Below are 137510 nucleotides of genomic sequence, written 5' to 3'. Positions count from 1 at the left end.
CTAGGAGTGTAGCTCAGAGGTAGAATGCCTCTGGGTTCCATTCCTACCAGTACCAAAAAAAAAAAAAAAAAAAGAAACTTAAAGCTTCATAGTGGTCTAAGATCATAAGGTAAGGTTCACAAATGATCTTCTATAGTTATACTATGAAACTACTGTTACTAAATACTTAGAAAATTGAAAATTCAATGGCAAACCAAGTCAAAGCAGTGAGCTTCCTTTTCAGCAGGAAGGGCTTGAGGCCAGCCTCAGCAACTTAGTGGGGCCCTCTACAACTTATGAGACCGTTTCCAAATAAATAAGACAGGGCTGGGGGTGTAGCACAGAGGCAGAATGCCCCTGGGTTCAATTCCCAATGTGAACACACACACACACACACACACACACACACACACACACACACACACACGAGGTATTGTAACAAAAACAAAACTCTTCATTATCTATACATCAACAAGGGCCTCCCTCTAACTAAAGTATGTAGTGCTCAAAGACATACTCAAAACTAGTACAGGGTTCTCAATTTGCTAACCAGAAGTCCCCTGGTAGGCTAAGGGCGGAAGACAGCCACTTCCTGCCACTCCGCCCCAGCTACTTCCTAGCACGGCAGAGGGAAGAGTCAGACTGACACCAGGCTTGTTCTGGACGCCTCACACGTTTTCTTTCCAATAATAAGAGCGAGCCCTTGTTGGCCGGCAATCCCACAGCAAGCTCCCAGCAAGGCCATGGCCGTGCCTTACGATTCCGGTAGAGGCTATCACTGGGAGGGCTGGATCCAAGCAGCAATAGCATTTGCCTATTTCACACAGCTGATGCATCTTAGGCCTTGGGGAATTTAAATCACTCTCCAATCCCAAGTTTTATCTCTGTCTCAAACAAAATGTCTAGGTTTTCTAGTAAAATTTTTCTAAGTACAACATAAAAATACCAACACGGGTTTTAAAATGCACAAAACCAGCCAGGCGTAGTGGCCCACGCTTTTAATCTTAGCATTTGGAAGGCCGAGACAGGAGGATCGCAGTTCGCAGGCAGCCTCAGCTATTTAGTGAGGCCCTTTGCAACTCTGTGAGACCTTGTTTCAAAATAAAGGATAAAAAATAGGGCTGGGGGTATCACTCAAAGGTAAAATGCCCCTGGGACCATCCCCAGTACCACACACAAAATATATATATATATATATATATAAAATATATTAAAAAAAAGAGCAACCAAACTCAGAGAAATATAAAGTAGAGCTGGGTGTGGTGGCGCACGCTCATAATCCTAGCCTTCGTGGGGCTGAGACAGGAAGATGGCGGATCGCGACAGCCTCAGCTACTTAGTGAGGCCCTTTGCAACTCAGTGAGACCCTGGGAGTGTAGCTCAGAGGTAGAATGTCCCTGGGTTCCATCCCCAGTACTGCAAATTAATAAATAAATAAATAGTCTAGGATTTCAAAGTAAATACAACAGAAGTAAAAAAACAAGTGTTTAGGTGTTCTGATACATGAATACAGATAACGGCAAGCATTCTGAAGCAATACTAGTCAACCAGGAAAAAAAAACACAAACAAAACTGTAAATGATGCATAACAGGTATTTAAGACGGCAGTTTAAAAAAAAAATCAAAGGTCTTAAGCCAGACGTGGTGGCGCACGCTTCTAATCCCAGCATTCGGGAGGCTGAGACAGGAGGGTCACGGTTCGTGGACAACCTCAGCTACTTAGTGAGGCTCTTTGCAGCTCAGTGAGACCCTGTTTCAAAAGAAAGAATAAAAAACAGGGCTGGGGGTATAGCTTGGAGGTAGAATGCTCCTGGGTTCCATCCCCAGTATTCAAAAAAAAAAAAAAAGCCCTAAAATGCTAGTAAAAAAGTTCCTATGTGAACTTATTAAAGTTATCATTCCTACATCTATTTCATTATAAATCCAGTCACTTTTGTAATAAAAAAGATTTTTTTGTGGTTTGTGATGGAACCCAGGAGCATTCTACCTCCGTGCTATACTCTCCCAACCCTCTTTTTTATTTTGAAATGGGGTCTCACTAAGTTGCTGAGACTAAACAAGTCCCTGATATCCTCCTGTCCCAGCCACTCATGTACTGGGATTACAAGCATATGTAACCATGCCTGGGCAAAAGTTAAGCCTTACAGCAGTATTTTTTTGAACTAAAAAATTTCAAACACTCCAAAATCTCAAACTTTTTCAGCATTACGTCAGATCTTGGATTTCTAGATTAGAGAAAATTCACCTGGTCAATCTACGTAGACATTCCAAATTTTGAAAAACCTCAAGATCTGAAATGTCTCTGGTCCCAAGCATTTCGGGTAAGAAATACCCAACCGATAACTAACATCGCAGATTATGAAATGAACTAACACATGTAACAGTAACAAGCTTCTAGAAGCTTGTCTGGTTAACCGGACTAGTCATTTGCAGGTATAATTATTACAGAAAGGCAGTACCTTGAAAATACCTTTATGGTTGGACTTGACTTCATCTGTCTGCTCGAGAATTTTTTATTTCGGGGGGCGAGTCTGGGGACGGAACCCAGGGATATCTGACCTCGGAGAGCTAAACCCCTTGCTCTATTTTTCTTTATTTTGAAACAGGGTCTCACCAAGTTGCGGAGGGCCTCACTAAGTAGCCGAGGCTGTCCACGAACGGCGATCCTCCAGTCTCAGCCTCCCGAATGCTGGGATTACAAGCGTGCGCCGCCACGCCCGGCTTGCTCGGGCATTTTTTTATGCAGGAGAATTTCTAACCAGCCTGTCTTTATACCGTGCACCTTCGTGGAGGGGTAGGGCTTCCTCCACGAAGAAGCGAGAATTTCTACCAGCCTGTCTTCATACCGTGCACCGACGTGGCGGAGTAGGGCTTCCTCCAGGAAAAAGCGGACTGAGTCCGTGACAACGCGGACGGAGGCGCCCCAAGGATTCCTTGGTGGTGGAGAGAAAGGCCAGAGACACGGTAATCGCCCTGCCTGACAGCGGGGGCCTAGACGTCGCCGCCGGGGCCCGCGTTGCCGGATGCTAAGCCCGGGCGGCCCGCTTCCCGCAGTCCAGCTCGGGCCGAGAACCGCGGCCGGCGCCAAGTCTTATCAGGAGCGTGCAACGCCCTGCTGCGACCCAGAGACGGCGCTCAGAGGCGGGGAGGGGTCAACCGATCCCGAGGCTCGGTGCTGGGGGGACACGCGGGGACTTCTCCGCGCCTCCGGGGACGCGGGGCCCCCCTCGCCGTGCGGGCCGCCCCGCGTCCTCTCTGCTGAGAAACGGCCCCAACAGCGAGCGCACGGCCCGGGCCCGCCAGGCGCCCGCGGGAGCCGGCCGAGTCCAAGGCCCGGGCGGCGCGGAGGCCTCCTCTCCCTCGGCCGCGCCGGCCCTCCTCGGCTAAGGCCCGGCCCTGGCCGCGGGGCCCCGGGCCGCCCTCCCCGCCCGGCTCCGGGCGCCCACGGGGCGCGGGCGCCGCACGTGCGCGCGGGAGGCGCCGGAGGCCGCGGCGGGAACAAAGCGCCGCTGACCTTCAGCCGGGCGGGGCGGGCGAGGGAGGGCCGCCGCCCGGGCCCGGCCGCCGCCGCCGCCGCCGCCCGCCCGCCGCCCCGAGACGCCGCCCGCCCGCCGCCCGCCGCCCGGCCTCCCGCCGCCCCGCCGCCCCGCCGCCGTTACCCGCGAGCGCCTCGCACCCGCACCTCGCGCCTGCTGCGGCAGTGGCGGCCAGGTCTTCGCTCGTTCTGGGGCTGCGCCGCCGTGGCCAGCAACAACGCAGCCTCCCATTGGCCGTGCCTCCGTGCCCCGCCCTCGGCGAGCAAGGCGGGCTGCGATTGGGCGAGCTGGCGCAAGTCAAGTACGCTTCGGCGCCGCGGGCGGCGGCCAATCAGAAGCCCGGGACGCGCCGGGGCGCCGCGCCGAGCTCCGGCCCCCGCGAGCCGTATGCAAATAGGATGTGTGACGTGTGCGTGGGCTCCGGAGCATCTTCCTCCCGCCGCGCCGAGGGCTTCTGGCTGGCTTCGCGCCCGCCGCCCCTGTCGCCTAGCGCCCTTGGGAGCCGCGCCCTGCAGTGCGGCGGTGCATCCTGCGGTGCCGGCCCGCCCGCGAGCCCAGCCCCAGAGCCCGCTGCCCTAGGGCCCTGACCACGGCGAGCCCCGCGGGCCAGGAACCCGGGCAGGGCGCCCGGACTCTCCTACCGTCACCTGCCCGGCTGGACTGGGGCTGGGGTTGCCGCCGCAAAGTTGGCAAAAATTCACCCGGTTTCCCTGGAAACGGGGTCCTCCTGGCTAGACCCCTGGGGCTAACGCATTCCCACGCCCCCAGTACTGCCTTGGGAGTCATCAGTACCTTTGCCCATTTCTTTTATCCCTGTTCTATGCCGATTACTACTCAGAGACACCTCCGAGCTTCACCCCCTGCCCTATTTTTTATTCTTTATTTTGAAACCGGGACTCACTGAGTTGCAGAGGGCCTCACTAAGTAGCTGAGGCTGTCCTTGAACCGCGATCCTCTAGTCTCAGACTCACGAATGCTGGGATTACAGGCGTGCACCACCACGCCCGGCTCCAGGTTTAATTTTTTTTTTTTTTTTTTTTTTTTTTTTTTTTTTTTTTTTTTTTTTGCGGGTCTTGGGATAAAACCCAGGGGCATTTGACCTCCAAGCTACACCCCCTGTCCTATTTTTTATTCTTTATTTTGAAGCCGGGTCTCACTGAGTTGCAGAGGGCCTCACTAAGTAGCTGAGGCTGTCCTTGAACCGCGATCCTCTAGTCTCAGACTCACGAATGCTGGGATTACAAGCGTGCCCACCACGCCCGGCTCTCCAGGTTCTTATATTAAAGTTATATTTTACTTTTCCTTCCTGTCTGTCTCCTTTCCACCTATTCTTCTATCCTGCATCAGTCTCAACTCCACTAGTCCTCTTAATGGATGTTAAGACCTCTTAAGGGTGTCAGGGCGGGTGTGAGCGGCACCAAGGTGGGGGAGCGCCCCCTCAGCTGGCCTTGGGATCTGATGGAGGTGGGATGGCTGGTGCGGAGTCTTCCTCCGGTTTTGTGACTTCACAGCAAAGTACCTGCGGCTGAGAAGACACATTCCGTCCTGCTCTGGAGGGTAGAAGCCGAGACCAAGGTGTGAGGGGGCTGTGTCCTTGGAAGACTCGAGGGGAACATGCTTGCTTCTTCTGGGGGCTCTTAACATCCTGGCCTGTGGCCATGGTTCCCTCACCTGTGTCTACGTCTTCACCCGGCTTTCCATGTGTGTCTCTGTGCCCTCTTTTTATTTATTTTATTTTACTTATTTTGCAGTACTAGGGATGGAACCCAGGGGCATTCTACCTCCGAGCTATACCTCCAGCCCTATTTTTTATTCTTTATTTTGAAAAGGCTCTCACTGAGTTGCAAAGGGCCTCACTAAGTAGCTGAGGCTGTCTGCAAATCGCAATCCTCTGGCCTCAGCCTCCCGAATGCTGAGATTACAAGCGTGCGCCATGGGGCCCAGCTTGAGGATGCTGTCCTAATGTGATTACGCCTACAAAGACCCTATTTCCAAAGGTCACATGCACAGGCACCATGCTTAGGGCTTGAACGCTGCTTTTGGAGGGCGCTATGCAGCTCAGCGCACACACCAAGGTGGCCCTCTGCCTATCTTAACAGCCGAGGGTCTGTGTGGACAGTAGCAACGGTTGAAGGGCAGGGATTCCTGGGTGAGACTCCTCAAGGCCAAGCCCCTGCTTTGTAAATTGCAGCTGGGAGCCCCTGGCAAGTGCTGGCACCTCTTCCCCACCTATAAAGTGGAAATACTTGAAGTATTGGAGCAGCGCTGGGTGAGCAGTCAGCTCGGCACGGGCGAGCTATCGTCAGCCTGTCCCTCTGTGTAGTAAGCATGCCTTTGGGGGCAGGAGATGAAACCTGACCACCTGAGGCCGCACCAGTCAGAGGTTTAATTATTTTTAGTTATTATTATTTTTTGTGGTATTGGGGGATGGAACCCAAGGACATTCTACCTCTGAGCTGCACCCCCAGTCCTGTATTTTTGTTCTTTATTTTGAAACAGGGACTCACTGAGTTGCAAAGGGCCTCAGTAAGTAGCTGAGGCTGGCTGGCCACCGACCGTCCCGTCTCAGGAGGATCGCTCACGTCTGTTAGGAGATTAGGTAACACTTCCCACTTGCTCACATCATTGTGATTGTATTTTCTGCCCTCCATTAATTGGCCCTGAGTATTTTTTTTTTTTTTTTTTGTACTGGGGATTGAACCCAGGGGCGTTCTACGTCTGAGTTATACCCCAAGCTCTATTTTTTTTTAAGGTCTGATCTTATTTGTTACACTTAAAAAATTCTTATTTTTGACTGGACTCAGACTTGGAAGTAGAAGCTCTCGGAGAAGACAGACAGCCTGCGTCCCTTGGCAGCCTGTTCCTGGCGTTTTTCTTTGGCTTCCTTCATTCTCTTGGCCAAAAGTTTCGCAGATTCTGCAGCCTTGTCCTTGTTTTTCTTAGTGCGCTGTTTCTTCAGAGCAACACGCCGGCGTTTGTGTTGCAGGACGCGTGGATTACAAGATGCAGTCTTAGGTGCTTTGGTCCCGGGTTTCTTACCTTCCTGGTTTAAGGGCTTTCTGACAATGTATTGGCGGACATCGTCTTCTTTGGAGAGACTGAAAGTTTTCGAATTCTGCTGGCTCTTTTGGGCCCCAGGCGACGAGGCACAGTGGTATTCTGGAATATCCTTCCCTCTCTTTTTTACAATAACCAAGTTGGGAACGCTCAGATTGGCATCCACAACGCAGCCCCGAACAGATTGGCGCTCGCTCCAGTTCTCCCTGGTCTATGACAGGAGTGCCCCTTACTCAGTAGTAGGCGAACACGGCCGTGGGTCAAGACTCCCTGCTTCAGGGTGTCTTGTCGTTCCCACCCCTGATTCGGACCACACGACCCCTCCATTCTTCACCCAGAGCGTCAGCGGCAACTTCTGTGGCCGTATGCTTCTCGTAAAATGTACGAAGTTTGCGTTCATCGTCCACTTCAGTGAGTTTCTGGCAGCCAGTGGCTGGGAAAGAGATATTCAGCTTTCATCTACCTGGTGCCACGAAAAAGAGCTTGTTTTTAAATTTTTATTTATTTACTTATTTATTTATTTTTTCTGGGGCTGGGGATGGAACGCAGGGGCATTCAACCTCTAAGCTATACCCCCTGCCCTATGGTTCCCCCCCCCCAGGTCTGGGGATGGAACCCAGGGGCATTCGACCTCCGAGCTACAGCCCCTGCCCTATTTTTTATTCTTTATTTTGAAACAGGGTCTCACTGAGTTATGGAGGGCCTCACTAAGTAGCTGAGGCTGTCCCTGAACCGCGATCCTCTGGTCTCAGACTCCCGAATGCTGGGATTACAAGCGTGCGCCACCACGCCCGGCTTGTTTTTTATTTTCAAACGGGGTCTCGCGAAGTTACAGAGGGCCTCACTAAGCAGCTGAGGTTGATCTTGAACGTGTGATCCTCCTGACTCAGCCTCTAAAATGCTGGGATTACAAGCATTACCACCACCCCTGGCAGTCAGAGGTTTCATTTTATTTATTTATATATTAATTTATTTTCAGTACTGGGGATGGAACCCAGGGATATTCTACCTCCGAGCTACACCCCCGGTCCTATTTTTCAGTCTTTATTTATTTATTTATTTATTTATTTATTGCAGGTCTGGGGACGGAACCCAGGGGCATCCAACTTCCGAGCTACACCCCCAGCCCTATTATTTTATTCTTTAGTTTGAAACAGGGTCTCACTGAGTTGCAGAGGGCCTTACTAAGTAGCTGAGGATGGTCGCGAACTGCCATCTTCAGGTCTCAGCCTCCCGAATGCTGGGATTATGAGCATGCCTACCACGCCCGGCTCCCAGCAGTTCCCTTTAACCCCACTGTCCATGTAGCTGTGCACGGAGCCCTGGGGGACATCTGGTCCCCACAGGGGCCACGTGGTCCGTGTCAATGCCCAGTGCAGCCTGAATGGCAACTGTGCCGCCCGCATGCTGAGTCCTACCTGACACTGGCAGCTTTTCAGGGGCCAGAAAGACTGACTCTTGGGTCCCCTTGCCGCTCAGATGCTGTGGGAGTCAGCCTGCCTGCACCCGGAGTTGCCACACACCTGGCTGAGGGTCCGGGGTTTGCAAGATGGCTCTCTGCCTGCGTCCTCACTCATCAGCCCCTCCTGGCTCTTTCTTGTATCTGGATGACAGCCACTTCCTCCGAAAGCTTCACCTCCAGCCAACCTCACCATCCCGCTGCACTTCCACCAGGCCCCCTCCGGCCTCCTGTCACTCATTATATAAGTCCCTCCCACTCCTGTCTCCCCACCACCACTTCCAGGAGGAAGTGATGCTGGGGCCCGTGGCTGAGGACAGCAGGGCCCGGCTTGTGTGCAGCCTGCAGCCCAGCGTCTTCTGAAACCTTCAGATAGCTCCCCAAAGACAGTGTGGGGAGCCAGCACGAGGGGCGCCCCCAGGGGCAGAAGCAGCTGGCACACTTGTGTGATGGGCTTGCGGGGGAGGGGGGCAGGCCCCACTGGGGCTGCGGCAGGTGTGGGGCATGCAGGGGGCACCCCTGGTCCAGGGTACTCACACCTGGTCCAGGTGTGGCGGACCCCAGCAGAGATGGGGTCAGAGGGCTCTGGAAACCCTCAGGTGCGTCGGTGTCTATTAGATCAGGCAATGCTCTCTACCTACTTCCACCAGGACTGTATTTTCTGCCCCCATTAATTGGCCCTGAGTGGGTTTTTGTTTGTTTGCACTGGGGATTGAACCAGGGGCATTCTACCTCTGAGCTACACCCCAAGCTCTATTTTTAAATTTTGAAACAGAGTCTGGCTAAGTTACAGAGGGCCTCGTTAAACTGCTTAGGTGGGCCTCGAACCTGCGATCCTCCTGCCTCAGCCCCCCAGGTGCTGGGCTCACAAGCGAGCGCCACCACGCCCGGCTTGCGTTTTCTTTATCGCTTCTTCACCGCGAGGACACCCGGGTGGACTCGTCGCTACGTGAACCGTGCTGAGTGGACACGAAGGGCAGCTGCGTCTCACCATCCTTCCTCTGCAGACACCCAGGGTGGGGAGCTGTGTCAGGTGGCAGCTCTATTTCTAGTTTTGGAGGCAATCCAGACTGCTTTCCATGAACTGTACAATTAACAGTCCCAGCAACAGTGTATCAGTTTCCCTTCTCCAAGTGCTCACCAACACTGGTCTTTTCTTTTTTCCTTTCCTTTTTTTCCTTTCCTTTTTTTTGCGGTATTGGGATTGAATTCAGGTGCATCCTATCTCTGAACTACACCCCCAGCCCTATTTTTTATTTTAATTAATTAATTAATTATGGTACTAGGGATTGAACCCAGGCACATTCTACCTCTGAGCTACACCTCCAGCTCTATTTTTTATTCTTTGCTTTTTTTCCCTTCCTTTATTTATATTTATTTTGCGGTACTGGGGATAGAACCCAGGGGCTTTCTACCTCCAAGCTATACCCTCAGCCCTATTTTTTTTTTTTTTTTTTGTGGTACTGGGGGTGGAACCCAGAGGCTCTAGACTATACTCCCAGACCTATTTTATACTTTCTTTGGAAACAGGGTCTCACTAAGTTGCTGAGAGCCTCACTCAGTAGTTGAGGCTGGCTTCAAACCTGTGCGATCCTCCTGTCTCAGCCTCCCAAGTGCAGGGATTACAAGCGTACGCCACCACACCCAGCCCCGGCCCTATTTTTTATTTTTTATTTTGAAACAGGGTCTCACTAAATTGCAGATGATCTCACTAAGTAGCTGAGGCTGCCCTCGAACCTACAATCCTCCTATCTCAGCCTCCCAAGTACTAGGACTACCATGCCGGGCTCCTGTTTTTTATTCTTTATTCTAAAACAAGGTCTCAAGTTTCAGAGGGCATCACTAAAATAGCTGAGGCTGTTCATGAACCTGTGATCCTTCTGTCTTAGCCTCACAAGTAATGGGATTACAAGTGTGTGCCACCACACCCAGCTCTTCTCTGTCTTGTTGATTATAGGGTGCAATGATATCTCGTTGATTTGATTTGCATCTCCCCGATGACTGAGCATTTTTTCATATACTTTGTGGCCCTCTAACTATCTTTTTAGGCTGGGTGTGGTGGCGCTCATTTGTAATCCCAGCATTTGGGAGGTGGAGACAGGAGGATTATGGTTCCTAGACAGCCTCAGCTACCTAGCAAGGCCCTTCGCAACTCAGTGAGACCCTGTTTTAGAAATGAAAAGACTAAAAAATTAGGGCTGGGGGTGTAGCTCAGAGGTAGAATGCCCCTGGGTTCCATCCCCAGTACTACAAAACACAAAAACAAAATCCAAACCAAAATGGATTTACTGACACAAAGCGACGTCATACCAAATGCATTTATTTACACAATGTCTGAAGTAGTTTTTCTTTTACAGAGAACGAGAATGAAATGGGTATCTATTTGTTTCCTCTGATGGATGCAACACGGTGCCACAAACCAAGTGGCTTAAAGCAAAAAATTCCCTTCTGCTCTGCAGGACCAAGTCTGAAATGCGGAAGCTCCAGGGCCGCAGCCCTCTGCGGGTCCTTCCTGCTGCGGGGCCTCCAGGGGTCCTTGGCTTGTGGCTGAACCAGCCTTTTCTGCCTCTGTGCTCAGTCCTGTGTGCCAGTGTCTCTGGGAGCCTTGTTTTTCACACTGGAGACTGAACCCAGAAACATACCACATCTGACCTACACCCCTAGTCCTTTTCATGTGAAATGGTCTCGCTAAGTTGCCCAGGCTGGCAGTCCTCCTGTCTCAGCCTCCCAAGTACTGGGGTTAGACACGCACCACCATGCCTGGCGTAGCTCTCCTCCTAGAGACCTGACATACTAGGTTCAGGGCCTCCCACTCCAGAATGACCTTGGATTCACCTACTAGTCATGTGTATGAAATAACTAATCATGTGTATGAAGATCTATGCTTCCCTCCCTCCCTCCCTTTCCCTTTCTTTCTTTCTTTTTTTCTTTCTTTTATGGTATTGGGGATAGAACACAGGGGCATTCTACCTCTGAGCCACACACACCCCCAGCCCCAGCCCCAGCCCCCTACTCTTTTATTTTTTTGGTGGTACTGGGGTGGAACCCAGAGGCTTTCTATCTCCAGGCTATACTCCCAGATCAGTTTTATATTTTATATAGAAACAAGGTCTCACTAAGTTGTTGAGCACCCTCACTAAGTAGCTGAGGCTGGCTTCGAACCTGTGTGATCCTCCTGTCTCAGCCTCCAAAGCGCTGGGATTACAAGCGTGCGCCACCACGCCCGGCCTCAGCCCCCTATTTTTTAGTCTTTATTTTGAAACAGAGTCTCACTGAGTTGCAAAGGGCCTAAGTAATAGCTGAGGCTGTCCACAAACAGCGATCCTCCTGTTTCAGCCTCTCAAACGCTGGGATTACAAGCGTGCACCACCACACTTGGCTTTGAAGATCCTATTTCTTTCTTTTCTTTCTTTTTTTTTTTTTAACAGTACTGGGGATGGAACCCAGGGAGGCATTCTACCTCCAAGCTACACCCTAAGCCCTATTTTTTATTCTTTATTTTGAAATAGGGTCTCACTAAGTTGCAAAGGGCCTAAGTAGCGATCCTCCTGTCTCAACCTCCCAAATGCTAGGATTACAAACATGTGCCACCACGCGTGGCTTGAAGATCCTATTTTTTTCTTTTCTTTCTTTCTTTCTCTTTTCTTTCCTTTTTTTTTTTTTTTTTTTTTTGGTACTGGGGTTCCTGGAAACCCTTCTACCTCCGGGCTACTCTCCTAGACACCAATTTTTTTATATTTTTATTTGGAAACAGGGTCTCTTAAGCCAGAGAGGCTGGCTTCAAACCTGAGTAATCCTCCCGTCTCTGCCTCCCAAGCGCGGGAATTACAACCGTGCGCCACCACGCCCAGCTTGAAGATCCTATTTCTAAATGAGGTGATGTTCAAGGTGCTGGGTTGACATGGATTGGGAGGGCCGTTCAACTCAGCACAATGTCCGTCCTGGGAAACCCGGTGTCTCCCTTGTGACGGCGCCATCCTCTGGGCTTCTCAGTGGGGCTGTAGCTTGGCCCAAGGCGACCCACCTCCCTCGGGGCCCTGCTCCCCGCCACATGACAGGCCCTGGCACAATTCCCAGGGACCTGGGGCCAGCAGCCCGTGCCTGGTGGTGGCCCCTTTAGCTACCTGGGGGCTGTGTAGCCAGCATCTGGGGCCTCCTGGAGGACCCACCCCTCATGGACCACGGCTTTCCATGGCTGAGCTGATTTTCCATTTCAAACCCAACACCCAGAAGATGGGAACAGCCTGCCTCCCCCCAAGTTTTTGCTCCTCCTTGGACACACTTGACTTCAGAGGGCAGATGCCACGCTCTGGGGTCTCTGACCCTGAGGGACACGGGTGCGTCGGGGCAGCACGGGGGACCCAGTGCTCCCAGATGCACCAGAACACGGGTCCCCAGGACCTTCTACCTAGAGAGCCTTGCTCTCCAGGGGCAAAGCCACCCAGGCCACCCCACCCGCCCGCCCGCGCTCTGGCCCTGCACCTTGGCTCCCAGCTTTAAGCTCCTCGTGTCTCTGCTTTTCACCAGTAAAACAGGAATGGGTAGACAGGGTGGCAGGCGGGTGTTAAAGCCTCGCGTGATGCCGAAGTACACGGGCTGAGGAACTCTGGGATCAGAACTCCCAGGGTGGCTCGAGACGAGCCTCGGAGGACTCCCTCCCCTGCGGCCCCAGTGCCGCCTCCAGCCTGTGCCCCACGGTGAACCTTCTGCGTAATCCTGCCCTCAGTCCTGCACCCGGGGGAGCCTGTCTGCGAGTCTGCTTCCGTTCACCCGTCCTCACGGGCGCTCGCACACCTGAGCTCTGGAGGACAGCCCAGCACCTGGCGCCAGGTATCACTGATCAGGGCAAAACCTGCGCCTGTGGCAGTGGTGGCAGGTCGGCACCACCGCCCCATCTACTCTGGGGAGAGGGACTCCCGCAGCCTCCCGGCTAAGCAGCAGCTGTGCTACTCACTTGGCCCCAGATGGACACTGCTCACCGAACAAACCCAGCCTCCGATGGCTGGAGCACAGGCCACAGGCACCCTGACGTCCTCGGTGGGGCGGGGTGACACAGATGACCTAGCATTAACGACACGGGACAGTGAAGGTTTGCGAACCGTGAGACGCCCCTGTACCTGGAGGCTGAGACAGGAGGATCACAGATACGAGGTCAGCCTTAGCAAGACCCTGTCTCAAAATAAAAAATGATACTGGGCATGGTGGCCCATGCTTCTAATCCCCAGGCTTGGGAGGCTGAGACAGGAGGATCGCACAGGTTCGAAGCCAGCCTCAGCTACTTAGTGAGGCTCTCAGCAACCTAGTGAGACCCTGTGTCCATAGAAAGTATAAAATAGGTCTGGGAGCACAGCCTGGAGGTAGAAAAGCCCCTGGGTTCCACTCCCAGTACCACCAAAAATAAATAAATAAACAAAATAGGGGGCGTGCTTGTAATCCCAGCATTTGGGAGGCTAAGGCCAGAGGATCACTGTTCGCAGACAACCTCAGCAACACAGGCCCTCTGCAACTTAGTGAGACCCTGTTTCAAAATAAAGAATAAAAAACAGGGCAGGGGGTGTGGCTTGAAGGTCGAATGCTCCTGGGTTCCCCCCCCGGTCCTGCAATATATATATATAATAAAATAGAGCGAGCTTGATGGTAGAACGTCTCTCAGATCAATCCCCAGTACCACAGGGTGGGGGCACCCAATATGAAGCAGATCCAGGATACACAGATGTCACATATAGCCACAGGATTCAAACAGAAGGGTGCATGCTCACAAGAAAGGAGTCCTGGAAGCCTGCCCCGTGCAGGCCAGGGCTCCCTCTGAGAGGCAGGAAACAGGGCCCCTCAGTTTCTCCTGCGTGTTGATAACTGTGTCCATTATGTGACTTTTTTTGTGCTGGGGATGGACGCCAGGGCGTTGCGTATGACAGGCAGGTGCTCTACCACCGAGCCACAGCCCCAGCTCCTCCAGCATCTGTACACTCGTGCCTCCTCAAAACCTACATACACGCCACCTGTGAGGGCACACTCGGCCGGGGTGAAGTTGTCCTGCACCTGCCAACTTGCACCCAGGGGCAGCGCCCGTGACCCTCCCCTATGCCAGTGACCACAGGACGGCCAGAGCGGGGCTCCCAGGCCCCTCGCCTCTTCCTGTCCTAGCCGACATCTTGGGCGAGTCCCCCTCTAGCCGCAGCACCTGAGGGCCCTGAAGTACGGTGCCGCCAAAGACGTGCTCAGTGCTGTCACTTGTGAACGAGCAGATGAGCAGAGAAAGGAGCCGATGCAAGAGCCCCTCCAGTGCTATGGTCAGTGTAGACGCTGGCTTCTCCCTAGTTATTCCCTGTTGCTCAAATCCAGCTTGCTAAGGAGATGCTCCTGAAGGCTTTTTGTGTGTGTGAGGTACTGGGGATGGAACTCAGGGGCCTTCTACCTCCGAGCGACACTCCAGGCCTATTTTTCATTCTTTATTTTGAAACAGGGCCTCACTGAGTTGCAGAGGGCCTCACTAAGCAGCTGAAGCTGCCGGAGAACCCGAATCCTCCTGTGTCAGCCTCCCAAATGCTGGGATTATAGGGGTATGCCACCACGCCTTGTACCTGAAGGTTTTTTTTTTTTTTTTTGGTGGTATTGGGGTTCCTGGAAACCCTTCTACCTCCGGGCTACACTCCCAGACCTATTCTATATTTTTATTAGGAAATAGGGTCTCTTAAGCCAGTGAGGCTGGCTTCAAACCTGAGTGATCCTCCTGTCTCCGCCTCCCAAGTGCGGGGATAACGAGCGTGTGCCACCATCCTCGGCTACCTGAAGGTTTTTTAAGGTAAAACACTTCCAGGGAGGAAAGAGTAAGAAGTACTTGGGAGGCTGAGACAGGAGGATCGTAGGCTCATAAACAGCCTCAGCAATTTAGTGAAACCAACAGCAACTTAGCGAGATTGTCTCGAAATAAAGTAGGGCTGAGGGTGTAGCTCAGTTATGATGTCAGAGCCTCTGGGTTCAATTCCCAGTACTACAAAAACCAACAAAATACAGGACAGGGGTCCTGTGCGCCCTTCACTGGGCAGCTCTACGTCACATTATCGTACGGGCGACCACATAGCCACCTCCACCCCGAGGACAGAGGTGCCCGATGGCCCCTCTGCAGCCACCCTGCCAACCCCAAGCCCTGACACCCCGTGTGCCTTCACCCCCAAGGACACCTATGTGGGGTCAAACAGCCTGTGATGTTCTGCTTCACCAGAGGCTGCCTTTGAAACTATAAGCAAAATAAATAAGCCTTTCCTCCTTGTAAGCTGATTTCCTCAGGTATTTAGACATGGCAATGGACACCTAAGTGGCACAGTGGCCAACGGTACATTCTGCAATGGCTGCAATGGTATTTCTGGTCCCCTGCTCTCTCTAGAACCTGCCTCTGTCGCTCCCCGGGGCTGCGGGTGAGATGGCCTCCACAGAGAAGGCTGGTGGAGGTAACGCCGTGACCCTGGGGTTAGATCCGAAAGGGCCCACAGCGCCTCTGGACCCACACCCGTGGCGCTATGGGCAGTCACATCAGAAGTGTGGGCCCCCGGGCTTCACGGCCGGGAGAGACCGCAGAGACAAGAGGTGTCGGGCAGCCCGGCCCAGGGCCCAGGTGTAAATCTCAGATGAGCCGCTGGCCTGTGACCACGTGAGCGGCCCTGACCGAGAACCGCCCCGCCAACCCATCCCCACAAGTCAGAAAGAAGATAGTGGTGGTGGTTTTTAGCCGCCAAGTTCCAGGCTGTTTATTAATTATGCAGCAACAGCTAATTGGAACAAGCTGTTTCACTTTGTCTTGGGGACTTTTTTCCTTACTGGGTTAATTCTCTGTATGCAAAACACCGACGTGGTTAAAAGTCGACAGCCAGGGCCGTCCTCACGGCACACTCAGCAGCAAGCGGGCACAGCAGCCCACGCTGTCCGGCGCCTTCAGGACAGCTTCCTACGGCAGGACCGTGAGGACGGGGCAGGTGTCCACGACAGACACTGTTCGCGCGCGTGTGAGCACCGCTGTCCCCGCCTGACCGCCCGGGGTCCTGACGGAGCACCCGGCCCAGCCCTCGCGGGCTCCTCCACCGGGGCTGGCTGGCGTGCTAGTGTGGCGGCTCTCTTCTACCCCCGACTGAGTGCCAGCACCGCAGGGCTGTTGAGGCGCCTCTATCTCACTGCCAGCCCTGTAGATGCTGGGGCCCGTCACCCGGGGCGACGGGCCAGGGCAGCCGGCCAGGGGCCCGCCCCGCAGAGGCACCAGCCTGCTGCCACTGACGGGAGCCGCTCCAGGAAACCGGCAGCGTGTGTATTCATCAGAACAGAGAGCGGACTGAACGGCCATTGTCTGTGGCCCGGCAGGATCCGCCAGGCTGAGCCGGCCCTTTTCCTCCTCCAATACCTCCAAAAGTGCCCACACAGCAGGGATTAGCCACAGCCGCTGGCCTGTGGGGAAACTCCTCGTCCGGCCCCACTCACCAAGCGCCTAAGTCGCGACCTGCTGACCAAGCGGCCAGCCGGCTGGGGGCTGAGCGGGCGGGTGACGGCAGAGAGGGCGGCATGGGCCTCACTGTTTGGCAGAATTTATTTGGGGATGTCTCAGGGTGACGGCGATGACGACGGTGCCCACGTGAACACGATCCGGGTTCGGGCTCAGCGCAGCTGTAAACACGGCGGCCCCCGAGGAGGGCGAGGCGGGCGGCTCGGCGCGTCACAGCAAGCTTCCGTTCTGAACCAGCTGCAAGTACTCCCTGTACAGCTTCTCTTGAGCCTCGAAGAGCTTCCTGAGCTTCTTGGCCTGCCCCTTGCTCAGCTCCTTGCCCTCGGTGTCATGCGTGGGCAGTCCCTGCAAGGACACACGGGGGTCAGGCTCTTGGCCCCCACAGCCCGCCTGGCCTCTCAGGCTCTGCTTCTAAGCACTCATCTCCCCAACATGGCCATGTGCTGAGGTGGGGGCCGGCGCGGGCTGCAGCTACCCCTTCTTTTTGGTACTGGGATTGAACCAGGGGCATTCCACCTGAGCTATATCCCCAGCCAGAGAGAGAGAGAGAGAGAGAGAGAGAGAGAGAGAGAGAGAGAGAGAGAGAGAGAGAAAAGAGAGAACTAGGGATGGAACCCAGGGGCATTCTACCTCTAAGCTACATCCCCAGCCCTGTATTTTATTCTTTTTCTTTTCTTTTCTTTTCTTTTTTTGGTGGTACTGGGGGTGGAACCCAGAAGCTTTCTACCTCCGGGCTATACTCCCAGACCTTTTTTATATTTTATTTGGAAACAGGGTCTCACTAAGATTCTTTTTCTTTTTAAACGGGGTCTCACTGAATTGCACAGGGCCTCACTGAGTAGCTGAGGCTGTCTGTGAACCACAGTCCCTCCTGTCTCAGCCTCCTGAATGCTGGGATTACAAATGTACGCCACCATGCCTGGCCCCTATTTTTATTTATTTATTTATTTTTTTGGTGGTACTAGGGGTGGAACCTGGGGGGTTTCTACCTCCAGGCTAAACTCCAAGACCTAATATATATATATATATATATATATATATATATATATATATATTTTCAAATTTGGAAACAGGATCTCACTATGTTGCTGAGAGCCTCACTAAGCAGTTGAGGCTGGCTTCGAAATTGTGCGATCGTCCTGTCTCAGCCTCCCAAGCACAAGGATTATAAGTGTGTGCCACCATGCCCGGCCCTATTTTTATTTTTAAACAGGGTCTCACTGGGATCCTCCTGTCTCAGCCTCTCAAGTATTGGGATTATAAGCCTGCGCCACGACACCTGGCTGACCAGCCCTTTTTTAAAAATTTGAAACAGGACTTCTTTAAGCTGCTGAGGCTGGCCTCAAACCCTTGTCTCGGCCTCCCTAGAATGGGATGCAGGTGTGTGCCGCTGTGTCTAGCTGGACAGTCCTCTTGCAGCGTCCAGCAAGTGCCTAGAGACTGGGGCTCCCTGCCTGTGTGAGGGGCAACGTTCTAGCAGGTTCCACTATGCCGCAGTTCTGAGATGGGCCCTGAGCCTGTGATCTTCCTGCCTCAGCCTCCCAAGTACTGGGATCTCAGACATGTGCCCCTGTGTCTGGTACCATGACTCAGTTCTAAGGTAGCCAGCTCAAAGGTAGGCAGAAATACATTTAAGAATTAGGGGGGGTAGCCGGCAGTGGTATCGCATGCTTGTAATTCCAGCATTTGGGAGGCTAAGACAGGAGGATCCCGGTTCACGGATAACCTCAACTACTTAGTGAGGCCCTTTGCAACTCAGTGAGACCCTGTTTCCAAATAAAGAATAAAAAGTAGATGTGGGTATGTAGCTCGAAGATAGAATGCCCCTGGGTTCCATCCCAGTACTCCCCCCAGGAAAAACAAATTCAGCAGGGAGGCCTGAGGCCAGAGGAGACAGATCTCTGGCTGGTGCTTTAGCTAGCCCGAGGTCCCTGCAGAACCATTCTTTTTTTTTTTTTTAATTAAATTTTTTTTTTTTATTTCTGGTGGTACTGGGGTTCCTGGAAGCCCTTCTACCTCCGGGCTACACTCCCAGATTTATTTTATATTTTTGAAACAGGGTCTCTTATGCCAGCGCGGCTGGCTTCGAACCTGCGCGATCCTCCTGTCTCCGCCTCCCAAGCGCGGGGATTACAAGCGTGCGCCACCACATCCGGCTTGAGAACCATTCTTTAATTATCCAAAACTCAGCCCAGGCCCCAGCTGACAGGGTCTGAGACGGAGCTCTGTGGACAGTCCTGGCTCAGCCCTGCCCAGAGGGACCAGCTGTCACGGGGTGCTCAGCCCCCAGGATGGGGTGCCCTGGACCTAAACAGGAGCTGGACGATCCCAGCTTCCTGGAAAATGTCTCTGAACAGGATGCCCACATGCCCAGGGTCGAGAATGCCACCTCCCAGCCCAGTGTGGTCTAGGGAGATCCGAGAAGCAGAGAAGGTGTTTCTTACGTTCTCATCAAACTTGGAGTATTTGTCACTTTCTGACAAGAACATCTCGCTGGGGGGGATCTTCATCTTGGCTAGCTTTGCCGCCTGGAACACAAGAAGGTCGTGGTGGCTGAGCGATGGCAGCTTCACACCATCCACGGCGCTCACTCCCATTTCCAGCCCCACGCGGCTCCCGAGCCACCAAACACACAACAGGCTGGGCCGCGGGAGGGAGGCCAGGGCGGCCAGGCCTTTGTCCCCGGGAGCAGCAGGCAGGCTGGCTGTCAGGAGCCCTGAGCCTAGCCAGCCCAGAAGGGGCCTGGGGCTTGAGATGGGCAAGGGCAGTCTTCCCCCCAGGCTCTAGGGGCTCCGTGAGGGTGGGGGAGGCAGAGAGCCCAGGCGCAGATCACAGAGCACTCCCACCCAGGGAGCCAGCCGAGTACACACACATGTGTGCCCACCTCTTGCTCTTGCTTTCTCCGGGCGGCCTCCTCCTTCTTCCTCCTCTTCTCTTCTTCAACCTAGGGCAGTAGCACAGGCCTGTGAGCCAGGCCCCTGGTCCTCCCTCCGCCTGGCGGACCACAGCGAGGGGAGCTGCAGACGGGAGGCATGGGCTCCGGCAGCGCGTGCGCTCAGCAGTGGCCGACACTCGTCATCTCACCCCGAGATTCTCGGGGCCCTCGGGTGCCCAGCCACGCTCTGGACACGAAGGGGTCATAGGGAACAAAGCCCACATTGAACGATTCAAGCACAATGGGAAGGCACTGAGCTGAAGGGTGAGCCGGCCTGGGAAGAGGTTTGCCTGGCAGTGACCAGCGATACCCCTAGACAGGCTCAGGCTGGCTAGGGCAGAGGCCGGTGGGAACGGGGCAGCCTTGGGCCCGCAAGGGAGGGACAGGGGACAAGAGCAAAGGCCACGTCCCTTAACCCCAGCAGGTGCATCACGAAAGGCATAAAGGGGAGGTCCACACTGTGCCTGCAGGGACAGGCCCAGCTCCTTCAAACCTCCATGCTGGGAGGGTGGGCGGACTCTAGTCTCAGCAGTCGCTGCTACTCAGCTGATGCATATCACCTCCCTGGCGGCCCAGCTCTGCAAACCCATCTGCCCACACTGGGGCCTCTCAGGCCCTGCGCCTGAGCCCACCTGAGCCACGGTGCCTGTCCAGACTGCGCACCCTCGGCTCTGTTCCCTGGCTGTGAACTCAGTTCTGCCAATCCTAGTCCCTCTAGGAGGCCCCTTGGAGAGCAGCCCGGCCCAAGCCCATTCCAAGCGGGTCTCCTGGGAGGCGGCAGCCCCCGAGGCCCAGTCACCTCGGTGCCAAGCTTGCTTCCTGAGTGGCCTGGAGTCCAGGCATCTCCCCTGCCAGCACCCGCATCCCCAGGGCCTGTGCCCAGCCACGCTGAGGACTTGTGTTTTCATTCCTGTTCTTTCTCCTACCGGACACCTAGGTCTTGGGAACCACCTCCGTCTGTGGGGTCTTGCTAGTGTCAAGGCCCAGGCAAAGTCCCAGCCCCCGAGTGCTGAGTGACCCCTTTCACTTGCGCTGGAGAATACCTCTCAGGAGGGGCCAGCGAAGGACACACTTGCCTTTTCTGCCTCCCAAAATGCCCGTCGGTTCTCTAGTTAAGGCCCCCGTCCGACCTGGATAAGAAGGGCTATTTTTTTTGGTGGAGTTGGGGAAGGAACCCCGGGCCTCTGACATGCTGGGCAAGCACTCTCTCATTAGCTCTGTGCCCGAGCCCCAGGACTGGGGTGTTTTAAATAAGAGCATAAACAATTCTTACAAAGTCAGCTATATGATGACCCCACTCATGTTCTCCTTTTCAACAAAACTGAGTGCAGTCGTTTCAATTTACTAACCCTTTTCTTCTCTTCCCTCTCTTTTAGTAAGGTCTCTCTGTCCACCAACTTCACCACCGTCGGCAGTCCTGAAAAGCAGACAGTTGGTGAGATGCCAGGCCTGTGCGCTGTCCTCCTGCCCAGGCCCAAGCCCGCCAGCCAGGCCCCACTGCACCCTGGAAAATGGGGGCCTCCAGGCTCTCAATCAACTTCAGATGGAGCAAAATGAGAGCCATTAGTCACAGCCAGCACAGACGCAAGCCCTCCACGAAGCCGTGGCCTAGGGCACAGGGAGCTCTCTGAAATGGTGAACCGGGAAGGCCTAGTACAGACGCAAGCCCTCCACGAAGCCGTGGCCTAGGGCACAGGGAGCACTCTGAAATGGTAAACCGGGAAGGCCTAGTACAGACGCAAGCCCTCCACGAAGCCGTGGCCTAGGGCACAGGGAGAACTCTGAAATGGTGAACCGGGAAGGCCTAGTCTGCCCAGAGCCATCAAATGCACCTCTCAGCTGAGGACTTAAAAATTCACCATTTCCAGCTGGGCATGGTGGCACACGCTTGTAATCCCGGCATTTGGGAGGCTGAGACAGGAGGATTGTGGTTTGCAGAAAGCCTCAGCTACTTAGTGAGGCCCTCTGCAACTTGGTGAGATCCTGTTTCAAAATAAAGAATAAAAAATAGGGCTAGGGGTGTAGATTGGAGGTAGAATGCCTCTGAGTTCTACCCAGAGTACCACAAAAATAAATAAATAAAAAATAAATAAATAAAAATTCACCATTTCCGGCTGGGTGCCGTAGCAAACACCAGCAGCCCCAGCTACTCAGGAGGCTGAGGCACGACTCCTGGGTCCAGGAGTTTAAAGATCAGTGTGGGCAACAGAGCAAGAGCTTGTCTCCGACAAACAAATGCCAATAAACAACAAAAATAGAAGTGAAAAGCAACTGTCTCTGTGTGGCCAAGAGCTCCACTTAAATACACACCTGGGGAGAGAGGCTGCCCAGGGACTCCGGACCAGGAGGCACCGCCGGGGATCCCGCGGCAGCACGCAGCTGCAGGGGCCCTTGGGAACTCTGGCTGTTACCGCCTGTCCTGGTGTCACCCACGGCCCGCCCGGCTGAGGGGCTCACCCACCTTCATGGTCTTCAAACCGCACCCCTAGCTCGGGCAGGACGTGGTCCCGGAGGGCATCGCTCAGCTGCAGGACCTCAGGGACTGTTGGCAAAGACAGGTGGCTCCGTTAGAGCAGGCTGGGAAGGCAGCGGCCGTCGGGAGGAACTTCCTGAACAGGACACAGGCTACAACGCAGACTCGGCGAGGGGACCCACGGGCAGTGAACAGGCCAGCGGGCGCGGCAGAGCCAGGCATTGGCATGGATGCCGCTCAGGTTAAAAAGGAAGGAGATCCCGACAGCCCGAGGATGCTGTGCTAAGTGAAGCCAGACAGCCATGCAAGGGCGTGCGCTGAGTGGCCCGTGCCTGTGAGGGCCCTGGGGGACTCGGGGTTTATGGGGAAGGCGGAGGAGTTGTGGAGGAGGGCTGCAGCGCAGCGTGGACGCATGTGCTGCCCCTGAGCATGGACTTAACTGTCTAAGATGGTAAGGCTTTATTTTTTGGTGTACTTGGGGTGGAACCCAGGGGCTTTTCTACTTCTGGACTATACTCTCAGACCTATTTTATATTTTATTTGGAAACAGAGTCTCACTAAGTTGCTGAGAGCCTCACTAAGTAGCTGAGACTGGCTTCGAACCTGTAAAATCCTCCTGTCTCAGCCTCCCAAGTGTGGGGATTACAAGCATGCGCCACCACGCCCGGCTAAGATGGTAAGTTTTGTGTTGAGTATTTTACCACCGTGAAAATTAAAATGGTGGCGGGAAAACAACCACCATCTCTGGGCGTCCCTTTTGCCCAACTGCGCTCCCTACCCTTCCAACTCTGCCTACACCCGGCCTCCTGGCTGGGCTGGGCAGACACTGCTGACTGAGACACACCTGGAGCATGCTGTCCACTGCCTCTCCTGGGCCTGTCCAAAGCCACAGAAGCGGCCGGGCGACGGCAATGCTGCCACCGCAGCTGCCAAAAGGGAGCGGTGTCGGGGCAGAGCCACGTCCAGCAGGTGTCTCCAGCCTGAGGGTCCCTGGTTCAGGTAGAAACCCTGTTTCTAAATAAGGAATAAGGTTGGGCGTGGTGACACACACTTGTAATCCCAGCATTTGGGAGGCTGAGACCAATGGTTTGTGGACAGCCTCAGCTACTTAGTGAGGCCGTTTCAAAATAAAGAATAAAAAACGGGAAGCCGCGCGTGGTGGCACACGCTTGTAATCCCCGCACTTGGGAGGCGGAGACAGGAGGATCAAGCAGGTTCGAAGCCAGCCACGCTGGCTTAAGAGACCCTGTTTCCAAATAAAAATATAAAAAGGTCTGGAGTGTAGCCCGGAGGAAGAAGGGCTTCTAGGAACCCCAGTACCACACACACACACACACACACACACACACACAAACTAAACCCAACAGGGAAGGTGTAGCTCAGAAATTGAATGGCCTTGAGTTTCATCCCCAGATGCCCCCCCCCAAAAAAAAACCAACAACATAAGTAAAACAGGAGAGCCGGGCGTGGGGGCGCACACTTGTAATCCTAGCATTCAGGAGGCTGAGACCTGAGGATCGTGGTTGAAGGACAGCCTCAGCTACTTAGTGAGGTCCTCTGCACCTCAGTGAGACCCTGTTTCCAAAAAAAAAAAGAATATAAAATAGGGCTGAAGGTGTAGCTCAGAGGTAGAATGCCCATGGGTTCCATCCCAAATACTGCAAAAATAAATAAATAAAATAAAAATGAAAAGAATAAAACAGGGCAGGGGTGCAGCTGGAGGTGGGTGTCTCTGGGTTCCCTCTGGCACCCATCCCCATGTCAACCCGAGCTCTAGGCGCTGCACAACGGCAAGCCACGTGGCCCTGCAGAGTGTTAACCCCACCACCTCAGTAAGGCTCACATGACTCGAGCAAGAAAACCACACAAAGCAAAACCAGAAAAAGCAAACCCAAACTACTCGCGAGGCCGGCACAGGGGTGGGTGGGTGTGGGGTGTGCTGACGCCTGGCTATGGCCTGCTTGGGAAGCCAGCGTGACCCCAGAGGGCCTGTCCTCAGGCGGAAATGCCCAGGCTGGCTATGAGAACGGCCATCCCAGGCCGTGACCCCAGCGATGCCCATAAGGTAGACTGCCAAAGTCGGCGGGCAACCCTGCCCAGGTCCTCAGAGGGCCCACCTGGCTCTGTTCAGTTTGGTTCCAGTGTTTCAAGTCCCTGAGAAGCGCAGGTGTCAGTGAGTGGAGACCAAGGGCCCACTGCTGCCCACTCACTGGCTCTGGCCCAGGCCGGCCAGCCCCCCTGCTCTGTGCCCTGAGGGCTTAGGCTTTCTCCTGCTGGCCAGGCCACGATCTGCCCCTCCCCCAGGCCTACACAGGCTTCCTGGGTGCCGCTTCATCCTGGGGCACCTCTGGGTGCTGCCTGTTCTGCTGTCAGCATGAGCATGCTCCGCTGGGGTGCTGTCCGCTGCAAGCACGGAGGGGCTTGGCGTGTTCAGAGCTGGTGGACCTCGGCTACTGCTCTGAACCTTAGAGACCCTGGGGACGAGCAAACTCCGCCCCTCCGTGGTGCCGGGCCAGTCCCCAGCTCCCTGAGGCCATTTCCTTCTGTGAACTCGCAAGGGTCAGATGGACGGGTGGGAAGGGCAGCTACCTGGGCCCGGCGCACCCTCTGTCAGGAACGGATGTCAGCAGGGGCCGCTGCCCCCAATTCAGAGCCTCTCGTGAGGCCACAGGGCTGCCTGACTCCATCTGCTGCTGGGCTTCACAGATTTTAAAAACTGGTCAACAAAATGAAGAGACCCAGCATTTTCCAAACCTCAATCTGCACACACCTGGGACGCCAAAGGATCAAGCAAAGGCAGCGAGGTGCTGCGGCCGGGTGATGCTCTCTTTCTTTCCAAGGCAGCGGCCGCATGCCGCGCAGGGCAGGGGTCCTGGGAGGCCGGCTCGCACCCCAGGCTCCCTAGCCAGCCCTGCAGCAGGGCCAGCATGCTCCAGTGTGCTCAGACGGGGTCAGCAGGGCAGAAATACGCCCTCGTGCAAACCTAAGTGCAGGAGCAGGCCAGGCCAGAGCCCCCTCGCTGCCATGGCGACCGGGCCTCACCTTTTTTCTCCCGGGCAATCTTCCGCACGCCTTCTCTGAATTCTGATAGCACCTGCAGGTAGGGCATGACTGTGGACTCCAGCTGCGGAGAGAATGGAGCGCGGTTCACCAAGAGCAGCCCGCCCTGCCCTGTAACTGAATACTAAGAGCTCAGCAGACGCTGCGGAGCAGACCTCGCACGGCGGAGCTGGGGCACGGGATGCTTAGCCCACAGGCTCAGGCTCACATGCGACTTCAAAGGGGCTGGTGACGCCACTGGGGTGCATAAGAACGCATGCGGGGAGGCGGCCTGTGGCCATGGCGACTTTAACATGAAAGACCTTCGCGCGAGGGTCTTTCAAGGCAGACTGCCTTTAGCCTAGGAGATGTCTTTTGTTGTTTGTTTTTAAAGAAAATAAATACCTGGGTATCATTTGCACAAGAGAACAAAGGAGCTCTATGGTTTGTCTCAGAGGCTCCCAGACAGCTCATCTGTGGCCCAGTCTAAGACACCATGCCAAGCCGGGCGTGGCGGCACACGCCTGGAATCCCAGCGTTTGGGAGGCTGGGACAGGAGGATCATGGCTTGTGGCCAGCCTCAGCTACTTAGTGAGAGGCCCTTTGAAACTCAGTGACACCGTTTCAAAATAAGGAATAAAAAAAATAGAGTTGGGGGGTGTGTAGCTCGGAGGTAGAATGCCCCTGGGTTCCAGCCCCAGTACTGCAAAAAAAAAAAAAAAAAAAACACCCCCCCACACAAAAACAAAAAACAAAAATAAAAGGAAACAAACAAACAAAAGAAGCCACACCAGCGCCCGCTCCGAGGCCGAGGTAGCCCGGCTGGGGCTGGTGCGCGCAGACCCCTCCTTGGAGGACTCCAGGGCGCGCTCTGCCTGCAGGAGGCCAGGCTGCTCTCCAGGAAGCTGCCTGCGAGGTTTGGCTTTTCCACTCGGTACCAAGCTCCTGCTTTCATTAAGATGGCAGCTGTCACGCTTGAGGATTTATGTCTGCATTGTGGTCCGGTAATTCAAGCACACTATCCCGGGGGGGGGGGGGGATGCCGGGTGTGAGTGAGCAGTCCTCAGGCAGCAGAAGCGTGTGCTGGCTGGGCAGCTGGGACAGACCCGGCGCAGACGCGGCTGGGCATGCTGGGCATGGCCTCCTCCCGCCTTCCAGGCTGCGGCTGCAGGAGCAGGGAGTTCGGGCCCTGTGTGCGTACCCTGGGCCCGGTGTCAAAACCAACTTGGCCTGGCATCGGTTTGTGCCCAGGCCGTGGTAAGGCAGACGGGCGAGGGCCAGGGGAAGGAAGGCGCGCGCCGTCTTTGATGGCGTCTTCACTGAGCGCAGGTGGGATGAGTCGGCCTCCGCACCCTCAGGTTCCAATCCCAATTGAAGAGTCGGGAAACCAAGCCGCGCCTGCACTGAACACGCGCGGACTCTCCCTCTCGCCACCCTGACCAGCGGTGCAGCGGCCATCTCCGGAGCACTCAGTGCTTAGATTGGTTTTTTGACTTTTTTGGTTCTGGGGTTGAACCCAGAGGCATTCTACTTCCGAGCCACACCCCAGCCCTTTTCAATTTTTTCTTCTGAAACAGGGTCTCTCTCACCAAATTGCTAAGGGTTTTGCTAAGTTGCCTGGGCGGACTTTGACTTACCATCCTCCTGTCTCATCCCCACGTACCGGGATCACAAGTGTGTGCCACCGTGCCCAGCTTAGGAAGCACTTAATTTGTGTTCAGTATTACAAGTAATCTGGGGTGATTTAGTTTACAAGGATGTTTGTAAGTTATATGAAAATACTATTTTATCAGGTAATGAACACCCATGAAGCTGTGGTGTCTTTAGGAGTCCTAGAACCCACCCCCAACAGGTCCCCAAAGATGACTGGGTGTGGCAGAAGCTCATGACACCGCACGGCTGAGGCGTGACCAGGTCTGAGAAGCCACCCATCCAGCCAGTGTCGAGTCTGAGCTCCAGGACGGCAGAGCAGAAGCGCCCCTCGCCACCAGCCAGCAAAGGCCATCAGAGCCACAGTGGAAACTCCACCCGCCACTCAGCCTGGGGAGCCCGGGGAGGAAGGCGCCCGAGCCAGGCTCGGCTCCTGCGGCATTCCAGAGGGGCAGGCAACGACCTAAGGCCCGGCCAGGAGCCTCTGGACCAGGCACGCTCTACTCACATTTAGGCTGGTGCTGGATCCTCCGACTGGGAACCCCAGGGAGCTCTCCTCTTCTATTGCCCCGAAGATCTGGGGAAAGAAACAGACAGGGCTTAAGACACCAGCAGGACGGCCGGGCGTGGTGGCGCACGCTTGTCATCCCCGCGCTTGGGAGGTGGAGACAGGAGGATCGCGCTGGCTGAAGAGACCCTGTTTCCAAATAAAAAATATAAAATAGGTCTGGGAGTGTAGCCCGGAAGTAGAAGGGCTTCCACGAACCCCAGTACCACAAAAAACAAACAAACAAACAAACAAAAAACCCAGCAGGATGAAGCGGTGAGCACCGCACGTGGCCGGTGCTCGGGAAGCATCCAGCTCTGTGGGGCAGGTGGAGGGTGGCCCTTCCAGGTGGGGCCCGAGACCAGGGCGAGAGCAGCCCCAAGAGCTGGAGCCCCATCCCAAGTGTGCGCTTGTCCAGGCTGAGGCCTGGCCCACACCTGCTGCTCAGTTTTAGGGGTGTGTGTGGAGGGGGTATTAGAGGTTGAACTCAGGGTCATTCTCCTTCCCAGCTACACCTTCAGTCCTATTTTTTATTCTTTGTTTGGAAACAGGGTCTCACTAAGTTGCGGAAGGCTCACCAAGTAGCTGAGGCTGGCCACAATCCTGGACCTTCCCATTCTGGCCTCACAAGTACTGGGATTTCAGGCCTGTACTACTGCATAGGGCTAGTCTTAGCCCTCTTTCAGCCCCAATGCAAGGGCAGAAGGTGAGGCAGGTCGCCACCTGTGGTCCAGCAGGCCCGGGGAGCACAGCCTCGCAGCGCGGTCGTCATGCCAGAAGCAATTCCGCACGAGCTACACTCCTAGCCTCTACTCTGAAGCAGGGTCTTGTTGAGTGGCTGAAGCTGGCCCGGAACCTGCAATCCTCCTGGCTCTGTCTCCCAGGTACTGGGATTGCAGGAGTGTGCCACCTCCCCCATCAACTTTTTTCCCCCTGCAGTTCTTGTGATTAAACCCTGGGGATTCTAACACTGACTGAGCTACAACCCCAGCCCTATTTTTTATTCCTTATTTGGAAACAGGGTCTCACTGAGTTGCAGAGGACCTCACTAAGTAGTTGATGCTGGCTGTGAACCCATGATCCTTCTGTCTCAGCCTCCCAAGTCCTGGGATTATAAGCATGTGCCACCATGCTTGGTTTCCCATCAACTCTTTTTTATTTATTATTTGTTTTTGTGGGTCTGGGGTGGAACCCAGGGGGCATTCGACCTCCGAACTACACCTTCGGCCCTATTTTTTATTCTTTATCTTGAAACAGGTCTCACTGAGTTGCAGAGGACCTCACTAAGTAGCTGAGGCTGTCCTTGAACCGCGATCCTCCGGTCTCAGCCTCCTCGATGCTGGGATGACAAGCGTGCCCACCACGCCGGCTCCCATCAAGCCTTAACGCAGCCCCTATATGGAGAACAGGAGCGGGCAGCAGAGGCCGGCCTCCACGTCAGTCCTGGGCTGTCATCAGGCCCCTGCAGGTGGCGGTCTCGGCTGCCAGGCGCCGGGCTCACCTTGAGCATGCGGGTGAGGTACAGCGCGATGTTCTCGAGCAGAGTCCGGTTGGGCCTCCTCCTCGCGGCCTTCCGGGACGCTATGTAGAGGTTGCACTGACTGACCAGGGCCCGCATCTCTTCCATGACGGTGCGGGTGTCCACGTTATCACAGAGGGCTTCGTGAACAGCCCGCTTCTTGCCATAAAAGCTGAGCACAGAGGGACAGTCAGAGTGGGGTCCACCAGCGCGCACCGCATCCTCCGTGACGGCAGGCCAGGCGCAATGCCACGACCCCAGGCGGGACCGGACACGCAGGTGCTCGTGGACCCCCAGGAAAGGCTCCTCCTTACTTCTTGTTCAGCTCTGTTTCCTCCTCTTCCCACTTGTCAAACTGGCCGGTGATATCAACAGGGGCGCGAAGGATGTCTTTCACATTTAAGAAAAATTCCTGAAGGTAGAGAAGTTAGTTTAATAGCACTCGGGCAAATTCTCCAGCTAGAAATTTGTGACGAACTGCTCTCCTGGAGCCATTTTACTGTAGGCAAAATCTGAAGACTCAGTTACACTAGGGGTTGCTGGAAAGCAAAAACTTTCCCACTGGGACAGAAGTGTATTCTTATTTGGGCCTGTGAGATACTGGTCTTGGGCAGGAAGCCTATCAAATGCTGTGTCCTGCTAGGCGTGGAGGCGCACGCTTGTAATCCCAGCATTTGGGAAGATGGGACCTGGGGAATCATGGTTTGTGAAGTCTCAGCTACTTGGCGAGGCCCTTTGCAACTCAGTGAGACCCTATTCCAAAATAAAAAAAATTAAAAAATATATAGGGATGGGAATATAGTTCGGAGGTACTGGATTCCATCCCCAGCACCACAAAAATAAACAAAACAAACAAAAAAATGCTGTGTCCTGCACAGGAGTGGGGGTGGGGGAGACATGGACACGGCCTCCTCAAACTCTGCCCAGCCGCCAGAGGTCTCTTTACTAGCACTGCGCAGCTTCCTCCCGCGCCCTGGCCCCGGGCAGCCCCATGGCGGCTGCCCGCAGGTGCCCGCGGTGCTGCTGGCCCGCCCGGTCTCCAGCAGGAGCGAGCCTTACGTTCAGGAACTTCTCGTACTGCAGCGCCGACTCCATGGTGTTGCTTGAGTAGTCCAGCGTGTCCTTCCACGAGTGCATGAGGAAGGCCAGCCGCAGCTGCCGTGCTGGGGACAGGGCACAGGCACGTTACTCACAGATGGCCATGTGAGCCCTGTGTGTCTCTGGGAGGGGCCCCGCTCACCTGAGTGCTTCTTCAGAGCATCCTTAATGGTGATGAAGTTTTTGAGCGACTTTGACATCTTGCAGCCTGCGATCGTCAGGTGACCTGTGTGGAGGAAGTACCTGACCCAGCAGTCGTTCTCAAAGTAGGCCTGTGTGGAAAGAGCCGGGAGGACCGCTTGGCTGCTGTCCTGCGGGGTGCTAGACTCCAACTGGCTGCCACAGGCATCGCTTCCCCCGGGACAGGCCACTGGGGCGTGGAGGACCACTCGGTCACCTAATACCGCTGGCTTCAACCTGAGCCGTCTGTCGGCAAAGGCCAGGCTGTTACGGTGGGAAACCAGACTCAACGTTGAGCACTCGAATCCCCCCAAACCCTGCCGTGGATGGCAAGTGGAAGCAGGAAAAGCCCTTCCTGCGGGTGGCTGGTGGCTTCTCCCCCTGGTAGGCGGCCACCCTCCTACCTCTGACTGCGCCAGCTCATTGTCGTGGTGGGGGAAGCGGAGGTCGAAGCCGCCGCCGTGAATGTCCATCGAGGATCCCAGCAGTGTGCCTGCCATGGCCGAGCACTCGATGTGCCATCCCGGACGACCCTGCGGTGCAAATGGCTGTGCTGACCGCTGCCGCCTGCCACGCCCTACTGCTCACTCAAGGTCACAACCCTTTACCCTCTGAAGTTTACTGGAATGGGTGCTAAATTTCACACACAAAGACTAAGAATAACCTTTTATAAAGTTCAAAACCCGTCTCATGTGGACAAAGGCTTTGCTGAAGTCTAGGAATTCCTTCAGGAATCCCCTAGGAATCAAAAAGTGGCAGAAGGCCACCCACCCCCTTAGCCGGGCGTGGTGGCGCACGCTTATAATCCCTGCCCTTGGGAGGCTGAGACAGGAGGATTGCGCAGGTTGGAAGCCAGCCTCAGCTACTCAGTGAGACCCTGTTTCCAAATAAAGTATAAAAAAGATCTGGGAGTATAGCCTGGAGGTAGAAAGCCCCTAGTTCCACCCCCAGTACGACGAAAAAAAAAAAAAAAGAAGGCCACCCCCTTCCAGAAGGGAAATTGTAACCGGGCCAGCTCGTCCTCTAAGGCCAGGAACACTTAACTCGGAGCGCACAGAATGTCGGGACTGAGGGGCTGGGCATGGTGGTGCATGCTTATAATACCAGTACTTGAGTGGCAGAGATAGGAGGATCATGGGCTCACGGCCAGCCCCAGCAACTTATCGAGGCTCTCAAAAACGTAGGGAGACTCAGTTACAAATTTAAATAGGGTTAAGGGTGTGGCTCAGAGGCAGAACGCCCCTGGGTTCAATTCTCAGTACTGGGGGAAAAAAAACAACCAGTAATGGAAGGGGGCTGGTGGGGGATGGTAGGTAGAAAAAAGAACAGTTCAAATACTACGCCAGCCGGGCGCGGCGCTCGTCATCCCAGCATTCGGGAGGCGGAAACAACAAAATGGCCAGCCTCAGCTACTTAGTGAGGCCATCTGCAACTCAGTGAGACCCTGCTTCAAAATGAAGAATAAAACATAGGGCTGGAGCCGGGCGTGGGGGCACACGCTTGTCATTCCCGCACTTGGGAGGCTGAGACAGGAGGATCGCATAGGTTCAAAGCCGGGCTCAGCTACTTAGTGAGGCTCTCAGCACCTTAGTGAGACCCTGCCTCAAAATAAAATATAAAATAGGTTGGGGGTGAAGTCCGGAGGTAGAGGCCCCGGGGTTTCATCTCTAGGACTACAAAAAAAAAAAAAAAAAAAAAAAAAAAAAAAAAAAAAAGAAAAAGAAAAAGAAAAAGAAAAAGAAAGAAAGAAAGAAAAAAGAAAATAAAGAAATAGGGCTGGGATTGGAGCTCAGAGGTGGAATGCGCCTGGGTTACATTCTTAGTACTGAAAAAAAAATGCTATGTCCATGTATGACAGAGGCATTACTACCAATCTCACAGTTTGGGGGATTGGAGGGAAGCAGCCAGTGTGGTGTGTGTGCATGTCTACATCACTTTTAACCTGCCATGATGTGTAACAGTCCTAGGGAGGGAAATGGTTGGTCCTGCAACTTAAGGAGCCTGCGATGTCTGTGTCCCTGAGTCCAGAGGCATGGCAGACAGGGCACCCCTGCCCCAGGGCACTGCCTCTTCCTACAACTCCTGGCAGCGTCTTGTCAGCCCCGCTCACCTTCCCCCAAGGGCACGGCCAGGACGGTTCCCCCGGCTTGGAGGCCTTCCACAGGGCAAAGTCGTTGGGAGAGCGCTTCTCACTCAGGCGGTCCACGGAGACGCTCAGGTCACCTGCGAGTGGGGAGGGAGGGAAGCCGGCAGCGGCTCAGCACGCAGCTCTCTGCACGGCCACTCCGGGCCGCAGGCCAGCCTGCTGGGGGCCTGGAGGCCCGGCTCAGGCACCACCTGGAGCCCGCCGTGGCAGGCCCTGGTGCTGACTGGAGTCTCGAAGAGGAAGCAGTTTCCGGCTCCCATGTCACCCCTGGGCCCCTGGGGCTGCTCTAAAGCCCGAGATGCTCGTCCTGCCCTGCTCCCGTGGCCGCGGCCCTCCACGCATCTAGGACAGGAGGATCACAGGCACAAGGCCAGCCCCAGCAACTTGCTGAGACCTTGTTTCTAAGTAAAATATAAAACAGGTCTGGGGGTGTAGCCTGGAGGTAGAAGGCCCTGGGTTCCATCTCCAATACCATAATAAACAAAGGGCTGGAGGTAGAGTTCAGAAGTCGAAGACCCCAGGGCTCAACCCTAGAATCCCACACAAGACAAAACGTCCAGCTGGGGAGTGAGGGCATGAGCGGGCGCCAGTGGCTCCTGCTGTCCGGAATCTTCCACTCGCCGGCCACGGGCCTGCCTGCCCACCTCTCCTGTGCTGAGCCACCTTCTCCCACATGGCTAGCACCGTGCAGCTGCTGAGGTCCCTGTAGGATTGTTAAAAGGTCTGTTCTGAGCCATGCGTGGTAGTACATGCTTGTAATCCAGCATTTGGGAGGCTGAGACAGGAGGATCTCGGTTTGAGCACAGCCTCAGCTACTACTTAGTGGGACCCTTTGCAACTTAGTGAGACCCTGTTTCAAAATAAAGAATAAAAACTAGGGCAGGAGGTGTAGTTTGGAGGTAGAATGCCCCTGGGTTCCATCCCCAGCACCACAAAAAATAATAAAATAAAAGGCCTGTTTTTGTGATGTGAGCTATACGGCTTTCTACTTTATTAATCTTTGGCTCGTTAAGTGACTCTTATCTGGGGCTTAAGGCTTGGCTCAGTGATAGAATGCTTGCCAAAAACACAAGGCCCTGGGTTCCATCCCCAGTTCAGTTAAAAAAATGAAACAACCATTCCCATGAATGTGCTTTTATCTTTACACATCTTCCTTTATCTTTTGGTCCTGGGGACGGAGTCCAGGGGTGTTCTACCACTGAGACACACCACAGCTATCGTGTGCGCGTGTGTACCTGCACACGGTGCGGGGATGGAACTCGGTGCCATTCTACCTCTGAGCTACACCCCCAGCCACAATTTTTTATCCTTTTTTTTGGTGTGTGTGTGGTACTGGGGGTGAAACCCAGTGGTTTTCTACTTCTGGGCTACACCCCTAGCCCTTTTTAAATATTTATTTGGGAACAGGGTCTCACTAAGTTGCTGAGAGCCTCACTAAGTAGCTGAGGCTGGCTTCGAGCCTGTGCGATCCTCCTGTCTCAGCCTCCCAAGCGCGGGGATTACAAGCGTGCACCACCACGCCTGGCATTCTTTATTTTGAGACAGGGCTTCACTAAGTTGTGGAGGGCCTCACTAAGTAGCTGAGGCTGTCTGTGAACCGTGATCCTCCAGTCTCAGCCTCCTAAATGCTGGGATTACAAGCGTGCGCCACCACGCCCGGCTCAAAAGCTATTTTAAAAAAAAATATGATCCTGTTGTCGTGCGTGGTGGCGCACACGTGTAATCCCCGTGCTTAGGAGACTGAGACCAGAGGATTGCAGAGGTTCAAAACCAGCCTCAGCTACTTAGTGAGGCTCTCAGCAACTTAGTGAGACCCTGTTTCAAATAAATTATAAAATAGGGCTGAGGGTATAGCCCAGAGGTAGAAAGCCCCTGGGTTCCACTCCCCAGTACCACAAAAAAAACAAAACAAAACAAACAAACAACAACAACAAAAAATTGGTCCTGCTAAGTTGCTCAGCTCAGCTGGCCTCGAAACCTTGACCTCCCAGTATTAGGATCCAGGTGAGCGCCGCCCGCCTAGCTCTTGCCTCCCTCTGATTTACTCCTATTCCTTCTCTAGCTTTCTGTCTGACTTTGGCCCACTATCTTGCCTCTGTTTACGCTCAGCCCTTCTGGGGCTTCCTCTGCTCTTAGGTGTGTGGAGAACGCGCCCCCACCCCTCGTGCTGTCAGCACCCTGCACAATTGCACTCCAGGAGGGAGGCTGGTTCTCTGGGAATGTGCAGACGTCCTCTTGTGGCCTGGTGTGATGTCTGGGTGCTTAAAAGGAGTGACACTCTCAGCCGGGCGTGCTGGTGCATGCTTATGACCCAGCACTTGGGAGGCCGAGACAGGAGGATCCCACAGGCCTGAAGCCAGCCTCAGCTACTTAGGCTCTCGGTAACTTAGTGAGACCCTATTTCCGAAATAAAGTATAAAACAGGTCTGGAAGTGTAGCCTGGAGGTAGAAAGCCTCTGGGTTTCATTCCCAGTACCAAAAAAGAAAAGAAACAAGGCTCTTTAACCCTGCCTGGGACCCTGCCTGGGACCCCGCCTGGGACCCTGCCTGGGACCCCACCTGGGACCCTTGCCCCGTTCCCTGCCCTCATCAACTACACTTTCCTGACCTATCTGTTCCCGACAAGGCATACAGCCACTCAGCTCCAGGGAGGTGGTGGTCTGTGGCTCCAGTCCTCCTGGGGAGGCGCTCCCGGGATGTTCAATGCCCCCAGGTCCAATGTTAATGTTATTAAACTGGCTCACCCTATCTTTTTAAATTTTTTGCGGTACTGGGGATGGAACCCAGGGGCATTCTACCTTCGAGGCCTATTTTTTATTCTTCTTTATTTTGAAACAGGGTCTCACTGAGTTGCAAAGAGCCTCACGAAGTAGCTGAGGCTGTGAACCACGATCCTCCTGTCTCAGCCTCCCGAGTGCTGGATTACCAGTGTGCGCCCCACGCCCGGCTTCACCCTATCTTCTTTAAATGTTAACTTGTTTTACATTCTGACATTTTTTAGCATAGAGTCTTAAAGGTGAAAATATTTGATCAAAGAGAACCTTTATAGGGCCAAGCTGCCTTCCAGATACACAAGGCAGGAGGGGAACGTGCCTGGTGGAGCGGCAGACCAGTCTGCCAGGACCATGGCCGTCCCGCCCTGGACCTGAGCGCACACCGCAGCCTCACACACAGAACAAGCACGGCCAATGCTGCTCCATGTTACCAGTGTGACTTGCCTGGCCCAGGAAAGCCCGACTCTAAAAACATGCGGCTCAAGATCGCCCCGCAGGTGCTGCTCCCACACGCCAGAGTCCTACTCGGGGCCCCAGCCCCCCTCACTGGGCTGTTCCCCAAGAGAAGCAAGGTCCGGGGGCCGCTGGGCTGGTCAGGAGGCACAGCCGTTCCTCAGCCCCTCGTTTCCTAAGACACAGGTGTTTCATGTTGTAGAGAACTGGTAAAATCCCTTTAAGGGAAGCGGCATGTTCCCAGTGGACGGCGGCGCCGGGCTGAGGATGCCCACGTGCGCTCCCGCGCTGCCTGGCTGCTTACCTTCCCCTTCCTGGAGAGCTTTCTGGTCCCCCACGGCCTCAGGCACCAGTTTCCCGTACGAGTGCTTCTCACTAGAGGCAAACTTCGCCGTGTCAAAGTAGACAGAGCCGTTTGAAGCATAGCTGGAGAACAAAGAGGAGCCGGGATGGAGCAGGTCCAAAGGCACTCCGTGGGCCAGCCACCCATCCTCAGGGGCTGCGGGAGCCGGACCTGCTGGGAGTCCCGCTGCTGAGCCGGAGCAGCGCCCCCTGCAGCCCTCTGCTTCGTGTCCTGTGGCTGTGGGGCACCGGCCCTGGCATTGCCTGGGAAGGCCCCCACGTAGTGCCGCCCCTCACCAAATCTGGACTCCACCACCCGTCGCCCTGCGACAGCTCGCCAAGGGCTTCCGGATTATTCCAGCACAGACGACCCGTGTCCCTGACGGGGCCAGGCCGGGCCTCTCGGCGGGAATCTGTTAGATGGGGAGGGGCACTGTCCCTTCAGAGCCCGGAGCCTCACTCCTCCTTCGCCCAGGCCGTGGGCCGGTTGGGAGAGAAGGGTGCAGAGGCCAGGCCAGGCTCCCCACTCTCACAGAGAGAGGCCTCCAGCAGGTGCCCGGCACCGCCCATGGACACCTGGGTCCTGGATGGGCTTCACCTGTGGCTCCTTTTCCAAATGCTACCTCCAGTGCGTCCAGTGGTCAGAGGGGCTCGGGTGGTAAACCCGCGGGGAGGCAGCGTGTGCTGCAAGTCCAGCCAAGGAACGGGGCTGATGCCGGGCACTGTCTCTGGGTCTCTGGGATGGGATGCTGAGGTGCACTGGCCCTTGTGTGTGGTACCAGGGACTGAACCCGGGGCATCGACCTCTGCCACACCCCAGGCCTTTGGATTTTTTGGTTGGTTGTTTATTCATTTATTTATTTATTTAATGGTACTAGAGATCAAAAAAAGGGGCTTTCTCCCTCCAAGCTACACCCTAGCCCTTTTTATTTATTTATTTTTGGTTATTTACTTATTTTGTAGTCCTGAAGACCAAAGCCAGGGGCACTCGACATCTGAGCTATACCCCCCGCCCTATTCATTATTTTTTATTTGAAACAGGGCCTCACTAAGTTGTGGAGGGCCTCAGTAGCTGAGGCTGGCTGCAGACCTGGATCTTCCTGTTTCTGGCTCCCAAATACTGGGATTACATGAGTGCACCACCACGCCCAGCTTTATTTATTTATTTTTTGGAAACTTGCTAGAGTCTTGCTACTTTTCGGAGGCTGTCCTTGACCTTGGGAGCCTCCAAGTCCGCTTCAGTGCTGGGATTACAGTCTGTGCCGCCAGCCTGGCTGAGGCTGTACACTCTTAAGTTGCCAAGGTCCTTGGCTATGTGGCTGTGGCTGGCTTTGAACTTGTGATCCTCCTATCTCGGTCTTCCAAGTACTGGGACTACAGGTGTGTGCCGCTACGCCCGCTCCTACTGAGCTCCTGAGCTGAGTTGGGCCAGGTCTTCCCCTGGGCCCCCAGGGTGGCCACTGGGCCTGTCTGGAGGGGCTGCTCAGCCAGATCCCTGCTCATTGGCACTGGGCTCTGCTGGGGTGCAGGATAACTGCTGGCGGCTTTAGGACAGGCTAGATCCAGCACACCACCTCTCCTTCCTGCCTTGCGCACATGCGATACCAGCCACAACCAAATGAAAACCCAAGGAAGGCACTGTTTTCTAAAGGAATCCAAGTTAGCGCAGCAGTGCTGGGAACTTGGTGTGGAGCCAAGTGCCATGTGGGACGAGCCCAAGGGCGCACGGGCCCAGCAGGAACCTGGAGTACATGCTCTCCTGCCTCCTGGACCCAGACTGGAGTGGGGAGCTGCTCCCCAAGAACGCCGTGCGAAGGCCCTCGCGCTTACCCGTAACCGTTGTCCACAATCTTTTGGACAAACTCCACGATTTCTGGCACATATTCGCTAACGCGGGTTAAGACATCGGGAGGGAGGACCTGTGGGGACAGGGGGAAGGGTCAGTGTTGTCCCTTTCACAGACACGCTCCACGAGAGCAACACTGCTGATCTGCAAAACAAGGAGCCCCCGGGGGTCCAGGAACAGCTACAGAGCAGCCAGGCCCTAAGTGTGCGCCCACCTGGCCGCTCCCCCGGGGCGCAGAGTCACCACTGTCCGTGCCTCGAGGCTGCCTGTGACCCCTGGCCACCGCTGCAGCTTTCCAAGTCTTGTTCCCTTGCCTGTAAGCGAGGGGATAGGCAGGGCTCAGGGGCCCTCATGAGATGCAGAGAGGGCCGGTCCCCAGAAAGACCTGCTCCTTCCCTGCCCCGGCCCCAGAGGAGGAGCCCGAGGCGGCCTCGCAGGAAGGATGAGGAACAAAGGACTCGTCTAGCCTTCGAGGAGGCCCTACATGAAGACTTTCTGATTTGCCCAGTGGTGGCACCACCTGTAACCCCAAGTGCTTAGCAGGCTGAGCTAGGAGGATGGCTGATTCAAGACCAGCCTTGACAACTTAACCTCAGCAAGACTCACACCAACGCAGTGAGGCCTGTTCCAAAACACAAAAAAAGCCAGGTGCGGTGGGGCACACCTGCAAACCCCACACTTGGGGGGTTGGGAAAGGAGGATCGCAAGTTTGAAGCCAGCCTCGGCTACTTAGCCAGGCTCTCGGCAACCTAGTGAGACCTTGTTTCCAAATAAGAAATAAAATAAGGCTAATGGGTAGAATGCCTCCGGGCTCATTCCTTGGTATATAAATAAATAAATAAATAAGCAAACAAATGGCTAGGACTATAAAACATTTCTGGGTTCAATTCCTGGTACCACAAACACAAAAAAAGTTTGTGTTTTTTGTGCATCCAGACATGCTGGGCATGAAATAGAGGTAAAAATTAAGTTTTAAAAATTGCCAGCGTAGCCGGGCGTGGTGGTGCACGCTTATAATCCCAGCATTCGGGAAGCTGAGACCGGAGGATCACAGTTCGTGGACAGCCTCAGCTATTTAGCGAGGCCCTCTGCAACTCAGTGAGATCCGGTTTCAAAATAAAGAATAAAAAATAGGGCCGGGGGTGTAGCTCGGAGATAGAATGCCCCTGGGTTCCATCCCCAGACCTGTTTTAAAAAAAAAAAAAATTGCCAGCGTAAGTCGGGCATAGTGGCGCATGCCTGTAATCCCAGTGCTTGGGAGGCTGAGACAGGAGGATCGCACAGGTTCAAAGCCAGCCTCAGTTACTTAGTGAGGCTCTCAGCAACTTAGTGAGACCCAGTTTCCAAAAAAAGTATAAAATAGGTCTGGGAGCGTAGCCCAGAGGTAGAAGGCCTCTGGGTTCCATCCTCAATACCACAAAAGAAAAAAAAAGAACAAAATAAATAAATAAATAAAAATTGCCGCTGGGCATGGGGGCGTATGCTTGTAATCCCCGCGCTTGGGAGGCGGAGATAGGAGGATCATGCAGGTTTGAAGCCAGCCATGCTGGCTTAAGAGACCCTGTTTCCAAGTAAAAGTATAAAATAGGTTTGGGAGTGTAGCCTAGAGGTAGAAAGGTTCCATCCCCAGTACCACCAAAAAAAAAAAAAAAAAAAAAAAAAAAAAATCCAGCATAGACCTGTAATCCCAGTGCTTGGGAAGCTGAGATAGGAGGATCTCACGTTCAAGATCAACTTAAGAAGTTTGTGACACTCTCAGCAACCTAATGAGATTATTTCAAAACAAAAACTAAAAAGGCTTGAGGATATAGCTCAAAGGCGGAATGTCCATGGGTTCAACCTCCAGTACAAAAAAAAAAAAAAAAAAAAAAAAGTGGTGCACGCTTGTAATCCCAGTACAAGAAGGCTTAGACAGGAGGATCGCAGGTTTACAACCAGCCTCAGCAACTTACCCAGAGCCTCAGCAACTAAGTGTTTCAAAATAAAAAATAAAGTAAAAAAAAAAAGGGGCTGTGGGTTCAGCTCAGAGGTAGAATGCCCCTGGGTTCCATCCCTAAATCAAAAGCAAAACAACCAGGCCACTTCCGCCCTGGTCCAGGTTCAGTGTTGACTTGGCCTCTTCACTGAGGCTGAGAGCTGAAGGTGCTGCGACTGCACGGGCCTCTGGCTTTAGACGAGGACTTGGGAGCCAGGGCCCCGCCTAGACCCAGGGCAAGACGACCAAGGCACTCACGTTTAGGGCTTCCATGTCCCTGTGGAATTCCTCTTCCCAGAACTTGGGCAGTTTGGAGAAGATGGAATTGTCGGCCACCTCACTGCCGCACGTGGAGTCCAGCCAGTCGGAGAGCAGGTCCTTGGCCTCTTCCAGCAGCACCTAAAGGAGCAATGGGACACTCGCACGTGAGCCGGCTTCCCGGAGCCTCTCCCGGCACAGCAGCGCAAGCTGACCGATCGGCGTCCTGCATCACAAGGGCAACCCGGCAGGGAGTGCGCGGGCCCGGCGTGCGCGGTGGGGACAGCGCGCCGCTGGAGAGCCCGTGTTCCCCGGCCACACACACCGTCGGCGGGCTACGTGGGCAAAGGCGGGAGACGCACTTAAACTAGAAATCAATGCTACCGAGAGATGGAAAGGACACCGGGGCAACCGCAATGGATTTACCCTCCGTTTACGTGGAGGGGTAGAGAGCAGCGACAGAGCGGGGCATCGTGAGCGCCCAGGGTTAGCCGGACGCTGCCACCCCTCCTGTCCTCAAGGACACAGCCAGGTACAGCTCAAAAGAAAAATGAAACTTCTGATTCACAGCCAATGTGCCGACCTGCACGGAGAACTCAAAGTCCGTAACATAGCCGCCTAGGACCTGAGAGCGAAGACAAGGTCCCAGGAGTAGGTGCTGTGTCTGGGTCTTAAACGTCCCCCGAGGACTCACGCGTTGAAGGCTTGGTGGCCAGCCTGTGGCCACTGGGCGGTGGTGGCACCTTGGCACCTTTAGGAAGTGGGGCCTGGCGGGAGGAGGGTGGGTCAGCAGCGGTGGGCACCCGGAGGGGATGCTGGACCCCTTCCGCTCTGGCTTCGCCTCCGCCTGCCATGAGCCGAACAGCTCCTCCTCCGGGGCAACAGCCTGCTGGCCACTGCTGCCCAGAGCGACAGGCCAGCCAGCCACGGCGAGCCCAAACAACCCCCCTCCATAAGTGGGTTCTCGTAGGTATTTGTGAGGGCACAAAGTGGATGAGTGTGCAAGGTGACCTGAGAATAATCTTATTTTTATGATCCAGTAGAGTGGCAATGAACTGAGATCAAAATCACTTCAAGATCCCATTGAAAATATTACCAAAGAGCCAGGCGTGGTGGCTCAGGCCTGCAATCATGGCACTTGGGAGACTGAGACAGGAAGAGCAGAGGTCTGAGGTCATCTCAGCAACCTAGCGAAATCCTGTACACAAATTAGAAAATAAAGCAGGGCTGGTGGTATAGCTTGAAGGCAAGATGCACCTGGGTTCAATTCCCAGCACCATAATAAAAGTATAAACAAAACACATGATACCTGGCCATTAGGGAAATATTCATTAAAACAGTATGCCCTAGCCAGGCGTGGTGGCGCACGCCTGTAATCCCGGTGCTTGGGAGGCTGAGACAGGAGGATCGCAGCTTCAGCCAGCCTCAGCTACTTAGTGAGGCTCTCAGCAACTTAGTGAGACCCTGTTTCCAAATAAAGTATAAAATAGGTTTGGGAGTATAGCCTGGATGTAGAAAGCCTCTGGGTTCCACCCCAGTACCACCAAAACAAACAAACAAACAAAAAAGGCAGGGGGTGTAGCTTGGAGGCTGAATGCCCCTGGGTTCCATCCCCAGAGCCACCAAAAACAACAACAACAACAACAACAACAACAACAACAACAACACAAAAACAAAAAAACAAAACCAGTATGCCCATCAGAATGTCCAAGTCCTGAAGGCCCCCCCGTCCTGCTCCAACAAGGATGAGTGGCAGGCGCTCTCGTTCAGGCCTGTGGGAAGCGAAATGGCGCGGCACTTGGGAGGCTGCCTGGCAGTTTCTCTAAAATCTAACCACATGAGCCAGCGACTGCACGCCTTGGTAGTCACCCAAGGGAACCGAAAGCTGTGTTTACACAGAAACCCACGCACAGAGGCTTAGAGCAGCCCTACCCAAACTGCCAACACATGGAAGCAACCAAGATGTCCTAGGTAAACACACGGCTGCAGCCAGACAAGGAGACGGGGAGAACTGCTCAATATTAATGCGGACACTTGGCTCCTGCTCCTGCCATGGACCCGAGGGATGGATGAGGTCCAGAGAGCTCTGGACAGGTGAGCGTGTGGGCACTGGAGGCGGCGGCCTGGACAGTGAGGACACTCCACCTGCATCCATTGTGACGTCCCTCATGAATAAACCAGTGAATATAAGTAGAATGCTTCCCTGAGCGGCGTGCACACTTCGCACGTTAAGGGACCGAGTGTGAGCAGTCCTGGGATCCCAGAGCTACAGCGGATTGGTCAAAAATACAAGTGGCAATCTACTTTTTATATTTTTGATATTACAGATTGTACCTAGGGGCATTCTACCTCTGAGCTATACCCCTGGCCTTTTTTTTTCCAGTACTGGGAATGGAACCCACGGACATTCTACCTCCCAGGCACTCCCCCAGCCCTATTTTTTTTCCTATTCATTATTTTCAAACAGGGTCTCACTGAGTTGCAAAGGGCCTAAGTAGCTGAGGCTGGCCACAAACCATGACCTTCCTGTCTCAGCCTCCCAAATGCTGGGATTACAAGCATGTGCCACTACGCCCAGCCCCCAGCCCTTTTATTTTTAAACAGAGTCTCACTAAGTTGCTGAAACGGACCTCAACCCTGTGATCCTCCTTGTCTCAGCCCCCCAAGTACAAGTACTGGAATTTCGGGCGTGTGCTGCCACACTGGCTTACGACCTCCTACACTGGCTGGCACTGAGGCGGGGCGTTGGCCCTCACCTATGGGATCTTGACACCATTTCCAGATAGAAAGTGTCGAAACTGAGTGAACTAGGCCAGGCGTGGCACCTAGTCTTTGGAAGGAAGAGGCGGAGAATCACTGGTCTGAGGCAGCCGCCGTCACTTAGTGAGACCCTGTTTCAGAATAAAAAGTAAATGTGGCCATGGGCGACCTCAGAGGCAGACTGTCCCTGGGCTCAATTCCTAGGACCAAAATAACACCACAAACGAACTGTAGAACATCCAGCGGGTGCACTGTACGACTGGCTGTGGGGGTGACCCCACGTTGGGTGGCAGGTCACGTTCTACATGGAGAAGAAAAGCAAGAAAGTTTTCGTGCATGGGCCCTGAAGAATCCCTGCCCTACTCCAGACCTCCGCCTCATCAGCGTCCTTGCTGGGCCGCTGTGGCAAAACTCAGACAAAATGACAACTAGAGTTGGGTGCGGTGGTGCACACCTGTAATCCCAGTACTTTGGAGGCTGAGACAGGAGGATCACAGGTTCAAGACCAGCCTCAGTAACTTAGCAAGGCTTTCAGCAACTTAATGAGATGCTGTCTCAAAATAATAATAATAATAATAATAATAATAATAATAATAATAATAAAAAGGATGTAGCTCTGAGGTAAAATGTCCAGTATCACACACACCCCAAAAATAAATAAATAAAGAGGTCAGCTTGAGGTTAATCCATGAGTCCTTCCAAGAAGCTTGGACTGTGAGGGCCCAGTTGGGGATCCCAATGTCACCCAGATATATGCTCCACGGCCCAGCTCTATGGCCCAAAGAAACAAGAGGCTTCAATCCCTGGCCATTTGGGGGAGCGCAGACCAAAGCCACAGGAGAGGACAGCTTCCACCCACCAGAGCGGCTATGCCCCGGAAGACCTAGAGCAGCGCTGGCGAGGGCTGAGCCCCGCTGGTGGGGACGAGGAGGTGCTGGGGCAGAGGCGCTCCTCAGACGGGCGACTGACGACCTGGCAATCCCACTTCTGGGCACACACACGGAATGACCAGAGGCAGGTCCTGTGCAGACACCTGCCGGCCGTGCTCACAGCCGCATCCTCGGGAGCTAACAGGTGAGCAAGCCCAGCGCCCCTTGCCAGCTGAGCGGAGAAGCCAAGCGGGGCCCATCCACATGACGAACGCACTTAGAAGTTAATCCTGGCGCACGCTACCCCACGGGTGAACCCTGAAGACACTCTGCTGAATGAATCAAGCCTGACACCAAACTGTGACCCCACTTATGTGGGGTCCCGAGAACAGTCAGGCTCATGGGCAGAAAGAATGGGGTTCCAGGGACGGGACGAGGGGCGGGTCAGAGTAACGGGACAGAGGTCCAGGTTGGGAAGGTGAGGAGTGTTCAGTGGGCGGTGGTGATGGCCGACAGCAGCGGCGATGTGCGCGCAGACCTGCAAATGCTGTGGCTCCACACCGCCCCTTCCTTCCTTCTTTCCTTCTCTTTCCTTCCTTCCTCCCTCCCTTCCTTCTTTTCTGCAGTACTGGGGATGGAACCCAGGGGCATTCTACCTCCAAGCAACACCCCAGCCCTATTTTTAACTCTTTATTTTTAAAATTTTTTATTTATTTATTTTGCAGTACGAGGGATGAACCCAGGGGCATTCTACCTCCAAGCTATACTCCTAACCCTATTTTTTATTCTTTAGTTCGAAACAGGGTCTCACTGAGTTGCTAAGTAGCTGAGGCTGGCTGCGAACCCAGATCCTCCTGTCTCAGCCTCCCGAATGCTGGGATGACAAGGATGTGCCACCATGCCCGGCTTCACCATTTTCTTTTAACAAGGATGTTAGTGGAATGATTGGGGACGATCTTTCTGGCAGCACTGTTAGAGACGAGGAGACCCGAGCAAGGGGCCCGAAGCAGGGCGAGGAGCTCGGCCGCGGCAGCGCTGGAGGAGGACAGCAGCGCGTGTGGCCATCTCACAGACAACCGAAGGGAAGGACGGCGGGGCGGGGACTCAGGACGGGCGGGGAGGGGACTCGTGCCGCTCACAAGCACGCAAAGCCGCCAGCCGCCACCTGAGAGGACACCGAGGGGAACGCCAAACAGGAGAAAGTGTGCAAACGGCAGGCAGGGGTCCAGGCCAGGCACGAGTGGGCGCGGGATGACAACTGCTGTGTGCACTGTGCTCCTCGGGTGACAGAGTAAAGGCGGCCAGCAGGGGGCGCTGGCAGGAAGGAGAAGGGCCGCCTGTGCTCAGCGCCCGCTGCCCTCTTCCTGTCCTAAGGAGGCCTTCCCAATGACAGAAGCGCTGCCCAGTCCGAGGCCCAGGCCCTCAGTGACCCACGGCCGCTGCGCCCTCCAGTCCTAGGCACAAGACAGTCGCAAAGATGCTCCCACAGCAGGCTCCCTGCATCCCAGTGGATGTGCTGGGCGGGACCCACCCGGCTCCCAGGTCCTGCTACAGAAGCTCTGCCTGGAAAGGGGCTGGAGCGGGGCATGGTGGTGCACGCTTGTAATCCAGCATTCAGGAGGCTGAGACCGGAGGATCGTTGTTTGCAGACAGCCTCAGCTATTTAGCGAGGCCCTTTGCACCTGAGTGAGATCCTTTTTCAGAAAAGTAAAAAGAATGCCCGGTGTGGTGGCGCACGCTTGTAATCCCCGCGCTTGGGAGGCTGAGACAGGAGGATCACACAGGTTCGAAGCCAGCCTCAGCTACTTAGTGAGGCTCTCAGCAACTTAGTGAGACCCTGTATCCAAATAAAATATAAAATAGGTCTGGGAGTATAGCCCAGAGGTAGAAAGCCTCTGGGTTCCACCCCAGTACCACCAATAAATAAATAAATAAATAAATAAATAAATAAATAAATATAAAAAATAAAAAGACAGCCGGGCGCGGTGGCGCACACTTGTAATCCCAGCATTTGGGAGGCTGAGACCGGAGGATCATGGTTGGTGGACAGCTTCAGCTACTTAGTGAAGCCCTTCACAACTTAGTGAGACCCTATTTCAAAATAAACAGAAAAAAATAGGACAGGGTGTGTAGCCCAGAGGTTGAATGCCCCTGGGTTCCACCCCAAGAACCACAAAACTGACTAAATAAATAAATTGACTAAAAAATAGGGCTAGGGAGTGTAGCTCAGAGGTACAGTGCCCCTGAGTTTCATCCCCAGTACAGCAAATAAATAAATAAATAAATAAATAAGAAAATAATAATAAAATAAAATAAAGGGGCTGGAGGGTGGGAGAGAGGACCACCTCCAAGCCATCCCAGAGCAGGCCACCAGGCATCTGACTAATACCCAGGCTGATCCGGCGCAGAGCACTTTATATAGATGGCGGGCAGCGGGTGGAAGCGCTCACCTGTGTGCGGCTGTCAACTTCCTCCCGGGGGAGGCCGGCGTGCATCGCGCGCTCCAGCGGCTCTCGGGCCAGCTCCACGGCGTGCTGGACTCGCTCCAGCATCTGCCTCTTGTCAGGGTCTGTGGTCTCACTCAACTTCACCGAAAACGGCTGCAAACAGAAAAGACAGAGCCGAGCTGTCAAGCAGTGTGTGGGAACCCCGGCCATAAAGCTGGCGCCGGGGCTCAGGAAGCCGCCAGCATCCCTCACCGCTGTGCAGCGATAGAGCAGCTCACACCACGTCTCCCGGGCTCCTTCTCAAGCGGCAGGCGGTGGCCAAGAGACCCAAGCGCCTAGCCCAGAAGCTCTAGTGCTGGCCCTTGCGTGTGGCTGGGCAGGCTCTAAACCGCACCCTGCCTCAGTTGTCCTCATTCAAAAGTGCTCCAGGGACCGACCACACGTGGCAGGACATTCAGAGACTCGCGAAGCCTGGGGCTCCTGCACCTGGAGGCACCCACAGCCCACAGGGACCAGCCCTGGCGGCCTGAACCCCAGCTGCATTCCAGTGCCACGCCTCCCTTCTCTTCCAGACAGAAGATGCCGTGAACACGCCAGCAATTAGCTTTCTAATTACTAAGGAGACCTACCAGTTACTAAAGAGAATAAAATGCCTTATTCTTCATGCTACGTAATACAAACATAGTTAAAATCATGCTCATTCAGCCGGGTGTGGGCGCACGCTTGTAATCCCAGCGTTTGGGACAGCTACTTAGTGAGGCCCTCCACAACTTAGTGAGACCCTGTTTCAAAATAAAGAAAAATAAATTTAAAAATAGGGCTGGGGACGTAGCTTGAAACTAGAATGCCCCCGGGCTCCATCCTTAGGACCGCAAAACAAAACAAAACAAGAAAACAGAACAAAACCATTAAACTGGAAAGAGCCGATTTCTTCAGTAGTTGTGAAGGTTAGATCTCTGAACGCAGAAGACTTCAGAGCGTAGCCTCCGCACTTCGTCACGTGTGCGACTGGCCAGGCGACCTTGAGTGCTGGCGAGCAGCGCCGTCAGCGGTAGCCGGACACTTGCCTCTACGCGGACGGATGCCACCTGCTCGTCCCTGTGTCCGCACACCTGCCCTGGTGATTTCCTCTAGGCCAGGGCCTACCCTGCCTTCAGCACCCCTGCCTGCACTGGTGAAGCTCTGCCAGGACACACAGTACCCCAGGACAGTGACCTAGGAAGGGCCGCCGCAGGGTGCAGGGGACAGGACGTGGGCTCACCTTCAGGGCGGCGCGAATGTTCTCCAGGACCTGGGCGGCGGACGGCTTCCGTTCCCGGTACTGCTCAAACAAGTAGTTCTGCCGGGCCCGCTTGATGATCTGGGGGAGAAGGAAGGGTCGTGCTCAGAGCCCACCCCACCCATTCAGCATGCCGCCCTCATGCTCCGAGACCCCGAGCTGGGTGAGGCTGGCAGGGGGACAAATGCGGGGCCCAGACGTGGCGGCATCACGGCACACCAAGCCTACCGCGAACTGGACTGAGATGAAGGGAACTTCTGCATGCTAAGGAGCGGGCCAAGGGGTTACGGACACTCAACCTGCTCGGCCCTCACATGCAGGCGCCCGTCTGCTCTCTTTGTGCACCTTTCCTCCTGTGTGCCCTTTCCTCCTGTGTATACCTTTTACTCCTGTGAATCCTTTCCTCCTATGTGCGCCCTTTCCTCCCGTGTACAGCCTTTCCTCCTGTGTGTGCCCTTTCCTCCTGTGTACCCTTTCCTCCCGTGTGCGCCCTTTCCTCCTGTGTGCACCCTTTCCTCCCGTGTGCGCCCTTTCCTCCCGTGTGCGCCCTTTCCTCCTGTGTGCGCCCTTTCCTCCTGTGTGAGCCCTTTCCTCCCGTGTACCCTTTCCTCCTCTGTACCCTTCCCTCCTGTGTGCACCCTTTCCTCTGGATGCTTACTTTACCTTGTCGTCAATGTCTGTGATGTTCATACAGTAAAAGACGTCATACTGGAAATAGTCCTTCAACACTCGTCTCAGGATGTCGAAGGAGATGTAGGACCTACAGCCACGAGAGCGGACAGTCAGCATGTGCAGGACCCTGGGCTGCACCTGGACACACCCAGCCAAGCACCCCAAATCAGAAAATTAAATTGCGCTGAAACCTGACATCTGCCAAGCGTTCACATGGCGCCACAGGGGAAAATTCCACAGGTGAAGCTTTGTTTCATGCGTAAAATTGCGAAAAACATTGTATAAAATGACCGACAGTCTACGTGTATATGTGTATGTATAAGGTGCACATGAAACAAATGAACTCTGTGCCTGGATCTGGTCCAATCCCCAAGCTATCACATTATGCCTAAGAGATTGTTCTAGAGTCTGAAACCCAAAACATTTCTGGTTCCAAGCATTCCACATAAGGGAAGCCAACCTGCACAGGTAAAAGCATTCTGCGGCCTGCACCCGGCAGCCACCTGCCCTCCACAAGCCACCCCTGGGGGCACCGAGGAGGGTCACGGCCCACGTGGCTGCAGGTCACAGAAACTGCGCTGGGACCCCCCGAGCTGGGGGGGCAGTGTGGCTCCTCGTGCCCCACGCCTACCTGGCGTGCCCCATGTGAGAGGCGTCGTAGACGGTCGGCCCGCAGCAGTACCACGTCACCTTCTTCCCATCTTGAGGTATAAACACATCCTTGTTAGAAATGAAGGAACACCGTCACAAGAAATTCAAGAAACCGCAGAGGGACAGCTAGCATCGCGCCGGCTTCTTCTGTGCATAAACAGACGCAATGAGGACCACTTCTGTGATCCCAGGAGCTGGGAGGCTGAGACAGGAGGATCGCAGGCTCACGGCCTGCCTCAGCTACTTAGTGAGGCCTTGTTTCCAAATAGAGAATGAAAAATAGGGCTGGAGATGTAGCTCAGAGGTAGAATGCCCCTGGGTTCAATCCCTGATAACACACACACACACAGAATGTTTTGTTTTACAGAAAGTTACAGTGATGCTGGGCTTGGTGGTGTACGCTTGTAATCCCAGCATTCGGAAGGCTGAGACCAGAGGATCGTGGTTTGTGGACAGCCTCAGCTACTTAGTGAGGCCCTCTGCAACTTAGTGAGACCCTGTTTCAAAATAAAGAATAAAAAATAGGGCAGAGCATGTAGCTCAGAGGTCAAATAAATGCCCCTGGGAGCCGGGCATGGTGGTGCACGCTTGTAATCCCCACGCTTGGGAGGCTGAGACAGGAGGATTGCGCAGGTTTGAAGCCAGCCTCTGCTGGTTTGAGATCCTGTTTCCAAATTAAAAAAAATATATAAAATAGGCCTGGGAGTGTAGCCCAGAGGTAGAAGGCCCTTGGGTTCCATCCCTAGTACCAGAAAAAAGAAAAAGAAAAAGAAAAAAGCCCCTGGGTTCCATTCCTAGACCTGCAAAAATTACATAAATACATAAATAAAAGCCACGGTGGGCCATCCTCCGGTGCACCCCTTCCTCCTGGGGCGCTCCTGCTGAAGGCCGGTGGGCAAGGGGAGGGGCTTGTTTGTGGAGACGCTTGTTTATCAGCAACTGCCACTAACAATCATCCCTAAGCTACAGTCCTGCCTGCCCCAGCAACAGCCTCAGGGGGTTGGCAGTACCCCCGTTTTCTTCAGTGAAGACACCACGGCTGAGGGCAGCTGGCCAGGGACTGTCCCTCCCGCAGGAGCCTGGCTGGAGGCCAGTCCACCCCAACACTTCCATCTGTCTCTGGGAGTGTCGGGACTTACAAATTCCCTAACAAAATTATGAAGTAGCCCACACTTGTCTCTCTGCCCACTAAGCATGCTCGCAGATAAAAAATCCAGCCTGTGTGGGACCCCAGGCTTGTTTAAAACCCCTGGCTACAGCCGGCGTGGTGGTCCACACCTGTAATCCCAGTACTTGAGAGGCAGCAACAGGAAAATAGCAGGTTTGGGGTGACCTCAGCAACATAGTGAGACTCAGCAACCTAGCAAAACCTTGTTTCAAAGCAAAATTAAGCCAGGTGTGGTGGCGCACACTTGTAATCCCAGCATTCGGGAGGCTGAGACGGGAGGATCGTGGTTTGTGGACAGCCTCAGCTACTTAGTGAGGCCCACCACCACTTAGTGAGACCCTGTTTCAAAATAAAGAATAAAGAATTCAATCCCCAGTGCCGGTTCCACCACCCCCTCAAAAAACCCCCAAACACTGGCCATAGCCTGCGCAGAACCACCCAAACGAGGCCGCTCAACCAGCAGCCAGCCCTGCCAGGCTCCACCTGCTTGGCTCGCAGCCCTGCCAGTGGCAGCCAAGTGACCCACAGGCACACCAGCACTGGTGCGGGGAATAGCCTGGGGCACGCCTGTCTGGGCAGGGCAAGCCATGCCCAGAAGCCAGCAGGCACACTTCCTCCAGGTGCCTGGCACGAGGCTTCCAACTTTCAGAGCAACTCTGTCCCTGAGCTAGAGGCCAGACCCGTGACAGGCAAGCTGGCTCTTTGCGAGGGCACCTGGCCCACACATGCCGCCTGGCCCTCCTTACCTTCTTGCGGGTGAGACTGTTGTACAGACGCAGCTTGCACGGCTCGGTGCCCGCCGGAGGGGACCACGGAGGCTGCACACGCCGGCCTTTACCTGGAGGCAGAAGGGCACGCGTCACCTGGCAGCACTCAACACTGCGACCACACCTGAGACCCGGCTTCGAGGACGGGCCGTGACTGGCAGGGAGACACGAAGTACCCATCTACTTGGTCCCCAGCCTGCAGAGGGCGAGTCCAACAGCGACCCGAACCCCGGGAACACCCTAGAGCACCCCGCAGCCATGCCAATGCCGTCTACTGTGCCCCAAGCACACCCACGTGACCACTACTCTAATGGCGTCCACCGCGCCCCCAAACACCCCTCGCTGGCTGGCAGGCAATTTCAGACCCCTTACGCTCCCTGACCGTGACACAGCCATGCTGTCCCAACATGGGCTGTCCCCAGTTTCCGGGACCCCTCTCCCGGGCCAGCTGAGGGTTTGTGGACAGTTCGTGGAACACTCGCCTTCCAAGCCGCCAGGTGCAGAGGCCAGAGAGACGACGCCCCGTCCTGCCTCTGCTCCTTTCCAACCTCAGATAGCGAGCAGCCGCAGCCAGTGCCGACCCGCAGCAGAGCGGAGCGGGCTCCGACTGTGGACACTACCCGGCGGCCCCCTTCCCCCGCCGGCCACAGCGCAGCCCCTCCTCCTCTGTCCCCGCCTGCCAGCCGGCCTCTCTGCTGCCACATGGCACAGGGTGTGAACCCTTCCCACTAACACAGACGAGGTGACTGCAAACCCTGGGGAGGCACCACTCTGTCCCTGGGCCAGGAGAAACCATACGCGTAGCTGTTCGCACCCCAGGACACTGGACAGAGCGCACCCGGGGACTTTCTAATCACCTGGAGGCCGGCTCCTGCACCCTGCAATCTGGGCCTGCCACCCTCAGGAAGCTGGCTGCTCTCAGCCCTGGCCGGGACTGGAGGAGGGCACCTGGCAGACACCTGCATGGTGGAGGCCCGCGCCATGTTCCAGCCCCCGGGCGCTATCTAGAAAGCCCAGGCGGCTCCAGTGGGGCTGCCAGAAGACAGCACTCGGCCTCCCCCATGAGTAGGACACATGCCCAGCCACAGGCAGCAGGCAGCACGGCCGCAGGCAGTTTTGGACTCGCGGGTTCCCAGAAAGCCACAGGCCACCCGGGAGCTGAGCCTCCCCAGCGGGCTGTGGCTGAAGCCATGCGGGTGACTTCATCTTCATGTGCAGAAAGGAGACATTTCTCATTTTTAAAAAGTTCGGTGCCGGGCCAGGCGTGGTGGCGCACGCTTGTAATCCCAGTACTTGGGAGGCTGAGGCAGAAGGATCGCGCGGGTTCAAAGTCAGCCTCAGCTACTTAGTGAGGCTCTCAGCAACTTAGTGAGACCCTGTTTCCAAATAAAATATAAAACAAAGTAGGACTGGGAGCGTAGCCTGGAAGTAGAACGCCTCTGGGTTCCACCCCGGTACCAAGGGTTCAGTGCCAATAATAAGGCTTTAGGATCTAACGATACGACATCTGGACAAACACCTGTGCTCTTATGGAAAGAACAAAGAGGTCAGGTATGGTGGCGCACGCCTGTCATCCCAGAACTGGGAAGGCTGAGAGAGGAGGGTCAGCAACTTAACGAGACCTTGCTTCAAAATAAAAGTAAAATAGGACTAGGGGAATAGCAGAGGTAGAACGCCCCTGGGTCCAATCCCCCACACCAATAAATAAACAAACAAAAATAAACGAGCCAAGTCAAGTCCAAGGGGGGCGAGGTACCGGCTGAACCCCAAGACTGGAGCTCCCAGGGGCCCCTGGTCATGGCAGGGACATCCTGATCCTCAAGGGCCTACCCCACGGGGCACCATTCTGTCCTGCTTCTGACCCAACCAACATGGCACCTGGACCACGGCCGCATGCTGGAGACCCGGGCTGAGGCTCTGGCTGGGCGTCTGCTGCCACCCATGGGCGGGGGAGAGCACGGCCGCGGAGCAGACAGACAGCAGGGGAAGCCGCTGCTACTCACTTGCGTGGGGCCCGCAGGGCTCGCCTCTGTCTCCGGGGCTGCCCAGGAGCGCGGCTATGTGCCTGAACCACCGCGCCACGTGGTAGAGGCTCGAGTCGGCGGGCAGGGCGGAGAGTTGCCTGAACACATCCACATCTGCCTGGGACAGGGAGTAGCCCTGGACATAGCTACGCGTGCTGAGGTGCCTGTCCAGGGCCCGCGCCCTGGCCGCCTCATCGCTAATGCTCAGAATGGACCGGTAGTCAGCAGCTGCAAAGACAGAGGGCACAGGGGGTCAGGGAGGCGGGCAGAGGGCACGAGGCAGAGGCTGGCATGCCAGGCAGAGGACGGGATGCAAGGCAGAGGCCGGCATGCCAGCCAGGCAGGAAGCTACCCAGAGGCCACCGGGGAGGAGACAGGAGACACTTGTAACTGAAACCCCTTCCTGTATATAAAATATCCAGACAAGGCAGATTCATAGGAACAGATCGGCGACTGCCAGAGGGGCCAGGGAGTGACTCTGCGGGAATGGCTTGTGGTAATTTAGGAGGCGGTGTGCACACCTCAGGAGTGCGCTGAATGCCGCCAAGCTGCTGGCTTCAAAATGGTTAGTTTTAAGCCGGGCGTGGTGGCACACGCTTGTCATCCCCGCACTTGGGAGGCGGAGACAGGAGGATCACGTGGGTTCCAAGCCAGCCTCGCTGGCTTAAGAGACCCTGTTTCCAAATAAAAATATGAAATAGGTCTGGGAGTGTAGCCTGGTGGTAGAAGGGCTTCCAGGAACCCCAGTACCACACACACACAAAAAAGGCTAGTTTTATGTCATGTAAATTTCACCTTAATTTGAAAAACTCACAACAGTGGTGAGAAGAAAAAAACTATCCAGAAAGGCCGAAGGCCCTTCCTGCAGGGGTGCCTTGCTGCAGGCCCTGGGCCCGTGGCCATGCCACCCCGTGACCTCCGCCCCAGGACACCTGGCCACGCCCCACCCTCCTCGTGCAGGGAGGGCCACGCAGGATCCTGCTGTGACCCGCACCTGCCCCGACTCAGGAAGGCATCCACCAGCATGAGTGCCACGCCCCACAAGGATCCACCAGGATGCAGACGCTCTCCACGCTGGGGGGCCCAGCCGCCCTGGCACTCAGCCGTGGCCGCCGTCCCACCTCCCATTTTCTCTTCAAGCTCTTGGCTCCACCCCCGCTGCTGCGGGCACCGAGGAAAAGGATTCCTGCTCCGTGGGCTGTGGCGGCTGGCTCGCTACTTCCTTCTTCCTTCCCTTTCTTTTTCTTTTCTTTTTTTTTGGTGGTACTGGGGGTGGAACCCAGGGCCTTTCTACCTCCGGGCTATACTCCCAGACCTATTTTATACTTTATTTGGAAACAGGGTCTCACTAAGTTGCTGAGAGCCTCACTCAGTAGCTGAGGCTGGTTTCGAACCTGCACGATCCTCCTGTCTCGGCCCCCAAGCACTGGTACTACAAGTGTGTGCCACTGGGTCTGGTTCTTCCCTTTCTTCTGGTGTTTGTATGATACTAGGGATTGAACCCAGGGTCATTCTACTCCCATGCTAAACCTTCAGCCATTTTTTTTTGTGTGTGTGTGGTACTGGGGTTCCTGGAAGCCCTTCTAATTCCGGGCTACACTCCCAGATCTATTTTTATATTTTTGAAACAGGGTCTCTTAAACCAGCGTGGCTGGCTACGAACCTGTGCGATCCTCCTGTCTCCGCCTCCCAAGCGCGGGGATTACAAGCGTGCACCACCACGCCCGGCTATTTTTTAAATTTTCTTGTTTTGAAACAGGGTCTACATTCCTGAGGCTGTCACTGAACCTGTACTCCTGTCTCAGCCCCCCATGTACTGGGATTACAGGTATATGCCACCATACCGGGCTTGGCTGTGTTTACCTTTGACACAGAGAGTTAAGGATTGGAAGCTGCCCCCAGACCCAGGCCCAGCCTCCTGCTGCAGAGCAGGCGGGCAGTGCCGGCCCTTGGCCAGAGGACAGAGCCTGTGCAAGCCCAAGAGGTGAGCAGCCCCGCGGCTCCTCCTAGCCGCCTCGCAGGACAGGCCATGGGGACTGCAACCACTGGGCCCCGTGGCGAGCAGCTGAGGGTGCGAGTGCGCCATCACCTCTCCCCAGCTATGCGCGGTTGCCCGGGGGACTGGAGAGGCGACCCACAAATAACTACCCTGTCCTCTCATCTTGGGCCCTCCCCGCTCCCTCTCAAGCTCACTGCCTGGCCCCAACTCACTCAAGCCCAGGGCTTTTTTTTTCTCTTTTTTTTTTCTTTTCTTTTTTGCAGTAGCGGGGATGGAACCCAGAGGCATTTGACCTCTGAGCTACACCCCTGCCCTTTTAGTCTTTATTTTGAAACAGGGTCTCACTGAGTTGCAGAGGGCCTTGCTAAGTAGCTGCGGCTGTCTGTGATCCTCGATCCTCCTATCTCAGCCTCCTGAATGCTGGGATTATAGCATGTGCCACCACGCCCAGCTGAACCCCAGGCTCTTGACACAGCTGGCAGGGCAGTGTGCGGATGCTGTGAAGCCTTCCTCCCAGGGTGGCAAGGGCACTTCCTGGACACAGGAGTGCTGGCAACTCTGTGCTGGAGGGAAGCCCAAAGCTGCGGCCTGACCCCCCCCACACCGTGTCCCGACCAGCGTCTACCAGGCAGCGGCAGCATGTCCCAGAGCCCAGTCTCTTCCCCTCTGGGGACAGCATGCTGCCAACCAGAAGAGCCTTCCTTGAACTCTCCACCTGGCTGCTGTGCTGGGCAGAAACCCACTGCCTTCCCGCCACGGCCCACAGCCCCACAGAGCAGCCCCCGCCCCTGTGCAGCCAAACACCTGGGCCTTCGGTGCTTCTCAGCCAAACTGTGCACCAAACCCTTTGCACACCATCGTTCCTAACAGCGCAGAAGGCCCGCCAGACCGCCCCGGCCCACACTCCATGGGGCGCAGAATCCAGGCCCCCCACGGCTCCCTGGCCGGCAGCACAGGTCCAGCCCACTCTCACCTGAACTGCTCCAGACACCTGCACGCCCGCCCAGCCAGGTCGCCCTGTGGAGAAAGAGCTCCCTAAACCTCACCACCTCCCACACGGGCTGGCTCCTCTGTCCATGCTGGCCTAGCCCCTCTGTCCACGCTGGCCCGGCCCCTCTGCTCGATGCTGGTCTCACACGTGCCACCTGCCCCCCCAGGCACCACCGGGCCCCTCACCTCCTTCAGAGCTCTGCTTGGGCTCAGCTTCCCCATGGGGTCGAGGACTCCTGCTCCAAGTGCTCACTGCCCCCACCCTCGCCCTCCGGTCTGCTCTCTTAGTGCCCTTCCAGAACCGTCTGGAACTTTCCAGACACTGGGTGAAGGTGCCCAGGGAGGTGTGAGCACAGCGTGGTACCCCTGACATCTTACTTGTTGCCCCCGTAGGGCTGGCATCCACCTATCATTGCTCCAGGGTCTCTGCGCCCTTCTGCAGAGGGACCCGGTGTGTCGTGGAGCTAGCATTTGGGATGGCCGTCCTCACCCCAAAGCTCCCTCAGCATGAGCCCCTGCTCAAGCACAGAGAGGCCCCTGGTGGTCCTAGAGCAAGTCGCCCCCCTTCAGCTTTCCAAGCCATCGAGGAAGCAGAGAAACAGACGCAGACGCTGTCCCTGCCAAGGTGCCAGCTCCTCCTGGCCCAGCACCCCAGGCCCCGGGGTGCACTCACAGTGCGGGAGCCCGGCATGCCTGCCACTCTGCCGGGAGGGGCAGCGCCCGTGTGAGCCCTGCACCCCTCCTTCCAGGGGGAGTCAGCCCCTGCCGTGGCAGGCGGGAGCCCCGCTGGCCCGGTCCAGGAAAATGCAGCCCTACACAAACTGCAGTCTTAGCCCAGCATGCAACTCCTGCGTGGAGCCCTCTGCCCAGGACGAAGGCAAAGGCCACTAGCCGGACGCTAGAGACCCTGCCCGGGCCAGCGCTGGCCAGCGTGTCCTCCAGGGCTCCCGCATCACTCTGAAGCTGCTGCCCCTTGGTAGACACTGCACTGCTAGAGGAGCCGACTCAGCCGACAGCGGGGGGAGGGGGGCTCTCATGCCGCAACAGTGCCCGGGAAGGCTCAGCGCCCGCAGGCAAAAACACTCACCCTTCCCGTGGGCCCACCGGGGACTGGCCCAGATGTGGGCAGCGGCAGTCCTCAATGAGCAGGGTTACAAGTGGTTATTCCCCCCCCCCCAATTTTTTTTTTTTTAGGTACTGGGGATGGAACCCAGGAGCATTCTACCTCCGAGCTGCACCCCCAGTCCCATTTTTTTCCCATACTAGAGATGGAACCCTGAAGCATTCTACCTCTGAGCTACAATCCCAGCCCTATTTTTTAGTCATTTTGTTTATTTATTTATTTATTTATTTATTTTGGTGGTACTGGGGTTCATGGAAACCCTTCTACCTCCAGGCTACACTCCCAGACCTATTTTATATTTTTATTTGGAAGCAGGGTTTCTTAAGCCAGCGCGGCTGGCTTCGAACCTGCACGATCCTCCTGTCTCTGCCTCCAAAGCGCGGGGATTACAAGCGTGCGCCACCACGCCTGGCTATTTATTTATTTTTTAATTTTTATTTTTTGCGGTACTGGGGATGGAACCAGAGGCATACCTCCAAGCTTTACACCCTTTCTTTCTCTCTTTCCTTCTTTCTTTCTTTCTTTCTTTCTTTCTTTCTTTCTTTCTTTCTTTCTTTCTTTCTTTCTTTCTTGTGGTACTGGGGTTCCTGGAAACCCTTCTACCTCTGGGCTACACTCCCAGACCTATTTTTACATTTTTATTTGGAAACAGGGTCTCTTAAGCCAGTGAGGCTGGCTTCAAACCTGCGCCATCCTCCTGTCTCTGCCTCCCATCTCTGCCTCCCAAGCGCGGGGATTACAAGCGTGCACCACCACGCCCAGCTCTATTTCTTATTCTTTATTTTGAAACAGGGTCTCAGTGAGTTGCAAAGGGCCTCACTAAGTAGTAGCTAAGGCTGTCCTCGAACTATGATCCTTCTGTCTCAGCCTCCTGAATGCTAGGATTACAAGCATGTGCCACCATGCCAGGCTTTAGTCTTTTTATTTTTTTTATGGTACTGGGGGTGGAACCCAGGGGCTTTGTACCTCCAGGCTATACTCCCAGACCTATTTTATACTTTATTTGGAAACAGGGTCTCACTAAGTTGCTGAGAGCCTCACTAAGTAGCTGAGGCTGGCTTCGAACCTGCGCGATCCTCCTGTCTCAGCCTCCCAAGCGCAGGGATTACAAGCGTGCGCCACCACGCCTGGCTCCACTTTTTTCCATTGCTCAGATTTTCTACACTAAGCACATGACTTTTATGAGAAAAACATACACTGTCTAGTGACCTTATTAACTACTAGCACTAAATGAAACACTTTTTTGGGGGGAGCTACTGGGGTTGAACCAGGATCATTCTACCTGAGCTACACACTCTCAGCCCTTTTTATTTCTTGCTTTGAAACAGGGTCTTGCCAAGTTGCCGAGGGCCTCACTGAGTTGCTCAGGCTGACCCCAAACCTGTGATCCTCCTGTCTCAGCTTCCCAAGCCCGGGGACTATAGGCCCAGCTGCTGCAAGAGCGCTGGCGTCTGGGGAAGAGGCTCCAGGAACCCAAGGCACGGCGGGCCGCTCTGGCGGCGCTGGGAGGCGGCCAGCCCAGGCTGCGCACCTGCCTTCCTGTGTGTAAGCTCCACTCATAGCAGCGTGTGCCTCGTAAAGCTGCGGAGCGCTGAGTACAACACATAAAATGTTTAAGAACCGGCGCGCAGTCAGCGCCCAGCGCCACCATCATTACTGTAATTGCTCTGGCATTAAGATGATCACCATAATCACACCATTGCTCCCAAAGAGCTCCCCGGAGGGGCCACGCGCTCCTTTCCAAAGGCACCTTGGGGTGCAGCCCAGACCACCCAGGGGGCGGCCAGGGACACTCCCAGCAGCGCAGCTGGAGGTCATTTGGCTGACTGTGCTAGCTGCGCTTGGTGGTGCGGCTGGAGGAAACAAAACCTGGCCAGCTCTCCAGGGTGGTGGGCTGGAGCCAGGCCCGGTGGCCGCCTGGTGCCAGGTGGCAGAACACCTGTGGGCTGCGGGTGGCCTCTCAGGCCCCCCGAAGCCGGCCTCCGAGCCTGCACGTGCCAGGTCCAATTCCACCAGGAGAGCCAACACCGCCACCAGGCAGAGGTGCAGTTCAGTCCCTAAACACATCAAAGGCCAGGGCCCTCCTCTGGGCCTCCCAGCCTGTGGATCAGAGGTTCAAGGCCAGCCTCAGCAACCTGGCGAGATCCTGTTTCAAAACAAAAGGGACTAGAGATGTAGCCTGAGGGAGGACGCCTCTGAGCTCAATCCCCAGTATGAAAATAAATAAAAAACAAATGCATACATACATTAAAAGGACAGTGCCCTCTGATGGTGGGAATGCTTGAGAGGAGCTGGCTATCATGGTCAAGGAGGCTGAGAGTGTTTACTAAACCTCTCCTGTACAAGCACTCAGAGCAGGAATGGAACCAAACTCCTGTCCTGACCCAGGCGCACAGGCCCCCTTCCTCCACCCCTTCCCATCAGCACTTGGGCCGCTCAGTGCCCCGGGCTCCCTCCTCGGGGCTCTCCCTGACACCCAACACCTGCAGCTTCGGCAGCACCTGGGCCTTGGAGCCACATTCTTGGGCCTGGGAGGTGGCTGGTGAGGACCTCCAGGCAGGACAGACCCCCAGCGGACTCCCAGCTCCAGTGCAGCGAGAAGCCCTGGAGGGGGACACGGGGACCCGCTGAAATGCACATCTCTTACCTTACCACAGTGGTGCGATCCTGCAACCCCAGACAGAGGACCGGGGCAGGAGGACCACAAGTTCAAAACCAGCCTGGGAACTTAGCAAGACCATGTCTCAAAATACACAAAACACTAAACACTGTGGATGTAGCTGGGTGGCAGAGCACCCCACGTTCAGCCCCCAGGGCTGGAAAGGGGCCCAGCAACACCCCACCTGGTGATCACTCCCTTTCCCTAGACGCGGCTCCTCTCAGCTCCCAGGGCCACCTGTCCAAGCCGCTCCTCGTCCTGGCCCCACGGGCCTCCAGTGGGGCTCCACCCACCCTGCGCTAGCAGCGCTCAAGAAGCACCGCCCCCATGGGTCCAGGGAGAACCAGCTCCAGCTCCTGACTCCTCCTTAGAGGTGACTCCGCCCACTCCTGGAGTCCAAGGTGCAGAAGGTGGTCACTTTCCCCAGGGCGGCCCCCATACATCACCTCTCCCAGGGAGTGGGTTCACCACCTGCCTCCTTTCTGGGAAGGAGGCTGCTGGTGCTAAGGACTTCATCAGGACAAGCGGTGTGACCAGCTGACGCCACCACCAGGCAGGGGCCTCGATGCCGGCAAAGGCCTGGTGGGCACCGAGGGCGCTCCCCTTAAGACTCCATCCTGAGGTAAAGGAGGACCAAACATCTGTAGCTGACACCCTGGTGTGAGGTAGAAGAAACCAAATACTAGACAGAAAGAGGACAAATTGGAAGAGAAAGGAAAATACAGTTATAAGCTGGGCGTGGGGCACACGCTTGTAACCCCAGCATTCAAGAGGCCGGGACAGGAGAATCTGGGTTTGCGGCCAGCCTCAGCTACTTAGTGAGGCCCTTTGCAAGTCAGTGAGACCCTGTTTCAATATAAAGAATAAAAACTAGGGTGGGGGTGTTGCTTGGAGGTAGAATGCACCTGGGTTCCATCCCCAGTACCGCCAAAAAAAAAAAAAAAAAAAAAAAAAAAGTTATAAAAGCTGGAGAATTGCCAGGCGTGCTGGCCAATGTTTGTAATACCAGTACTTGGGAGGCTAAGACAGGAGAATCAAAGGTTCAAAGCCAGCCTCAGCTACTTAGTGAGGCCCTGTTTCAAAATTTAGGGCTGGGGGTATAGCTTGGAGGTAGAAAGCCCTTGGATTCAATCCCCAGTACCACACACACCCCCCAAAAATCTGGAGAGTTCATAATCCCTAACTCCACTTTACAGGGTATGTTTTAGGCAGAAGCCTCAGAGCCCCACCCTTAATCTGTAAGGGCCCCTCTCCCACCAGAGACTCCAGAGGTGCTCCACAAAGGGTCCCTTAGGGAAGACAAAGACCAGGCACAGCCCAGCCACCAGCCACCAGCGCCAGGGACCCAAGGATCTGGCACCAGTAATCTGCCTGTAATCCCAGTAGTTGGGAGGCTGAGACCTGAGGATTACAGGTTCCCAGTCGGCCTAGCTACTTAGTGAGGCCCTCCACGACTTAAAAATGAAAATAAGCCGGGTGTGGTGGCACATGCTCGTAATCCCTGCATTCAGGAGGTTACGGGAGGATCACGGTTCTGAAGACAGTCTCAGCTACTTAGTGAGGCCATTTCAAAATAAATAAAAAATAGGGCAGGGGGTATAGCTTGGAGGTCAAATGCCCCTGGGTTCCATCCCCAGACCTGCAAAAGCTAAAAAATAAAAAAAAAATAAAAAATAGGGTTAGGGATGTAATGCCCTGGATTCAATTCCCAGTTCTCCCCCAAAAAAGTCCAGACCGTCACTGTGCAACCCCACGCACGCTGTCATGGAGGTTCTATAAAGGAACTGAAAAGGCTGCAAAGATCTGCTGGGACGCGACCCCACTCCTGAGATGGCCGGCCTTCCCCCTTGAATACCTCATCCCTCACTTTCCTAAATAAACCTTCGTCTTTTTCTCTGACCAGCGCGTGCTGAAAATTCCTTTCTGCCACATAAGCTGAGAACCCTGCAGAATTTCCAGGCTTCCTGGTGACAGGTGCACCGCCTCCGTTTGGGGGGACACTGCAAAGCGGGCGACTCTGTTCTCTGGCCTGCTTTACTGTTCTCGGGTCCCGAGCTGCTTGGAGCAGCATCTGCCGGGCAGCAGAGTGCGGCGGGCAGCTCCCTGCTGCCGTCCGGCTGCCCAGGTGGCAGCCTGGCTCTGCCTCTGGATAACTGAAAGACGGCAGGCTCTTTTGACCTCTCTGGACCTCAGGGTTCTCATCTGCCCAGAAAGATACACCAGCATCTGCGGCGAGCAGCTCCAATGGATACGAGTGAGAAGAGATGTAGTAAGCGTGAGGGTGGGGGTGGAGTGCCGGAGATGGAACCCAGGGGCGGTCTACCTCTGAGCTACACCCGCTGCCTTACTGTATTTTTTATTTGGAAATAGCGTCTCGCCTAGTTGCTGAGGGCCTTGCTAAGCTGCTGAGGCTGGCCTCCAGCCTGATTTCCTCCTGTCTTAGCCTCTTAAGTACTGGGATTACAGGCTGTGCCTGTAATACACACCCACCTCGATGTAATACTTTTAGAGCAGTTCCCTGTGCAGCTGAGAAACGCTGCCTGTGTTTACAAAGTGATTACAAATTTAACTCTGCGTACAAATTTAACTCTGACCCATCAGCAGTGATGTGCCAAGTTGGCAGAAAAAGGCCCCAGATGACTGCCATCCTCCCGGCACCCAAGATGAGCCAGTGCTAGAGTCCCAGCCTGTCACCCACCGGCAGGAACACTGCAGAGGACAGGCGGGCAGGGACCCAAGATCACGAGGGAGAAGCATGTGTTCTGAGGCAACTTACAGAAGATAGTGCGGAAGTAGGGCCTCCTTTATAGAGCCGGAAAGATGGCCACCTTTGATGAAGCCAACCTTGGAAACCAGCAATAAATATCAAGAAACTGGAAACCCACAATACCAAGGTCTCCAGTAGCCGGGCGTGGTGGCGCACACTCGTAATCTCAGCATTTGGGAGGCTGAGACAGGAGGATGGTGGTTCGCGGAAAGTCTCAGCTACTTAGGCCCTTTGCAACTCAGTGAGACCCTGCTTCAAAATAAAGAAAAAAAAAACTCGGGGCGGGAGGTATAGCTCAGAGGTAGAATGCCCCTGGGTTCCATCCTCAGTCACACACACACACACACACACACACACACACACACACACACACACAGAAGGTATCTAGTAGGGAATGAGAGGACTTTATCATTTTGTTCTTTCCAGTCTCCTGGCAGGTGTGGAAGGAGGAACGGCTCCAGCCTCTGAGGGTCAGCCTAGGGAAGGTCCACTGGCCCAGGGGAAAGAGCAGTGTGCTTGCCAGGGCTGAGGCCCTGCGGCTTTGGGCTGAGAAGACCCATCCGCTCCCAGGCAGCTGGGGCTTCACCCCAACCAACAGAATGATCCCCCCAAACATGCCAATGCTTACAAGCCTACAAGTTTGAGAGAATTAAAAATAAACATGCAGCCGGGTGTGGTGGCGCACGCTTCTAATCCCAGTACTTGAAAGCCGGAGGTAGGAGGATCAGGCCAGGCTCAGCTACTTCATGAGACCACAACAACTTCAAAATAAATAAAAAGTAGGGCTGAGGGTGCAGCTTGGAGGTAGAATGCCCCTGGGATCAATCCCAGTGCCGTAAAAACAAACAAACAAACAAACAAAAAACACAGGAAACAAATGAAAATCCCTCAATCTGCCACTTATGTTTACAAATGAGCTAAATACACTTTTATTTAAAAAACAAAGAAAGCCAGGCATGGTGGAGCATGCTTGTAATCCTAGTACTTGGGAGGCTGAGACAGGAGGATCATAAGTCCACGGCCAGTCTCAGCAATTTAGTGAGGCCTTGTTTTGAAATAAAAAATAAAAGCTGGCCACGGTGCCGCACGCTTGTAATCCCAGCATTGGGGAGGCTGAGATAGGAGGATGGCGGTTCGCGGCCAGCCTCAGCTACTTATTGAGGCCCTTTGCAACTCAGTGAGACTCTGTTTCAAAATAAAGAATAAAAAAATAGGACTGGGGGTGTAGCTCGGAGGTAGAATGCCACTGGATTCTAACCCCAGTACCCACTCAAATAAATAAATAAATAAATAAAAATAAAACAGGGCTAGGGGTGTAGTTGTAAGGTAAAATGCCCCTCACTCAGTTCAATCCCTAGTAGCAACCCCCCACCCCAAAGAAACGGGTTCCAACCTTTGACACAGACACGGGTGCCTATTATATGCCAGGCACTCTTCGAAGTCCTGTATATCCTTTATTTCACTTAATACCAAGTTCTTACCTTGGGGTGAGAACTATCACCCTACCCTGGTGTTGGTGTGAGGAGGGACAGGGTGGGAACCCCAGCCTCCTGACCAGGCTCCAGGGCCGGGTTGTTAGCCATGTTCCGGTTTCCCAAGAGTCTGGGGTGGACAACTAGAGGGCTGCCTGAGTGCAGGGCGGGTGGAGACGGAGCTGGAATCCAGGCACACCAGTTGAGCGGAATGCTGTGTGCCTGGAAGGTGGGTACCTGCCACCGGGAACAGGGCAGGCAGCCACGTCACCAGGCTCCCCTCACCTAGGCCTCAGGAGTGAGGCCACAGGACACCCCTGAGGTCTTGGATCCACCTACACCGGGGAGAGGGAAGGGAGATGGCAGAACTAACATCTCATTTTTTCCAGTAGAGAAACTAAAACCTACACCTAGAACACTTCCTTTACCAAGTCTACTCCTGACTGGCAGGCTCTGCCTTGGTCTCTGCTGTCTAGGACCTAAAATTCTGCAGAAGGAACAGTAAAGAAAAGACCTACTGAGCTGGGCGTGTGGCACACGCTTGTAATCCCAGCATTTGGGAGGCTGAGACAGGAGAATCTGGGTTAGCGGCCAGCCTCGGCTACTTAGTGAGGCCCTTTGCAACTCAGTGAGACCCTGTTTCAAAATATAGGGCTGGGGGTGTAGCTCAGAGGTACAATGCCCCTGGGTTCCATCCCCAGTACCGCAGAAAAATAAAATAAATCATAATCCCAAAATTTGGGAGGCTGACAGGAGGATCTTGGTTCTCAGATAGCCTTGGCTACTACTTAGTGAGGCCCTTTGCAACTCAGTGAGACCCTGTTTCAAAATAAAGAATAAAAAATAGGGCGGGGGGTAGAACTCGGAGGTAGAATGCCCCTGGGTTCCATCCCCAGTACTGAAGAAAAAAAAAAAAAAAAAAAAAGAACAGTAACAAAAAAATAGGGCTGGGAGTGTAGCTTGGAGGTAGAACGGCCCTGGGTTCTACCCCCAGTATCTCAGAGGAAAAATAAAAAATAAAAAGAAAAGACTACTGCTCCTCACCATGACCCTGGTCTACCCGAGTCACATGCGTGACCTGGGGGGCTGAGAGGACTCTCCTCATGGAACCTCCCAGGCAGGCCATAAAGCGGGAAGTGATGCTCTGGCGAGACACATCCCAACGGTGACTGATGGCCCAGCTGAGATGAAAGCCGTCATAAAACCCCAAGCCCTTTTATGTGTGTGTATACATAACCCCAGCTTCCTCTGCCCTACTTCCTGAAGCACCAACCTCAGGCTCCTTCCACCCACCTGGCTGGGCAGAAAACCAAAACAACCTTGAGCCTTGCCTCACCCCCCAAAGTCCAGCGGGGGCAGAAGGGGGTGAGTCCGACCCAGGCCTCTGCTGGAGTTGGCTGTCTGACCACGGGCCACCTCCCAGCCGGGAATGCAAGGAGGTCCCAGCCCCAACCCGGCGAGGAAACGGGCTGGGGAGGGGGCGCCTCCCACCGCTGGGGTCGGCGGCACCCCAGCCTGCAGGGATCCTGTGTATCGCATTCAGAACCAAGGCCTGTCCTGCCAAGCCTGGGAACCCACTGCCTCAGCCCTGCCCTGCCCACCGGCCCCCAAAGCCGCTCCGATCCCGGCCCCTGCCCAGCTCAGCTCCCACTGCCTTCAGAGTCTGAGCCCCGCACTCCCCACCGCCCCAGGCCCCTGCTGTCCTCAGAGCTCGGGCCTGGCTCTGCCCGCCCCGGTGCCCGCCGTGCCCAGAGCCTGGCCTGTGGCGCCCCAAGGGTCCGCCGCCTTCGCAGCCCTGGCCCGGACCCTGCTGGTCCGGAACCCGCAGACCCGGGCGCGGGCGCGGGCGGGCAGTCGCCAGCGCCGCGCACCTCCGTCCGCCGCGCGCGTCCCCGCGCCCCTCCGCCCCGGCCGGGCCCGAGCCCGCCGGCCGCGCACTCACCCTGCTCCTCCGAGCACCCTGCCATCGCTGCGAAGCCGGGAGCGCGGCCGCAGCGACGGACGCTTCCCAGAATCTGATGCAACCGCCGCCCCGGAAGTCCCGCCCCGCCCGCCCGGCCGCCTTCCGGACCTGCCCCGTCGCTAGGCAACGCGACACCGACGCCGCGCGCGCGGCATGCCGGGCCTCAGGCGTGGGCTGCGCGGCGGCGCTCCGGGCTAGACAGGCCGGCGAGCCCCGGGGATGCGCTGGCCGCCGCCTGACCGGCCAGGCTCCCGGGGGCCGGCGAGCCGTGGGCACCCGCTGATCCGGGCCTGACCAGCAGGCGCCGGGGACGGGCCGAGCCCGATCCCCCTCTGCAGCCTGGGACCCATGGCCGAGCCCCGGGACGCTGACCAGTCCGGCCCACGGTGGGGGGGGGCAGGTAAAGGAGCGAGAGGAAGATGGGATGGGCCGGCAGGCAGGCGCTCCAGGCAGAGGGCCGCAGGCAGATGACCCCAGCACAAACCCAAGAATGTGAGAAAGTCAGGGCCACTTGCCCTGGCCAGGGGGGGCAGAGCGCCCAGGGTGTCTGGAAGCTTCCTTGTATGCAAAGCTGCCAAGGTAGGATGACTCTACAGCACGCTTGTACAAGTAAACAGCCGCCAACTGCCCAACACAACCAGGTATCAGACGCAAATCGACAAGTGATGTTTTCATGCCAACATAAACTACCACCTGTGAGCCGGGCGTGGTGCGCAGGCTTGTAATCCCAGCACTTGGGAGGCTGAGACCAGAGGATCGCGGTTCGCCGACAGCCTCAGTTACTTAGTGAGGCCCTCCGCAACTTAGTGAGACCCTGTTTCAAAATAAAGACTAAAATAGAGGGCAGGGGGGTGTAGCTGAGAGGTACAAAGACCCGGGGTTCCATCCCCAGTACCGCAAAAAATAAAAAATAAGAATAAATTAATAAAATAAATCATAATCCCAAAATTTGGGAGGCTGACAGGAGGATCTTGGTTCTCAGACAGCCTCGGCTACTACTTAATGAGGCCCTTTGCAACTCAGTGAGACCCCATTTCAAAATAAAGAATAAAAAATAGGGCTGGGGGTGTAGCATGGAGGTAGAATGCCCCTGGGTTCCATCCCCAGTATAATAATAATAATAATAATAATAATAATAATAATAATAAATAATAATAATAATAATAAGGCGGGGGGGGTAGCTCATGGGTTAAATGCCCCTGGGTTACATTCCCAGACCCACAAACAAAACAAAAACTACCACATGTGAACGTATGAATTAAACCAGGAGTGCATGCGACAAACGGGTATGTCACAGCAGATCAGGAATGACGGATGCAGGAGCTCCTTATCACATCAGGTGCAACCCCTTCTTCAAAGAACTAAAGAGAGGAACATGTCAAGACAGTGGCACAGCACGCGGGCCCATGGCCTGGTCACTGCTCAGAAGACTCGCCCAGGTCCATGCCCAAGTAAGGGACCACCCCCTCGCTCAGACCTCAGCCCCAGCTCAGTGTGAGTCCCAACCCTTTTGCTGGGGTTGAAAGATTTGGGATTGGTTCTTTAACTCCACCTGCAGTGACTCTTTTTTTCTCTTTTCTTTTCTTTTTGGCAGTACTAGGAATTGAACATAGGGGCATTCTACCTCTGAGCTACACTCCAGGCCTATTTTTTATTTTTTATTTATGTTTTGTACTGCTGGGGCTAGAACTCATAGGCTTTCTACCTTAGGCTACAACCCTAGACCTATTTTATTTTTTATTTGGAAACAGAGTCTTGCTAAGTTGCTGAGAGCCTCACTAAGTTGCCTAGGCTGGCTTTGAACCTGCAAGCCTCCTGTCTCAGCTTCCCAAGTACTGGGATTACAAGCAGTGTGCCACCACCCCCAGCTTTTATTCTTTATTTTAAAACAGGAGCTCACAAAGTTGCTGAGGGCCTGCTAAGTTGCTGAGGCTGGCTGAGAACCTGCGATCCTCCTGTCTCAGCCTCTCAACAACTGGGATGACGAGTGTGCGCCACCAGGGCCAGTCTGCAGTCATTCTTTGCAACTGTAGGACCCTGTGATTTGGTCTCCTTAAATCCTGAGCCCCTTAACCCTTCCTCGGCTTCTCTGTAACCTTATACCACTGTTGGAAGTGTGACATGTGATTGCACATATTAGTAATTAAGATAGGAATGGAAGCCGAGTGTGGTGGCGCACGCTTGTAATCCCAGAGTTTGGGAGGCTGAGACAGGAGGATCGCACAGGTTCAAAGCCAGCCTCAGCTACTTAGTGAGACCCTGTTTCCAAATAAAAAGTATAAAATAGGTCTGGGAGTATAGGCCAGAGGTAGAAAAGCCGCTGGGTTCCACCCCCAGGACCCCCCGCCCACAAAAAAATATAGCAATGGAATAAAAAAAATTAGTAGCCAGGAGTGGTGGCACAGATCCAGTAACCTCAGTACTTGGGAGGCTGAGACAGGAAGATCACAAGTTCAGGGTGAGCCTCAGCAAGTAGTGAGACTGTGTTTCAAAACAAAAACTAAGCTGGGTGTGGTAGTATAAGCCTATAATCCCAGTACTTGGGAGGCTGAGACCAGAGGATCACAGGTTCAAGATCAGCCTCAGGACTTAGTAAGACCCGGTTTCAAAATTTAAAGAAAAGAGAGAAAAAAAAAAAAGGTCTGGGGGTGTTGGAGATATAGCTCAAAGGTAGAATGCCCCTCAGTTCAATCCTGAGTACCTTAAAAATAATAAAAAAAAATAAGAAGGGCTAGGGGTATATCTCAGAGGTAGAATGCCCCTGGGTTTAAACCCCAGTACCTTTAAAAATAATAATAAGCCGGCGTGGTGGCGCACGCTTGTAATCCCAGCGCTTGGGAGGCTGAGACAGGAGGATCCCACAGGTTCGAAGTCAGCCTCAGCTACTTAGTGAGGCTCTCAGCAACTTGGTGAGACCCTGTTTCCAAATAAAATATAAAATAGGTCTGAGGGTATAGCCCAGATGTAGTAAAGCCCTTGGGTTCCACCCTCAGTGCCAAAAAAAAAAAAAAAAAAAAGAATAAAAAATAGGGTTGGAGGTGTAGCTCAGGGGTAGAATATTCCAGGGCTCAATCTCCAGTACCACAAAAATAAATAAATAAATAAATAAATAAATAAATACATAGATAGATAGATAGGAGCTGGGTGCAGTGGCACAGGCCTGTAATTCTAGTACAGGAAGATCGCAAGTGTGAGGAATGCCTCAGCAAGTAGTCTTATCAACCTAGGACTCTGTTTAAAAGGGGGGGGGCCTTTAGCGTGAAGGTAGAATGACCCTCGGTTCAATCCCCAGTACCAGAAAATAGATAAGGGCTGGGGGTGCAGCTCAGAGGTTGAATGCCCCTGGGTGCAGTCCCGGCAAATCGCGCGCGCGCGCACACACACGATCACCACTGTCACACTATGAAACACAACGTGGAGTACTTGGCGACATAAAGCCGGTGACACGGTGTAGCTCCTGACTTTATCCTGTTCGATTCATTCTGACCTTGCGGGAGAGCACAAGTGGGTCAGTCTGCACAGCTCGCGCAGGGTAAAGTCAAGGAGTCATCCAAGACCCGCTCGGGCTATAGGACGCCATCCTCACCCGGCCAGGCGGAGTGGAGAACTCTGGGAAGCCCAGATGAAAGCAAAGGCCCCTGGTCGGCAGGAGGGGACGGGGCTGCTGGGCCGGGCTGGCACAGCCCTGAGCCACCCGTGGGGGGCGCGAGCCAGGGGGCCGCTGGGAGTGGGGAGGGGGCTCTGTGCTCCCGGCCCGAAGCCTGCTTGGGTGCTGCTCTAAGGATGAACCCAGACCTTGAAGATGCTCTCCCTGGATGGACTCTGTCCAGGGCCCTGCTAGACTGGACGTTGGGTGAGGAGAGGGAGGGACGGGGCAGGGCGGGCCGGGGCCCACAGGCTGAGCTGAGCCCAGGTGCACTGTGCTGTCTTACCAAGGTGGACCCTCTGGGAAGGTCACGGTGGGAGGGGCCGCGGCATCCACTCAGGTTTTTCCCACCCCCCACCATAGCCTTCCTCTGCGGGGTCACGGCCCAGGGACCCCTGCCAGGTGTGGGTAAGCTTCTGAAATGAGAAGAAATGCTGTTTGAGAAACAGAATGAAGCCGGGCGAGGTGGGGCAGGCCTGTAATCCCAGGACTTAGGAGGCTGGGGCAGGAGGATCGTATCTTAATAAAAGATAGCGCTGGGGGTGTAGTTCAGAAGTAGAATGCCCCTGGTTTTAATCCCTAGTACCGCCAGAGAGAAATAAATAGAATTATGTACAGAAATTTTATTAACATTATAAAGCACATATTGCTAAATTGTACAACTTTTGTTGAAGGGAAATCTTTTTTTTTTTTTTTTTTTTGGTGGTACTGGGAGTGGAACCAGGGGCTTTCTACCTCTGGGCTATACTCCCAGACCTATTTTATATTGTATTTGGAAACAGGGTCTCACTAAGTTACTGAGAGCCTCACTAAGTAGCTGAGGCTGGCTTCAAACCTGCGCGATCCTCCTGTCTCAGCCTCCCAATCTCTGGGATTACAAGCGTGTGCCACCACGCCCGGCTTGGCGTGAGTATTTTTTGTGTGAGTGTGTGTGGTACTGGGGATTGAACCCAGGGGGCGCTATCTTCCAGCTACACCCTCTGCCCTTTTTATTTTATTTTATTTTGAAACAAGGTCTTACTAGGTTGATAAGAATCTCAGGAATTGCTAAAGCTGTCTTTAAACCTGTGATCCTTCTGTCTCAGCCTCCCGAGTACTGGGATTTCAGGTGTGCACCACGGCACCCAAGTCTAGGATGGATTTTTTTTAAAGAGTTTAAGGTGAACCAGGTGTGGTGGCACACACCTGTAATCCCAGTACTTAGACTAAAACAAGAGGATTGCTGATTTGATGTCAGCTTCAGCAATTTAGCCAGACTCTCAGCACCCTAGGGAGATCCTGTTTAAAAATAAAAACTAAAAAAGGCTGGGAGCCTGGCGTGGTGGCGCACCCTTGTAATCCCAGCATTCGGGAGGCTGAGACTGGAGGATCGTGGTTCACAGACAGCCTCAGCTACTTAGTGAGGCCCTCTGCAACTCAGTGAGACCCTGTTTCAAAATAAAGAATAAAAAATAGGGCAGGAGGTGGAGCTGGGAGGTCGAATGCCCCTGGGTCCTGTCCCCAGACCCACAAAAAAAAAAAAAAAAAAAAAATAAAAAGGGCTGGGGGTGTGGATTGGGATGCCTCTGGCTTCAATCTCCAGTACCACAAACACACACATGAAGAGCGTCAGGTACTTAAAGAGGTGCGTTTTGTCCTTTATTTGACCTATTTATGTCTGTGGTGCTAGGTATTGAATCCAGGTGCATTTTCCCTCCAAGCCACACCCCAGTTCTTATTTCACTGGATGGTGCTGGGGATTGAGCCCAGGGGCATTCTACCTCCGAATTAGACCCCCAGCCCTATTTTACTCTTTATTTTGAAGAAGGTCTCACTGAGTTGCTGAGGGCCTCGCTAGTTGCCGAGGCTGGTCATGAAACTGTGGTTCTCCTGTCTCAGCCTCCCAAGTATCGGGATAGTAGGCATGTGCCAGCATGCTCGCTAGTTTTGTATTCTTACCGTGCATGTGTGTTTCCAACACTGTATTTATTGACTGATTCACTGTTAGTCAATAAAAATGGCAACCAAGCTTTGAATTGTGGCAAATGGCCGTCATCCCTGTACTTGGGAGGCTGAGATAGGAGGATTGTAGGCTTGAGGCTAGCCTCAACAATTTAGCTAAGCCCTCAGCAACTTAGTGAGACTCTATTTCAAAATAAAAGATAAAAATAGGACTGGGGTGTAGCTCAGAGGTAGAAATCCAGCCAGGCGTGGTGTCCCAGTTTTATAATTGTAGTATTTTGAAGGCCGAGATAGGGGGATCACAGTTTCCCAGCAACCTTAGCAACATAGCAAAACTCTTAGCAATTTGTGATTTTCCTGTTTCAAAATAAAATGTAAAAAAGGGCTGTGGTATCTTGGAGGTAGAATGCCCCAGAGACTCAGACCACGGGAAGGTGCTTTATAGAGAAGAGTTAGTAGATCAGAATATTAGAAGTAAATATTTATAGCATCATTAAAAAAAGACACCTATTTGAGCCGGGTATGGAGGCGCACACTTATAATACCAGCATTGGGAGGCAGAGACAGGAGGATCACGGGTCGTGGCCAGCCTCAGCTACTTAGCGAGGCCCTTTGCAACTCAGTGAAACCCTGTTTCAAAATAAAAAGTAAAAAATAGGACTGGGTTGTAGCTTAGAGGTCGAATGCCCCTGGGTCCCACCCCCAGTACCACACACAGACACAAAAAGACACGTATTTGAAAGCAAAGCAAAGTTTACTTTTTGCACAAAGGGGTCCTGGCACCAGTAGTCACGTGTGCGGGAAGGACGTGGAGGACACTTGTTGGGTGGCAGGAGAAGGGCCTCGCAGTCTTTATGCCTTTGGCTGAAGGGGAGGCCAGAGAAGGGTTGTCGGCACTCACAATTTCCAGGAAATGCTGTCTTTGCAAAAATACAAGCACACATAAAGTTACCCAATGGCTGCTTTACAACAAGGAGCCGAAGTCAAACCAGTCCTTTGACAGAAAAGACATCATTACTTCTCACAGTTTCCCCTCTTTTATTATACATTATTACTTATTTTGTCAAACCTCACTAACATACGGTGACTCTAGCTCTCGAAGGTATTTGACAAGAGATTATTTTGGTAATCTATGGAGCTTAGTTTGGTTAGAACTGTCATTAACGATTTCTTTTGATTGTAATGTATATATAATTTACCTAATGGCCACTAGAGGGTGCCTCACCAGGGGTTTATTTAATTTTTGTGTGTGTAGGGGAACTGGTGATTGAACCCAGGGGCATTCTACCTTTGAGCTACACTGCCAACCTTATTTATTTATTTATTTATTTTAGAAACATGGTCTCACTGCGTTGCAGAGGGCCTCATTAAGTAGCTGAGGCTGGCTGTGAACTTGCGATCCTCCTGTCTAAGCCTCCCGAGTACTGGGATTACAAGTGTGTGCCACCTCACCCAGTTTATTCCTGTGTTTAAATATCTTATTTAGTGAGGCCCTCTGCAACTCAGTGAGACCCTGTTTCAAAATAAAGAATAAAATAATTGGGCAGGGGGTGTAGCTCAGAGGTCAAATGCCCCTGGGTTCCATCACCAGATCTGCAAGAAAAAAAAGCCTTATTGTGTGTGCAGATCACTTAGGATTTAAATGTCAGCCAGGTACGGTGGCGCACGCCTGTCATCCCATTATTTGGGAGGCTGAAACAGAGGATCACGGTACCGGCCAGCCTCAGCTACTTAGTGAGGCCCTTTGTAACTCAGTGAGACCCTGTTTCAAAATAAAGAAGAAATTATAGGGCTGGGGGTATCGCTTAGAGGTAGAGTGCCCCGGGTTCCATCCCCAGTACCGCAATACATACATACATACATACATACATACATACGGCTGGGGTTGTAGCTTGGAGGTAGAATGTTCCTGGGTTAAACCCCAGTACTGCAAATAAAATAAAATAAAATTCCAGGTTGAAAGGAACCGCCAATTGTACTAGAGTGTAATTTTCACTTCAGTTGGCAGGAGGGTCTCAGTTGTAATGGTCCTCCACAGTGCAACGAGGCGTAAATCCATTGTCCAGAAACCAAGAGGTACCACTTGGCAAAAAAATAAGTTACTGGCCCATTGCCATGGTAACGCTGATAAGAACTGCCACTGCAAGCTGGTGGTGGCCCACGCTTGTAATCCCCGGGTTTGGAAGGCTGAGACAGGAGGATCGCGCAGGTTCGAAGCCAGCCTCAGCTACTTAGTGAGGCTCTCGGCAACTTAGTGAGACCCTGTTTCCAAATAAAATATAAAATAGGTCTTGGAGTGTAGCCTGGAGGTAGAAAGCCCCTGGGTTCCACCCCTAGTACTACAAACAAACAAACAAACAAACAAACAAAACAAAACTGTCACTGCAAAGTCTATTTAAAGGCGGTGAGTGAAGGGGGCAGAGCTCCACTTTCAGGTCTCCAGGCACGCTGCTTTTCTTCTCTTCCCTGTTTCCTACTGATGTGTAATAAAGATTTGTTGAATCTGCACCAAGCTGCCTGGTTTTTGTTTTTTGTTATTTTTTGCAGTACTGGGGATAGAACCCAGGGCATTCTACCTTCGAGCTATAGCTCCAGCCCAATTTTTTTATTCTTTCTTTTGAGACAGAGTCTCACTGAGTTGCAGAGGGCCTCACTAAGGAGCTGAGCTGTCTGAGAACTGCCATCCTCCTATCTCCGCCTCCCAAATGCTGGGATTGCAAGTGTGTGCCCCCACATCTGGCTTGTCTATTAGTTTTAATTTCCCTATTCAACAAATTCTAGTTGAATAGAGGAAAAAAGGCCACAGCGCTATTACAGCCGTGACATTTTTGATGACTCAGATGGGACAAGTGGCTCAATAAGAAATTTTAAGTAATAATTTTTGCGGCACTTTTGATTTGGCCGAAGCAGCAGCTTCAGCCCTGGTTCAGAGCTTTGAAACCACTGTGGAGCAGCCGCGACACCTACCGGTGGCATGTGCCACTGCACCCTGGGAGTGTCCAGGGCACGTGCCGGTGGGCCTAACACCACACACCCAAAAGGTCAGTATCTTCCTGAAAGCCGTAAGAAATTCCTCTAGAATGACCACTGATCGCCCGGTGCCTGGGGGCAATCTGAGTTCATGGGGACCCCTGGTCACAGAAATAGTCTACAATCGGATCCCCTACAGGAAGAATCCCCTTCAAATAGTGGAGGACAGAGAAGAGGGGTGTGAACCTCCTCCTGGCTAACTAAAGGGCTCAGTGGCGCCAGCCTCAACCTGGGGGCCACACCCTCGGTGAGTAGGACCCCCCACCCTGCTTACCGCCTAGGGAGCAGAGCCAGGACTTGACCTCTCACTGAGGTTCAAGGAACCCCATTATTGTCCCGTAAGGCCCCAAATGAGTGCCTGTCTATTCTGCCCTCATCAAAGACGGGATACTCTTTTATTTTATTTTATTATTTTTTTTGCGGGTCTGGGGATGGAGCCCAAGGGCATTTGACCTCCAAGCTACACCCCCTGCCCTGTTTTTTATTCTTTATTTTGAAACAGGGTCTCACTACGTTGCGGAGGGCCTCACTAAGTAGCTGGGGCTGTCTGTGAACCATGATACTCTGGTCTCAGCCTCCTGAATGTTGGGATTACAAGCGTGCGCTACCACACCTGGCTTAGGACACTCTTTTTCTTTTCTTTTCTTTTCTTTCTTTCTTTTTTTTTTTTTTTTTTGGTGGTACTGGGGTTCCTGGAAGCCCTTCTACCTCTGGGCTACACTCCCAGACCTATTTTATATTTTATTATTTGGAAACAGGGTCTCCTAAGCCAGCCTGCGCAGCTGGCTTCGAACCTGCGCGATCCTGTCTCCGCCTCCCAAGCGCGGGGATTACAAGCGTGCGCCACCACGCCTGGCTCTTTTTTTTTTTTTGGTGGTACTGGGGATGGACCCCTTTTACCTCCAGGCTATACTCCCAGACTTATTTTTTATATTTTATTTGGAAACAGGGTCTCTTAAGTCAGCGAGGCTGGCTTTGAACCTGCGTGATCCTCCTGTCTCCACCCCCAAGCTCAGGGATTACAAGCGTGCCCACCACTCCCGGCCTTAGGACACTCTTTTAAAAATTTTGAAAACACCCACTGACCACCTCCAGAGAGTCCCCAATATAGAGGGGACAATATCCATGATCTGTTGCTAAACAGCAGCCTGTCTGTTTCAAATAAAGAATAAAAAATAGGGAGTGGGGTGTAGCTTGATGGTAGAATGACCCTGGGTTCAATCCCAGTATTGAAAAAAAAGGAAGTGAGAAACAGAAGTTGTACAGAAAATTTATTAACATTGTAAAGCACATATTGCTAAACCACACAACTTTTGGTGAAGGGTAATCTTTGGCAAAATGCTGTGTGTGTGTGTGTGTGTGTGTGTGTGTGTGTGTGTGTGTGTGTGTGTTGAACACCTGGGCTGCTGGCCCATGGAGCTCACAGCCCTCGAGGCTGTCTGGCACGCTGGCTTGCATACAGGAACGATGCGCCCTGAGCTGTACAAGGATCTCTGAGAGCAGGAGCCCAGCTCTACCTGGGCTTCATGGACTTTCCAATAGGATCAGGCCCCGGGAAGAAGCCGAGATCCAGCGCTGCCAGGACGCTGCTGCAGGTTTCCGTCCTGGGCCACAGGAGACCACCCCCTTAAGGCTGTCTGTGTCCTTCCTATGAGACTTGCAGCACCAAGCCCCACATGCTCATTGGCAAAGATGTCTAACTGCTGTGCAGGGAGGACAGCCACGCTTCAGACAGGAGCGTCCCTTCTGAGCGCTACCCCCAAGCGAGGGCTTCTGCGCGGCTCCGTTGTGGCTCCTGGATTTCCATGCTCACGGATCTCAATTTCACTCCTTCAAGTCCCATAAATCACATAAACACCTTCCATTTGCTTTGGGAATCTCACGTCCAGTGTGATAATAACATATTGATGGCTGAAAAGCAATAAAACCAAGAGGGAAAAGTTTGTTGACATGTCTGGGATGTTCTAGAAAGCTGTAGCACCCAGCCTCCCTCTGCTGCCCAGGATGTGGGAGACCGCATCCTCAGCTAATCCCAGGGTTAGGGATGGAGGTCCTGTCTCCACCCTTCCTGTGCCTCTGCTCATCCCTTCCTGGGGGACACCCGAGCCCCGTATGGCTGCCTGCCTTCTTGGGGAGAGGAACCGGAGGCTCCTGTGAAGCTCAGAGCCCCGCGAGGAAGAGTCTGCGGAGGCCACCCTGGCCTTCCTTTCTCCACTGACAAGGCCTCCGGCGTGCAGGGCAGCAAAGCCTCACTGGGCTGCCTACTGCTAGGAGACTGAGCACGGGGCAGGCTGGATGTTGGGTGCTCACAGGTCCTCCGGAGCCTCGGGGATGGCACTGTGACCAGGCCTGAGCACCCAGCATTCTGCGCAACCCAGAAACACCATCAGGAGCTCCCGGGGAGGACGGGCCCCACGCCAGCGAGGCACTTACAGGGCTGCGTGCCTCATTCTGCTCCAGTCTGAAATCAGAAAAGAAGAGACACGCGATGAGTGGAGGTTGCTGGCAATCTGGTACCCTGACCCCTGCCAGGGAGAGGGAGGCTGCCAGGTACCGTGACCCCTGCCAGGGAGAGGGAACGCCTGGCTCACAGCAAAGGCAGCGTGCTGTTTCCAGAGCAGAGGGGGTGGGGAAGGTGGAGCCCTCTCCCCTGGGCCTGCTCCCCAGCTGGGGCCCCGCACAGTGCTCAGTCCACCAGGGCCCCGCCGAGCCGAGGTTCTGGCCTCGAGGACTGTGAGGTAGCCTGTGTGTCAGGAAGCTCGGGGCCAGACACAGGAGCTGCCCTGTGGTGGGGAGCGAGGACCCCATGAACACTCACCCGTTTCTGAGCTACTGAGGAGACGGCCATCCCTCCCTCCCTGCCTCTCTCCCTTCTTTCCTTTCTTCACCTCATGAGGGATTGAACCCAGGGGCACGCTACCCTTTTGGTTTTTATTTGGAAACAGGGTCTGCTAAGCAGCTGAGGCTGGCTTTGGCCCTGGCCTCCTCCCGTCTCAGCCTCCCAAGTATTGGATTGCAGGCGTGCACCACCACACCGGGCTCCATCTGCTTTGCTCGGGGTCTACACTCAATTTACCTCTTTAGCAGGAGCAGGTGACTAAGACGAAAGCAATGATGCCCGAAAGGAGATAAAACCAGCCTTTGCGACCTAGAAAGGGGCAGAACAGACGCGCCGTGCTCACCACGGCGCACACGCCAGCACCGTCGCGGCCCCCAGGCGCAGAGGCCGAGGAGGCCAGGGGCCTGCCTCACCCGAGCAGCAGCAGGAGGCTCTGCCCCCTCTGACGCTCAGGGAGGCTGCTCATGGCAGGACTGCGCTGGGGCCTGTCCACGTGGGCAGCCGTGGGGAAGGGGGCTCACTGGTGGTTTCTGCGGGACGGGGATGGAGTCATTGTTTAATGGGGTCTAAGGCTCAATTTACCTCTTTTGCAGTAGCAGGTGGCTAAGACGAAAGCAATGATGCCCAAAAGGATGAGATAGAACCAGCCTCTGTTGCCTAGAAAGGAGCAGAACAGACGCACCGTGCTCGCCACGGCACACACGCCAGCACCGACGCGGCTCCCAGGCGCAGAGGCTGAGAGTCGTGCCAGGCCTGGGAGGGCCAGGGGCCTGCCTCATCCCAACAAAAGCAGGAGGCTCTGCCCCCTCTGACGCTCAGTGAGGCTGCTCATGGCAGGACTGCGCTGGGGGCAGCCGTGGGGAAGGGGGCTGGCTCACTGGTGGTTTCTGCAGGACGGGATGGAGTCATTGTTTAATGGGGTCTAAAGTTCAATTTACCTCTTTTGCAGTAGCAGGTGGCTATAACGATGGAAGCAATGATGCCCAAAAGCCCAAGGATGAGATAAAACCAGCCTGTGCGGCCTAGAAGGCAAAGAACAGACATGCTGTGCCCATCAGAGCGCACACGCCAGCACCGTCGCGGCCCTCAGGCGCAGAGGCCTGGCCCTGCCCAGGCCTGGGAGGCCAGGGGCCTGCCTCACCCCAGCAGCAGCAGGAGGCTCTGCCCCCTCTGACACTCGTGAGGCTGCACATGGCAGGACTGCGCTGGGGGCGTGTCCACGTGGGCAGCCGTGGGGAAGGGGGCTCACTGGTGGTTTCTGAGGGACGGGGTGGAGTCATTGTTTAACGGGGTCTAAGGCTCCAATTTACCTCTTTCATGGTAGCAGGTATTGAAAGACGGACATTCCTTCTGGGGCGATGTGTGTGTCTGGGCACTAGACGAGATAATGGTGTCAAGTGTCACTAACTTGTTCCCTTTAAAATTGTTAATTTTATAGTCTATGAATTTCTCCTAAATAATAATTATATTATTATTATTATTATTATTATTATTATTATTATTATTATTTTGGTGGCACTGGGGTTCCTGGAAGCCCTTCTACCTCCGGGCTACACTCCCAGACCTATTTTTTAAAATATTTTTTTATTTGGAAACAGGGTCTCGTAAGCCAGCGAGGCTGGCTCCGAACCAGCGCGATCCTCCTGTCTCCGCCTCCCAAGCGTGGGGATTACAAGCATGGGCCATCACGCAGACAGGAGGATCGCACTGGTTCAGAGCCAGCCCCGCTGGCTTACGAGACCCTGTTTCCAAATAAAAAAATATATTAAAAAAATAGGTCTGGGAGTGTAGCCCGGAGGTAGAAGGGCTTCCAGGAACCCCAGTACCACCAAAAAAAAAAAAAAGCTCCTCTTACTTGGGGCAGCCGGGCCGCACTCTGTGTCCGCTGTGGCGTGGCAGGCCCGCAGGACGGGGATCCCGCTGAGAAACCTGGAGAGAGACACCCTCAGTTCCTCTGCTCAGGCCCACCCTGTCCTCACATACAACCCTGATTTAAAATAAAGAACAAAACACAGGGCCAGGGTGTAGCTTGTAGGTGAAATGCCCCTGGGTTCAGTCCACAGCACCACAAAAAAAAAAAAAAAAAAAGAAAAGAAAAGAAAAGAAAAGAAAGAAAAAGAAAATGAAAAAAGAAAGAAAAGGAGAAAGAAAAATTACAAAGGAAGTTAGATGATAGTTGGGATGGACATCGCAAACCTAACTTACTACTATTTCTGGGATGCTGTAGAGGCAGGGTTAAGGAGGAGAGTCACAGCTGTGAATGCTTATATTAAAAAAGAAAACAGCTCAAAACAACTACCTTTACAACATCAGAAAGCAGGAAAAGAAGAAGAATGAGCCCTAATCCTCGCAGAAGAAAGGCTACAGCGGAGATCAGAGTAGGAATAAGTAAACAGAGTCTAGAAAACCCACAGAATTAAAAGCTGGCTCCTGGAGCAGATCAGTCGTGTGGGCCAACGTTTAGCTAGCACGAAGAAGAAGGAAAAAGCCTGACATCACCAAAATCAGAAATCAAAGCGAGAACACTGCTTTGAGTTTGTAGAAATAAAAAGGATTATAAGAGAACTCAAACCACAGCAATACAGTGAGCTTTAGGATGGGAAAACTTCTAGAAAAAACCTACCAAGAGCCAACAGTGCAGTCTCGCCCAAGGGGACAGAATTCCACGGTGACCAGGAGGGGCCCGCGGACACCTGCCACCACACGCGTGTCCCTGAGGACGTCATGCGGAGTGAACTACCCACACTCGGAAGAAACAACACCACGCAAACCCACGTCTATGGGGCAACCAGAGGAGTCAGGCTCGTGGACACAGAAGGTAGACGGGCTGCTGGGGGCTGGGCTGGGAGGCGTGTGGGGTTAGTATTTAAAAGTGTTTCCGGGTGGACATGGTCCCACACGCCTGTAATCCCAGTTCCTTGGGAGGCTGAGACAAAGGATCGTGGGTTCGGAGCCAGCCTCAGCAACTTAGTGAGGTTCTCTGGAACTTCGACCGTGTTTCAAAATAAAAGAATAAAACAGGGCCGGTGGTGCAGTTTGTAGGTAGAATGTCCCTGGGCTCAATCCCCAGTGCCACAGATAAAATAAAATAGGGCTAAGGGTAGAGCTTAGAGATAGATGTTTGTGGATTCAAGCCGAGTACCAAAAACAAATAAAGAATAATCTTTAAAAAAAAAAAAAAGCGGGCATGGTGGCGCACGCTTGTAATCCCAGGACTTAGGAGGCTGAGACAGGAGAATTGCAGGTTTGAAGCCAGCCTCTGCAGCTTAGTGCAGCTCTCAGCAACTTAGTGAGACCCTGTTTCCAAATAAAATATAAAAATAGGTCTGGGGGATAGCCCAGAGGTAGAAGGCCCCTGGGTTCTATCCCTAGTACAAAAATAAAAATAAAAATAAAAAAATTTTCTTTTTGCAGTACTCGGGATTGAACCCAGGGCATTCTAAGTCTGAACTATAGCCCCACCCCTATTTTTTTATTCTTTATTTTATTTATTTTATTTGTTCTTTTGCGGGTCTGGGGGATGGAACCCAGGGACATTCTACCTCTGAGCTATATACCCCCTGCCCTATTTTTATATTTTTATATTTTTATATTTATTTATTTATTTTTTGGTGGTACTGGGGATGGAACCCTTCTACCTCCGGGCTACACTCTCAGACCTATTTTATATTTTATTTGAAAACAGGGTCTCTTAAGCCAGCAAGACTGGCTTCGAACCTGCGCGATCCTCCTGTCTCCGCCTCCCAAGCACGGGGACTACAAGCGTGCGCCATCATGCCTGACTTTCATTCTTTATTTTGAAGCCGGGTCTCACTGAGTTGCAGAGCCTCACTAAGTAGCTGAAGCTGTCCTGAACCGAGATCCTCCCATCTCAGCCTCCTGAATGCTGCGTGTGCCACCAGGCCTAAGTTTTATTCTTTATTTTGAAACAGAGTCTCACTACGTTTCAAAGAGCCTCACTAAGTAGCTGAGGCTGGCAGTGAACCTATGATCCTCCTGTCTCAGCCTCTCGAGTACTGGGATTGCAAGCATGTGCTGCCTCACCAGGCTGCAAAACAGATTTATTTATATTGGAAAAATGAGAAAGTTCTAGAGATGGCCAGCGGTCAGGGGGCAGAACATAAACGTGTCAGTGTACTTAAAGCCAATGGACCGTGGACTTGAATGACCACGTTTACTATGCACACATTTCACCACAGTGGAGAAACCACAAACTTAACAGCAAATATTATCTTTCCTGAAGAAGACATCCCAAGAGGAAATTAGACGTGAGTTCTTGGAGTTTACAAATAAACAGATCAGACAAAAGGACTGGGCCCCGAGTCTGCGCTGTGTGTTCCTGGCCAGAGACGGCCAGAGGCGCATCTCTGTGCTGTAGGCTGTGTGCGCCCCGGGCTGCACGTGGGTGACCAGCGCACACGACACGGCCGCATCGGCCGCCACCCGGCCACCCACACCCACAGGTCCCTGCTGGATGGCGACCGCTTGTCCCCCCACTGACAGACCCTCAGCCGTATTCTCATTTAATTCTTATTTAATTATTTTGTTTATTATTTTACTATTTAACTCTTATTTTATTCTTTTTTAAAGAATAAAAAATAGAGCCGGGGATGTAGCTTGGAGGTAGAATGCCCCTGGGTTCCATCCCTAGTACTGGGGGTGGGGGGGAAGGATCTGTTCAAGATTCCGAAACAGCCCTTGAGAAACCCCAACCCACTTCATGCCATCCGCACCCCACAGCCACACCCCACGAGAGGAGCGAGCGGAGTGGCTTCTCCCTGGGATCAGGAGTGAGAGGGGACGCCTGTCCCTGCCAGGTCCAGATGGGGACTGGGGTTGGAACCCAGGAGCATTCTACCTCTGCGAGACACCTCCAGCCCTGTTTTTTCATTCTTTAGTTTGAAACAGGGTCTCATTGAGTTGCAAGGGGCCTAAGTAGCTGAGGCAATCCTCCCGTCTCAGCCTCCCAAATGCTGGGATTACAAACGCGTGCTACCCCGCCCAGCTTAGTCAGGACAGTAAGACAGGAAAAAAAGTGAAAGTGGTTTAGCTCCAAGAGGCGGCAGTGAGAGCGCCAGCTTCCACAGGAGCGAGGAGCTGGGGCCCACAACCCGGGATCCAGGATGGTGGAAGCCCAGCAGAGGCGAGCAGGGGCTCCAGCCTTCCCGGGTTGCTCGGCCCCCCACCCCATCAGGCTCTCTACAAGTCCCCGAGGGGCCCGGGCAGGGCAGCTTCTGCCCCGCAGCTCCCCTCCCTGGACAGGCAGCGGGATGGGGACTGGGGTTGAATCCCCGAGGGGATCCTCTGGCTTAGACAGGGCCCGGGTGCTGGCTGGAGCGGGCCGGCAGGGTGCTGGCGCTCCCGAAGGCACAGCTCCACTGCTCCCGGGACTGCGAGCGGCTGTGGGCAGCCCCCTCCCGTTCCCGGGGTGCTTACCCCGGGGGCTCCCCGTCCTGAGCCCAGTCTGGATGCTGCGGGGACTCACCTGCTCCAGTTGGACCTGTGGTTGCAGAAGCAGCAGGATCAGCAGCAGCAGCGGCAGAGATGGTGCAGGAGAGCCCATGGAAAGAGGTGCCTGCCCCTCGCTGGCCTGGCTTTTATACACTCTGCCCAGAGTCTAGAATGTTCTGTGACGTACTGCAGGGGCGTGCCTAGCTTCCCACCTGCGAATGTTCTAGAAACACCTCTTGAATCTGGTTACCCTGAGTCATCGCTGTGCCCAGGCTGGTCCCTCTGGATGACTCCAGTCCCAGCAGTGGGCGGGACCCTCGACCATCAGCTACGCCCCACGCCAGCTCTTGCTCAGTCCTCGCTAGGAGATCGACAGGAGCGCGCGTCTCTTCTTCACATGTTTCTACATGTCTGAAAATGATCTTAACCGAAACAGCTTGTCCTCCGAGGGGTGAGTTTTGTCTCTTTATTTTTTGTGGCGCTGGGGTTGGACTCAGGGCCATTCTCCCCTCGAGCTCCATCGCCGGCCTCTGTTCTTTGGGCAATGCTCAGGCAGGTCTCCTCCAGGAGGGTGTGCTGGGGAGGGCTGGGGGTCCTGGAGGTGCTGCAGGCGAGGCGTCCTCAGTGACAGCGTGCTGATCTGGGGCTGCCCCGGCTCACAGCCCTTCGTGCCCTGTGACCCAGACAGGCTCAGCGGGGACTCTGGCTTGGGCCCCAGGTGCGGGATTGGCCCACAGGAGTGTTGAGCTGACAACAGGCCTAGAGGTCCTTAGTGGACTGGGAGCGATGGTTCCAGCCCTGGTCAGAGGCAGGAGGTGGGGCTGGGGCTGGGGCCCCTCTCCCAGCCAGAGGACGGAGGTGGGTGGAGGTCAAGGGGAGACGACCTCATGGCAGGGCTGATCTGGAGGTGGTGATGGCTGGAGTGCCACAGAACTGTCCTCAGACGCAGAGGGTGCCGGAAGTGGCTGAGGATCTGGTGCCCCACGAGGGGCGGCTCAGGGAGCGCTCCAGGAGGGTTCCCGTGGACATGAGAATGTCAGCGTTCAGGGAGGTCTCCTGGGCGTGAGGTTCTCGTCGGCCGGAGGACAGGAGTCCACGCCTGCGCTTAGACAGCAGGAGCCGTCCACAGGGAGCATTTTCAGCACCGTGCCAGGCCGTGTTCGTGGGGTCAGAGCTGTGCTGTAGATGAGCACAGGGCTCGTGTCTGCAATCTCGGCTTCGCAGAAGGAATGAGGGAGGCCAGTGGGGGCCAGCATGGGAGACGCGGCGAGGCCCTATCTCAAATTAAATGAAAAAAGGGCAGGCTGGGCATCGCTCAGCGGTAGAGGGTGTGCCTAGCAATGCTGAAGGAACATTCTGGCTTCCATCCCAGTAGAAAACCAACATAAAACAGCAAAGAAATGAGAAGACATCGTAGGACAGCAGGAGGAGGAGAGGCAGAAGGAGCCGGGGTGGGGTGGGGGCACAGGGGCAGGTCAAGGGTCCAGGAGGAGCAGGAGGGAGCGCGGGGTGGGGCCCAGTCATCCAGCCCCCAAGGCCTGGCGTGCTCCCCTGGGCCCCCTGGGAGGAGGGGGCCCACACGCGGGCTGCACTGCCCCTCCCTGGCCTTTAGGTAGGGCCGGCACAGTGAATCCATTTTGATTCTGACAACTTTCATAATTCCTTCACCATGACGATGTGGAAAGACTTTGGAGGTGGTTTCCAGGAGCACGCTTAACAGGCTGGAGGGAGGGGAGGGATGGAGGCCGGAAGGCTGTGCGTGAGCTCAGTGGGGGTGCACGCTGGGGCTCAGGAGACCAGCCTGCTGCGAGGAGGGCGCCAGGAAGTCCCCCATCCAGGCGTCAGGTGCCCGCCAGGCCTCTCCCAGCACCTGGGGCGCCTCGCTGGGCCTGTCACGGCTTGAGGAAATGGTTTGCCACCGCCCATGCCAACCCTGAGACCAAGGGAACTGTCGCTCTCGGGGAGAAGTTGGTGGCTTTAATCTGAGCCATGATCACAGATTCTCAGCCAGCCTCAGCTACTTAGTGAGGCCCTCCACAACTAGTGAGACCCTGTTTCAAAATAAAGAATAAAAAATAGGGCTGGGTTGTCATTTGGAGGTAGAATGCCCCTGGGTTCCGTCCCCAGTACCACACACAAAAAAAAAAAAAAAAAAAAAAAGAGGGCTGGGGTATATGGCTGGGGTATATCTTGCTGTTAGAATGCCCATAAATTCAATCTCTAGCACCAAAAAAAAAAAAAAAATGTTTTTAAAGGGCTAGGGATGTCATGTATCTTGGAAGTAGAACACTGGGGGGCATGATTTCCAAAACCCCAGAAACACAAAACCAAAACCAAACCAACTGAAAAGCCACTCAAAACACAGCGCCAGGCGCCCAGTCTTTCCCTGTTTTTTGGCTGACCAGGAGCTGCTGCATCTTGGCTCCATTCTTTTTTTTGTGTGTGTGGTATTGAGGATGGAACCCAGGGCCTCACTAAGGCTGGCCACAAACCACAATCCTCCTGTCTCAGCCTCCCAAATGCTGGGATTACAAGCATGCGCCACCACGCCCGGCTTTTTGTACAGTTTTGATCTTTAAATTATTATCTGTGGAAGCTGTTTGAGAATAAGAGCTTACAAGGGCTGTGGGTCCTGGTGCAACCCACAGGACCAAGACTCAGGAGGACACTCAGAACTCAGGAGGAGCAACACAGAAGGAGACTCAGGCCCGAGAGCGGGGCGACTTCACGTTCTCCACAGCATCTGTGCCATGTACAGACAAGTCAAAGATGGGGCCAAGCCAGGCGTGCTGGCGCACGCTTGTCATCCCCGCGCTTGGGAGGCTGAGACGGGAGGATCGCACAGGATCGAAGCCAGCCTCAGCTACTGAGTGAGGCTCTCAGCAACCTAGTGAGACCCTGTATCCAAATAAAATATAAAATAGGTCTGGGAGTGTAGCCCGGAGGCAGAAGGGCTTCCAGTAACCCCCCCCCCCCAAAAAAAAGAATTAAAAAAAATAGATCTGGCAGTGTAGCTCAGAGGTAGAATGCCCCTGGTTTCCTTTCCTAGTTACAACAAGAAAAAAATGTACAAAAGTCATGGGTGATAGATGATGGGTCGGGTCCTTCCCCTCCCCTCATGGGACAGGAGGCAGAACCCTGGAAGCCAGAAGTGGAGATGTCATGAGACTCCAGACATGGCGGGGCAGACTCCAGATGTCCCAAGAGGACCGGCATTCCCCTGCCGCTAGCCCCACCCCAAGACCCCTGCTACATAAATACCCTCTCTCTCTGAGCAGTGACCCTGCTAACCATGATTCTGCTGACCGGTCATCGGCCCCTCCCACGGTCGGCAGACCTCACCCAAAGGTGCCAATGAAAGAGGCCTGGTCTCACAAACTAACTTGGCTGGTTTTTACCTCCTTTGTGACCCCTGACTCAATTTTAACGTTACAATGGGTCTTCAAAATCCAATTCTGACCAATCTGAAAGAACAGACAGAAAACTCTAACAAGGGAGCCGGGCGTGGTGGCACACACTGTAATCCCAGCATTTGGGAGGCTGAGACAGGAGGATCATTTTTTGTGGACAGCCTCAGCTACAACTTAGTGAGGCCCTTTGCAAATCAGTGAGACCCTGTTTCAAAATAATAAGAAAAGGCAAAGCAAAACAAAAAAAACAAAAAACCCTAACAAGGTTTAAAAGCTCACTCCCCGAGGGCTTTGAGGTCACCCTCTTTCCAAGATCCTCCTGCTTTGGGGAGGCTGCTTTGTCCTCTACCTTTCTCTAACTTAAAATAAGTTAATTTTGCATTTAGAACAAGTCTGAATTTTACATATAGAAGCCTAAATGGCTAAGAGTCTAAATCCGCTTCTGAGAGCCAGACCAGACTGCTTTACAAAGCACAGCTCTAGCGGCTTGGGATTCTCAGGGCCCCATTGCTGTCAGATTAGCCTCCAATAGGCTCTGCCCTTATACACATGCTGTCACTGGCCCCCTGTACAAAATTTAGAACAAAACCTGTTTGTGGCAATCACTGATTTATTGGCAGTTTTAGGCTTCTATCCCCACTTAGCGAATACAACTGACTGAGGCAGAATATTGAAAAACAGGGACCTCCCATCATTGAGACAATCTGTCTGAGGGTCACTGATAAAAATATTCTGAAAAATACAGTGTTTTACTAGCTGGTAGTACTAAGGTACAAACGGGGCTATGAAAACCTCATCCGATAGAGAGAGGACAAGCACCAGGCAGAAAGGGGCGAGGCGGGGCAGGGGCAAGAGCGGCAAAGTCTCAAGCCTGTGGAGACGCTGCCGGTGGGCAGTGAGGCCACTCTCACCACGCCACACACAGGCTCCCAGCTGGATGCCTGGCGTGAGAGGAGGGTACAGGCCTCTGTCAAAGGGGAGCAGATACCGTGTGACCCCTGACTTTGTTAATCATTTTGACCCTAACACAGAAACCTAGGCTTACACCTGCAGTAAGGCAGGAAGATTTTTTCTGGCCGAGCTAGAAATCCCCATAATCATAATCCCTATATTATGAAAAAAGGGGCCTGCATGGAGTTAATGGGGGGACTTACACCTAGGCCGAAAGATTACTTGGTAGAGCAAGATAAAGGACTATGTATCTATAAAAACTGTTCTGTATCTAGAGCTCCAGTGACTTTTTTTCAAGTCACACCCCCCCATATTACCTCTGGTACAGGGCTTTATGAAAGGTTCTGTGCAGGGCTGCTGTGTAAAAAACACGAGAGGAGACCAGAATGTGTGGTACCAGCTTTTAATTGGGTATGGAACTCTCCTCTCTGGGATGGGGGCCGGTCAGCAAAAGGGTCAGTCCCAATCAGCCAGCGGGGCCATCCGGTGCCAGGGTGAACAAGCTTCTTCTTAAGGAAGATATCTTGGGGTGGGACTAAGCGTGGGAACGCCGCTTCTCTCGCGATACTGCCTGCAGAGCAGACTCTCCGCCTGCAGGGTTCCGCCTCCTGCACTCGCAGAGGTCATATGGGGAAGGGGGAGGGACCTGACTCATCAGCCCAGCCTTTTGGTGATAATGGGCCGAGATCGAGTCTTAAGCTACTTCCTGCTGTCAGGGGGTGTCATAAGGGGACCCCTTGGCCGGGAGAGGTTGGGTCCTCCAGAAGTGGGCAGGCGAGAGTGTGGCTGCAGCGAGAGTTGGCGGTTACCCTGGACAGCTTGGTGATGTGTGTTCGAGGAGACTTTAAGAGCCGAGGGGCTATTAAAAGAAAAGGCAAATCGTGAGAGTGGGTCCTAGGTTGGGACCAACCTTTTAGATATGAGGTAGATTGTTACTAGATTTATTAATATGATAGAGCATTTCCCCTGAGGAAGGCATACACCACCCTTTTTGTAGTTTTTTCTTCATTAGACCAGAATCATTAATAGCAGCATTTTCCCTGAGAGACACACACCACTCTTTTCAGCAGTGAGTGGGTTTGGGTCTGTCTGGTCAAATGAAAACATGCTATTGGGTCAGGAGTATCAGTAATGGATTTTAGAGGGCTTACTACTTATGGCTGTCTGGCATCCAGAGAGGGAGAGCACTGTAGTATGTAAACAAGTGTACCTGCTAAAATAAAAAAAACATCAAAGAGAATTATTCCAAGAAAAACAAAGCTTAGTGGGCCCCAACACTGCAAGAGAATTTGTCATGAGGCCGTTGTAACGGAGCCCTTTTAGATTTGGCCTAAGCTTCAGGCAGAGCAATTTTGTCTTGTAAAAGAGGGCCTGTAGTGCATGGGCAGGAGACTTGCCATCAGTCCCCTGGACTGCGATCGGAAAAGGAAAACTAGGACCTGAAAGGATGGAAAGACTGAGCAGGCCACCAAAAAGGAGACTGGCTTACCCAATACCTGTAGAGTTATCCTGGGCTGGCAAGGAGGATGGAGGTCGAGGGGTCCAGGAGCCGTCAGTCTTCAGCCAGGCCGAGCAGGGCCAGTGGCGGAGCCTGGTCTGGAAAGGTGGTCCCCCTGTGTTAAGGCACTTGGGACTCACCGCTTTTCCAAGGGCACTCACCTTTCCAGCGGCCATTTAATTCACACTTAAAACAGGCTCCTGGAGGTGGTTGTCGTTGCTGTCCTCCTCCCCTAGGTGGCGCTCATCACCCTGAGGGCTGACTGTCTTGCTGGCTGCAGGGCTGCCACCAGGGCTCAGGCCTATAAATGTGCCTTCTGGTGAAGTCAGGGTGTACGCTCCACTTCTGCCTGTTCCTCTCTGGAATTATAATTATAATTATTTTTTTGTGGTACTGGAGTGGAACCCAGAGGCTTTCTGCCTCCAGGCTATACTCCCAGACCTATTTTATACTTTATTTGGAAACAGGGTCTCACTAAGTTGTTGAGAGCCTCACTAAGAAGCTGAGGCTGGCTTCGAACCTACGTGATCCTCCTGTCTCAGTCTCCCAAGTGCAGGGATTACAAGCATGCGCCACCACGCTTGGATCCTCTCTGAAATTAAAAATGTTAAATGCCATGTTCACCAAATCTCAGATAGGAGTTTGAGGACCATCCTCAGCCTTTTGTAATTTTCTCTGAATATCAGTGATTAAAATAAGATGCAATGGGTCCCATCAGTGCACAGATACACGCAGGAATATGATATAAATGATATGCATGCCTTTATCAGTCCCCGCTCCCGTGGGGGGAGAGATCCCAAAGGAGCGGAGCGCCTGTCTCTTCGTGTGTGTGTCTGTGCTGGGCCTCTGTCCGTGAGGTAGCAGACAGGCTACCTTAAATTGAGGAAAGTGGTCTCCTCTGGGAATCACGGAGCTCTGCCTCCTAGCTTCTGGCCCCGCCCCCTGCGGGGCAGCGGCTCAAACCTTTCATCCTGGCCTCCTTGACTAGGGGCGATGATTTTTACCCCTTCTAGTTACTTCCTGCTGTGAAGGGGCATCGTCAGGGGCCCCAGGCTGGGAGAAATCGGATTCTGAGTCCGCCGGAAGGGGGCAGGTGGGTGTGGTTGCAACGAGAGTTGGAGGTTACCCTGGAGAGCTCGGTGATGTAGTTTGCTTTGAGGAGACTTTAGCGCAAGGTGCTATTAAAGAAAAAAGAAAATTGTGAGAGTGGATCCCAGGCTGGGCAGGAGCCCTTTTAGATATGAGGCAGATTGTCACTAGATCTATTAATACAAATAGCAGCATTTCCCTGAGGAAGACGTGTGCCACCCCTTTAGCAGTTTTTCATTAGACCAGAGTCGTTAATAGCAGCACCTCCCGGAGAGGACCCCACACCACTCTTTTCAGCACTGAGTGGGTATGGATTTGTCTGGTCAAACAAACACCTGTTACTGCGTCAGGAGCATCAGTTACCCATTTTAGCGGTTTAATACTTTTGGCAATTTGGCATCCGAAGAGGGAGAGCACCGTAGTATGTAAACAAGTGGACCTGCTAAAATATAAACATCAAAGGGAGTTATGTCGAGAGCAACAAAGTTTAGTGGGTCCCAACACCGTGCAAGAGAATTTGTCCTGGAGCTGTTGTAAAGGAGCCCTTTTAGATATGGCCTAAGCCGTGGGCAGAGGCTGGAGAGCTTGCCGTCATTACCCTGGACGGAGATTTGGGAAGGGAAACTAAGGCCTGAAAGGTTGAGCAGGCCACCAAAGAGGAAACTGGCTTACCCTGTACCTGTAGGGTTACCCTGGGCCAGCAAGAAAGATGGAGGAAGGAGGATGAGGGATTCTAGGAGCTGTCAGTCCTTGGCCAGGCCGAATGGGGCCAGCAGCAGGTCCTTGTCCAGAAGGGTGGAACCCCTGTATTGAGGTACCTGGGGCCCACCGCTTTTTAAAGGGCACTCGCCTTTCCAATGGCCATTTACTCCACACCTGAAACAGGCTCCTGGAGGTGGTTGTCTTTACTGTCGTCCTCTCCTGGGTGGCGCTTGCCACCCGGAGGGCTGCCCTCTCTCCTCTGGTGTCAGGGCTGCTACCAGGGCTTGGGACTGTAAGTCCGCCATCTGACGAAGATGGAGGGTATGCTCCACTTCTGCCTGTTCCTCTCTGGAATTAAAGACTTTAAATGCCATATTCATCAGATCTTGGACAGGGGTCTGCGGGCCATCCTCAGCTTTCTTCAATTTTTTCCGTATGTCAGGAGCCACTTGCCCAATGAAATGGGTGGCCAATATGATCGAGCCTGCCTCAGAGGATGGATCTAAACGGGTATAGCGTGTAAGAGCCTCTGGCAACCGATTAAGAAAAACTGCTGGGCTTTTGTTTGGACCCTGGGTGATTTCCCTAAACTTATCATAATAAACCGCCTTATGGGAGGCATCTCCCATACCATCAAGAAGACATTGTATCATATAGTTTCTTATTTCTATTCCCTCCTTTACATTATAATTCCAGTGGGGCTCCTTGGATGAAACTGTAGCTGTGCCAATAGGAAGCCCTGGATCTGTTAAATGAGCCTGATTGGCTCTTTCCCTGGCCCCTTTCAGGATCCGATCGCATTCGCCTGGAGTTAGAGAAGAGGTTAGAATGACATGCCGATCCCGCCAAGTTAAATGATATGCTTGTACAATATGTTGGAATTCCTTGATAAAACTAGAGGGATTGCTAGAAAAGGAACCCAGTCTCTTTTCCAGTTGAGTGAGGTCAGGAAGGGAAAAAGGAACATGGACCCGGACCACACCTTCTGCACCAGCCACCTCATGAAGTGGGGCCAGGAGGGAGGAAGATAGGGCTTGTAACCCAGCTGGGTCAGACCCCGGCACCCACATTTCATCGCAAAATGGTGGCTGTGAGTCCGCAGAATTATAAGCCTGTGACCCATAAGGACCACCAGGTGGCGCCTGTGAGTTGCCACGTGGTGTTCAAGATGGCGGCTGTGGCTGGTGTGACTCCCCAGCCAGCATGCCTTGGGCAGTGGCGCTGGTAGAGGGAGAAAACAGAAAGTGCAGGTGCCAGAAGGGCTGCATATACATGAGGTCGCACCATTTTGCCGACCACGTGCCAAATCCACTGAGAGCCATCAACATCCTAGGATCTAGCGTGCCCATTTCAGGCCATCGAAAATTATTAGTTAAATCATATGTTAGCCAGACCTTAGTGCAGAGAGACACGAGCCTCTCGGGGGACAGTTCCCCGGAGAACCCCAAAGTCAGGAAATTAGCCAGAACACGGCCCAGCGGAGACTGAGAGTCAATCTCAATCTTTGATGGCTGACTTACCCCCACGACTTGTAAGTGGGCAAGAACGAAGGCAGGATATCAGCGTCCCAGTATCCCCCAAACACCTGGAGCAGAATGAATGTTTTTAAGAAAAATACGTCTTAATTCTCTTAGCACACCCCCAGATCAGCCCAGCCAATCAGAGAGAACCTGGGTACCGGTACCGGGTTTAAAAACAGTCAGAATCCCCAAGTTCGACAGAGGCTAAAAGCCGGAATCCACTTACTCCCTTAAGGAGAAGCTTACCGCTGAGAGAGGCTGCTGTGGAGATGTGTCCTGAAATGGCTGCAAAAAGTTTTAAAAATGGCTGCTGACTCCTAGGATTGGTTAGGAGTGGAAAGTGGGAGGGATTAAAGATGGCGGGGCCTCCAGTGATTCCACGTGGGAGGTGGGAGAGGTTAAAGACGGTGGGCCCCCAGTAGGGCCATGAGGGAAGTGGAAGGGGTTAAGGATGGCAGGGCAAAAATGGCGGAGCAAAGATGGAGGCCCAAAGATGGCGACCCCCCAGTGAATCCACGTGGCTGGGCTAAATCCCGGATGGAGAGGGCAAAGATGGCGGCCCAAAGATGGCGACCCAAAGATGGCAGCTCCCCAGTGATTCCACATTGCTGGGGTAAATTCCGGATGGAGGGCTGCTTACCAGACACCGGACAGATTTTGAGTCCAAACCGCAGAGCATGAGCCTCTGCTGTGGTGCAGATGTGTTTGGTCCAGGCCGAAGGTTGGTGGGAGAGGTCGGCGGGGTGCAGAGTGCAGAATCAGCCTGCAGGCGGTGGTGTTGGAGCGCCTGCTGGAACCGGAGTGGCCGGGCTCAGGCAGCAGTGGCGGCGGGGCGTGGCAATGCGCACCTGAACGGAGCAGCCGGGCTTAGGCGTGGGGCACCAGTGCGTGAGTGTGGTGGGTTTGCAGAGGCCGCGGGTGGGAGTCTGAGCCACCGGTGTGCGGCAGCTGCCCAGATGGAGGGGCGGGCTTTTGCCGCCATGTCGGCGGGAGTTTAGGTGTAGCTGTCGCAGGGGCTGGCCAGATGGAGAAACCGGCTTGTGCCGGGGCAAATCGCGCGAACCGTACCCAGCGGCGCCATGTCGCGGTTTCTGGGGCAGCGAGAGCTCGGCTGGGTGGGCGCTGAGGCGGGATGGAGCAGATGAAGGGTCCCAGAAGTGCAGGTCCAGTAGGCAGGTCCAGGTTAAGGCCCCATTAGTTCAATATGGCCTTCGGTACCAATATGATTAAAATAAGATGCGACAGGTCCCATCGGCGCACAGATACACGCAGGAGTCCGATATAAATGATATGCATGCCTTTATTGGTCCCCGCTCCTGCAGGGGGAGGGATCCCACGGGAGCGGAGAGCCTGTCTCTCCATGTGTGTGCCTGTGCTGGGCTTCTGTCCGTGAGGTAGCAGACAGGCTACCTTAAATCAAGGGGAGTGGTCTCCTCTGGGAATCATGGAGCTCTGCCTCCTAGCTTCCGGCCCTGCCCCCTGCGGGCCAGCAGCTCAAACCTTTCAATCAGGGGCTGATTGCCTAATCAAATGGGTGGCCAATACTACCAAGCCTGCCTCAGAAGATGGAGCTAAATGGGTATAGCAGGTAAAAGCCTCCTACAACTGATTAAGAAAAACAGCTGGGTTTTCATCTGGACCCTGGGTGATTTCCTTAAGCTTATCATAATGAACTGCTTTGTGGGAGGCATCTCACATACCATCAAGAAGGCATAGTATCATGTGATTTCTCTTTTTTATTTCCTCACTCCTATCATCATAATCCCAGTGTGGGTCCTTGGAGGGAACTGCAGCTGTTCTGGTAGTGAGCTGTAGATTGGTTAGGTGAACCTGGTCGGCCCGTTCCCTGGCACCCTTCAGAATACGATCATGTTCCTCTGCAGTTAAAGAGGAGGTTAAAATAACATGAAGATACCGCCAAGTAAAATCATATGCTTGTAAGATATGTTGAAATTCCTTAATAAAACCAGATAGATTGGCGGAAAAGGAACTCAGTTTCTTTTCAAGTAGAGCAAGGTCAGGGAGGGAAAAAGGAAAATGGACACGGACCATGCCTTCTGCACCAGCCAGCTCACAAAGCAGGGCCAGAGAGAAGGGGGGTCTCTGGAATGGGTGTGGTGACCTACAGGGGCAGGCGAGGGGGAGGTAAGGGTTGGTCCCTTGAGGGAGAAAGGAGAGGGTTAGAGTGGGCGGCTGCCCCGGAATAAGATGACGATCACGGTGGTAAGGAGAGGTCTTGTGGGCCAGGGTCGTCAGGAAATGGGGCCTATAACTCGGCGGAGTCAGACTCCAGCATCCACGTGTTGTCACAAGATGGCGACCGTGCGTCAGCAGAATTGCAGGCCTGTGACCCAGAAAGACCAGCAGGTGGCGCCTGTGAGCTGCCACGTGGCGACCAAGATGGCGACTGCGACTGGCGGGTAATCCCCAGCCAGCATGACTCGGGCCGTAGAGCCAGGGGGGGAGGAGAAGGAAAGCCAGGAACGCAGGCAAAGAAAAGCCTGTACGTAAAGCACGTTTGACCATTTACCCGATCGTTTGCAAAAGTTACTGACATCAGTCAACATCCTAAGATCCAACCTACCCATTTCAGGCCACCGCGAACCATTACCCAACTCATAAGTGGGCCAGACCTATGTGCAGAAAAAAGTGAGCCGCTTGGGGCAGTTACCCAGATAAACCAGAGTCTGGAGATTAACCAGAGCACGGCCTAGTGTGGACTGGGTGTCGATTTGGGATGGCTGGCTTCCCCCATAATTGGTCAGTGGGTGGGGACGAAAAACAGGAAATAGGCATTCCAAAAATCCTGCCTAACATCCGGAAAAAGCGTGGTTGTGTTTGAGAAGGACATCTCTGTTCTCTCTACACAACTGCAGGGTAGCCTGGCTACCCCAGGGAACTTGGATACCAAATATTTGGATTTTTCTAACAGCCGTGAGTCCAAGTCCAGAAGAGGCTAAAAGCCGGAACTAGCTTGCTAGTTTCCACTCACCGGAGTGTCGTCAGCCAGTGCTGACTAGAACAGAGGTGCTGTGGAATCGGGGCTGGATGGGATTCAAAATGGCCGCTGGGGCTTGGGGTGAGCGGCTTGGTGGAATTAAAATGGCTGCCAGGCACCCGGCAGACGCTAAGGCCGGGCCATGTGGCGTGCGCCCCCCGCGAGCCTGGGTCGGAGGGCGGGCGGGGCTGTGGCTGGTGTCAAGCCTGGGCTGCGGAGAGCCTGGCTCAGGGCGGACAGACCGTAGCTGTGGTGGCAGCAAGTGAAAGCTGGGGCCTGGGGTGAGCGGCTGGGTAAAATGGCCGCTGGGTAAAATGGCGTGGCTGCCGGGTGCATGGGAATTGTTAATGACACTGAGTGCACAGCACGGCTACCAGCTGCTGCAGGAGGTGTGTGAGGTTGTTCTCAGCCTGGTCGTCCCCGAGGCGCTTCCTGGTGGTCAGGTGGTCTGGTCAACCTTAGCGTCCTCAGGCTGATTGGGGTCCTCGTTAGCTGATTAACAGATAAGGTGGAGTGCCCTAAACTCTAAGTTTCCTAAAATATCGTATCTGTCTTATTATCAATGCACAGGGCAATCGTTAGGGTGAAACACTTATGGTGATACACCACTACAAAGGCAGAAAGAAGGGACAGATGAAAGCCCTATACCAGAGGGGATATGGAGGAGTAACTTGAAATAAGTTACTGATGTTTTTGGATACAGAACAGTTTTATAAAGATACATGATCCTTTGTCTTGTTCTACCAACAGTCTTCTGATGACCCGACCCGACTGGATCTGCCCCTTCTGGGGCAGGTCTTTTGATGTGGTGATTCCTTCCTGTGGGTCTGCCCTATCTCCCTACAGACCCCAAGCCTTTTGTTATGTCCCAAAATGTGTTAAGTGATTATCAGAGTCAGAGATCTCTGGGAGGCTTGTGGCGTCCTCCCACATCCTAGTCTTTCTGCTAGAAGTCATCTATTGTGTAAACTTGTCTTTAAAATGCAAGAGGAAGCTGGGCATGGTGACGCATGCTTGTAGTTCCAGCATTCTGGAGGCTGGCTGAGACAGGAGGATTGTGGTTCACGGACAGCCTCAGCTACTTAGTGAGGCCCTTTGCAACTTAGTGAGACGCGGTTTCAAAATAAAGAATAAAATATAGGGCAGGAGGTGTAGCTCAGAGGTCAAATGCCCCTGAGTTCCATCCCCAGACCCACTAAATAAATAAATAAATAATAAAATAAAATAAAATACAAGGGGGCGCTGGGCTATCTCTGTTCTCCTTGGTGCTGGGAACTCTGCAGGGCTCCTTCTCTGCCTGACGGCCTGCCTGCACCCAAGCTCTGACTTACTAATACCAAAGCTATTTTCAAATACATTTTGATGCCATTTCCCGATACCGGCCCAGCAACTATAGTTTCTTTTAGTTATCTCATCTGTATGTTCCCCAGGAATTTGGGAGAGTCAGGCCTGGGAAGGAGAACGCGTTTGTGGACTAGAGGCTGAAGCGCTTCAGCTCCAGGTTCTTATATTAAAGTTATGTTTCGCTGTTCCTTCCTGTCTGTCTCCTTTCTACCTACTTATTTCTTCTATCCACATCATGATCAGCTGGCTCTTCGCTGGATGGTCAATGTTATGGTTGTAATGGTGCTGTGGGCTCTTTTTCTTCTGTTCAACTCGAACTTCTTGAATAGGTAGATTAAAATTAATAGACAGCTTGATGCAGCTCTAACAAGTCTTTATTACAAAACTAACAGGAGATAGAAAGGGGGAAAACAGAAAAGCACTGCGCCTGGGGAACGCTGGAGAGCCAGAGAGTGAGACCCTGCTCCTCCGCATCCCTGACCTTCAAGGAGATTTTGTGTTGGTATACCCTTGGCGTGCGGTGGAGGGGTGGCCCAAGCCCCCAGCCCTTTTTCTGGAAAGAAGGCAGCTAGTCACCACTGCGGGCTCAGGCGCACTACTCTAATCCATTCACCTCTACTGAGATCCACCAACACTCCTTGGATTCCGCTCACACGAATAGGACATTTAAACACAGGGACAAGCCCAGCCTGGTGGCACAAGCTTGTAATCCCAATACTTGAGAGGCTGAGACAGGAGGATCGCAGGTTTTCAGCCAGCCTCAGCTACTCAGTGAGGCCCTTCACAATTTCGTGAGACTCTGTTTCAAAATAAAGGATAAAGTATAGGACTGGGATGTAGCTAGGAGGTAGAATGCCCCTGAGTTCAATCCCTAGTATACCCCCCCCCCCAAAAAAAAAAAAAAAAACCAGAGAAAAACACAACCCAAACATTTTCAGTGAACTTACAAATAAATTTCTCCAAAGAACCTCCTTGGGCACCAAAGAATATGTCCTGAGTCAGAATAAGTAAGTAAAATAAAAGACAAATCTCACCCCTCAGACAACAAGCTCCATTTCTAAATGAAAGTTTCCAGACACGTAGAAAGTGGCAAGGCTAGGCCAGAGGCTGGCTACCCATCTTCTCCTGGATGTGCTTAAATATTAGCTGAGGTCTTCCCAACGGCTCAGCAGATCAAAGCCATCAGTTTCACCCAAGGGTGATGGTTCCCTGGTCTCAGGGTTGGCATGGGCGGTGGCAAACCATTTCCTCAAGTGGCCACAGCCCAGCGAGGCGCCCCAGGTGCTGTTGAGGGGGATAACAGGGGCTCACGGAAGAGGGTCTTGTATCTATGGAATGTTTGCTCAGACACAAGGGCAGTGGAGCTGGCTCCGGCTGGCACTTCGTTACTCCCACCCGGTGCCTGACTCTTTTTTTAAAACTTTTAAGATGAAGACAGGGTTTAAAATGGAGTCAGCATTATTCAAGGCTAAAACTCCATTAAAGCACACTCTCTAAAAGTACTCTAGTTTATTAGTCACACCATGTTTATTCAAAACATCTTAACACATCTATACTATTAATTCAGACTAAAACCTAAGTATTTAGTAAAAAACATATCATAACAGTGCCGGGAGAGGCCTGGCAGGCGCCTGACGCCTGGACGGGGGCACTTCCTGGCCGCCCTCCTCGCAGCGCGCTGGTCTCCTGAGCCCCAACATGAACCCCCACTGAGCTCACGCACAGCCTTCCGGCCTCCATCCCTCCCCTCCCTCCAGCCTGTTAAGCATGCTCCTGAAAACCTCCTCCAAAGTCTTTCCACATGGTCATGGTGAAGGAATTATAAAAGTTGTCAGAATCAAAATGGATTCACTGGGACTTCCGGGAAGATGGCGACAAAGAAAAGCGGGGCTTAAGAGCCCCGCTAACAACAAATATCCATTACCACAAAATCAGCGCCTTTCAAAGCCAGAAAACAACATCACCAGAGAAACAAAAAAAATCACTAGGCTCCAGAGAGAAAGCGGACTGAGAACAGAGCCACAGAGGAGATAAACCGGCCTCGTGCCCGAGGACGCGGCAGACGCGGCAGCAGCGCCATACTGCCGGAGGCACCGGCGAATTCACGGGACGGCCACAGCAAGCCGAGGGGAGCCGCTGCGGAACAGCCAGGCGGGATTTCTCGGCGCAGAGGACATCTAAAGCTCCCAGTGGCCGAGCTCAGCACACGCTGCAGGGATTCAGAGTGGAAATCAAAACCAAGAAAAAAAAAAAAACGCCAGCCCAACAGCCGAGGGCATAGCAGCGGCGCCATATTGCCACCGGCGGCAGCAGCACCGAATTCACTACAGCTACATCTGTGTACTCAAGAACAGTGAGTCAAATTGTGGGCCACAGCAGAGAAATCCCAGTACTGTACTCACTGGGACTTGACCCAGTGGGAGAGGGGCGGTGGCAGTGATATCACACCATAGGAGAACGTGCAACCTGGCACCCCCCACAGTCTAAAGCAGCCTCTATCGACTCTCTGGGTCGGAGACTCTGTGATACAACCCAGTAAAGGAGTAGTGGGGTCTGAGATACTACTGACTCGAGATCCAGAACACTTTAAGTGAAGTCATAGTGACCCAAGGGAAGAACCCAGAGAAGGCACAAACTTCTGAAATCATGGGAAAGAGGAATAATACTGGAGCAATGAATGCTCACAACCCCACAACATCAGAACCCGATAAAACAGAAAATCAGAGATTTCTAGAAGATCAAATCAGGAAAATAACTGTAGAAATAATAGAGGTGCTTCGAAAAGAACTCAGAGAGAGCCAAAAAGAGATAAAGGATGCAATTAATGAAGTAAAGGCCTCAATTCAAAGCACAAACAACCGATTAGACCACATGGAGAACAGAATCTCGCTTAGAAGATGATCATTCCAAAAATGAACGCATAGTTTCTAATCTAGGAAAAAATATCCGACAGCAGGAATCTGATATTGAAGAAATATGGGCCCATTTTAAGAGAGCTAACCTAAGAATAATTGGAATAGAGGAGGGAAAAGAAAGTGAAACCAAAGGGATCAACAATCTCTTCAAGGAAGTAATAGCAGAAAATTTTCCAGACATAGAGCAAGAGGTCGATATGCAGGTCCAGGAAACTTATAGAACTCCCTTTAGACAGGATCGGAGAAGAGGATCCCCACGCCACATAATTGTCAAAATGACCAATGTGGAAGCCAAGCAGAGAATCTTAAAGGCAACAAAAACAAAGGGCCAAGTGACATTCAGAGGCAAACCAATTAGAATCAGTCCAGACTTCCCAAACCAAGTTATGAGAGCCAGAAGGGCTTGGAGTAACATATTCCCAATTTTGAAAGAAAACAACTTCCAGCCAAAAATTTCCTACCCAGCAAAACTTTCTATTAAATTAGATGGAGAAATAAGAAGCTTCCATGACAAACAGAAAGTGAAGGAATTTATGTCTTCAAAACCAGCACTAGAGAAAATACTCAAAGAGATTAACTACAAAGAAGAAATAGGTAACACACATCAGAACTAGAGAAACAAGATTTTTCCATCCAACAGACAACTAAGATTGGTTATCTGTGGAGATTCATTATTTATGTTAGTCTGTTACCTATCTCTAAAGGGTATTATTTGCCTTTATTGTTGTTAATTTTTTAGGATTTCTAGTTGGAATATTAATATACCTTCAGATATAGCATTTGGAAATATTTTATCCCATTCTATTAGTAACTGTTAACTCTGTTTACATTGTCTTTGGATATACAATATGTTTTTTATTTTTTAGGGAGTTTGTATACTCTTCTGTTGCCTGTGCCATTGAAATCATAACCAAGAAATCACTGCCAATTTCAATGTTGTGAGGTTTTATGACCCAGATTTTCTCCTAAAAGTTTATAGTCTTAAGATTTATATTTAGGTCTTTTATCTATTTTGAGTTAATATTTGTATATGGGATTAGGTAAGGGTCCAATTTTATTCTTTTCCATGTAATTATTATTTTTCAACAATATTTAGTTAAAAGATTATTATTTCTACCACCAAATGTTCGTGGAAACCTTGTCAAAAATAACTTGACAATAGAGGGAAGAATTTAGGTCTAGGCTTTTATTTAACTCCAATGGTTTATATATCTGCCTTTAGAACAGTACTACACTGTTTCAATTATTGTAGCTTTATATGGTTTGAAATCAGAAAATATATATCTTCTAGCTTTGTTCTTTTTCAAGATCGTTGTGGGTACCTAGAATCCATATTCCATATTAGGATAGATTTTTTTTTCTGAAAAATAAATATATAAATATATGATAGTTTCACCTAAAAAATAGAAAAAATAGATTCTCTGGTAAGAAAGAAAGCAAAAAGAAATATTGAAATGTTATCTTTAAGTCATCAAAAGCTTGGTATCAGACAAATGAAACTGTTATGTGAGATTATCATTTTTAATTTTGGATAAATTGCTATAATACTAGATGTCAACTACTAAGCCAAGCATAGGAGGGGGGGGATAGGGAGAGAACGGGGTGGGGATCGGGTGGGGGCTGACTGGGCAATGTGTGCATGTATGTCTACAAAAGTTTGTATCCCACTATGATGTATGAATACAGTGCACCAATTAAAAATAAATATGAAAAAAAAAATGGATTCACTGTGCCGGCCCTACCTAAAGGCCAGGGAGGGGCAGTGCAGCCCATGTGTGGAACGCCTCCTCCCAGGGGGCCCAGGGGAGCACGCCAGGCCTTGGGGGCTGGATGACTGGGCCCCACCCCGTGCTCCCTCCTGCTCCTCCTGGACCCTTGACCTGCCCCTGTGCCCCCCACCCCACCCCGGCTCCTTCTGCCTCTCCTCCTCCTGCGGTCCTACGATGTCTTCTCATTTCTTTGCTGTTTTATATTGGTTTTCTACTGGGATGGAAGCCAGAACGTTCCTTCAGTGTGCTAGGCACACCCTCTACCGCTGAGCGATGCCCAGCCTGCCCTTCTTTTCATTTAATTTGAGATAGGGCCTCGCTGCATCTCCCACGCTGGCCCCCACTGGCCTCCCTCCTTCCTTCTGCGAAGCTGGGATTGCAGACACGAGCCCTGTGCTCATCTACAGCACAGCTTTGACCCCACGAACACGGCCTGGCACGGTGCTGAAAATGCTCCCTGTGGACGGCTCCTGCTGTCTAAGTGCAGGCGTGGACTCCTGTCCTCCGGCTGACGAGAACCTCACGCCCAGGAGACCTCCCTGCAGAACGCTGAAAGCCTCAGTCTGTTGGGGTGCTAAAGATATTGGGGTGAGTTCTCGACTCAGGAACTCGGGGTCTGCAGGGTCCTTGACTAACGTGATGGAAAAGAATTCCAGCATGTGCCAGTTAGAGACATAGACAGAGGTTTATTTGAGGAAAAGGGAGGAAATACACATTCAAGAGAGAATGCAGGCCCCTCTAGATGAGGAAGGCATTTTGGGGAGGTCAGGGTTCTCTTCTTATAGGGGACTTTCATGAGGGGCCGGCTAGAGAAGGTATGTGAGGATGAGCTCAGTCCTGTAGTCCCGAGGCGGTTTATGGTGGGCAGGTGGTCTGGTCGCCCTTAGGGTGGATGAGCTCAGTCCAGTAGTCCCGAGGCGCTTCCTGATGGTTTGGTGTCTGGTCAGCCTTAGGGTGGATGATCTTTGGTTGATTGGGGGTCCTCATTGGTTGATTGACGGATAAGCTATGATATCCTAAATTATAGGTTTCTCTGAAATATTGTTAACTCTAGGATCTACAGGTTTCCCAAGAATTTATGGTACAGTCAGGCCTGGGAAAGAGAACCAGTTTGTGGACTAGAGGCTGAAGCACTTCAGCTCCAGGTTCTTATATCAAAATTATATTTTTACTTTTCCTTCCTGTCTGTCTCCTTTCTACCTACTTATTCCTTCTAACCTACATCATTCCCCCCCCCCCCCGAGACTGAAGGGTCCGAGACAAGCCCACCACCCCAAATAACAAAGGACACTTAGAGATGCAAGAGACAGCGAGGTTCATTGCGCTGCAGCTCTTTCCCGGCCAGCCAGGGGTCAAAACCCAGACGTCACTCACCAGTCACCTCACAGGGGATTATAGGCTACCGGAGAGTGGCCCTGGCCCAGCTGCAGCCCCTTTAGTAGGCAAGGGAGTTTGGTCGAGGGTCGACCCCCAGCTCACTGAAAGCTCTGGATTTATAACCCAAAGAGGGGGTGGGCACACACGTCAGAGCCCCCCAAAAGGATATCCGATCATATAAACTTGTAAACAAGTACAACCAATAATTTTTAAAGCAAGCATACTCATACTTAATGCACAGCAAATGATTTTACAGAGCTGCCTTTCTACGTCACTGCGCCAAGGGCCAGCCTATTTCCCTTATGCTGGGCTTGCTAGTGCCGCCTCTGGCCTGCAGATGGTCTGGCAGATAGCAAAAACTTAAGCAGATTAAGATGAAAAACAGGAACTTGTCAGTACCCACCAGTCTATCTAAAATAACACACTCTTTCTGTACATTCTCCAGTCCTATGCATAAGCATTTTACAGAAGCAAGAACTTAAGCAGATCAGGATGAAAAACAGGAGCTTGTCAGTCAACTGCTTGTCAGTTAACTACAATCCCACTAGTTGTTGCATTCAATAATTTTAAATTTCTCACATCACTCTTAACATTATTCTATCTCAAGTAACTTATAAAGCTATCTTTGTTAAACTTTCATGCTGTGGGGGGGAACCTCTGCTCACATATTCCCAAAGAGGTCAGTTCGTGGTTACGAGCTTCCTGGAGCAGAGAACTTGTAAAATGCTTTCAACTTTCTTTAGCCTTCCTCTTCCAAAAGCATATTTCAAAAGCAAAGCATACTTCTAAACTTTTCAAAATTCATTTCTTTACAGGCTTTTTATCTCTTTTTAAACCTAGGCCACATCTTCGCGTAAGCAGAGTACAGGAACTAAAGTTCAAGCAATTCATAAAAGACACTTACACCCACACATTTCTCAAGAAAAACTATCCTACAACTTTTACTCAAAAATACTATCAAAAATCTTATTTTTCTATTCCAAAGTCATTTTTTTCTTCACACTTATTACTATTCTATTTTCCTATTTCTTGTCCTTTTAATCTCACCTAATATCTCCTTATACTCTAAATTCTAATTCCTATTACACACCTAATACTATCCTATATTGTTAATCTAAATCTTCATGGGGCTAGGTCTTTTCTAATCCTCTAGTTCCTCACAAGACTTCGATCCCTTAATCTTAAGGGGTGCAGGAGTTCGAAGGTCTGACTTCTATTGCTGTTTTGAGCTTATAAGGGTCGTTGTCCCTGCCTAGCCAGGGATCGAAAGTCTCTCCCTAACTGATCTAAGGGAGACATAGGAAGGCCAAGCTCTGCTGGTTGTAGAACCATTGCTCTTTGATATCCTGGAAGAGAAGGCAAGTGCATGCGAGATATTAGCCCACAACAATGGTAAATCAAACAACAGATAAGTGTTCCTCTGCAAAGTATACTGTCTAAGGAAATGAGGACTTTTCCCACCAACATGTTCCAGAAAACCAGGAGATTAGCAGGTCATTGAAACTTGGGTCAGGCCAGGTGTGGTGGTGCACGCTTGTAATTCCAGCGCTTGGGAGGCTGAGACAGGAGGATCACACAGGTTCGAAGTCAGCCTCAGCTACTTAGTAAGGCTCTCAGCAACTTAGTGAGACCCTGTTTCCAAATAAAATATAAAAAAGGTCTGGGAGTGTAGCCTGGAGGTAGAAAGCCTCTGGGTTCCACCTCCAGTACCACCAAAAAAAAAAAAAAAAAAAAAAAAGAAACTTGGGTCAGAATCCGACATATTGTTGACTCTATATGGCAGATTACATCCTCGAGTCCAGCTGAGGTCAACAGAACAGAAGCTAGGTGATCATACCAGTGGAAGACTGATCGTGTCCACCGATGTTGCAAATTTGGGAAGTTAGCTGGATGGTCTATGGTCTTAGTCCAACGTCCTTGTACCCAAGGGTATCCTAATGTGCGTCTTCCTATCCAGCCTGAGGTAGCCATGGCCAAAGGTTGGCACCACACAGCCATTGGGTGCCATTTGGTGCTGGCCACCTTGTTTCTGTCTTCTACCTCCAATTGGTGGCAAACCAATCTGTGTCTTTTAATACAATCATATAATTACAGCTGTCTATAGGAGTCCATTCCAGCTTATGGGTGGAATTACTCCAAAAATCAAGGCAGTGGTTTCTTTGCTCCCAACAGCCTTTTGACTAAGTGGATGTCATCTCATATCTGAGAATATCCTCTCAGGTACCCTTGATTATTATCTTTTATTTTAGATGTCCTTTGAGTTTGGGATGGATAACATTTGGTAAAATGCCACATATGGACATTTGTTTCATTTAGAGAAAAGCTATTTTTCTGTCCCTTTTCATACAAGGTTTAATAGGCTACTGTGAAACATTAGCCCTTGTAGCAAGCCTTAAGATGGTACTTTCATCTTGTTGTTTGCTATTAAGTTTTTGAAGTTTTAGCCAATCACTTCCTTATAGTGGGGATACCCACCAGGGCAGTCCTGATGAGCTGGATATGGTAATAGCCCACAAATCCAGCAAACATCTCTATTAATATTTTTGGCATACTGTTGTACCTAGTCAAGAAAAGTCTTAGTTTCTCCCTGGTAGAACAATATAAAAATTAAGAGGCAAATAAGTTGATGGCTATCAACCTGAGTAGGCATAGTATGGTTATAACAATAAGCACAGGGAAGCAATAAAAACAGACTTATCCTGATTCAGTCCTTTTCATTTTCTTGAATAATATTCTTAGATCTTTTATAGGTTCCCAGGAATAGTGATCTCAGGCCTTGTCAGTGGCTTGAGGCTGGTCCTTGGTTTCACCAGAGTTTTGAATCTGTAAATTCTCAAGAGGGATAAGTTTAATCCTAGACACATGAATCCAGAACTGTGTCCCTGTAGTTTAACAGCTGTAGGGATACCAAGAAGAACCTGGAAAGGACCGTTCCACTTTGGTAAGAGTTGATCTGAAGGTGAATCCTTTTTCCCAGGTCTTAAGTAAAACATAATCACCTGGTTGAATCTTTGATATATAGGTCAGATTATCAGGAGTTGGAAAGACTTTATTGGCATATTCTAATAGGGCTTTTTATACTTGGCCCAAATTGATTGCATATTTAATCATTTCCTGTGCTTTAGTATCAGTGGCAGGATCTGAAGTTAGAAAAGGCCTTCCATAAAGGATCTCATAAGGGCTCAATTGAAGAGAAGTTTTAGGAGCAATTCTGATTCTAAATAAAGCAATAGGCAATAAGCATAACCAGGACTCTGAGGTTTCCTGGCATAGCTTTGCAAAGTGGTACTGATGTGTGAGTTAGTCCTTTCAACTTTTCCTGAGGTGCCAGGAGGCATGAAGATAGTAAGTTATGCCCAAAGCTTGTGAGATCTCCTGTGTTATCTTTGAGACAAAGGAGGGTCCATTGTCACTTTGAGGTGACCTTGGAAGTCCAAACCTAGGAATAATTTCCTTTAGTATGGCTTTAACAACCTCTAGGGCCTTTTCAGTTCGAGTAGGATAAGATTCTATCCATCCTGAAAAGGTGTCAGCAAAAAACCAAGAGATATTTATATCCTTGACACAGGGGCATCTGGGTAAAATCTAGTTGCCAGTCTTCCCCAGGGAATGTGCCCCGTCGTTGTGAGTAAAGGTGGTGACTTGGCTCCCCCACCTGGATTGCTGCGGAGGCAAAGGGGACAGCCCTTGTGACCTCTTGTCTCAAGGCCCTTTCTCCAAAGGCTCGGGTGACCAAAGTGGTTAGTGCCTTTTTTTCCAGATGACATGAGTCATGGATTCCCTTAATAATTTTCCACCGGTCAGCCTGGGGTGACAGAACTTTATGATCTCTATCTCTAGTCCACCAACCATTTTCTGCTAGTGCAGATCCTCGCTGGGTTGCCCATTCCTTTTCAGCTTCCATATATGACGGGCTTGTATCTAAGTTTGGGGTGAGAGGAATAAGAACCATTCCTGGAATATTTTGTAACGCCGCATGTTTAGCACTTCGATCTGTTAGTGCATTCCCCTGGGCTGTGGAGGAATTTTCCCTCTGGTGTGCTCTGCAGTGTATTACAGCTGTCTGCGTAGGTAACCACACTGCTTCCAAGAGAGAGAGAATCTCCGGACCATGTTTAATGGGGGAATTTTTATCTGTTAAGAGCCCCCTTTCTTTCCATAAAGCATCATGAGCATGGAGGATCAGGAAAGCATATTTCAAATCTATATATATGTTGAGACACTTATCTTTTCCTAATTGCAAAGCTCAGGTAAGAGCAATTATTTCAGCCTTTTGTGCTGAGGTGTGTGGAGGAAGTGGCTTTGCCTCTCTTGCCTCCTGAAGGCTGACTGCTGCACAGCCTGTCTTTGAATTCCTTTACTCATGTAGCTGCTCCGTCTGTAAACCATTCCACATCAGGATTAGTTAGGGGCAGATCCTTAAGATCAGGCCTCCTAGAGCAAACTTCTTCTATGGTGTCTATACAGGAATGAAGCAAGTCATCTCCTCCTGGATGGGAAGTAAAGTTGCTGTATTTAAAGTTTGGCGAACCTTAAGAGTAATCTCTAGAGACTCTAGTAGGAGGGCCTCATATTTAGATAGCTGCCCTCCGGTTAGCCATTGGTGTCCTTAATTTCAAGAACATGCTGAACCTGGTGGGGGGTTTGGACCCCCCACCAGGGGGGGGCACGCTAGTGAGTGTCCTAAAGTTAATTTAGCGGCTCACCAGGAGTGCTATAGCAGCTATAGTTCTCAGACATCCCGGCCATCCACATGACACTGTATCAAGTTGCTGAACTCCAGCATTTTTCTTTTGGGAATACACAAGCGGTAGGCTTATTAGAAACCTCCACCCTGTTAATAATTCATCTTCATCACATATGTAAATAAACATACCACAAACACTCTACAACTTGCATTAACCCTCTTGATTTTTCTAACCTGGTCCTTTCTTTCCCATTTGGGATAATCTTAGGATAAAACTTACAAACATTCAAACATTTCACCATTTTACAACTTGCTTTCTCAGTCTCACAAAATTTCCTTTCTCTGTATTTACCAACATATAGACTCTCTACCTCTGTCTTTCTGTCCACTCCAAGGGCTCATAATGAGGCCCTTGTGTGGCCTCACAGAGTGGCTTAGCTATAAGCCCAAAACTGGGAATCCAGATTTCACAGAATCCAGCCATCCCTTAGCCGGGCGTGGTGGTGCACGCTTGTAATCCCCGCGCTTGGGAGGCTGAGACAGGAGGATCGCACGGGTTTGAAGCCAGCCTCAGCTACTTAGTGAGGCTTTCAGCAACTTAGTGAGACCCTGTTTCCAAATAAAATATAAAAAAAGTCTGGGAGTATAGCCCGGAGGTAGAAAGCCTCTGGGTTCCATCCCCAGTACCACCAAAAAAAAAAAAAAAAAAAAAAAAAAGGAATCCAGCCATCCCCAAAAAGGCTCTGAGCTGCTTTTTGGTTTGGAGTGGCCCTATTTTTAAAACTGCTTCTTTTCTCTCAGGGTTGAGAGTTTATTCCCCTGGAGTCAGGATATGGCTCAAATATTTTACTCTTTACTGGGAGATTTGAGCCTTTTGTGGAGGCACTCAACTTTCTGCAGTTTACGGATAATTAAGAACTCTTACAGTATTACCCTCGGAGTCCTGTTTAGAGACTGCAGGTAAGGAAGTCATCTACATATTGAAGCAGAGCCCCATTTTTTTACTTTTTATTTTTATTTTTATTTTTAAAATTTATTTTTATTGGTGCATTGTAATCATATATCACATTGGAATACAAGATTTGAGAGGATATACAAGCACACATCATCCAATTACCCTCATCCAGCCCCCATCCCATTCCCTCTCCCTCCCTCAATCCCATGCTTGTTTGGTGATTAACTTTGACACATTTGTTTATGTACCTCCTGTGTTTTAAAGAGGCTCCATCCTCCCCTATTCCATACCCTCTGATTGTGTTAGGGTCCGAGAATTGCCCCCCCCCCTTACCCAAATAACGAAGGACACACCAAGGATGTAAATACAAGCAGGGTTTATTGTGCTGCAGCTCTTTACTGGCTAGCCAGTGGTCAAACTCTGTCCCAAGCCTAGCGGCCGTCAGGGAAACTGGTGACTACCAGGGATTGCCCTGGTCAAGCCTCAGCCCCTCAGGCAGAAAGGTGGGTGTGGTCGGGTTTCGACCAAGAGCTCCCTTCAGGGTCTGAATTTATAGCCCCAGAAGGAAGAAGGGAGTGGTTACCCACGTCAGAGCCCGCCAAAATTAGACTAACTAATAATTTCAAAACACGCATCCACACACTTGAATCACAGCGAATGATTTTGAAAGATAGCCTGCCCGCACCACTGCCCGCCAAGTACTGCTTATCTCCCTTTTGCAATGGTATGTGCTCTTCCCTCCAAGGACTTCCTCTGGCTAGGTCTGTGAGAGGCAGATGTTTAAAGCGATTACAAGCTTAGAACAAAATACTTATACAGAAGCCAACAAATGCCGGACATATGCGTAAGCAGTTTTACAGAAGCCAGAACTTGAGCAGGCAGTTATTAAAGAAAAACAGGAACTTACAGGTTAACTATATTCTAAATCCTAAATTCTAAGTTCAAATGTCATCCTCTAAAGCCACTCTTAACATTACTTAACTTCATTCTAGCTTACTTCTATATCTTAACTCTATATCCTACTCTTACTTCTATAAGGGGGTATTCCTAACTTATTTCTATACTAGATAGGGGATAGTTTTCACAGCATTCCTACAGTGGCGATGCCCGGCCACTCCGTCCAGGTGCTGAGGGCTGTGCAGGGGCCTGACCCCCTCCTGGCCTCCTGCACAGGTCAACATGTTGAGAAGCCCTGCCAGACGCCCCACACCTGGGGGAAGTGTGGCAAGTGTGAGCGAGGGACCTTCACGGAGTTCCCCAACGGCCTGCATGCCTGCCTCCTCTGCTCCACCTGCCGAGACGGTGAGTCTGCCCAGACCAGGCCTGAGCCTGCCACCCTGACCAGCTGTGGCCAGGCTAGGAAGTTTCCAGAAGAAGGTATGAACGTCCAACCTAGCTGGGTGCAGAGGTCTGAGGCTGCGGCAGGAGGATCACAAGTTCCAGGGCAGCCCGGGCCACTGAGTGAGACCCTGTCTCAAAACAAACAAAAAAAAAAGAGTAAGCTGGGTGCAGTAGTTCATGCTAGTAATTCCAGTATTTGGGAGGCTGAGATGGGAGGGTTGCAGGTTCATGGCCAGCCTCAGCTACTTAGTGAAGCTCTCTGCAACTTAGTGAGACCCTGTTTCAAAATAAAGAATAAACATTTAAAAAAAGATAGAGCTGGGGCTGTAACTCAGAGGTAGACTGCCCCTGGGTTCAATTCCCTAGTACTGAAAAAAAAAAATTCTGCCTGCATTTTAGCAGTGGGCCCTTCACTGTTTAGCAGGAGACTGTGAAAGCCAAGGCGGCTCCCTGGGGTGAGCAAGGAGGAGACAGAGAGCTTGGAGCTCACGGGCCAGGACCGCCCTGGGTGGAGGCCGGCGGCTGAGGCTGTGCCAGGGTGCTGGACATGCGCACTCCTGAGCCAGCCCCGTCCTGGGGCTGCCCTCGGCCCTGCCGAGCATATGCCCAGCGAGGCCGTTCCATGGGCGGCCCTGGGGAGGCCTTGCCCGCCATGTGGCGGCTTGAGCTCCCCCGGGGCACTGTCGGGTGTGAGGTGACACATGGTCCCCATGCATGTATGAGGGGGCTCCCCCTGACTGAGCCCCGCCCCTGTCTGCAGACCAGGAAGAGGTGCAGGAGTGCTCCCCCACCAGGGACCGGAGGTGCCAGTGCAGAGCCGACCAGTTCTACCAGGATCCGGAGAACTTGGAATCCTTCAACCATGCCGCAGGTCAGTGACACCCAGCCAGGGGCCTGGGCGTGGGTCACGGGGCTGTGACCTGGGCCTGCACGGGGTCCTACATCCTACTGAACCTGAGGACCTGGGACTTCACAGCCCAGAGGGCCGTGTGGGCGGGCCCTGCTCTGCCCTTATCTGCCTCCGTCTTCATAGACAGAAGAAGCTGTCCACTGGGGTCAGTAGTGAGGCTCCAGCTAGAGCCTTAGACCGGCTGAACAATGACTCCGTCCCCTCCTGCAGAAACCACCAACGAGCCTCCTTTCCAGACGGCGTGCCTGCTCTGGACACGTCCCCTAAACGCCGTCCTACCGTGCGTGGCCTCTCGTCACCGGATCTCACACGCACATGGAGACTTGAGGTCCATGCAGGTTGTAGCCTGTGTGTGCCTCCTCCTCTTTAGAGCTCAGCTGTCCCACATGCACACATGCACACACACACACACGCAGTACACAGATACACATGGACATTTACAAACACATGCACGCACATTTAATACACGCATCTGTTACTGGAGTTTGGAGAATGCCGTAGAGTGAACTGTGCCAGTCACAGAAGGCAGGAGGAGCCGGCCTTGGCCACTCAGGGACGTCACAGAAGTGGAGCCATGTAGCACCATCCTTCTGTGACTGGCGAAACACCTACACGTATTAAACAGCACTCCTCCAAATGGGTAAGATAGGCCGGGCGTGGTGCACACGCTTGTAATCCAGTGCTTGGGAGGCTGAGACAAGAGGATCATAGGTTCACGCCAGCCTCAGCAACTTCATGAGACTGTTTCAAAATAAAGCATAAAAAGACAGGATTGGGGTTAGAGCTCAGAGGCAGAATGCTCCTGGGTTCAATCTGGAGTACCACCAAGAAAAAATAGATTAAAATGGAAAACTAATGTTCTATATATTTTACCACAAGTTTTAAAAGGTAAACAAATGGTCGCTTCAGGAAACGGTGTCTCTCTTCCCTGTTGGATGACCGAGGCCAGGGAAGCCAGGTGTGCTGTGCTGTGGCCTCGGCCCCTGTGCCGGGGTCTGTGTCCAGGGAAGGATGTGCAGGACCTGAGGGTCCCAGGACACCCGGTGCTGTGTTCCCAGGGTGCACTGGGGTGTGTGGGCACCTGGGAAATGGCTGGCTTTGCCTCTCCCCGGGCTGGGGTGCCACCAGCTTCTCCCAGGGGGCCGCTGTGCCTTGGTCACAGGATGGGCGCGGGCAGGTGGCAAACCATCTCCACAAGCAGCCACGTGGCCCAGGAGGCCTCTGGGCCTCTGCGCTCTGCGCCCACAGCACCCTGGGAGGGGCCAGTCCTACCTGTCTTGCTGTGCCCAGCCAGCGCCTCGCCTCCCTCCCACCCGGGCGTGGTCTGCTTGCGGGGCCTCTTCCTGGGCCAGGACGTGTGTGTGGGGCCAGGGAGGAGGGAAGTGGGTCTGTTTGTTTATTCTTTATCCTGGGGCTGCTGGCACCAAACACCAGTGCCTGTCTTACTACGCCTGCTCTCTTCCTCTCTGGCTCCGGCTGGCACTTAAGGTACTCCCACCTGGTGCCTGACTCATTTTTAACACCTTTAAGATGAAGACAGTGTTTAAAATGTGCCGGAGCCAGCCGGCAAAAGTACGGGTTCCGAAGAGAGGAGTGAGGATGAAATAATATAACTCTTAAGAAGTAAATTCCAAATATGATTTATTTTAAGCATGAAGGATCACCAGTCAACTCCCGGATCGATATCTCTACTGGCTGATACTGGGGTTTCTTCTCTTGTGGTATTTATAGTTTTTAGCTTTAGGTTACCCCGAGGGAAAAATTCCAAAGTCCCCGGCAAACAATACCCTGTTGTCACAAACAATACAAATGTAGCCTTAGCTCAGACAGAACAATAGCATCATTAGCATTAGTAACCTTGAAGCTTCCAAGGCCCCAAACCTTGTTGACTCTGGGCGGAAGACAGTCAGAAGTATGCTTTTAGTAAAGATAAGGGGAAGACCTTAATGGCTCCCCAGAAAAATGGAGTCAGCATTATTCAGGGCTAAAACTCCATTAAAGCACACTCTCTAAAAGTACTCTAGTTTATTAGTCACACCATGTTTATTCAAAACATCTTAACACATCTATACTATTAATTCAGACTAAAACCTAAGTATTTAGTTAAAAACATATCATAACAGTGCCGGGAGAGGCCTGGCAGGCACCTGACGCCTGGACGGGGGCACTTCCTGGCCGGCCTCCTCACAGTGTGCTGGTCTCCTGAGCCCCAACATGAACCCTCACTGAGCTCACACACAGCCTTCCGGCCTCCATCCCTCCCCTCCCTCCAGCCTGTTAAGCGTGCTCCTGGAAACTGTTACGGATTTGGAGTATGGTTTGAGGAAACTGTTTCCCTGGAACCCCTGCGAGGGTCCCGGACACACTTTCCCCCAAACCATAACAAAAGCCAAAATGATCAAAAACAGAAAATTACCGCGGGTTCTTGTCCTAAGCTAAGAATAAATATGCATAGCTTGGACAGTTGCTGAAGATTTAAAGGAGTTTATTAGAAAGACAGAAATACAGAAAATAGAAATACAGCCCCATGCCAAAATGGCATGGCGGGGTGACTCGAATGAGTACACCAAAGGGCTTACACGTGGACTTGGCCTTTTTATACCCATGACCTCCATCTTGTTTGCGTGACTCTGACATAGTGAACGTCCCTGTAAGGTACCTCCCCTTAACCCTGTAAGGTACCTCCCCCAACCAGGTGTGGCAAGGCAAGGCGGCTCCTTTCCTGAAGGGCAAGGTCAAACCCTGCCCTATCCTCCCTAGACCTTGTAGATCTCTTTAGAAAGCAGAAGTCCTAGCTCTCCTCTATTGACTTGGTAATTATTTTGAGCTAGGTTGATTTACATTGGAATAGCTGCCTGTCTTAGGCAGAGGTCAAGTCCTTGCACAGATCTGCCCCTCACCCATGTCTGCTGCCATTTTGATACAACTATTTTTGAAATATCAATCATCTTTTGAAATATATTAATAATCAGAGCTTTCCCAAATCTTCCTAGGCTGTTCCCAATACTGGTACAGAAACTACCTCCAAAGTCTTTCCACATGGTCATGGTGAAGGAATTATAAAAGTTGTCAGAATCAAAATGGATTCACTGTGCCGGCCCTACCTAAAGGCCAGGGAGGGGCCGTGTAGCCCGGGTGTGGGCCGCCTCCTCCCAGGGAGCTCAGGGGAGCCAAAACTTGGGGGCTGGATGACTGGTCCCCAACCCGCACTCCCTCCAACTCCTCCTGGACCCTTGACCTGCCCCCGTGCCCCCCCACCCTGCTCCTTCTGCCTCTCCTCCTCCTGCTGTCCTACGATGTCTTCTCATTTCTTTGCTGTTCTTTTATGTTGGTTTTCTACTGGGATGGAGGCCAGAACATTCCTTCAGTGTACTAGGCACACCCTCTACCGCTGAGCTCCCAGCCTGCCCTTTTATTCATTTAATTTGAGATAGGGCCTCGCTGCGTCTCCCACGCTGGCCTCCACTGGCCTCTCTCCTTCCTTACCTTCTGCGAAGCTGGGATTGCAGACATGAGCCCTGTGCTCGTCTACAGCACAGCTTTGACCCCACGAACACGGCCTGGCACGGTGCTGAAAATGCTCCCTGTGGATGGCTCCTGCTGTCTAAGCGCAGGCGTGGACTCCTGTCCTCCGGCTGACGAGAACCTCACGCCCAGGAGAACTCCCTGCAGAACGCTGACATTCTCATGTCCACGGGAACCCTCCTGGAGCGCTCCCTGAGCCGCCCCTCGTGGGGCACCAGATCCTCAGCCACTTCCGGCACCCTCTGCGTCTGAGGACAGTTCTGTGGCACTCCAGCCATCACCACCTCCAGATCAGCCCTGCCATGAGGTCGTCTCCCCTTGACCTCCACCCACCTCTGTCCTCTGCCTGGGAGAGGAGCCCCAGCCCCAGCCCCACCTCCTGCCTCTGACCAGGGCTGGAACCATCGCTCCCAGTCCACTAAGGACCTCTAGGCCTGTTGTCAGATCAGCACTCTCGTGGGCCAACCCCACACCTGGGGCCCAAGCCAGAGTCCCCGCTGGGCCTGTCTATAAGTAAGACAATGTCTGTCTCTCATAGCCACTTGCTACCATGAAAGAGGTAAATTGAGCCTTAGACCCTGTTAAACAATGACTCCACCCCGTCCCTCAGAAACCACCAGTGAGCCCCCTTCCCCACGGCTGCCCACGTGGACACGCCCCCAGTGCAGTCCTGCCATGAGCAGCCTCACGAGTGTCAGTGGGGGCAGAGCCTCCTGCTGCTGCTCGGGTGAGGCAGGCCCCTGGCCTCCTCAGCCTCTGCGCCTGGGGGCCGCGACGGTGCTGGCGTGTGCGCCGTGGTGAGCACGGCACGTCTGTTCTGCCCCTTTCTAGGTCACAAAGGCTGGTTTTATCTCCTTTCGGGCATCATTGCTTTCATCTTAGTCACCTGCTCCTGCTAAAGAGGTAAATTGAGTGTAGACCCCGAGCAAAGCAGATGGAGCCCGGTGTGGTGGTGCATGCCTGCAATCCAATACTTGGGAGGCTGAGACGGGAGGAGGCCAGGGCCAAAGCCAGCCTCAGCTGCTTAGCAGACCCTGTTTCCAAATAAAAACCAAAAGGGTAGCATGCCCCGGGTTCAATCCCTCATGAGGTGAAGGAAGGAAAGAAGGGAGGGAGGCAGGGAGGGAGGGATGGCCGTCTCCTCAGTAGCTCAGAAACGGGTGAGTGTTCATGGGGTCCTCGCTCCCCACCACAGGGCAGCTCCTGTGTCTGGCCCCGAGCTTCCTGACACACAGGCTACCTCACAGTCCTCGAGGCCAGAAGCTCGGCTCAGCGGGGCCCTGGTGGACTGGCAGCGACCTGGCAGCTCTGGATTTTGGCTTCTTCCTGGGTCCTGATCCCATTGGAAAGTTCATGAAGTCTAGGTAGAGATGGGCTCTCAGAGATCCTTGGAGACCTCAGGGGTAGGTCAGTCCTGTGTTCAAGCCAGTGTGCCAGACAGTCCCCGAGGGCTGTGAGCTCCTTGTGCCAGAGGCCCAGGTGTTCAACACACACACACACACACAAACACACACACACACCACAGTATTTATACTGAAGATTACCATTCACCAAAAGTTGCGTGGTTTAGCAATATGTGTTTTATAATAAAACATTTTTGTACATAATTCTCTCTCTCTCTCTCTCTCTCTCTCTCTCTCTCTCTCTCTCTTTGGGGGATTGAACCAAGATTATTCTTTCTTCCAGCTATACCCCCAGCCCTATTTTTTATTCTTTATAAGTAGCTGAGGCTGGCCAAGAACCTACGATCCTCCTGCCCCAGCCTCCTAAGTCCTGGGATTACAGGCCTGCCCCACCTCGCCCGGCTTCATTCTGTTTCTCAAACAGCATTTCTTCTCATTTCAGAAGCTTACCCACACCTGGCGGGGGTCCCTGGGCCGTGACCCCGCAGAGGAAGGCTATGGTGGGGGGGTGGGAAAAGCCTGAGTGGAAGCCGCGGCCCCTCCCACCGTGACCTTCCCAGAGGCTCCACCTTGGAAAGACAGCACAGTGCACCTGGGCTCAGCTCAGCCTGTGGGCCCCGCCCGGCCCCGTCCCTCCCTCTCCTCACCCAGTCTAGCAGGGCCCTGGACAGAGTCCATCCAGGGACAGCATCTTCAAGGTCTGGGTTCATCCCTAGAGCAGCACCCAAGCAGGCTTCGGGCCAGGAGCACAGAGCCCCCTCCCCACTCCCAGCAGCCCACTGGCTCACACCTCCCACGGGTGGCTCAGGGCTGTGCCAGCCCGGCCCAGCAGCCCCGTCCCCTCCTGCCGACCAGGGGCCTTTGCTTTCATCTGGGCTTCCCAGAGTTCTCCACTCCACTCGGCCGGGTGAGGATGGCGTCCTATAGCCCGAGCGGGTCTTGGATGACTCCTTGACTTTACCCTGCGTGAGCTGTGCAGACTGACCCACTTGTGTTTTCCCACAGGTCAGAATGAATCGAACAGGATAAAGTCAGGAGCTACACCGTGTCACCGGCTTTATGTCGCCAAGTACTCCACGTTGTGTTTCATAGTGTGACAGTGGTGTGTGTGTGTGTGTGTGTGTGTGTGTGTGTGTGTGTGTGTACGTGCGCGCGCGCGATTTGCCGGGACTGAACCCAGGGGCATTCAACCTCTGAGCTGCACCCCCAGCCCTATGTACCTCTCTATTTATTTTCTGGTACTGGGGACTGAACCAAGGGTCATTCTGCCTTCAAGCTAATCCCCAGCCCTTTCTTACTTTTTATTTTGAAACGGGGCCCTTAAGGTGCTAAGAGCTTTGCTGTGTTGTTGAGGCGGGCTATGAACATGTGATCCTACTGTGTCAGCCTTCCAAGTACTGGGATTACATGAGTGTGCTGGCGGTTGAACCCAGGGGCACTCTACCTCTTAGCTACACCCCCAGCCTTATTTTATTCTTTATTTTGCAACAGGGTCTCTCAGTTGTGAAGGGACTCACTACCTAGCTGAGGCTGTCCACGAACCTGGATCCTCCTGTCTCGGCCTCCCAAGTACTGGGATTACAAATGTGCGCCAACACATCTGGTTATTTTCTATTTTGAAACAGGGTTTCAATAAATTGCTGAGGCTGGCCTTAAACCTGTGATCATCATGTCTCAACTTCCCAAATCCTCGGATTGTAGGCATGTGCTAACATGCGTCCTGAAAATTTTGTGTGCTTACCATGCATGTGTGTTTTCAGCATTCTGTATTTATTGACTAATTCATATTAAAATGTGGCAACATGGCCTGGCCTGCTCAGTGCCTGACCTGAGCCCCAGCTGCAGCGGGAGAGAAACTCAATTTCACATCAATGCCGACTGAAGAGACAGGCTATTTACCAACAGGTCATGGATGGTGTCCTCTTTATTTTGGGGTCCTCTGGAGGTGGGCAATGGGTATTTCCAAAATTTAACTTTTTACAGGGCTGTTTAAAAGAGTGTCCCATCTTTGATAAGGGCACAGTAGACGGGCACTCTTTTGGAGCCCAACTAGACAATAATGGGGTTCCTTGAAACCTCAATAAGAGACCAAGTCCTGGTTCTGCTCCCTAGGTGATAAGTGGAATTCTTCTTCTTCTTCTTCTTCTTCTTCTTCTTCTTCTTCTTCTTCTTCTTCTTCTTCTTCTTCTTCTTCTTCTTCTTCTTCGTTACACCCCCAACCCTATTTTATATTTTATTTGGAAACAGGGTCTCGCTAAGTTGCTGAGAGCCTCACTAAGTTGCTGAGGCTGGCTTTGAACCTGCGTGATCTTCTTGTCTCAGCCTCCCAAGCGCAGGGATTACAAACGTGCGCCACCACGCCTGGCAATAAGTAGAATTGTTATTTTTTTTTTCAAAGCCTGTGAAATTTTATTTATACAAAAGAATAAAAACATCTATTTTAAAAGGATTGATTTTAACTTACACTTTTTAGCTTTCCTGTCCCTTGAACATGAAACTGCTTCCAACTCTGAAATATTTAAGATAGGTAATATTAAATAAGCACTCTTTACTTTCCTCCCTCAAGAAAACAAAGAGTGGAGTTTCCCACTTTACTTCTGGTGACTGTACTATTTTCAATTAGAATATTGGCAACTGTATGGAATCGGTTATTAGCTATGTCAACAGGAAGGTATGAGCTACAAAGGCATTACAAAACGTCTCAAAAGAAAATAAGATGGTGAGAACAACAACAGAAAAATAATAAAAACAAAAAGTAAGAGAATGCCAGATATTTACAGCCTACATTAGAAATGTGACCGGTGTTCTACTGTCAGCATAAAACAAGAGAACATTTCTCCCCTGGGCATCACAGGTGTAGCTGGTGCCAGCCAGGGTGCGGGAAGACAGTCTACGGGAGAAACACACAGTTAAGAGCTTGCCAGGATCAGAGCCACTTCTGGTCTCCCTGCAGCTCCGTTACTAAAGACAGACACAAAACAAAGGGTCCAGTGTTTTACAGGAATGACTTGTTTGCCACCACATTTAGAATAAACTACTCAGCCACAGGCACGGGCCTGGGAGAGCAGGGGTGGATGTCCGCGCACTCAGGTGAGAGGTGTTTATGAGGTTGGAGAAGGGAAGCAGGGCTCTATAGCCTGGAAGCTTCTGCACTAGTCAGTCTTCTGATAGTCATCTCGTGATTTTTTGTTCAACTTCAGATCAATCCTGTGCCGATTTTTATTCTTTCGCTTGTTACGACTGCTGTGGTGACTCCCTGAGGAGGTAGAAGCAGCGGCCTTCGGAGGTTTCACTCCTTGCACAGGTCCACGGAGATCCTCGGGGTCCTCCTGGCTGGGCGCATTTTCCCGATTGTGGAAGTCTGCAGGAGTATCTTTGGGTCCCGCTTCCTGGCTCCGTCTTTTCAATGAGCTGGTCCTGAATCCTGCCCGATGCACTCACTGCAGCTGCTAGGTAACCGAGGATTTGCAGAAGAGCCCTCAGCTTCCTTAAACTTCCGGTTCCTTCCATAGTTTTAATGCTATTGGAGTTTCTTTTTTTGGGGGGGGGCACTGGTCAGATACCAATCCCAGCCACGAGTAATGTTGCCATACATCTGAGTGTCTTCCAGGTAGCTTCCTTCAAAAGCATAGCTCTATCTTTCCAAGCTCGCCAGTGCATCGCCACGTTGGGCTGAGGCAGCGGGGGTGCAGCTGGGGGCGGTCCCTGTGCCGCCGCTGCCCACCAGCGGGCGATAAGTGGAATTAAGAATACAAATTTCTCCAGAGCACCATGTTGGGCATCAAAGAATGTCATGAGTCAACACAACAACTTCTGTGGGTTTTGGTTTCCCTGAACATGAGCCAGTCAAATAAAGGCGGAGGTTTAATTCCGGTAAAGGAAAGATATGCGTTCAGGAGAAATGTGAGCCATCTCCAGAGCATGAGAGTGCCTGTGAGAGAGAGGCCACGAGCTGCCCAGAGGGGCCACGAGCTGCCTCCAGAGCCCCTCAGCTTTATGCTTTTTTTTTTTTTTTCCAATAGGGCCTACTAGAGAGGAGGTGGCCAGGGATACAGGGGATAGTGGGCCCCTTTTTTGAAGCTTAGGGTAACAAAAGGTGGAAAGTCCCTTTCTTTCTTTCTTTCTTTCTTTCTTTCTTTCTTTCTTTCTTTCTTTCTTTCTTTCTTTCTTTCTTTTTTTTGCGGTACTGGAGATAGAACCCGGGGGCATTCTACCCCCAAGCTACTCACTATAAGGATTACCTAAGGGTCTTTAGTCTTAGGTGGTGGGAGCCTGGAGGAATGGCCCTGAGACTCATCACTGGGAACCTGCATCTGGAGACCCCAGGTCCCTCCAGACCTGGGGGCACTCTGACTTTTAGTGGTTTCCCTTGCACTGCGGGCACTGCCTTGGAGGGCCTTTCTGGCCTCCTGGTTGAAGGCATTCACAGCAGAGATTTCCTGGCTCTCCACACTTAAAACAGAACTCGAACCTGGCATGGCGGCGCACACTTGTCATCCCCGCGCTTGGGAGGCTGAGACAGGAGGATCGCACAGGTTCGAAGCCAGCCTCAGCTACTGAGTGAGGCTCTCAGAAACTTAGTGAGACCCTGTTTCCAAATAAAGTATAAAATAGGTCTGGGAGTGTAGCCCAGGGGTAGAAAGCCCCTGGGTTTTACCCCCAGTACCACAACAAACAAACAAACAAACAAACAAACAAACAGAAAAACAGAAAAACAGACTTGACCCCAGGCTTTTGTGGATTAGAGCTCATACTCATTGCAGCCGGAATTTTTTCATGATGTTTGTCCTCCCCCACTTTCCAAGTCCCTGTGTGGACTGAGTTAAGAATTTGTCTCTGAGAATGGCCTCGCTTCTATCGGGTAAAGAATTGAGCAACTTGAATGCCTGCGCCTTTTGTTCAGGGTTGGTGGTATACTACCAAGGTTCCTCTTAATTTCTTTAAGCTCAGTCAGTACGAATGGCTCATGGACACTGCTGTCAGGGGAAACATTCCTTTTAGCCCTCTTGGTAGCTCTGCTGGGGCTACCTGGACTTTGGGTTTTGCCTTTACTGCTGCTGCTACAATTGCCCCAGGCTTGCAATTTTTGAATAAGTCTGGGTGGCTCTTGAGGTAGTAAAAAAACCTGAATAAATGGCCTCTCATTGTACTTGTCCTCCCCCCCAACAACTCTAACTGCAAGATAGTATTAAAATTTAAGCTTCCCTGTGGCGGCCAGGCTTCTCCATACCCCAGCGAGTACTGTGGCCAGGCTTGAGTGCAGAAAAAAAAGAAAAAAAAAAAGAGAGAGAGCTTTCTTCCTTAGAGTTTTGGGGTCAAAGTTTTCCCAGCTTTGGAGAATGCAGGCAAGTGGAGATTGGCTTCCACTTTGGATTTCTGGGATCCCATCTAAAGAGAGAGAGGGTGTGGTTGGAGAGTGCACAGAAGGCCGCCCTCCTTTCTTGCCTGTGAAACTGAGTGGCCCAGGCGGGGTCACCCAGCTGGGAGCCTGTGTGTGTGGACGTGGTGAGAATGGCCTCACTGCCCACCGGGAGGGTCTCTATGGGCTTGAGGCTTTGACACTCTTGCTCCTGCCCCGCTTCACCCCTCCCTGCCTGAAGCTTGTCCTTTCTCTATCTGGATGAGGCTCTCTATAGCCTTATTTGTACCTTAGAGAAAGCACTGCAGTTCTCAAAACACTCTAATTAATATGGCTCCCCGAGAATGTGCCTTTAGTGGAGATAAAAACTCCAAGGCTGACAAGAGGTCTGAGGGCTTTCCGGTGTGTACAGGATCAGTGTCTGATTACTAAATTGAGTTGCTAGTGGCAAGGGCTGCAAGGCGTGGCTTCTTACCTAGCAGGCCTCACCCTGTCTTGCAGCTGCTGTTTGGCAAGAGGTGAAAGCTGGTGTCTCCTCTGTTTGGGGATTTTCTGGAGGTAGGCTGTGGGCATTTTTTTTATTTAACTTTTTTTTTTTTTTTTTTTTTTGGTACTGTGGTTCCTGGAAGCCCTTCTACCTCCGCACTACATTCCCAGACCTATTTTTTACATTTTTATTTGGAAACAGGGTCTCCTAAGCCAGCGCGCGCGGCTGGCTTCGAACCTGCGCGATCCTCCTGTCTCTGCCTCCCAAGCGTGGGGATGACAAGCGTGCGCCACCACGCCCGGCTTTATTTAACTTTTTACAAGGCTTTTTAAAGGAGTATCCCATCTTTGATGGGGCAGAATGGATGGACATTCATTTGGACCTTACAAGACAATAGTGGGTTTCCCCAGAACCCCAATATAGACTTTGGACACAGGTCTAGCCTCACTTACGAGAACACAGGGCGATATGAGCCTGTTACCTAGAAAGGCGTGAGGTTCCCAAGTCGCTGATTGGTTGCCTATGAGTTCACATAGTAAGCTTGAGGAGGGTCTGGAATCCCTTCTTGTCTGCCCTACACTATTTAAAGGGGAGTTTCCCCTGGAGAGTCTGCCATATCTAAGTGGTGGCAGCAGGGGTCCTACTGAGGAGATAGAAAGGAAATAGGCAGATAGGGAAAAGGCCTCAGTAGCAAAAAGTTAATTTCCTGAGTTTCCTGAGGGGCGACAAATATCTGAAATTCCAAAGGCTCAGAGATAAGAAGGACCAGAGCTTCACAAAACCATCAGTTTACTAATCAACAAACCCAGGAGCCCAACCCAAGAGCAAGTCTCTCACTTCTGAAAGGAGATTCTTCAAGGACTTGCAAATACCCTATGCAAATCCTGAGAGCTGCTTTCCAGCATTCCCAAAGTCACCCTAACCAAAAGAAGACTCGCAAACGGTCAGGCCTTTGCCCAGGCGATTGGCAAATTGGGGCTTTCCCTCTCCGGCCCCCCTCCCCTTTTGGGGAGCTGTTCTCTCTCTCGCAGGTCGTGTTGGCCCTGAGAGAAGGCAGAGTGCAACTGAGGGCACGTGGCTCGGGCGACTCTTGAGTAGTGACCTGAAGGTCTCTGCTGGACATCAAAGCTGGCCAGGCCCCTAGGGGTGACCTGCACCTCTTTTCTGGCAGATCGTGTGGACTCTGGGAGAAAGTAGTTTGCAACTGACGGGCACTTGGCTCGGGCAACACTCGGGTAGTGACCTGAAGACAGCTACTGGACCCTGGGGTGTTTGGCCACTTTTCTCTATTCCCTTCTGTCAGATTGCATGGACTCTGGAAGAAAGCAGCCTGCACCTGAAAGCAGTTCAGCTTGGGCTACTCTCAAGTATTATCCTGAAGGCAGCTGCTGGACCCAGAATTCCAGCCCTTTGGGGGTGTTCAGCCACCCTCCCCCCATTCTCTGCTGCTTCCAATAAACCTTTTACTCCCCTTCCTGTGGTCTGTGGGTGTCATTCTTCACTCACCGTAGACAAGAACCCGGTAAGGAAACGTCGAGTTCTTTCTTTTTTTTTTTTTTTTTTTTTTTGTGGTGGTACTGGGGTTCCTGGAAGCCCTTCTACTTCCGGGCTACACTCCCAGACCTATTTTTTTTTATACTTTTTAATTTGGAAACAGGGTCTCATAAGCCAGCGCGCGCGGCTGGCTTCGAACCTGCGCGATCCTCCTGTCTCTGCCTCCCAAGCGCGGGGATTACAAGCGTGCGCCACCACGCCCGGCGAGTTCTTTCTTAGGGAACTCCGTTTCATCTCGAGGAAATGCCGGGTTTCCTCTCAAGAAACCCCCGTTTCACTACGATCACAGAGAGCCCGTTGGCACTGGTGATCCAGTCATCCATCAGGATTCAATCACGTTTTGAGGAGGGCTACTGACCTTTAAGATGCTGTGGCAGTGTTAGGCCACTGTCGGCTGGAACCACTGTTGGGCTCCAATGTGGGTGCCAAAAGCTGTTATGGTGCCCTACGTTGCTGGGCACCGAAAACTGTTACAGTGCCCCATGTTGTTGAGTGCCAAAAACTGTTACGGTGGCGCAGCAAAATTGTACTGGTGTGAGACGTAGTTGCGGGTTCTTGTTCTTAGCTATTTTAGAAAAGAATAGCTAGAACTCTTTTGCTGTACACTTAAACAATTTTATTATTACCAAGGCAGAAAGAAGGGACAGAATAAAAGCATTACATTGTCGGGCTCCAGCCCAACAGCGGCGGGGCATAGAGAGATGGTGAGTACCGATGGCCCGGTACTCACCGGTGATATGTCAAGCAAAGTCTTGTTTATTCCTCTCCAAGCAACATACATATAGCACAAAACCACGAGGGGAATTCCCATGGGAAATAGCCTAGCCTATCCGGGATAAAGATCACTAGCACGTAGTTTACAGACATTCCCAGGCCAGTACATGAGCCATTCATGTGTGCGGAAGCTCCTTTAAAGGTAAAAAGGGAAAAACTTCTCAGTCTCCCCACCCATAATGAATGGGGAAACCACACCTTCGTAGCTTCCTCCAGGCGCCATCTTAGCCCCTTTTCTGCTGAATCATTTTACTGCGGAAGTTCTTAAACTTAAAGTTTTGCCCTAGGCTGCAGGCCGCTCAGGCCAAGGGAGGCTGCATCTCTTTAGGCGCTGTATGCACACACCCCAACACTACATCAGAGGGACGTAGTAGAGTAACTTGAAAATAACTGACTCAAGTTTTGGATACATAACAGTTTTTATAAAGGTACATTCATTATCCTTCCTCTTGCTCAACCAATTATCTTCTGACCTCAATGTGAAGTCCGCCCAGTAACTCTGTGCAGGCCTCTTCTTTTATGATTATGGGGATTATGATTATGGAGATTTTTTGCTCAGCCAATAGCCTTCTTCCTGCCTTGATGCAGGTGTAGGCGCAGGTCTTAAAGTCAGGGATCACGTGGTATATGCCCTCCCTTAACAGGGGCCTGTACCTTCCTCCTGCATTCTTGGGGAATTTTAACCTACCTACTAGAAGTTATTTATTATGCAAACCTGTCTTTAATATATGAAGGCCCTGGGTCCCAACTCTTCCGCGTACTTGCTAATCACCTTTGGCGAGGGGACTCTGCATTATAACAGCTGTCTGAGTGCCTGGCAGCAACCAGGCCCTGAATACCTTGTACATTTTGAAACTAATTTCCTATATATTAATACCAAAGTCATTTTCCAACACAATAATACCAGTCATTTTCCAATACTGGCACATAGCCCATATATTATATAATATATATGTAAGTTATTATATATAAAATTATTGTATATATAATTTTTTTGCAGTAGTGGGCATGGAAGCCAAGGGCATTCTACCTCTGAGCTACATCCCCAGCCCTATTTTTTTTTTTGTAGTACTGGGGTTCCTGGAAGTCCTTCTACCTCTGGGCTACACTCCCAGACCTATTTTATATTTTTATTTGGAAACAGAGTCTCTTAAGCCAGCGAGGCTGGCTCTGAACCAGCGTGATCCTCCTGTGTCCGCCTCCCAAGCACGGGGATGACAAGCGTGCACCACCACGCCCGGCGGTAGGACGTCCTCATTCTAAAGACAGGTTTACATAATAATTGATACCTAGTTAAGAGGATGACAGGAGGGAATTGGCCTTCGTGAAAGGAGAAACCTGGGCATAAACTAAGAGCTTGGCGGGAAATTAAGGGGATGGACTTTACCTATGTCATAGAATTATGTAGGAGAACAAGATGGAGGATGTCGTATCTATAAAAGGCTGTTTTATATTTTGTATTTCAGTGACTTCATTCCGGGTCACCCCCTCATACTATCCCTGGATAGTATGGGGCTGTAACTGTATTCTTTATTTCTATATTTGTAATAATCTCTCTTTGTAATAAATTAATTTAAATCTTCAGCAAGAGTCCGGGCTATTGCATATTTATCCTTAGCTCAGGACAAGAACCTGTGGTTTTATGAGAATTGTTTCCAGGAGCCTAACAAGGGTCCTCGGGGATACTTCTCCCAAATGGTAACACTAACCCCAAACTGTAACAGGAACCAGAAAGTTTAAAGATATCTCCAATGTGAGCTGATTACTTCTTGGCTTATATGTCTTGTTAATTGTCCTATGTAAGAATAAAAGCTATGATGAGACTTCGAGTTTTGCTACTAACCTGAGCAAGCTGTAGCCCTCCGCTGATCTCAAAGACATCTTGCCTATGTGGGCATGGTGGCACACGCTTGTCATCCCAGCCCTTGGGAGGCTGGAACAAGGATTGTGGTTCAAGGACAGCCTCAGCTACTTAGTGAGGTCCTTTGAAACTCAGTGAGAATCTGTTTAAAAAATAAAGAATAAAAACTAGGGCTGAGAGTTTTGCTTAGAGATAGAACCTTACTGGGTTCCATCCCCAGTACCAAAAAAAAAAAAAAAAAGATATCATGCCTGCTGACTCTTCCTCAGTGATCCCATTCACCTGCAGCCCACATGCGGAAATAGAGTCTTAGTTGCCGAGAGCTTTGTTAAGTTGTTAAGGCTGGCCTCAAGCCTGCAATCCTCCTGTCTCAGCCTCCCAAGTACCAGGATGACAGGCATGTGCCACAATGCCAGGCCTTGTTGCCACTTTTTAACAGAGAATTAGTCAATAAATGCAATGTATTGAGAACACATGCACGGCAAGCATATAAAACTCTTGCACGGTGGCACATGGTTACAATCCCAGTACTTGTCAGGCTGAGACAGGATGATTACCTGCTTAAGGCCAGCCTCAGCAATTTAGTGAAATCCTGTTTCAACATAAAAAATAAAGAGCCAGATGTGGTGTCACACACTTCCAATCCAGTCCTTGGGAGGCTGACATAGTAGGATCACAGGTTCACGGCCAGCCTCAGCAACTATTGAGGCCCTCTGCAATTTAGTGAGACTCTTTAATAAGAAAGAAAAAAAAAATAGAGCTGGAGGTATAATCCAGAAGTAGAATGCCCCTGGGCTCACCCATCTGACTACCTTACCTGTTGTAACTTATTCAGGCGAGAATAACTGTCCATAACCAATTATTAGTCCATCAAGCCACACTTTATTACAGGTTTGAACCTGGACCCAAGCGCATGTGTCTCCACATAAGTGGCAAGGGCCAAGATCACCCTTTGGGTGAGATTTTTATCTCACCCAAAATGTTTTGCAATGACTTGCAAAATGTTGTACAACATTGATGATGCTTTTTGAATTTACAGCTTCCATCCAATAAGGTAACTTGGACAGACAGTTTTTAAGATAATAGGCTAGGGGTAGGGGGTGTCTTATCTACTATTGTGTTGCAAAGTCAGTCTTATTACATCAGCCTTGACTTTAACATTTACCACTCTATACATTAACAGCTACACAAAGCACACAGATGTTCCCGAAGATAACAGGTCACAAGAGATAAGATCACTTGAGAGAGAGTCTCTTATCTAAGATATGCCACAGGTCTGGCAGATGCTCTCAGATAGGGTGGATGCCCTTAGCTCTTCCAGGAATTCTTCTGTAAGCCTTTTACTGCTTAGATGCCTGGGCCTGTGACTTATAATTATTACACACAATATTATTGATCAACATTATTAGTTTAAGCAATTTCTTAGCAACTACACCTCACTGCACTCTCATAGCACACTTTGTTATAAAGCTTTAACCTAAAATTTTAAACACAACACACCAATCTGACATACTCACCCATCTGACTCACTCACCACCAACATGCATGCATGTTATCCCAAAGCGGGGAGGGGGGGCTTACATCACCCCTGTTCAGCTTGAAGAAGCCCGATGAGTCATCGTCCTTATTCCTTTGCTAAGGGATACAATGCATGTAGGGAAAATGGGAAAAATATATGGGGATTGAGCTCATGTTACTGTTAATAAGAATGGTAAAAGTAAAAATGTATTTTCTGTATTTTCCTTTGGCCTGACAAGTGTCAGGAAGTTACTAGACAGAGGGGGGAATGTACCAGTATTGGGAATGGCTGAGGAAGATTTGAGCAAGCTCTGATAATTAATAAATAAAAATGGCAGACCTGGGGAAAGACTTGGTTTCGGTTTTGGTGAGGAAGCAAACAGCTATTAAAACTTAAACTGACTTAGCTAAAAGTAATTAGCAAGTTGATAGGAGAGGGAAACTAGGACTTCCTCTTTCTAAAGGCAGGTTTACATAATAATTGCTAGGATGGGAGGAGGGGGTCGACCTTCACGACACCTTGGTGGGAAAGTAAGGGAGGAGCTTTACGGGGACTTTTACTACATCAGAATTACGCGAACAAGATGGAGGGTGTCGTGTATAAAAAGGCTGTTCCATGTTTTGTATTTTGGTGAATTTGTTCGAAACCCTCCCCCACTCCACTCCTGAATGGCCTGGGGCTGTGACCGTCTTCTGTATTTCTATCTTTTTAATAAACTCCTTTAAATCTTCAGCAAGAGTCCAGGTTATTGCATATCTATCTTTAGCTCAGGACAAGAACCCACGGTTTTTGTGTTTTTTGTGTGTTTTGAGGGAAATTGTGTCCAGGAGCCTAACAGGGGTCCCCAGGGACAGTTTTCAAAACCGTAACATCTTCCCTCAAACCTTAACAAATCCCAAGCACCATAAAATAAAATAACTGTTACGGGCGGCACAGCAAAGCTGAACCAGCATGAGATGTAGCTGCAGGTTCTTGTTTTTAGCTATTTGAAGAAAAGAATAGCCAAAAACTCTACTGCTGGAAACATAAGTAATTTTATAATTACAAAGGCAGAAAGAAGGGACAGAATTAAAGAACTGCATGAAAGGAATAAATGCACTGGAGTAACTTGAAGAGAAATCACTGAAGTTTTGGGATATTCAACAGTTTTTTTTTTTTTTTAGTGTGTCTGGGGATGGAACCCAGAGGCATTTGACATCCAAGCTACACCCCCTGCCCAAAATTTAATTCTTTATTTTGAAACCGGGTCTCACTGAGTTGCAGAGGGCCTCACTAAGTAGCTGAGGCTGTCCACATACCGCGATCCTCCAAGTCTCAGACTCCCGGATGCTGGGATTACAGGCGTGCGCCAACACCCCCGGTTTATAGAACAGTTTTTATAAAGAACTTTATCTCCCATCATTGCTTACCCAATCATCTTCCTGACCTGACATAGGGGAAGTGTTTTGACATGATGATTCCTTCCTGTAGGCCTGCCCTGCCTCTAGTACAGACCCAAGAGTTTTGTTATACCCCTAAATGTGTTAATTGATTATCGGAGTCAGCGATCTCATGGTATCTAACTTCTTTGAGGAAGATCAATACCATCCTTAGCTTGTCTGCTAGAAATTGTTTATTATGTAACACTTATCTTTAACATGCAAAGGCCCTGGGCTACCTCTATTGTTTTCTCTTGCTAATTACCCATGGTGCCTGGAACTGTACAGAGTTTCATTCTTTGCCTGAGTGCCTGCACAACATCCAAGATCTGACTACTTTCTATATTTTAAAATTAATGCCAAAGTATTTGAAGTAAATACATATTGAAATTAGTACCAAAGACGTTTCTGAAATTAGTACCAAAGATGTTTCCCAACTTCCGGGAAGATGGCGACTGAGAAAAGCGGGTCTTAAGAGCCCAACTAACAACCAATCTCCATTACCACAAAATCAGCGCCTTTCATAGCCAGAAAACACCATCACCAGAGAAACAAAAAAAATCACCAGGCTCCTGAGAGGAGGGGGTCTCAGAACGGAGCTCAGAGCCACAGAGGAGATACACCGGCCTCACGGCCGAGGACTCAGCAGCAGCGCCTTACTGCCGGCGGCAGCGGTAAATTCACTGGACGGCTACAGCGAGCCGAGGTGAGCCGCTGCAGAACAGCCAGGAAGGATTTTTTGGTGCAGGGAGCATCTAAAGCTTCCAGTGGCTGAGCTCAGCACATGCTGCAGGGACTCAGAGCAGAGCTCAAAACCAGAGAAGAAATACGCCAGCCTCACGGCCGAGGGAGTGACAGCGGCGCCATATTGCCACTGGTGGCAGCAGCAACGAATTCACCGAGTCTACTACAGCTCCATCTGCGTACTCAACAACAGTGAGTCAAATTGCGGGTTCCAGAGGAGAAATCCCAGTACTGCACTCCCAGGGCCTTGACCCAGTGGGGGAGTGGCGGTGGCAGAGATATCACACCATAGGAGAACACCCAACCTGGAACCCCCCATAGTCTAAAGCAGCCTCTATCGACTCCCTGGGTCTGAAACTCTGTGATACAACCCAGTAAAGGAGTAGTGGGGTCTGAGATACCACAGACTCGAGATCCAGAGCACCTTAAGTGAACTTGTAGTGACCCAAGGGAAGAACCCAGAGAAGGCACAAACTTCCGAAATCATGGGAAAGAGGAATAACAATGGAGCAATGAATGCCCACAACCCAACAACATCAGAACCCGATAAAACAGAAAATCAGAGATTTATAGAAGATCAAATCAGGAAAATAACTGTAGAAATAATAGAGGTGTTTTGAAAAGAATTCAGAAAGAGCCAAAGAGAGATAAAGGATGCAATTAATGAAGTAAAGGCCTCAATTCAAAGTACAAACAACCGATTAGACCACATCGAGAATAGAATCTCGCTCTTAGAAGATGATCAATCCAAAAATGAATGCATAGTTTCTAATCTAGAAAAAAATATCCGACAGCAGGAATCTGAAATTGAAGAAATATGGGTCCATTTTAAGAGAGCTAACCTAAGAATAATTGGAATAGAGGAGGGAAAAGAAGGTGAAACCAAAGGGATCAACAATCTCTTTAAGGAAGTAATAGCAGAAAATTTTCCAAACGTAGAGCAAGAGGTCGATACACAGGTCCAGGAAACTTATAGAACTCCCTTTAGACAGGATCGGAGAAGAGTATCCCCACGCCACATAATTGTCAAAATGACCACTGTGGAAGCCAAGCAGAGAACCTTAAAGGCAACAAAAACAAAGGGCCAAGTGACATTCAGAGCCAAACCAATTAGAATCAGTCCAGACTTCCCAAACCAAGTCCTGAGAGCCAGAAGGGCTTGGAGTAACATATTCCAAACTCTGAAAGAAAACAACTTCCAGCCAAAAATTTCCTACCCAGCAAAACTTTCTATCAAATTAGATGGGGAAATAAGAAGCTTCCATGACAAACAGAAACTGAAGGAATTTATGTCTTCAAAACCAGCGCTAGAGAAAATACTCAAAGAGATTAACTACAAAGAAGAAATAGGTAACACACACCAGAACCAGAGAAACAAGATTTTCCATCCAACAGACAACTAAGATTGGTTATATGTATAGATTCATTATTTATGTTAGTCTTTTACCTATCTCTAAATTGTATTGTTTGCTTTTATTGTTGTTAATTTTTAGGATTTCTAGTCAGAATATTAATATACCTTCAGATATAGCATTTGGAAATATTTTATCCCATTCTATCAGTAACTGTTAACTCTGTTTACATTGTCTTTGGATATACAATATTTTTTTTATTTTTTAGGGAGTTTGTAAACTCTTCTGTTGCCTGTGCCATTGAAATCATATCCAAGAAATCACTGCCAATTTCAATGTTGTGAGGTTTTATGACCCAGATTTTCTTCTAAAAGTTTATAGTCTTAATATTTATATTTAGGTCTTTTATCTATTTTGAGTTAATATTTGTATATGGGATTAGGTAAGGGCCCAATTTTATTCTTTTTCATGTAATTATTATTTTTCAACAATATTTAGTTAAAAGATTATTATTTCCTCCACCAAATGTTCGTGAAAACCTTGTCAAAAATAACCTGATAATATATGGAAGAATGTATCTCTAGGCTTTTATTTAACTCCAATGGTTTATATATCTGCCTTTAGAACAGTACTACACTGTTTCAATTATTGTAGCTTTATAAGGTTTTAAATCAGAAAATATATATCTTCTAGCTTTGTTCTTTTTCGAGATCATTTTGGGTATCTAGAGTCCATATTCCATATTATGATAGATTTTTTCTGAAAAATAAATATATAAATATATGATAGTTTCTCTTAAAAAAAAAGAAAAAAATTCTTTGGTAAGAAAGAAAGCAAAAAGAAATATTGAAATGTTATCTTTAAGTTATCAAAAGCTTGGTATCAGACAAATGAAACTGTTATGTGAGATTATCATTTTTAATTTTGGATAAATTGCTATAATACTAGATGTCAACCACTAAGCCAAGCATGGGAAGGAGGGATGGGGAGGGAATGGGGTGGGGATCGGGTGGGGGCTAACTGGGCGATGTGTGCATGTATGTCTACAAAAGTTTGTATCCTACTATGATGTATGAATACAGTGCACCAATAAAAAATAATAAAAAAAGATATTTCCCAATACTGGCACAAGAACCACTGAAGCTGAGGCTTGGAGGGAAAATGCACCTGGATTCAATGCCCAGGACCACAAAAGTAAATATGCAAAATAAAGGAAAAAACTCACCCCTCAGACAATGAGCTCCATTTCTTAATGAAAGTGTCCAGACACGTAGAAAATGACAAACTAGACAGGTAGCTGCTACTGATCTTCTCCTGCATGTGATTAAATGTTAGCTGAGGTCTTCCCAATGACTCACTAGCTACGGAGCCACCAACTTCTCCCAACTCCCCACCCCGGCAGAGCAACTGTTCCCTTGGTCTCAGGGTGGGTCTAGGCAGTTAGCAAGCCATTTCTTCAAGCAGCCACAGGCCCAGCAAGGCGTCCAAAAACTCTTCTGGGAGACACTTGGACGGGGCGACTTCCTGGCGCCCTCCTCGCAGCAGGCTGGTCTCCTGAGCCCCAACATGAACCCCCACTGAGCTCACGCACAGCCTTCCGGCCTCCATCCCTCCCCTCCCTCCAGCCTGTTAAGCGTGCTCCTGGAAACCACTTCCAAAGGCTTTCCACATGGTCATGGTGAAGGAATTATGAAAGTTGTCAGAGTCAAAATGGATTCACTGTGCCGGCCCCACCTAAAGGCCAGGGAGGGGCAGGGTAGCCCGCGTGTGGGCCGCCTCCTCCCAGGGGGCCCAGGGGAGCACGTCAGGCCTTGGGGGCTGGATGACTGGGCCCCACCCCGCGCTCCCTCCTGCTCCTCCTGGACCCTTGACCTGCCCCTGTGCCCCCCACCCCACCCCGGCTCCTTCTGCCTCTCTTCCTCCTGCTTTCCTACGATGTCTTCTCATTTCTTTGCTGTTTTATGTTGGTTTCCTACTGGGATGGAAGCCAGAACGTTCCTTCAGCCGTGCTAGGCACACCCTCTACCGCTGAGCGATGCCCAGCCTGCCCTTTTTTCATTTAATTTGAGATAGGGCCTCGCCGCGTCTCCCACGCTGGCCCCCACTGGCCTCCCTCCTTCCTTACCCTCTGCGAAGCTGGGATTGCAGACACGAGCCCTGTGCTCATCTACAGCACAGCTTTGACCCCACGAACACGGCCTGGCACGGTGCTGAAAATGCTCCCTGTGGACGGCTCCTGCTGTCTAAGCGCAGGCGTGGACTCCTGTCCTCCGGCCGATGAGAACCTCACGCCCAGGAGACCTCCCTGCAGAACGCTGACATTCTCATGTCCACGGGAACCCTCCTGAAGCTCCCCCTGAGCCGCCCCTCATGGGGCACCAGATCTTCAGCCACTTCCGGCACCCTCTGTGTCTGAGGACAGTTCTGCGGCGCTCTAGCCATCCTTGCATTCTGGGTACAGTCTGACCATCGTCACCTCCAGACCCTCCCATACAAGACCTGTGTGAGTGTTCCCCAAAGAACAAAGGGCTGCCAGTGGAGCTTGGTGGTAGAATGCCCCTGAGTTCAATCCCCAGCTGTGCAAATAAATAAGAAGACAAACTCACTCCTCTGAGAACAAGCTATTTTTTCTTATGAATGTAGACTTGTAGAAACATGAATTCAGACATATAAATTTAGATATTTAGAAACATGTAAAGAAAGAAGTGCATTCCTGTCGATACTTTGGAATTTTTTTTGTGAATAAGTAATAGCTAGCACTGGGGTGTATCTGATGCCAGATAGGCTTGGCACAATGACTCATAGGGGAATCACACAATATTGCCAGAATAAGTCACTTGTGCAAAGCTAGCCACACCACTTTGGTTTAGGCCACTTAAAAGCCAGGGCAGCAAGGTGCAGGCACCTCTCTTTCCATAGGCTCCCTGCACTACATCTGCCGCTGCTGCTGCTGATTATTCTGCTGCTTCTGCAACCTCAGGTCCAACTGGAGCAGGTGAGTCCCCGCAGCGTCCAGACTGGGCTCAGGACGGGAAGCCCCCGGGGTAAGCACCCCGGGAACGAGAGGGGGCTGCCCACAGCCGCTCACAGTCCCGGGAGCAGTGGAGCTGTGCCTTCAGGAGCGCCAGCACCCTGCCGGGCCGCTCCAGCCAGCACCCGGGCGCTGTCTAAGCCAGCAGAACCCCGTAGTTTTCACATCATGAATGGGGTCAGGGTTTCTCGAGGGCTTTATCTGCATCATGAACGGATCCTTCTGCTGTTGGGATTTTGCGCGTTTGCTTGTGGTACCAGAGATTGCGGTTCTACCTTTGGGCTACATCCCAGCCCAGTCACCCCGTGCTTGCCGGGAACCTGCGATCCTCCTGCCAGCACTAGGCCCATGGCCATGCACTACCGCGCTCCGCTTTTGGGTCTTCTTGTTTACTTTTCTCCGTATTCACATGGTGTGTTATTAAATCGACCTTCCACTACTGGAGCAGACCTCACTTAGTTGTGTACAGAAATCTTTTGATGGACTGCAGAGTTTGGTCGATATGGCTTTACTGAGGAACATTGTGTCCATTTCATAGACAGGTCTAGGATAGGTTTGGGGATCATGTTCTTCTCTTTCCACTTTCTGATGTTACAAAGGTAGGCAGTTGTTTTCAGTTCTGTTTTCTTTTTTAATATAAGCATCCATAGCTGTGATCTCCTCCTTAACCACTTCCTGGGGTGTCCTCTTCCACCATCTCCCCCAACGTCACTTCTGGGATAGGGGGCAATAAACATGGGCCGTTAGTAGGATGTCTCTGTCCTTTTCAGATGATGGCGACCACCATGACTGAGTCCCCGTCCGGGCACAGCCCACAGCTGTCTGGCCCCGAGTCCTGCAGCCCCGATGAGTACTGGGCCTCCTCCCATTGCTGCAAGGCCTGTCCTGCGGGTGAGTCCAGGGTGGGGACTCAGTGTCAGAGGGTGGACACAGGCCTTCTGAGCAGGCAGAAGCTGCCCTGCATGGGGAGGGTGAGCCAGGGGCTCTGCTCAGCCGTCCCTCCTCTAGACCCCAGGGAGGTGACCCCGAGGGGGCCCATGAGAGTGGGAAAGTGTGACTGTGGACGCTGGGAGGCCAGGGTGCATTCAGGAGCCCCTGCTGATCTAGGGCCTCCCGAGTACCTCGCCTCCCAGGCTGAGCCTCAGACCCATCGAGGGGTCAGGGAAGGCGCAGGAAGGGAGCTGGGGTCAGCATCGCCTCCAGCTGCTGCTGCGGGTGTCCGAGCCCAGGGCGGGAGGAAGTGGAGCCGGGCAGGTCAGGGGCTTGCTGCCGGTCCACCTGTGCTGGTGGCGATGCCCGGCCACTCCGTCCTGGTGCTGAGGGCTGTGCAGGGGGACCTGACCCCCTCCTGGCCTCCTGCACAGGTCAGTATGTTGAGAATCCCTGCTGGACACCCCACACCTGGGGGAAGTGTGGCAAGTGTGAGCGAGGGACCTTCACAGAGTTCCCCAACGGCCTGGATGCCTGCCTCCTCTGCTCCACCTGCCGAGACGGTGAGTCTGCCCAGCTGTGGCCAGGCTAGGAAAGTTCCAGAAGGTATGAATGTCCAACCTAGCTGGGTGCACAGACCTGAGCCTATGGCAGGAGGATCACAAGTTCCAGGGCAGCCCGGGCAACTGAGTGAGACCCTTTCTCAAAATAAAAAAAGAAATGTAAGCCAGGTGCAGTAGTTCATGCTAGTATGCTAGTAATTCCAGTATTTGGGAGGCTGAGATGGGAGGGTCGCAGGTTCGTGGCCAGCCTCAGCTACTTAGTGAAGCTCTCTGCAACTTAGTGAGACCCTGTTTCAAAATAAGGAATAAACATTAAAAAAAAAAAATAGAGCTGGGGCTGTAACTCAGAGGTAGACTGCCCCTGGGTTCAATTCCCTAGTACTGAAAAAAAAAATTCTGCCTGCATTTTAGCAATGGGCTCTTCACTGTTTAGCTGGGAGACTGTGGAAGCCGAGTCAGCTCCCTGGGGTGAGCAAGGAGCAGACAGCACTTGGAGCTCACAGGCCAGGGCCGCCCTGGGTGGAGGCCGGCTGGCTGAGGCTGTACCAGGGTGCTGGACACAAGCAGTCCTGAGCCAGCCCCGTCCTGGGGCTGCCCTCGGCCCTGCTGAGCAGGTGCCCAGCAAGACCATTTCGTGGGTGGCCCTGGGGAGGCTTCGTCTGCCATGTGGTTTCTCGAGCTCCCCGGGGCACTGTCGGGTGTGAGGTGACACGTGGTCCCTGTGCATGTATGAGGGGGCTCCCCCTGACTGAGCCCCGCCCCTGTCTGCAGACCAGGAAGAGGTGGAGGAGTGCTCTCCAACCAGGGACCAGAGGTGCCAGTGCAGAACCGGCCAGTTCTACCAGGACCCAGGGAACTTGGAATTCTGCAGCCCCTGCCGCAGGTCAGTGACCCCTGGCCAGGGCCTGGGACATGGGTCATGGGGCTGTGACCTGGGCCTGCGCGGGGTCCTACTTCTGCTGAACCTGAGGACCTGGGACTTCACAGCCAGAGGGCCGTGTGGGCGGGCCCTGCTCTGCCCTTATCTGCCTCCGTCTTCATAGACAGAAGAAGCTGTCACTGGGGTCAGTAGTGAGGCTCCAGCCACGGCGTCTGGGAGTGTGCACCCTCCTTGGGACCGGGGCCCTTCACCAGGTCTCTGACCACGCCCCTCCGTGTGTCAAAACGTGTGTGTGTCCCAGGCATCCTGTGTTAGGGGACACGGCCCCAGAGTTGCCTTCAGTGGGTGGGCACAGGGCTGGGCCTAGCAGGGAAACTGAGGGTGTCTCTCTCCAGGTGTCCCAGCGGGATCCCTGTCCTGCGAGCCTGCAACGCCACATCGGACACAGAGTGCGGCCTGGCTGCCCCAAGTAAGAGGAGCTTATTTATTTTGTTTTATTTTATTTTTTGCGGGTTTGGGGATGGACAGGCATTCGAACCCCGAGCCACAACCCCTACCCTATTTTTTTTTTAATTTTATTTTATTGGTGCACTGTATTCATACATCATAGTGGGATACAAACTTTTGTAGACATACATGCACACATCGCCCAGTCAGCCCCCACCCGATCCCCACCCCATTCTCTCCCCATCCCTCCCTCCCATGCTTGGCTTAGTGGTTGACATCTAGTATTATAGCAATTTATCCAAAATTAAAAATGATAATCTCACATAACAGTTTCATTTGTCTGATACCAAGCTTTTGATGACTTAAAGATAACATTTCAATATTTCTTTTTGCTTTCTTTCTTACCAGAGAATATTTTTTTCTTTTTTTTAGGTGAAACTATCATATATTTATTTTTCAGAAAAAAATCTATCCTGATATGGAATATGGACTCTAGATACCCAAAACAATCTCGAAACAAAAACAAAGCTAGAAGATGTATATTTTCTGATTTCAAACCATATAAAGCTACAATAATTGAAACAGTGTAGAACTGTTCTAAAGGCAGATATATAGACCATTGGAGTTAAATACAAGCCTAGAGCTAAATTCTTCCCTATATTGTCAAGTTATTTTTGACAAGGTTTCCACGAAGATTTGGTGGTAGAAATAATACTCTTTTAACTAAATATTGTTGAAAAATAATAATTACATGGAAAAGAATAAAATTGGACCCTTACCTAATCCCATATACAAGTATTAACTCAAAATAGATAAAAGACCTAAATATAAATCTTAAGACTATAAACTTTTAGGAGAAAATCTGGGTCATAAAACCTCACAACATTGAAATTGGCAGTGATTTCTTGGATATGATTTCAATGGCACAGGCAACAGAAGAATATACAAACTCCCTAAAAAATAAAAGAAAATATTGTATATCCAAAGACAATGTAAACAGAGTTAAAAGTTACTAATAGAATTGGATAAAATATTTCCAAATGCTATATCTGAAGATATATTAATATTCCAACTAGAAATCCTAAAAATTAACAACAATAAAGGCAAACAATACAATTTAGAGATAGGTAAAAGACTAACATAAATAATGAATCTCCACAGATAACCAATCTTAGTTGTCTGTTGGATGGAAACTCTTGTTTCTCTGGTTCTGGTGAGTGTTACCTATTTCTTCTTTGTAGTTAATCTCTTTGAGTATTTTCTCTAGCGCTGGTTTTGAAGACATAAATTCCTTCAGTTTCTGTTTGTCATGGAAGCTTCTTATTTCTCCATCTAATTTGATAGAAAGTTTTGCTGGATAGGAAATTTTTGGCTGGAAGTTGTTTTCTTTCAGAGTTTGGAATATGTTACTCCAAGCCCTTCTGGCTCTCATGACTTGGTTTGGGAAGTCTGGAGTGATTCTAATTGGTTTGCCTCTGAATGTCACTTGGCCTTTTGTTTTTGTTGCCTTTAAGGTTCTCTGCTTGGCTTCCACAGTGGTCATTTTGACAATTATATGGCATGGGGATCCTCTTCTCCGATCCTGTCTAAAGGGAGTTCTATAAGTTTCCTGGATCTGTGTATCAACCTCTTGCTCTATATTTGGAAAATTTTCTGCTATTACTTCCTTGAAGAGATTGTTGATCCCTTTGGTATCACTTTCTTTTCCCTCCTCTATTCCAATTATTCTTAGGTTAGCTCTCTTAAGATGGGCCCATATTTCTTCAATGTCAGATTCCTGCTGTTGGATATCTTTTTCTAGATTAGAAACTATGCATTCATTTTTGGATTGCTCATCTTCTAAGAGCGAGATTCTGTTCTCCATGTGGTCTAATCGGTTGTTTGTGCTTTGAATTGAGGCCTTTACTTCATTAATTGCATCCTTTA

The 137510-nt window shown here is 51.9% G+C and overlaps 1 protein-coding gene and 2 pseudogenes across 3 annotated transcripts; all 3 read right to left on the bottom strand.

The window, feature by feature from the left end:
• Window positions 1-6299: 6299 nt before the first annotated feature.
• Window positions 6300-10789, bottom strand: LOC308261703 (small ribosomal subunit protein eS6-like; annotated as a pseudogene). The gene is made up of 3 exons: window positions 10784-10789; window positions 8961-9032; window positions 6300-7024 (listed from the first exon to the last, which is right to left on the bottom strand). The product of its transcript is annotated as a small ribosomal subunit protein eS6-like (transcript).
• Window positions 10790-16729: 5940 nt separating this feature from the next.
• On the bottom strand, window positions 16730-65368 carry CARS1 (cysteinyl-tRNA synthetase 1; the record flags this gene model as incomplete). The annotated part of the gene is made up of 23 exons (XM_080693776.1): window positions 16730-16864; window positions 18964-19047; window positions 19404-19463; window positions 20804-20871; window positions 21916-21996; window positions 24970-25051; window positions 27125-27193; window positions 28665-28854; window positions 28997-29094; window positions 29742-29845; window positions 29923-30052; window positions 30365-30493; window positions 32071-32183; window positions 35638-35759; window positions 37506-37594; window positions 39755-39895; window positions 45834-45983; window positions 47092-47190; window positions 47773-47869; window positions 48413-48501; window positions 50347-50438; window positions 52371-52619; window positions 65344-65368. 23 exons carry the CDS (start codon window positions 65366-65368, stop codon window positions 16730-16732), a joined length of 2496 nt encoding a protein of 831 aa, XP_080549902.1.
• Window positions 65369-117817: 52449 nt separating this feature from the next.
• On the bottom strand, window positions 117818-127652 carry LOC308261688 (chromatin modification-related protein MEAF6-like; annotated as a pseudogene). The gene is made up of 3 exons: window positions 127629-127652; window positions 126282-126335; window positions 117818-118299 (listed from the first exon to the last, which is right to left on the bottom strand). The product of its transcript is annotated as a chromatin modification-related protein MEAF6-like (transcript).
• Between the last annotated feature and the right edge of the window lie 9858 nt (window positions 127653-137510).

The sequence above is a fragment of the Muscardinus avellanarius genome (genome assembly GCF_963383645.1).
Source record: "Muscardinus avellanarius genome assembly, chromosome: 1".
In the NCBI taxonomy this organism is placed as follows: Eukaryota; Metazoa; Chordata; class Mammalia; order Rodentia; family Gliridae; genus Muscardinus; species Muscardinus avellanarius.
This window is presented reverse-complemented; position numbering and strand designations above follow the sequence as displayed.